Raw genomic sequence first — 116,611 nt, forward strand, 5'->3', positions numbered from 1 at the left:
TAATTTTGGTGTAAAATGTTCTGAACTAAATAATTTGAATAAATGCAATAGTGACATCGTCAATTAGGTGCCATACATACCTCTTAAAACCACAATTAATAGAGGGGGAACACTATCTGACAAGGGAACACATACAGACACGACACCGGCTCAACCTATTATGGCTCAACCTACTATTATATCTATCCTCCAACCCTATATCCTGCCTATATGCTACCCTCTGACCATCTTTTATGTATTGCTCCATAGTGTCAGATTTTTTTTTGCAAGTCCAATAATTAGAAGAAGTATGAGCTATGAGATATTCAGGTAGATCTGTTTGTTTTTTTGTTTATTTTGATCCAGAAACCCTTTCCTATTAATTAAACAGCAAGAGATCAAACATGTATACAATACAAACAAATAAAAATATTGATTTCAGTTGAGACTATTGAATTTAGTACTTTATTTGAAAAATGAATGCACCACCCTCCTCACACATCATACATCTCACACCTTTAAAATGTATTTAATGGGAGGGGAAATGGGATGAGAAAAACAGCAGAGCTTCTAAATATCAGGCAATAGGTCTCAAACAACTGAAATATGTCAATGTAGTTCATTTGAGGCATTTCTGCTAAAAGTTAGCCTTGTGATACTCTATGAAAGTCCATAAATCATGAACTGCAGGATGTAAACATAACTGGACACACCCATTTTTGGAGTGTTTGCTGGTCAAAGCGGTTGTTAATTAATGGTAAATAAATTACTTTAAATATATAGCTTGCAAACTAGTTAACCTTGGGGTGAAACAGTCCACATATTGAGCGTTAAGTGAAGGGATATTCCACTTCTTGAAAATGTTTTCCTCGTTTGGCCGACCCAGGCTGTATTTTTGGCCCCATACAGCCCTATTCATTCTGGAAATATCCAAAACACCTTGCAGACACTCCAATCCAACTCATACAGTACAATATATGACAGAATCCCTATCTGAAGACATTGTCTGCATTATTCTTTTGAAAAGTCATTTTGTTATGCTGTAATACACTTTTGCATTCTGTTCAGGGTCACAACATGCTAAAGTGGATTACAGCAGTAAAGTCACTTTTCAAAAATAATGCATACAAAGTCTTCAGAGGAGGATTCTTGGGGCCCAAAATGACAACTCAGTATATCAGGAAGCAAAAACTAAAAAATGTCTGAGCTGATCAACTACAGCCAGGGACATATCAGGAAATGTTTTTTAAAAGTGGAACATCTCTTTAACTACCAATCCGGCCTGTCTCCAAAAATGACATCTGCAGTTATGTTTACATTCTGCAGTTTATGGTGTATGGACTTTCATAGCGTACACACTTGTAAATGTAGGTTACCAACCACCGCTGGTGCTGAGAATAGAACGGGCTTCAGTACAGTAGTGTTTCACAAATAGATATACAAAATGTTATAAGTTCATAAATATACAATATATAGTTTGAATAAATTAGCTTTAGAGCTAAATGTATATATTAATTTATGTTTTTAGTACTTACAGACATAAGAACATCACCTGAAAAATACTTTTACGACCCCCAATGCACAGCAGTTTGGTCATCGATTTCAGGTTTTACTAGCTGGAAGAACTTCACACACTAACTATTGAATGTGAAAACACCAACATTTCAAACATCCACAATGAGGATGTATATGAGCAAAAAAAAGTCATTCAAAACGTCTACAACTTGTAGATAGTAAAAAAAACATGACATTCATGAGTCTAAAACATCTGTTTTCTTCAGTGGAGAGACACTGTACAGTATGACCATGGTTAGCATCAAGTGAGACATAAAGGGTTAACAAAAACTACCTTATTTTATTCATTTTGTCAGATGCACCACAATGATCAATAAAGTAATACACCATGTTAATGCTCTCAGTTATTCTTGAAGAAATAACACAATTTCCAACCCTTTTTTTTTGTTAATTATGTCCCTCTATTTGCACTCTAGATACACAAGAACAGACACGCACATCATGGGAAGCTTTTCAAAAGTAAGTACATATAGATCAGAAACATTCAAAAACATATACCATATGAAAACAATTAATGGCTAAATCAATACAAAAAAGTGTTTTTGAAACAAAACAATATGAAATCTCATACTTGCACACACTGTATGTGTTCTGACATCAGACCGGCTCATGCCATTATCACATTAACACTCTTATCATATACTGTAGCCCCCTTCTATTTAGACCCCTTTTTCCTTCTTTACACATTCAACTGTTAACACTTCAGTAGGGAACTTTTTTTAAATTGGATTATCTGCTGTTTTTGTAATGATCCAAATTGGTTTATTCATCTAGAATCTATATCATGTTGTTACAACCCTGTGTTAACCCTTTCATAGTTTCTGTGTGTTCTTTCCTCGTGAAGAGTTCTCACTGAGTTCTGTGTGTTCTTTGCCTTGCTACAGCTTAAGCTTGCTTTTAAGGGGTTAAGGCTTAAGACATTCATAAAGTGCTCTGTATGACACTGGCAATGTCTTGCAACTGAATGTAGAAAAATATTGAATATTGACAATGAATTGAGAATGAAAGTCGATAACAAAGGGTTGAGTTTTCTTTAAAACATGGAGCCACTCCTGTTTCTCAGTCTTCACTATTTCAATGTATGTCCCCATTAATTTAACAAACATGAAAAATAGAAAGTACAGTTGAGATATGAATAAATGTTTTGATGGGAAGATGGGCAGATGAGATATGTTATTGTCATCTATATATTCATGTTAACAGGTACATTTACACATTCACTGGTGTCTCTAAATACGTTTTGATGATATGAGTTCATATAACATATTTTTGTAGATCACAAGACTAATGAGCAATAAATTTCCTCTTTCATATAAGTGTTCTTTATATCTCAGAAGATACAAAATGGTAATTTAGTATATATACTATATTCTGTAAAAAATTATACCGTGGGAGATTTGTCAGGGCAAACAGGGAGGATTTTGTTACTTGAGTTTGTCGAATTATAGAATACAGTATACAGTACTGCAGTATAACAATATCATTTTCAGATGCTCCAATGATAGTTAGTCAGCACTAGTGCAAATCTAAACTTCTCAGTGCTGGATCTAAGGTCAAAACGTTGTCATACGCTGGGTTCAATTATAATAGAGGACATTCAGCAAGGCTTTACGCACTTTACAGCTACATGTTAGTTCAATTAGTTCAGTCTTTTTCTGCTGAGGTTGTAATGTTTTTCTTAGCTTCTGAGGTCACGTTATATCAGCTCCTTGGTATACATTGTTCGGACCTGTGTGTGTGTGTGTGTGTGTGTGTGTGTGTGTGTGTGTGTGTGTGTGTGTGTGTGTGTGTGTGTATTATTCTGCTACTTTAGACCAAAGTGCCTGGGTCAGCACTGGGCTCCTTTGGAGTCACTTCTTGCATCTGAGGATGAAGGGGCTCCTGATAGAGTGAGAACTCCATTGACCTGTCATGGAGAGGAAGAAAACCAATGTAGAGTTCAACAAACAAGTGCAATCAAAGGAATGGGACACACTATTGAAGCATGATGTGCGCCTGTGTGAATGGGGGCCTCTAACAAACGTCCCAAAGTAGATCAATACTTACCTCCCATGCAGTGGGTGGCCATGGAAGCTGGCTGACTGGGGGATCTGAGACCTGTGAAAGTTGAGTGGATCTCCTTGGATAGATTGGGCCTGGTGCACCAAAGGGTGGGGGTGTGAGAGGCGAGAGACTCCTGCATCATGCCCCTTTGAGGTGGCGGGAGTGTAGCCGAGGGCATTCCTCAGGTACCAGTCTCTGAGCCCCTCCAGTGCCAGGGCTTTGTGCAAGCTCCGTGTCGAGTCCTCCGGGGTGGGGAGGGAGAACTGGGGGGGCCTGCGGTTGAACGAGGAGCTGGACAGCTCAGTCTGATAGGGGTGCAGGTTGGGGATGGAGGATGTGGTGGAGCTTGAGGCCGGGTGGGGGGACTCGTAGGCAGAGAGCAGGATGGTGTCCTGCTGTTGCTGCTGCAGGGGGATGAAGGGCCCACAGGACTTGGTCCTGGTGACTTTGACCCTGCGTGGCTCAGCCTCTGAGCCCCGGATCACCATGGGGCTGTAGGGAGGAGCAGCGCTGGGCAGGTGCACCTGCGAGTGGGAGAAGCCATTGGCGTGAGGGGGCACTGCAGCGGTGGAGGCTCGCGGAGAGGAAATGTCCTGCCAGATCCTCCCTGTTGACTGATACAGCTGGTGCTGTACATGCATCATTTGCTGCTTACCCCAGATGTAATCCATCAGAAGCTCATTGTAACCCCCCCCAGCCCCTCTGCCGCCCATGGAAAGACGCATCTGACCCTGCTCTGTGGAGCTGTCCAGGTGTCTCTCTGGGCTGTCAAAGTGAATGTGTCGAAGTTTGCCGTCAGTGAGGGTCTCAGAGCTCTTGTAGGGCCCTCCCCTGGGGGGCATCCCGTTTCTGAGGGTGGGGTCCTCAGGGAGACTGGAGCGGTCCAGCAGGGCCTCAGAGCTGTTGCTGCGTCGGGCACGGGCACTGTAAGGGCAGCCTCTGCGGTCCGAGGAGGACCCCTCCTGGGCCAGTGGCACCATATGTGGAACATCCAGGCTGCCAGACCACTGCTTCAGTGCAATCCCCCCAGAGACATCTGATCTGAAGGAGAGACAGAGAACAAACAGCAGAGAGTCTAAATTGGAGATGAAACATTATTATCACACTTTGTGATATTTCATGCCAAAGAATTTCAATGTTTGAATAATAAACGTAAATCCGGTGCATTATGACATTTTATGAATATCAGACACCTAAAAATAGCATGCAGTTAGCCAATACAGCACTAATCCTACCACAACATCAAGTCTCTGACTGCTCACAAAATAAATCATTGTGGCATTTTGTCAGTGTAGTGGGTGGGGACATGTGGATGTGCTGCATTAGGCAGAGGCATTGGACCAGAGAAACGGTACCTGACATGAACACTGATGGGAGCCGTTCGAGCCAGGAGGGGTGTAGCCGGAACACTTCTGCCTTCAACATTAGATGAACTTCTGGGTAGAGAATGACTTGGGCTATAAATACATAAATGCATAGTATTAGACATAAGAGGACATATACACACACGCAAATGTGCGCGCACACACACACACACACACACACACACACACACACACACACACACACACACACACACACACACACACAGGAGCAGGAGTCTGTCTGTTTCAAACTCACTGACAGTACCTAATGGAGCTGGTGACAGAGTTGCGGCGCGTCCTCATCTCATAGTAGATTTCCACAGGGGATAGTTTCCTACAGACCCTGTGGTCAGGGCTGCCCAGGGTCAGCCGGGGCTGAGACAGGGAGCGGTGGTCTGCAGCAACACTGGGAGAGGACTCCTCTGTGGGAAGTAGACCATGGGGGGTTTTCTACAGTATGTAACTCACTCACACAGTTGACAACAGAATAAAAAGCTCATTCTCTTTCATGACAGTAAGCAGGCAGCCATGTGACAGGACAAATCTGATTCTGCATCATTTTGTGAACCAAATTGTGATCTGCCATCCAGTCACTGTGAATTATAAACGATGAATGTGCGCAGAAGAAGAAAATCACATCTCAGTGGCCTCTAACAGAATAATGGCATTTGCAGTATTTGGCAAGCCTGTGATGTACAAAAGGAACAGACAGAGTAACTTCACAGTGAAGTTGAAACAGCAGCAGAGAGAGTGTATTTGCAGATCTAGCTGACTCACCATTGTCATGGGATGTTGAATCTGACATGGAGCTAGTACTCTCTGACATCACAGTGTCCTCTGGAAAAGAATAAACACAGGCTCTCTTTCTCACAGCAGATAAACATCATATTCTTTGTTAGACCCCACAGATCTCTCAATGGATGAAACATTGAGTATAAAGTCTTTACCTATGTTAGATTTACTTGTGCTTGTTCTAAATAATGTGTTGTACAAAATAGGTTGTGGTGCACTACTGACTTACCCGTGTGGCATCCCCGGTGGACAGTCCTCTTGCTGTTTGGGACATTTCTGTCTGATTCTGAGTGTCTGTACAGAGCACCAGTGAACAGTGCTTTCATCTGCCTTCTCTGGCATATCTCATCCTACACGAACCATAACACAGTCAGCCATGAGTTGACAACACACGTACCACAGCGTCAGCTGCTCTGATATAATCTTATTGGACTATTACCTCTCCTTTCGTGTTGGTGGCCAGTCCAGCCCTGCGCTGTACCAGGGGGGGTCTCTCTCCTGTCTCCAGGGGAAAAGAGCGAGGGAGCTTCCCTGTCAGCTCCTGCAGAGGACATTCATGCAACAAAATTATCACTGCCATGAAGGAAAACGTTAGATCATGCAGTAATAATAACAAACCTAATAAACAGTTAACTGCTAGTCTCAAGCCTGTCGTTTTTTACTTTAGATAGTTAATTGTGCTAAAATAGATGTGCTTAAACTAATATAACCATCATAATAAAACCCACAATTTTTGTTATCAGAGTAATGTTATTGAAATGGATCTGCATCGAAACTAAAAATCAACTGATTTATATACAGTACATAGAGTGCATCTAAATGCATAAATAACCCTATTGTATAGAGTAAGTGAAAGCAGGAGGGGTGTGTGACTAACCCTAGCCCTAACAGCTGTCAGTGAAAAGCTGGAGCTGCTGCCTGGTATTTCTGTCTCTGTCTCTGGTGAAATCAAGCAAACATTGATATGCTGCACATTTTCCTTGATTATCGCAGCTATGTAAAAAAAGAAGTAGCCAAACATTCTTCTTTTCATCTCTGTGAGCCTGTGATTTACTGTTTCAGATAGTTCTGGTTTACAGGGACTTTAAAATGTAAACTGGTCTGTAATTTAAAAGATTAAAACTACATACTCACGCAGACATGTTTGTGCTTTTCAATAATCAGTACCTCTCGCAAAGCTGTGGACCAATACCCGTCTACTCTAAGCCATACTGAGATCAAGAGATAAGGGAAAGCAACTGACCGCCTCAAGCAGACAGACTTGTCTCAGCTCTCCCACTCGACTGTTCAGGAGAGCCTCCAGGAGCTGCTTCCTCTCCTGCAGCGCTGAGACGCGCTCTGCTTGCAGCTTGCTGTCCTGACAGCCTTGAACATCTGCACACACAAAAATACAGAAAAACATTAATCTAAGACACAAAACAACAAATACATCAAACATTTATGATAAAACCGAGACTCAAGGCACTCATTTCAGTGAATGTATGAATATATAAAGTCCTAAAAAATGCACTAAACAATCATTTTTAGATCTCATTCAAGGAAAGAATATGTTAACTCTCTTGATATAATATTTTCTTTATTCAACTGTATGATGTCAGCAGACACTCATTGGTGGGATAATATTATAATTCAGCTGTATGTGTGCCAACCATTAGTCTTTCGCACATACAGTATCCCACCAGTTGGCAGTTCCCCAGAGGGTAACACAAATAGAACTGTCAGGATAATCAAGCCAGAGTTAATTTACAAACAATCTGATGCTTGTACAGACATATACTGTAACCAGTGTGAATTTTAGTACTTTGGTACAAAATAGACCAAGTGTATGAAGGAACTGGCTCCCAAAATCAAATTGATTGGGGTTTCCAGACTCACCTGGAGCCCCCAAACCCATGGATGTGATAAGGCGACCTTTGACCTCCATGTGGTGTGATTCCTGAGGCCTTGTAACTCAAACCTCCAGCCAGTCAAAACATTACCTGCTGGGAGAAATGTTATGGTTGAAGAACACAAATGGGCCACATCTTGAGCACAATATGGACTTGACATTGCATTCTAACCTTGAAGTTCCAGTCATGTATTCTGAGGAGGTTCAGATTCAAGGGTTTCATTTTCAGCTAGCCAGGAAGAAATCTGCAGCAGTGTCTCTCGAACTTTGGTCCCTAACACTGAAGTAATCCCTGCCACCACTAGGGGGTGGCACTGCGCCTCTCTTCACCCGTCTACTGCTGAATCCTGAAACAGAGACAGATACCTTTTATTTCCATTTTCTAAACAACAGAACCTGAGTAGGACTATCATTGATGTAAAATATCATCTGGAAGTGTATTGTGTTTGTGTGAAGACAAGCCTATCCTTATCACTCATGTTAGGCATGTACTAACAGCGTAATAATAACATAGGACAGTAAATGTAGCCGACTGTAATCGAGGTTTACACCTATAACTTTACATGATACAGTAGTCCAACTGTGATACTAGCAAGTGACTCACCAGGCTACAGTAGGATCAATTCATTTCAGCCCAATTTATTTCAGCCCAACATAGGTGAACAGGTCTTAAAGGTTTAAATCTTTCTCAAATTAACATTTTACGCCTCCAATTAAATTGCAACGATGAGTGAGAGAGGAACAGTATCAATAATGTATGGAGAAGAACAGATGGAGGGAAACCTAAACCCCACTGTGTTTCATGTCTCAATTGCACAAAGGTACATAATCAACACAAAGTAACAGATTGGCCTTGCAATGAAAGTGAGAAACAAGATATTTTGATGATCTTTTCTCTCCAACACAATATCCGCATCCGTAAAATCAGCATTCTACATTCTTGTAGTGCTTCCCTAACACGTCTTCAGAATGTTCTTGTACTTGATAAAACCACTGTCCAAAGCCACAACCCAGGAACAAGGCATGGCCCACAAGAAGCCCCTATCATTTTCAGAAAATTGCTCTTTAGGCTCATCTCCTAACAATTCTGTCAAGTATACAAGTGGTATTATTTCACATTCCATGATAGTTTGGTCCAAATCAAGCCTTTTTCCCTCATATTGCAAGGGGCATGCAACTCTAAAACTCCCTCTCTCAGACTCAAAAATCTCTGCCATGAACAAATAACTTCTTGCTGTCTGCTACATAATAGAACACTTCTACTCAGAACAATACACACACACATCCACACAGAATTCCTCATGGGCAAATACAATGTTAAAGTGCGTTGCAAACAACACTTCATCATAAAAAAATAAATAATTATTCACGACTTGTCTTTTAACATAACATTCTGCTGGGAAAAAAATAAAAGTGTCCAGGGCAACCAAAGCATCCCTTCAATCAAATAAATTGCAATGTGATGCTCAGTTCACACGGGAGCATACTCAGTTCACATGGTAGTCTTGGAAATTAACCGGTCATGTTTGCTCTAGTGAGTCACTGTGTGATCTCCCATTGACAGACAAAGGGGAGCCTTTAAAGCAAACAACTGTCACAGTAATGATTCACTGCAGCCAACTGATGGTCAGACAAAGCCCTTCATCACAGAACCCACTCCAGTCCAAGCCAATCAATGATCACATTCTTTAACTACTGACTTTGCCTTCATTAAAGAGGACACGTTTTTGAAAGGGGTGTTACAAAATACTGTCTTAATTCTAAACAATGTGCCATTCAAATAGGTTTTTAAGGAGCTTGTTATTGAAGGAGGGAGGAGGGACGGGGAGACAGGCAGGAACAGTTGTGTGTCTTCTTGAAGGGTGAGGGGATGACTGGAGCTAAAAGGCAGCCAAGACATCCATGAATGTTTTCCTCTGCATAAACTAAACAAATACTTTCCACAACAAGGCTGTGTAGAGTTTACCTTTCCAAAATCAGTTGTGTATGTTTTTTTATAAATAATGAAGGAAAACATGGCAAGAGGATGAGAAAAGTGAGGGAACTGACGTCTATAATAAAACTTGTCTATTACCGCATCACCCTCTGAATCTAATTGCAAATACCACACACCTGAGAGGGCTGCTGGTCTGATGGAGTGAGTAAGTGTTACTGCAACATCTGGTGAGCAAAGGCATAGGGACAACTCATTCTATTTCTATGGGTACAACAATACAGCACTACGTCACATTCCAAAGTCAAACTTATGTGAGAGCATGAGGATGATCAAGAAAAAACAAATGAGTATGTCAACATGACGAGGCAACTCTGCAAGATAGCAACATAATACAAAATATATGGAGACTTCACACATGCAAGGGGGGTGAGTGTGGTGATGAGACAGAGATAGTGGTGGAGGGAAACATGTTGATTAAAACATGAGCTGTACAGTGAGTGTCGGCAGCCCCTGTGCAGCTTCCATCATGCATGCAAATCAGTAAGACAATTTAATATTCAAGTCCAGCGGGCTACACAGTCAAGGCTGCAAGGCAGGCTAGCAGACTCTCGGCTAACCATGTCCACTCAAGGAACTGCAATAATATATAGTTAATAAAACATATAGTTTTGTCAAATGAAATCGTATAATCTAGCAGTTCAAGGTGTCCTCCATAGACCATTAACAATTATTCCAACCAAATGTAAAATGTCAATTTCAATAAAAGGCTGCCTTTAATGTTGCACAAGCCATTTATTTGAACAGTTAGTCAAATCATGTTACTAAAACTTTTAACATTTGTTTTGCTTAACATTTGAAATGTCATCGCGGCAGAGGTCCTTGCCTTACACTCAGTTTGATAGCCATGATGTTTATGAATGTTCTTTTAAAACAAACTAGTACCAAGACAACATTGGACACCCAGTAAAGAGCAGCTCAAATGTTTCCTCAACTCATGTGGGGACAGGTGAGGCTCAGTGACACACCCGACTACAACCAGTGTTTAAACAGCTGCTCCTGTCATGAACTCACAAATTCTAAACAAACCTCAACAGACAGATAGGCTCTCCCAGACAATCATAAGGACTAAATAACCAATTAATTTATGACTGTTTCAAACCTGCGTCAAAAGAGTCTCTTACTTTTGAGCATTGCTGATGAATGATTGAATATTCATCTCTTTCACTCCCACCATCATGCAATGTTGCACTTTACTAAAACACTTCTAAGTCCATTGTACGAAAACAATGAAGTAAGGTCTTCCTTACTTGCACATTGCTTAATTTACCTGCTCAGTTTTAATTACTGTAGCTGCCTTAGTGTTTGTGGTACATTGTTCTCCACTCTGAACACTTTTCTTAATAACAATAGTAACAGTTGGGTATGGACTATTCTTGGAGAACAGCATGAAAGGGTGAGGCCACCTCTAAACTGACAGCTTAAGGTGTCTGAACTTTGAGACACCTCTGTCTGGCTCTCTCTTGCATGATCAGCCTGGCATTAGGCAGCACATTGCGGCCAGGAGCTGTGCCCACTGATGATGATAATGATGAGCATGAGGGTGATGATAATTTGTTTTTAAAAAATCTAAAAGAGTAATATTGGTGCTCCAGTGTTTATGATTTTGGGGTGTGAGAGGCAGACCATTTACCTGTCTTTAATAGGACATGGTATTGATGTTGGGGGTTAGGAGGAAAATAAACCTAATATAGTCCTCAGGATTTACTACGGTCTGTCTCTCATTCAACCAGCTCCACCTGAACTAGCTGGGCTCTGTGGAGGGCTTTTGGAGGCTCAGGTGACTTTCAAACATGATTTCTTCTCACTCTCTGTGCGTCCCTCCAATAGTGATTATAGCATGCTTATCAGCATAGCCAAGGGCAGCTTAGCACACGATGGCCAATCCTGTAGCCACTGTTGGTATTCCCATTCTGGACATGTGCAATCTTCCTTCTGCCCGTGACATCTCACATTTGCAGATTTGCAGATTTGACCATCTCCATAGGTGAAAGCAATCTGCTGATTGCTCCACTTCTTTTTCTGTTAGGTAGGCTGGGAGAGGAGAGAGCAATAAAGAATGAAATGTGGCCCCAATGTCCATGAAGATTATGACTATTGTGTTTCCCCATGCTCTGTAACACCTGAAGGGATTTTTGTATTTATTCCAAACCCTCTCCATGCCCCAGTCATTTCAACACCCTAGCACAGTGGTAGTTGTGTTTGCTGTAAGTTAAAATTCAATGTAAAGCCATAGACATACATCTTACAGTATCGCTATGGCTCTGTGTACAGTAGGCTGTACAGAGTACCATTCTATTATTAACTTTCACCTCTTCTGAGTCTGAGTGAATCTGTGCATGGGTGTGACCCCTGCCCTGGTGATGCTTGCATGTGTGTCCAGCAGCTAACTATTTTCATGGTGTATCAAGCCAACTGCTCAAATCCTGTCTGTCTGCTTTTGAGGGATATGAAAGCTATGGTGACTCTTTGGTACAACAAACAATTATTAGTTGTGTGTCCTCTGTGTTTGCAAGCTCCAATTCTGTGGCTTCTAATGTGACATTTAACAATTACAATGTAGCTTGGGAATCACATTATTACAGATAAAAAGTGCAGTCATCCAATCTATTTCACTCAAAGATGATATTCACCTAAGAGAGTAAAGCTTTACTGCTACTTCTTTCACAACCACATTTGACTTGGATGTATATCTGACACAATGTGGAAAATCCCCTTAGTAGTGTTTCCCACACAGACCAAAGCGACACCAGCAGTGAATTAGCCTGAGGCACTGTCCGGGAGTACACATTTAGACAAGTCTCTCAGATCCTGGCAGCTCTGGATATGCTTGTTCAAGAATTTGTTCACAATGCTCTTAATACCAGTGCTATAACTGTTGGAACATGCAAAATCATAAAAACATTGATGGTTGTGTGCGTAATTAATAAGTCTTTAATTAATGGTCCTGTGTATAATGCCCCCATATCATGCAGCTATGCAATAGGAGACGAGACACCCATGTATGGCAACGTCAGTGAACCTTAACAGATTTTTGCTTGTGCAATTTAGAATAAAAACCTTTTCATATGTAAGTCATTTAGAGTCTAATGTGTTCCTTGAGTTCATATACAGGCTATGGCATTCAAATGTGCAAGGTGCGTAACACACATTGCCTCATGTGAGACAAATACGCAACACAAACAGAAAAGATCTGTGATGTTGCATGGATAAAATATTTGTTATGCCTCAATCACCTCAATCAGTAAAAATTCTAATTCTAATTCTTTACATTCTAATGCAAAGAGTAGGACAGACATGTGGCCGTCTCCCGTTGAATTAAACCCGGCTTAATTCAACATTCAACAGCCTATCCTACAGCTTGCATCTGCATAGATGCTGCAGACAGAAACATATGACTGATAAAAACAGTAGGCTTATTGGTGGAAAGCATCCATAATTGCATGTTTTCGACCGAGCAGACTTCCAAAGCATGTTTTTGTTTTATCTGTGAGAAAAATATCAGCAACAGAATGTTTTACTTGCCTGAAATGGATCCCGGTGACGGCGAGGACGTGGAATGCAAATAAATAAAGACGTGTCATTTAGGCTACTGCATTTTTGTGCAGAATATTTCCACTGATTTAAATTTCACGCTTATGTCATATAACGTACAAAAGGTGGATCTCTACTGTAGAATCCCCTTCCCTGAGAGAATATGACGGATGCGTACGGAGGTCTCCATAGACTATTTATATTCGATGTTGTAAAGCCACGAAATAATACAACTCTATGTGTGGTTGTTCTTAGACAAGAATATCATAATTAAGAAATAGATCATTAGTTATAATTTGCCGATCCCCTGATTGTCCTATCTGGATCCATATTCCGATTGAAATTCATCAGCTGCCCATTTCTCGCGCGTCAACAGACCTCATCCTCCCTTGCGTCGAAGCCTTGCGCATCTCAACAAACGTAAAATGTTTTTCCAAAGGTAGAAGGTTGTCATATGGACCGGATCAGATATTTCCCGTTGAGTCTATGTGTACGTTTATTGCAGTTTTTCTTACACATCAAATCATTTTCACTGTCATGTTTCAGAATATATATCGGTATCTGCGGTATAGCAAACACCTAGCTTTTCCAATCGGTAGCGTGCTGTATAGGCCTGCTCTCAATGTGATCAATTTACACCCCGTGGTCACACCTAATATGGTAAATAGGAAACGTGCTCAAGGCAATATAAAGAAAACCAAAAATGGAAGACCCTCATTGAATGCAGTTTTTAATCAAGTGTTCTTTGTTTATCCAGGTGATTGGACTGCTAATAAGATTGTATGCGTCTACTGTATTCTATTTATCAAAAATTCGAAATTAAATTAATAAATTATCTTACAATTTAGTAGGCTAGTCGTTTAAAGTTGAAAGGCAAAATGGTTACGATTCAATTTCCATCATAAAATTACTAATATCACGTCTGTGTTTGGAAGAATAGATATTTACAAATGCATGTTTCTTCACAGTATACACAATTCTTGAGAAAACATATTGAATTACAAAAGGAATATAAGGTGGGTGAATCAATTTTCTAAACACCGCAACATCAATGTAGTAATTTAGAGAGATACCAGATATGCCGTATTTGCTTACATACTGTATCTTGACATTTATAATCAATACCACAAGTTCAATCTGCATAGGCTTCATATCAGAGTTACAACAAAATATTGTCTCATGTTCACATACAACAGCAATGGCAGTGAGTTTTAAAAATATGATAAAGTTTGAAGAAACCAAGCTTCATGTAAGACCATGTCAATAAGTAGACAGACACATATACATATTTGATCTCTTAGCAATTAAGTGCTTTCATACTAAAAGTCTAAAAACAGCTGTACAGTGAAAAGGAAATACAGTGCTACTGCTTCATGTTCATCACATATAGTCTCAGATCATCATCATTCACATCAGGATCTTATCTCAATGGTCTGGATAGCTGATTTTGTGTAATTGCAATTTCAACTTGTGGCCACAGGTGAGACAGATTTCATGTGTAGCTCCTTTAATCAAGAAGACACACACCAAGACTGACAGCATGAGTCCTTTGTTTCCCATATTTACTAGGCTGGTTAATATAATTAGAATTCAATTATCAAGTGGTAAACTATTTATGTGCCTATGGTCAATAATTCAAACTGAAATAAAATAAAATGTTTCTAGGTCAGTTACTACATCATAGGAATCAGTAGCTTATCTACAAGAGGAACATTTGAGGCACTGTGACCCTGCACATGAGAGAGTACTGCACATTAGAAACCCTAGCAGGACACTGAAGCAGCTCAGGTGTTTGGTGTCAGTGAGCAGCTGAATTATATGTTCTAGCTGTACTAAAGTCAACCTGAAAAGTGAAAAGGCTATTGAAAAAAAAAAAAAAATAGCAGGCTTTAAACTGTCTGGATTTGCACATTTATTTTCAAGACAGAGACTTAGGAAATGGGTATTAAAACATCCCTTTTCTCCATTACTTAACAAAAGTGTTCACAACAATTTGTGTGCATTGAGAACAGTGTACATTGAAGTGTGAAAAAAACCTTTACCCAATGAAATAGCCAAAACATCTGAGTATAAATTGGATTAACACAAAATGTATCTGCTCACTCAGACTGATCACAACATGAGTGATCCTGGAAAACCTTTGGTGAGCCACCATGTAATAATATCACTGTAGTCCAGAGGTAAACGAGTAAAAGTTCAGGTTGATTATCCCCAAAAAAGGCCTGATGATCTTTACTGTGGTTGTAGCTTTCTCCTGTTAAGTCTTGGAGATGCTTAAAATGTTTGTGCTTCTACTCGCAGGTCAAGGAATTGCACTTGTCACAGCACTCTACATGTTTCCGTACCAGGAAGTCACAGGTGGACGCCCGCTCACAGATTAGTGGTGCCTGGATGATTGGTGGCTCCTTAATGTGGACCCCCTGGCATACCCTGTACCTCTCCAGATCCAGGAGCAGGGTCACCACATGGGTCACACAGTTCAGGCGGGGTGGGTGAAGTTCATATAGCGGGTGAGTGAGGAGCACTGGCTGTCCCTGCACAGTGATCTGATAGTAAAAGCCTGGGTCAATATGCAGGATTGTGTCCGTCATGGCGGACAGCTTGGAGCACTGCACCAGCTGTAGCCGCGGGCCCTCCACCATGATAGCAAACCAGAGGATGGGGAGAGCTGAAGTCCTCAGGTTCTCTAACAGCTGCATCAGTCCTTGGTCCTGGTCCATCCCAGTGGTGCTCGCCGTGCTGTCAGCCAGACTGAAGATCTGAGTGATCTAAACAGAATCGCATAAAGGGAAGAATTCTTGTTGAGCTCAAGTCCATTTGAACTAGGGTCATGTATTGAGACCCCGTTCCTTATCGGCACACAAGTGTGAACTTTCAAATACCCATTTTCGCTTCTACTACACGACAGCTGCAGAGCTCAAAATAGCGGAAAAGCTGGAGAAATGTTTTAGCAGTATGTGCGAGTAAGTGCGAGAAGTGTTATAAAAACGCACCCTATGGATAACAGCATATATACAGGAATTTTCATTGAGACAGGAGTCAGGATTTTACATCATAGCAGGATTGGGAACTGGATAGGAAAATAGGCTACTATCCAGGACAGGAGAAGATATAATTTCCCCATCCAAGCCATCATCTCTGAATGGCTGCATAGCTATGGTGTGACAGAGAAAGGTAGGCCTATGCAATGCATTGTGCAAAAGGTCTATCAAATGTGACTGTCTGAAGATTCACAATGACAGATTAAAGAGGCACAAATTATTTTATATAGGCCTAAGGGGTTTTCCCTGTATCTTCGGTGGTATTGGTAATGTATTGAAGTGAGCTATGTATTTCAGAGTCAAATGATGTGCAATATTGTGTTTAGGTCTAATTTGATAATACAGTGCACACCATAAGTATTGGAAAGAGGAAGCATTTGGTCTTCTTTTAGCTCTATACGGATTTGAAATCAAACAATTAATATGGGGTCAAAGGAGAGATTCTTAGCTTTAATTCAATGGGGTTTCTTTCAGATTGGGTCCACTATTTACAAAGTATAGTTTTTTTTTTTTTTTTTTAAACATACTCCCCCTATTTCAGGGCTCCAAAAGTATTGGAAAATTGAACACTGGTCATTTAGGCAATTGACTAGTTAATATTATGAATAATAATGGTTCAAAGGCCCAGCAATGCAACAGGGTATGAGTTACTCATTTACCATAGGTGTGACCTCCTCCTCCACCTCCGGCTTTCTAGAGTGCATGTCTACTTCCTGGTCCACGACTAGTCTTGCTCCATCCCCTCCACTCAGTCTGCAGTCTGTCAATCTCACAAGAGAGTCAGCCTTTCTGAACACAGTGTCTGACTGCTGAGCAATGAGAAAGAAAAATACACCATTACTCCAAATGTTCAAAGGTAAATACAGCAGAGTAGTACACAGGCAACATGTCAAACAATTACTAGTACCAACCTCCTACATTGTGCTTTTATTCTACAATGAAACATTACAAGGTTGAGGAATCTTGAGGCATAGAGAATGCTGTGAGAGAGAGGTGTGACTCACTGCTGGAGAAATTGAATGGTTGCTGGTATTGGGGATGCTCTCAGGAAGCCCGTTCCTCTGGAATGGTTCCACACTTTCTCTTGTCGCCTGGAAAATGGGCAGGGGGGAGAGGGGCGGGGCGGGGCAAGTGGTTTAGGAAAAGTGGATCTCTCTAAGACTGATAGATAAAAAAGGGAGAGAAAAAATAGCATATCTTGTTGAAATAATAGTTCGAATCTAACCTGGACTCTCGGTTGGTGGTTTCCAAAGTGCATCTCATGATAGGGTTTGCTACTGCTGGTCTGTTGAGAGCCCCAGAGTCCCTACAACAATAACAAACATCAGAAAGGGAGAGGAAATCCAAATCACCTAACATTGAGATGGGACCACAATGCTAGCTAGCTCAACTTGTGAGCATTTCACTTTCCCTGCTCTGCAATTCCCTGTCATATTGGGCAACTCACTGTTCCCATGGAACGCTCATCCTCTTCCTCCTCTTCCTCATCATCAGTGAACTCCATGTCAATCGGCACTGCTTTACTTTTCCTTGGGGTTGTTTTGCGACTGTATGTATACTGAGGTTTTTGCCTGCCATCCTGCACCCCCCCCTCTTGGGTCCCAAACTCAGTCTGACCCAACTGAAAGGGCAACAAGTGTCTCTGTCAAACACATACATACACATAAGAGCGCCGTTGGAAACTTTGTTAAGAGGCTGTTCATGTAATTATTACATATGTGGGTATTTATGAATTGAAAAACACCATGAACATATTATCAATATGAATGCATACAAGGACATTCTAAAATTACTCCTAAAAATCACATCAAATGCTTGTACAATCATATCAACAATGGTGCTTTTTCAACCCTCACCATGGCTTGTCTCCGACACTGACGTAGACGACACTTCTGTCTCTTCTTATTGCTGCCTCCAAACTTTGGCTTGTCTATGCAGAAATCACAAGTGCCACAGTCCTTCCTACAGAGACAGGCATCACACTTCCCACAGGAACGCCGTTTACGTTTCTTAGCCCAGGCCTGAAAGACACAATGAACAGAGACAATGTGAAATAATGAGGAAGGTGCAAAAGAATACAATCTTTTTCAAAAAACGATAACAACCTCTGTGTGTCCTGTGTATGCACTCACTACAATGTAAGTCACTTTGGATAAAAGTGTCATCTAAATGGCATATATTATTAACCGACAATAATTAGATGACACCTATTTCTGTATATCAAGGATACAGATCTGGAGAGGCTCATTGACCCAGGCTGTGACCGATTTAAGCAAGAAATCACCCTTTGAGGAGCAGATAGTGCAGAATTTGAAGGGCCAGCAGGGGGCACCTTGGCCTTGCTCCACATTGGATGCAAGACAAAATCAGTTTGATTTGGGGGAGGGTCTGGTTTTCTAGAAAATGCATGCCAAGACTCACCTCATATTCATCATCATCACCATCAAAATCTAAGTCAAAATCATCATCTTCATCTTCACCATCCACACACATTGAGAAGTCCTCAGTGTCACTGTTTTGATGACTGGAGTTCTGATGGAAGAATGAGAGTGATATAGTTTACCTGTCCTGGCCTCTCCTTGAGTATGTATTCATTTAGCTTCATTGTTTGCATGTATTTAATTAATATTTTAGAAGTTGTATAATGATCAAAGAATGGCTCCATCAGGGAAGATAGATACCATAATAACTTTATCATTTGACAAAAACAAAAGCTCCTAATAGTAGGTAAGAATTGGAGCTGAAGTTGAAGGTTGGGTAATATTACCTGTGATTCCACACGTTCATTCTGTAACAAAATAAGAAAAATACAAGTGATTGGTAATGCTGGCAATGTTCATGTCTGGACTTAGCCTACAGTATACATGGAAATATTCAGCAGTGAGAGACAAACCACAGTTACTGGAGTGTTAGTCTGTTTACCTGAAAATTCATCATGGGCTCAAACACTTGGGGAACATCGGGTTTGTGCTGAAATACATTAAAAAAAAAATGTTTAATACATACTGAACAATCTTTTTCTCTCTCTCCTGCTCTTTTCTACTAGTGTGTACCTTGCGGATGGGGCATAAACATTTGCGTTTCCGGCAGCGGACAGGTTTTCGAGAGTCAGGGTTCAGCATCCCATTTCTGCAGCTGGCACACATCCCACAATCCTCTGTGGTGAGGCAAGCCATACACTGACCACAGGGAAGCCACTACGGCAGTAAAAAAATAAATAAAAATAAATAAATAAAATAAAAAAAATAAAAAATCAGACCACAATTAACAGTATTCCCCTCCACTCAAGTCCACCATTATTAAATAATCATGAACTCGTCAATGGACACAGGGGACTTGAGGAGCATGAGCATTTCTAATACAGAACAATTATAGCAGGAGACGTCAGTCAGGTGATGTCCATTTACCTTTCTGAAGGTAATTTTTCGATTATCCACTGGACTCTTGGCTAAAGGTATGAAAGATAGGTAACACATTTTAAATGGTCATTTCATACACAGTAAAAAGAGGCACCTCAACATAATCATGTTTTTACTTTTAATTGAAAAGACACTAGCTATTATCATTTAGTTCCTTTTGATAGGTAATTGCACATAGATTTGTGACCTTCTAAGATTGACCAAAAGTTTACATACCCCTGCATTTAGGACAACAGGATTTCTTTCTTTGTCTTTCAGACTCCGAGCCTGTATATGAAATACCACACTCGGAACATATGCTGAAACAGAGTAAGTAAGATAAATTCAATAATGATACATCGACATGCATCATCCGCTCAACACAAACAACTCTAAAAAGGTAGAATCACATCATGTGCCCTTAAAGGTTATGTCTGAGAAACACACCAGAGGAAACAGTGATTGCATACAATGATAAAGGTGATTACATACTGTAGGAATATGGGAGTTGACTAACCAAATGCAGGTCTCTGAACTAGCCTTCCCATTGATGGAGGACGGTGGCCTTGATGTAGGGCTCCATGGCAGTTTAGTTGCATTGTGCCTCAAGCCATCTGCATCATGGTGGCTGTGAGCGACAGGGGTTGGACTAGCCGGTAAGAGGTGGGGGTCACTGCCTGGTTTGCCCATGGAGCTGGGACTCAGAGGGGACAAGCTCCTGTGGTTGGGTTTGAGAATCTGGCCTGGGGTAATTCTGTGGTGGGAGTCAGGACTGTCTGCCCGGTCCCCTTTGTCAATCCAGCTGGACTCAGAAGAAAAGCCACCATCCACCGAGGGAGAATGTTCCCTTATCACTTTCTAAGATTGATTGGGGAAGAAGTGGGAGGTTGTTAGAAAATAAAGTACATTTTCTAAGTGGCGAAAAGATATAATAGTCCTGTGAGCTTTTTTTATTACCTTCCTTCTCCCACGTAGGGGTTTGTGTTGGCCATCTACAAACACCCCTGATTTGTACTCAAACATTGACATGTCAAGAGTTCCTCCCAGGTTTTTGGAAAGTTCAACTCTACTTCTCACACGCTCCCCCGTCGGACTACAAAGGACAAAGGTTGGAGGAAAATTTGTGCCATTCAGATTGAGATGATATGATGATATCAGTTGTCAGAAATCTGCACTAACCATTGGTCTAAAAATATCAGATAACGTATGCCACCAGTTTTTACCTCATGTAATAAACGTCTTTCTGGCCGACACTGGAACCCGAACGACGAACGACTGCTTTGCGCATCCACCCCTCTCCAAGTACTGGCCATTCCTCCCATCCCTCTTCAGGCTTTGTTTTTTTCCTACGTGACAAACTAAAACTGACATGAGATAAATACTGAATCATTAGGAAAGCATAGCGGAACAACAGAATTACAAATAAGATATGACAGACATCAAAAGACTATCTACTAAGAGTAACCATTTGCTACAGAATGACCAGTATACAGTATGGTTAGAAGTCACATCATTGATATTTGGTACTATGAACATGGCCAACAATAAACAATACCAACATACTGGATATTAGCCCTCTTCTTGAAGTTCTTCTCACTGCCTGCCACGCTCCCACTCTTTTCACTCTCCCCTGCAAGACTCTCCTCTTCTGCCTCCCGTCGGCCATTAATGCGTCTCTCCCCAATAGAGAAGTCCCAGCTATGTGCGTCATTTTCATCATCATCATCATCATCATCTTCTAGAGGCTCAAACCAGTCCACAGGAGGCTCCTCAGTAGCTCCTCCTGGGTCCATCCTGGTCTCCCCACGACCATATTTCACAGGAGTGGCTTCATCCTGAGTATTTACAGGGCTGTCTGAGGGAGCCAGAGCCTCCAGTGGAGATACCACCTCAGAGATCCTCTCCACACCATTGCCCCTGATAGCAGTCCTCTCCACTGGAAGTGCATCAACTGAAGGTTTGTTCACGTCTCCATCTATCTCCATTTCATCCTCCTGTGGCCCTATGCCCGATGTTGGGATTTCCAGCAGTCCTTCATTCATATTTGGGCCTCTTCACATTCATGAAGCCATAAGGCTCAATGATATTTTGGATATTCACACTCTTCCAAGTTCAAAATTACATTGCCTTAGCATTGGCTATAACAATAAGGAGCACTCACAACATCCAGTAGGGCACAATGGTAATACAGGCAAAAGTCACATGTTGTCACATGTAGATTTCACAGTTATTTCAGCAGGACTTCGATACTTCTGGTTTTCCCATTCATATAGTAGAACCTAGTAATGAGAGAAAATGTATGTTAGGGACAACCTATAGAACATATCTCTCTATGAGAAATACTGTAGCTATTAGCTAGTGATTCACATGATTGTCTAACACAGCTAATGCAATTCATCCATATATCTTCATCATCAATCAATGTACTAAATCGAGTGATATTGATATGACTTGAATCATGACTGACAGCCTGGATAGTATAAGCCAGATAGCATCCTCCTCTATGCAAGTCCTATGGACAGCAAGAAAAGTCATAGTTTAATATCAAGACTCTGCCCTTACTTTTTCTATTATTTTCATGGGGAAATAATAGAAAGGCAAGAGCAAGATCATGGTCCTTCTGCTCGCTTGCTCTCTTGGACCAGGACGGACTCACTCAACCATAAAAACTCACTCTCTCCCCTGAGCCAATTAGAATCCCCCAAAAAACAAAAAGAGTCTCACACTATCATGATGTCTCAATGAATCACACCAGTATGAGCCCATATGGAGCGATAAAATCATGTCATATCTTCTCGCAAATAATCTTTCTTTATGTCTATTGTCTGTGTTCTCGCCATAATTGAACTGGTCCAAATTCTTGTTTTTCAATCAAACAATTAACATGAAGTTAAAGTACAGATTGTCAGATTTTATTGGAGGGTATTTGTATTGCTTTCACCATTTATAAGAAAGAACATTATTTATACATAGTACCCCTATTTCACGTTTAGTATTTGGTTGCATATACTTTGCATGCAATAACTGTCTGCGATCCATTAAGCATTATACATCATTTGGATCGTTTATTTAACGTGTTGACTTGAAATGTAGGTTTTGAGACGGGGAAGCATTCCATACATAACTGGTTATTGAGCGATTTTCATTGGTTGAAACATATGCTAGAATCACTGTAGCTAAAAGAAGCGGCGCTAGCTCTCAAAACAAGAAGCATAACCCTCGCTCTCGTCCGCAAATCATGCAGACTTAAGTCATAAATGAAAACAACGCACAGTTTAAGAAACTTCAAACTGATGTAATTGTGCTACTCTGTAAGTACAGAACTGTATCACCAACACATGTCTATAGCTAGCTAACTAGCTACACGAGAGGGATATGTCTACACTAATAACACCTGTCATCTAACGACTACACTACAGTAAGACATTTGCAGAAGTACGTTATTGGGCCACTTTCGCACGTCTTGACTTGACAAAGCTTGTTAGCTTACGTTAGCTAGTGGCTAACCACCTCTGTTTAGTTTGTTTCACGATCATGGTAAACATATCAGGCAAGCTAGCTAACTAGTTGTACATCTCGTATCAAATAGTCTAGCCTGCGTTGCTGTCAATGTATAGCGTACTGCTAATAGCAGACGCAGAATAGCCATTACTAAATAGCATTAACTTAATAGCTAGCTAGCATTAGAAGCGACCTAACCGACGCGTCAGCTACCATTCAACAAGACAACGTATTACCGCTTGCTTTGAGTTACATATAGCTGTGATGCACTTAAACAACAACAATGCTCTTAAAACAGCATAATACAGTCCATTTTAGCTAGCTATATTCACTGACCGTTGCTTAGTTTCGCCACTTAGGTTTTCGCATAGTAACCGGAAACTACGGTAGCCCGAAGAACACACACAAGCGACCATAACAACTGTTTTTTTTTTTCTTCACCATCACCTGCTGGTTCATGCCTTCTCAATTGTTAGAAACTCAATTCCTCGTGTCCTTTCCTCCGTCTTCAATTCTCTTCCTACTTAAAGCGCATTGGAGGAGACGATCGAGGTTCCTCCACTCAGATCTTCTCCAATGCTTTTTGAGAAGGCCACTGGAGGACGGGGGAGAGGACAGGAGGAATCAAGTTTCTAACAATTGAGACTGCTGTCCTTGAGTTGTGCCTTGACAGCTTCCTTCCTCATACTTTCTCCAGTAGCCTCAACATCATTATTATGTCATGCTTATGTGCATGCATGGGTCCATCCTATTTGGTTCAGACCACTGATCTAAATTTAAGTAATAGGTTCAGATGACACAAACACATAGCAGAAAGGGGCAGAAGGTGACATCAAAAGCACAGGGGTATACTTATAATTATCATTCAAATAAATACAAGGCACTCAAAGTCCTGTGTTGTGTACAAGTGTCATTTATTTTGGGCAATCATGATGAAGAACAGCAGAGAAACAGTACAGCAATAGTTGTTGTCATACTGGACACAAAGAAAAATATATATCCATTTAACATTCACACACACATTTCAGTTCACCACAACGGTCTTAAAAATCCTCAAAACCAATATCCAAAGTCTGTTCTATAGAAAATAATGAAAAGGAAATATATTCTATTCTATATCCTGTTATAAATCTCTTGACATAAATGCGGGAAAAAGTCCCTCAGTAGATGCAGGTGCAGCTGGCTATCTGTCCTTGTTGCTTCGGAGGTCAGTCGTGAGGGGATCATGTTGGATGGTTTGATGCAGCATGAGAGCGAGCAGACCAGCCCTGTTGGTCATAGCAGTCCTGACATTGCGCTCCTGTTCAAAGAGCTCATCCAGCTTGTACCACTGTCCAGAAAGACATTGCAGGAGAAAAGCAGGGAGTGAAAAAAATGGCACACTTGTCCTGTACCCAAGTCCTTGTTCACAGGAGCATAGTACAATACATACAAATTAATTAGATTGAACTCTCTGATCCATGATCAATTACATTTATTTAAGTCAAATAAGTAAAGAACAGGACTTTGGTGCTTCCTGAATAAACACAAATTCCAATGTAATTGATGTGAACCCTGGTTAAAGGGACACTTCACAGATTTTTACCTCAAAATCGTTGTCCAGATCATTACAAACGTGTGGGCATGTGAAAACAGCTTCCACGTGCGTTGTCAATCAAAAAATAGGTATCGCTAGTTTGATTTTACCCTGAGTGACATATTTGGTGGGAATCACATGGTTCTGAAAACTACAAAGAGCTTTAGGGAGGAGTGAGCTTACAGTTCCCGAAGTAGCTACTGCCTGGTTTGTTTACATCCATAAGCACCGCGGTAGCATCTATCACTTGTGTTTACTAATGTGCATCTTAGCTTAGACCCCCCATCTGTGGCTGGCTGGGAGCCGCAAAGCACTATGGGCGTTGTAGGATTTCATAATTCTGACATATTACACTTGGTCCGAGTAAGATTAAGGCTATTTTCTTGCTTGTTTGCACACATTGTTTTATATTTCCTGGCTATTAAGACAACAAAGACCACTTATAGCTGTTGAGTCGTCGTGACAATCTGTGAAATGTTCCTTTAAGTGGCCCAAATAAGAGACTGATCTGTTGCATTCTACTGACCACTCTGACACGCTCCAGGTCCACTTCAGCTCTTCTGAGCTTCTCCCAGTTGTAGTGCTTGTTACACTTGCGCTTAGAAACCCTGCAGTACTCTCCTGTCGGCTCAAACACATTACGGACCAGAGGACAGCCACACACCTCATCCCCTGTAACCTAGACACGAATCAGAAGAACAAGAAACACAAGTCAATATATCTTAAACTCCAAGGAGATAAAAAGATGCACATATTTTATTTTTGTGTGCATCATGACAGACTGCAACAAAGTACTATATTTTGACTTTTTAAATCATCCCTAACCTTTGGGTCCCTGGAATGCTCTGGGCACAAGACTTGAAGTCTCTTGCAGTAGGTCTTGCTCTGCGGATTGTACACATCACAAAAGAGTCTTGTCGCTCTGAGAACACAAAAAGGAAACAGAACACCTTGGTAAGACCATAATGAAACAACAATAAGAGGGCAAAAGTCATCCAGTTCAGTCAATACAGAGAAGAGATCTCTTACCCTTCGATCCTTGTGGGGTACATGGAACCGAAAGATGTCTGGCTCTCATACTGTAAAAGAAAATAAGAGAGAGAAGGACAAAGTTATCAGCTTATAATGAGTACATTAGGAGAATAATTTGGGGGGAGAACATGGAACTTGTCGCCGAGGGCGAGTCTAGTATGGCCTTTCCCCGGCCTTAACACCATTCCCAACGTTACCCAGTTAAGCACAGCAGGATTGGCCCGAGGTTTGAGACCAACCTTGGTGAATCACCACGACACGGCGAGAAAGAGAAAAAGCTTAGCAGCTGGCGGCCCAACCTGACGAGGGACACCGCGGCTGCGGATGTTCCTGAAACACATCTTTGATCTATCCTTCAAATAAGGTGCAACTGCATAACTGCTTATGAATGATAAGTTGATTAAAATAGGTGTAAACTGCATTACTGCTTATAAATGATAAGTTGGTTCGAATATGTGTAACTGAATAACTAAATAAGAGGAATTAGAATGCAAGTGTATGACCCTGGGTCAACATATCTGCTTGGGCCTCATTGTGATGACAGCTTACTAACACGGAAGGTACTAAGAATATAGAAATATAGAACTGTTTGATTGTGTAATCTTACTCAGGGATGATTACTGAAGTATGCTACCATATGTACTAATGTTAATTTTGATGATACATAGTTATCACGGCATAAGAAGGGTTAATAGTGTAAGACCTGCGGGATGAAGTGGGTCAGGTTGCGGAGGTCCACAACAAAAAGTGCCCTTGTATCTATGATCAAGCAGGAGCGTGAGAAGAAGGGTTTAGCAGACGTAACAAAAAGTATCCTTGAGTCCATGGTTAAGCATGAGTGTGATAAGTATGTCTAGTAGACATAACAACAGGTGCCCTTATGCCCATGATTAAGCATGGGTGCGAACTCAGGGTGATGTACTAGTTGCTAGATCGAATTCTATGCCTGACTAAGTGAGTATAAAGGTTATGTATGATTATATGTCTTGTGACCCTGAGAGTTGAGGGACAGAGACACTTCCTAAAAAGAACTTCCCTAAAAACATGAATAAAACACACACTATGTGTAACAAATATTTAGGGACAAACACACAAAGCACCTGCACTCTGGTGTTAGACGAATAAGAGAGGGTGGGGGTAACGAGAAGCGAGAATATAAAAAGAGCTCCCCGGAGCAGTACAACGGTCATTCCCCGCTGCGGAGCGTAACACCTGAAGGACCGGAGCAGGACTGAGTGTGTTGAGGACTACCCCGGAGTGGAAACTGGAGCTTCCATACTCTAGCACCCGAGCAGATTCTCCTTGTCCGGAGCTCACACTCTGATTGAATTCTGACTGACGGCCTCGCCACTCAAGCACAACGGAGGACCTTGGCGGACCTTTCTTTGTACAACAACGGCCATGGCGGATAGAGGAACCGGCTATGCTCGACGGAGTGAAACTGGGACTTCTCTAAATTTCACAGGCAGAGTAGGGACAGACTGATCGTTTTTTAATACTACCATTTTACAATATAATCACTCTGCCTGTAACGCTGCAATGCTTTAAGCCATCATTAAAGAATTTAACCTGCATTTAAAGGAACAGTTTTCTCAATTATAATTCTTAATCTTAATTTACAGCAAGCAAACATATCTAAAGAAAGAGAGGTCTGGGTATAAACCATACACAAACTGTCATAGCCAAAATCAGAGAAGCGAAACAGGAAGTCTCTTGCCTTGACTGCATTACAGAAACAGCTACAGGCTACAAACCTATATAGCTGAGGCTTAGGAGTTGCTATTCAAACTTCAGAAGCATTGCTGATGTTCCAGGGAAACTTCAATAAGCTGGGGAAGACAAAGTATCTTTCAGCATCTACAAATTTACCTTAGCATAACATCTCTCCATATGTCTCAGTGCCACCTTTGGGTTGATGGGGTGACTGCAGGACACACAAAAAATCTGCAGGTCTGTGTCCTCATTATCCCCTTCATTCACCTGTGACAGAAGAAAGGAAAAAGAGTCAAGACAAAGTCTTAGCATTAAAAATAAAAATTAAATTAAAAATGTAAAATAAAATAAAATAAAATAAAATAATAATCCCATAGTTTGTGCCTCACCTCCTCATCCTGCTGGACCATCTGCTGCTTGGCCTTGGCGATGATGCCCTCCAGCTCATGGAAGCGTCTCTCCATGTCTGTGAGGCGCAGACGGGCATTCTGCTGATCCCGCCGGATACGCTCCAGCTGCTTCTTGCCCTGCTCCTCAGCGATGCAGGGACTCTGCTGCCACTGCTGGATACGCTGAGGGAGGATCTCATAGATCCGGCTTGACAGACAGACAGATCAAGCAATCAAGATGATAATCAGTATTTCGTAGAGCCAAATTGTACAAATTGTTGTCTTATGTTATAGACATATCCTCAGATAGCCAAGTTAATGAAAGCAGCCAACGACGAAGAAATTCTAATAATTGAAATCAAGTAAATTGTACATTGCCACTAAAACAGCTAAAAACTGAAGTCATAGTTAAGATTAATGATGTTTTGTCTTTCTTGGACATTTAATACCATGTTCTCGCATCTTAATCTTACTTGGCAGCCAGCTTCATGCCACAGTCCTCAGAGCAGTATTTTGAGTTGGGTCGTGCTGCCTCCACACAGCTGGGCCCGAGGCACTGTTGCAGGCCTCCAGTATCCCGTGCATCACCTCGATCACTGTGTCTGACTTTGTCCTTGTGTTTCTGCTTCTGTTTGTGCCGCCGTGACTCTTTCTGACGGGCAGACACAAAACAAGAGATCCCATTTCAGACATGTTACCATTTGGAATCAATTTAATTGCAATTATATACGTATTGTTGGAATAATAGTATGCCCATAATGCCTCCCAAAAATAAGACCTGATGGTTTCCAAACATGATGTAGACTGAAAGTGTAATATGTGAGAATGAAAAGGTTGACTTACTTTCTTATCAAACTTCTTTTCCCGTCTCTTCACATGCTTCACCTTCACAGCTTTCTTCCGCATGACAGGACTGAAGGGGGGCCCATCGTCCTCATCACTGAGCCATGGCTGGGTGCAGAGAGACAGACAGAATGAGACAGGTGGATACATTTGAAATACTTGAACAGTCTCATGAATAAATGCAGTGGGTTGACAGTGCGTTTCAGAAATGGGTGTCAAATCGTTTTTTTCCCTACTCAAATACCATGTTGCTGTCATCATATCCTGCTGCCTTGTACTGCTGGTAGAGTTCTGCCTCGCTATCGTAGTCATCTGAATATCGCCTTCGCCTGTGGTGTGAATTCTCCCGCCTTTCACGCAAGGAATTCTCCTCATCCTTCACACGTAGCATTTTCTGAACAAAGGAAAAAGGGGACAAAATGTCATATTTTGCAAGTATACACTAGGTCTTTGTTGCAACACACTTGAGAACATGGAATAGTCCCAACACCTCTGAATTTCTTCAGTCAAGTGAGATATGAAAGGTGGTCATGAGCAAACTCACCCTGGCTCGGACCTCACACTGCCTAAATCTGCACTTCTGTCTTATTTTGTTGGGACCCCCAAATTTTTTCATATCCTTGCAAAAGTCACATTGAGTACAGTCCACAGTCCTCCTGCAAGGCTCACACTCCCCACACATGCGAATAGAGCGCTTGACCTGAATCAAAGGAAAAAGAGACAAAGATATCACTGCCAATGCAGTTGTAGTTCAAAGAGAGAAAACAATTGGAGAGAAAGACCACAGACATGCCCATAATGCCTCCCAAAAATAAGACCTCACAACTGTAAAGATTTTAGATGGAATGTTAAGATGGAAAACAAACCTTTGATCCACGGCGCCTTTCGGTCTTGTAATCTGGGGTGCTGCACTGTTTTTCTACTCTTTCAGGCTCAACTTCCTTTTCACGGCTCTTCTTAGGACGGTACTTTATCTCCAATGAGGAGTTCTTGTCTAAACAACGGCAATAACAAGTCTCAGGGATGTGACAAGTGTTCACCATGAAAGTAGAAAATCACACTGCATTCACAAAAAGATGCTATCATATTCTAATGGTGAGGATCACAGCTAGGGTTAGGAAAACAAAGCCATTCGACCCTCACCTCGGCATTTCAAGCAGTACCACTCCCTGATTGCCTTAGCCATCTTCTCCGTGACATTGATGCAGTGACCATGGAACCACTCGTTGCAGTTGTCACAGCCACTGAGCAAAATACAGATATGTTGTGAGCCTTATGACACCTTAATCAAAATGTTGATAATCACATGTTATGACTTGGCTAGCAAACTCACATCATGAAGCAGTTGATGTCCGGTTTTCGGCAAATGCAGTACAATGGTGCGTTTTCCCCCTCCATGCTGCTGTCAAGCCCCGGTACAGGGTCGAAGTCAGACACCTCACTGTCCTGTGGAAGATCAAAATAGATAGCTAAGTCAGATACATAGGTAGCAAGCTTGCAAAGCACTTTGATAACATACATACGCAACCATCCATATCATACTCAAACGTTGATGGACGAGGTTTCAAATGACAGTGACAACAAATTACAGAATCGTTGTTTATATACAAACAATTTCCGGCTCAACATTCCAACAACTACTAGCTAGCTATAGCAACTTTACAGCACTCGATTGGCTAAGTTAAGTTAGCCAGCAAGCTAAGTTAAGTTAGCCAGCAAGCTAACGTTTACGCACAATTAATGTAACAGATAGAAAACTAACGTTACATTGTGAGGGTATTAGCTAATTTAGGAATTTCACCTACTAAATGTATCTGTGGTTAGCAAGCAAAGAGCTGACGCTACTCGTTAGCTATCTGACTGACGAGGGAGAGCTAATGTTGTTAACTTACAAATATCCAATTGTTACTAGCAAGCTACAAGACACAAACAAAGCTGGATAAGTAACCGTCTGTAAATAAAGCATTACCATTTGTGATCTCGTTGTAATCCTCGATCAAACTTCAACAAATGTAAACAACTGCAACTAGCTGGGTTACTAGGCCTGAGTCGAAATAACATTGACATAAATCGGGGGCACTCGGTTCGACTCGATTGAACTCGGTAAATAGCTGACCAATCAACATCTATTGTCTGTCTGGGATGTATTCAAAATGCAATGTGGGTTCTTTACGAGTTGCATTTAATATAGAAACGTGATTTCTCGGTGTATTATTTAACAGATGATCCACAAAAAAAATGACTCTCTCGCTCGCTCTCTCTCACACACACACACACACACACACACACACACACACACACACACACACACACACACACACACACACACACACACACACACACACACACACACACACACACACACACACACACACACACACACACACACACACAGTCGGGATATTTGCAGGATATTTGAAGAATTCTCCTACATTACTGGCAAAGCATCTAAAGTAAGTACATTTCATTGACAAATTATCCTGTTTTTTATGGCATGCAAATGAGTCTCGATAAGATGGCCGAGCTGTATCAAAACAAATGAAAGAAATATGTGTTTACAGAGAACAAATTAATTCATTTCTGTAGAGATACAATGCCACACTAATGGATTGTTGCTGAATGAAATGTGCATTCTATTATTAAGCAATCTATGAAGCATTAAAGTGCTGCAAGTATTCCTAACTTTAAAAAAATAACAATCAGTGGCGGTCATAGAGTTATTATATATACTTATATATATTATATATACTTTTAATAGCTTTTACAAGCAGTTTCTCATGACAGGACCGAAAAAATCCCATTGATGTCCTTATAAGGCGCAGTCTCAAATTCATGGAGATGTCCGAATTCAAATTCTCATCCCGACTTGTGTCCAGATTTTAAATGTGTTTCCAAAATGGAGATTGATAATAGATTAACAGTCATGCTATTTGATGTAACATCTCTGCATTTTCTACCAGGTCTCACTGCTCATGTAAATGTATTTGAAACTGCTGCCTGCTACTACTGTATATTTGTATGCTAGATCTGCCCAGCAAGTGTGTATGAGCCAACGTATTTCATCTTCAAATATCTCTGACAATTAAATTTAACGTAAAATGAAAACATATCTTTCTCCCACACTCATTAACCTTGTAATGTATTTGAAAAATATCATATTATTGTTTTATTTTACTCTCCACAGGTCACATTTTTCAATTGATTAAGTGACTCAAGAGGATGATGACTCCAGTAAATTGATGTCATGGATTTGAAACTAAAATGTGTTGATATGGATCAAGACAGGTCTAACTCACTCAAAGATGACCTGAGCTCACAAAATGCACCAGATGGATCCGCGGTGGACCAAACACGTAGGCAAAATGTTGAACAACACTATGGCCTTTTATTCCTGGAGAATGTGGGCTTGAAAACAAAAATAATGTATTTATTCATGTAGTAGATCATCTTCTGCAAGACCTGTCTAATGCTGTGAATTTAATTACTGACCTATGTTTTATGTCTTGTTCCCTCCCCTCAGGGAGCCGAGATCATGTATTATAATTGGTGGTTTCTTCTCTCAATCAAAGCTTTAACAGGGGATACCACTTTGTTGGACAGGATGCCCAAAGAGGACAATGAATTATCTTTCACTGATGTCTCTGCAAACAAGAGCTCTTGCCTGATAATACATCATGCATTACCAAATGTGACATTAGGTAACACTTCTCAATTTCTATGAATATAGAGCCATCTTTATTAGAAAGCAAGAGGAATGAGCAATAGTTCAATGCACTAGCTAAAGGAGTTAGTAGTAAAGGAAAAGTAGCTCATGTATTATCAGTCCCAAAATGTGTTTGTTAAAAAAACCAAACTGTATGATGCACCACTTAGACATCAGTGTGAAATTAAAGAGCATATTTCTTAATCTCATGTACCATCAGGTTTGTCTAATTCAGGAACTCCTATTGACGAGAAGTTTGAATTTCATCATCAGAATAACCTTATGACCTTGCAAAGGAGTGAGATAAATGGGACATTATCTATCTGCAATCCATGGTCTGTGGAAAAAGAGCAGCCACAGTCCCTTCCCATAAAGTCCCCCACATCAAAAGGGCATCTCCCACGGTACCAAATTAGCCAGCCATCCACTTCAATCAGCAAGTGTCAACACGGCCACACAACTTCTAGCACCCAGATCGAGCAAGTAGATGGAGATGGTGAGAGCCAACTTTTAATGTGGTCATGTGTAATATGCCTGTCACATGTAATCTTGTTCCCAGAAACCTCCGCCTGGGGATGAGGTAAGTGCTACTTAACAGTCCCTCAGATGCTCACTGGACTGAAAACTAAAACTGCCTCTTGATTTAGATATTATAATTCTAGTGAACTGGTAAATCACACAAACCTTCTGTCTAAAACGACATTCTGTCTTGGTTGTCCTCTGTGGATCTGTTTGGCACTCCTCTCTTTTCTACCTAACAGACCTGTGTGCCTCCATCATCTTGGCGTGCCTATTCTGCCAGCCGTGGAACTGTTTACTGGCCACAGGGAATGGCTGCTCTGGCTGTGCCTCGTCCCTGTGCTCCTCCCTCTGCTCCACAGTGTGCTGCTGTGAGCCTGTCTCCCTGGAGTCACTACTGGATATGACCCACCACTGTTGGTGCTATAGGTGTCTGGATGGCCACTGCTGCCTGTGTGGGGGAACAGGATGTGACTGTCTCTTCTATGATGTCTGTCTACAGGCCACAGAATGTCTGGATCTGGGCATGGAGATCTCCCAAATGCTCTTCCATTAGTCCAGTGTCAGATATTATGCACATACTCTCAGCTAAATTTCAAGGCTAATATCTATTCCTCTCAATTACCTACAGAGATTTTGGGGGTAACTAACACTAAGTCTCATTGGTTCCTTTTATCTAGAAGTTGGAACAGGAGTGACAGATATGTACTTGCACCTAGCACAATATACTGTAACACTAGAAAGCTCATCACAACCACAGCTCCTCAAGAACTGAGGTGATAATTGAACTGTCAAAGCTCAAGAGTGATATGATACATTAGGGAGTGGATGAAATTGTGGAGAGGCAATGGTTCGAACCAGAGAAAAAGCTGACTACAGGCACTGAATCTTATGGGACCAGGGGAAGTACAATTAGGGGTGCCACTGCACTCTAACTACAGTTTATTGAATGGAGTGAATTACTCAACCATAAATCTACTGATGCATGAATGTCATCAGTTCAGAGCTAAGTGCCTCTAAGTGGGGGTGAATGAAGTACGGCCAGAGAGGATATTATTTAAAATTCTTAGCTGCAAGAAAATTATCAAGAATTTGCATGGTAATATTATTATGGACATTCAATGTAGCATGACTTTTAATAATATATTTCACTGTCAGGCTGGGGCTGACAAACAATTGCAGTGCTATATTACTTCTTTATAACAGAATAAAAGTCATTAAATGAATCATTTAACACAGAATCCTACACTTTTGTTCTGAATAGTTTAAGTTTTTTAAAACATTAGTATTTTTGAACTCTCTCTCTCTCTCTCTCTATATATATATATATATATATATATATATATATAAAATAAAGGTGAAATAAGGTGAAAGTATAAAAATACTGCCCTTAATGTGTCAAAATTAGCATGAATTTAATCTCAGTCGTTGGGGGAATATGAACATCAATATTAGGCAGCAGAAACATGCAATGTGGTAAAAACTCAACATGACCTTAGTGAAGCTATTGCCCTATTGCTTTTTCCAATTAAATGATTTCAATCTGAGGGCGAGTCAGCTGGGAAAAAGGCAGGAAGAGGGTTTATGAAATAGAGCCCACACATTTACACATCTTAGTGCTTAATCACTTAAAACTATTTCCTAAGGTCCCCAGTTGTGTATTTCAAGATGAAAATGAATCATCGTAGTGGAGAGCATATCATTAACGAGAATCTGTTTCTTTCTCAAATTTATTTAATTTAAAATATGCACCTCGGATAACTTATTTCAGAATTTATAAAAGAAAAAAAGTGTTAGTAAAATAAAATGGTGTGCAACAACATCTTCCCTTACAGCTGTCAAAGAGGTTTGTGTTGTGAAAAGAATTGAAAATCAGAACAGTAACATTTAAACAGTATTGGAAAATACAAGATCTAATATCAAAACACAGCTGTATTCAATTCACTTTTAGACCATAGTATACATAGAACATTGAGATCATTGCATTGCATTTTGAGTTTATATAGATCTCAGACATGTACTGTAGAGAGATCTCACATCATGTTCATTGCACTGGAGTAAGAACATCTTTTACTGTACATAAGGCAAGTTTAGGGGAGTATGTGTACCCATCTTCTGTGGCATGGAGGAAAGGCATGTTTCATATACAGTGTCCTGCATACGTAATGGGACAGTGAAGCATGTTTCTTCTTTTGGCTCTATAACTCAAAAAATGTGGATTAAATCAAACAATTACTATGAAGTAAGTATATATTCTCATCTTTTATTTGTGTACATATTGGGTTCACCATTTAGAAATGACAACACTTTTTATACATTGTCCCCCTGTTTCAGGGCATCAAAAGTAAGGGGACTGGTGTTTCTGGTTAGTCACATAATTTGTGCAGGCATAAGAGACCTGTCAATGTCTAGTATTGATTCTAGGCTTTGCGTTTGTTTGCCTTTGGAGTCTGCTACTGGTGTGAACAGCAGACTCCAAAGGCAGGTGTCAATGGAAGTCAAAGAAGCCTTTATTTGGTTGAATGATCTGAAAAAACCCCATCAGAAACATATCTAAAACCTTAGCCTTGCCCAAATCAACAGTTTTGAACATCATTAAAAAACATCATTGGCTGGTAAGCCAAGGAAGATAGGCGTGAATGTGTCCGAGACCGCCATCTGTAGAACGTCACCAGCCAAACTACAGTGGCTTCATTGCAAGGTGAAAACCACTAGTTATCCTCAAAGGATGGTAAGGTTACAGTTTGCTAAAAAGCTTACACAGGTCTGGAAAAAGGTCTTGTGGACAGATAAGATTAATATCATAATGTACATGAGGACAGTTTGGAGAAAAAAGCATCTGCCCAAGATGTACAGCATACCACCTCATACATGTGAAATGTATGTGAAACATGGTGGAGGGGGTGTTATGGTTTGGGCATGCATCGCTGCCATTAAAACTGGCTAACTTGTCTTAATTGGCGATGCAACTGCTGATGGGAGCAGCAAAATCTATTCTGAAGTGTACAGAAACATTTTGTCTGCTTGAGTACAAGCAAATGCCTCCAAATTCATTGGAATGGCGCTTCATCATATACTAAGACAATGACCTAAAACATACAGTACTACCATGGCAACTAGTGAGTTTTTCAGGACCAAAAAGTGGAAAGTTCTTCAATCTTCAGATCTAAATCCAATTGAAAAATGCATTTAATTTCCTGATAAGATTTTAGGCAAAAATAACTGAAAACAAACAACAACTGAAGATCGCTGCAGTACAGGCCTGGCAGAGCATCACCAGAGAAGATACCCAGCATATATATATATATATATGTGTGTGTGAACAGATGATTGTATGTAATTAGCATTACAGGCATGTATACATGAGGAACACCCAGAAAACGCACACGGTAAGGTAATAAGGCTTATCAATGTGAATTGGCTTCCGGTCAAGAAATTGGCCGACGTGAAATCAGACTGCACACTGAGGAAGGCTGGACACCAGGACACCAGCATTCATGACTGTATACCATGTAATTATAAAAAACTGCACACAGCCATGTACATTTTTATGACACTTTCATTCTTAGATGACCAACTGTACAATTATCCGGTTACACATTAGACAAATCCAAAACCACCTAAATTCAAACTCCCTTGTGGCATAAATGCATAGTTTAAGGTTTTGCAGTAGATACAGCGTATAACTACTTCAGTTGGGAAAAGAGGATACTGGTTGCCTTCAAAAGGTCAGTGAACTCTCTGAATTTGTAACAATATGAGGAGACAAATTCTTAGCAATATCATTGTAAGTTCACTCTTGTGCGAAATATACAATCTTGAAAAACGTGCTACCCAGAATGTTGCCCTGCAATCAACATAATAAAGAATAGCACTTGAAGTAAAATAACCAGCCATAGTGGTATAAAATGATAGTATTATTTATCAGAAACTGTTATAAGTTATCAGGCTGTATTTCCAACAAGTAGGCTAATATAAAAATACAATACACCCGTATAAATACAAACATCTACTGATTATTCTGTTAACCTGATTCGGCCAACTAGCTACAGCAGTTTTTGTTTTACTTCTCCTTTTCTATTGTTCACAAATATCGTCATCTGTACACAATGGACAAACGCTTTCATAAAATTAATTGACTATGCAAAAAAAGGTGCAGTAAAATTTTTTGAAGTAAAACTTTTTTAAACGATAAGATACAGTAAATATTGATTTCATAACACAACGTGCCAAATTACCTTGAAATATCCCTTTGGTAATTTCTAGTTAGACAACCCCTAGAAGAATAGACATGCAATGTGTGCACTTTCAGCTAACAAACCCTGATTCTAGTCAGTTCAAATAAAAACTGAAGAAGATACAACATGATGAAACAAACAAGAACCTCACAGCTTTCTTCCCTAAAGTTAGTGTGCAAAATATATATACTTTAAAATTATGCAATAAAACTACTATATTTGCTCTTTAATGTCTGTGCAGGGATATCTTGAAGTAATTGTCCATTATTCCCAAGCCCTTATTTTACAATGTTCCGTTTGAAAAATATTGCATAATAGAGTACAGAAAATGCTTTGCCATTCCAGAAGGGACCACTATTGATTTCAAATGGCAGGGAGAGGTCTTAAAAAGCCTTTTATTTTCTACTGATGCATGATTCATACCTTTCTTTTTGATGAAACTGTGTAGGCTAATTGTTTCATAGCAGAGTCCAATGCTATATGCAGGGTTCCAACCCTGGCGGCTTCTCTGTTTCAGGGTTAGACTGCCTTCTCCCTACCCTTCTCACTCCCCAAATCCTCCTGTGTGACCCCAGTCTGACCCTGTCACGAGTAGTCCTCCATGCTGAAGCTGCTCCTAGAACTGCTGGTCTTTGAGGCGCCTGGTGAAATGGGAGAAAACAAGTGGTCAGCCACCTTCTCTGTGGACAGGGTGCACCCTTCTTCCATAAGAATGTCCCCCAAGCTGACGTCTGGGTAGAGCATAGTGGTGGAGGGGTCATCCAGCTCAGTGAAGCTCAGACTCCCCAGGTCTAGGAGGCTGCTGCTGATCACACCCACAGGGGAATCAGAGGAGGGTGGGGAGAGAAAGGAGGCAGGGACAGGATGTCCCATGGCTGCAGCCCCCAGGCTGAGGAGAGTTTGGGAGCAGGCCTCTCCAGCACTGGCACTGGGCACCAGTGACTGGCCCCCATGTGGAGAGTGTTGTTGTTGCTGCTGCTGGAAGAGGGAGGGGTCTGAGTTCAGGCCAGAGGACATGGGGCTGGACAGCACATGGAGCTGAGCCTGCATCTCCAGTTCCTGCAGATGATGACAACAACAATAACAAACAGGGAGCATTAGTCACAGTCAAAGTTCTTTCATATTTGTACCTTGGTCCTACGATGACTTGTACTATTGACCTGTGCTCCAACACAAGTCAATTTCTGTAGTGTTCGGTACTTCCTCACTGATGCAATATACAGCATTTACTACTCATTATTCTCCAACATAAACTATCTTAGCAGTAGAAAAGTACAACAATTGTGTTGACAATGACAAAAAAATTATGACTGACCTGAACGCGTAGCATTAGACTGTGGTTGGCTTGCTCCATCTTCTTCTGACGCATCTCTATCTCCTTAGCCCTCAGCTGCTCCTTCTGTAACTTCCTGATGTAGTCCACTGAGGCCTTCAGAATGGTGCCCTTATTCCAGCGCATCTCCCTAAAGCCATGAGAGAAGAGAGAAATAACTCTCAATCAAATACATATGAAATATTGCTTTATCATAGCCAAGAAATCCTGATTTAGGAATTAATTACCTGAAATTGAAGTTTCCATTCTGAACTGATTCAGTCATTCAAAGTCTTAAAATAAAAGGAAATTAATAAAAAGAAACTCACGGGTCACTTGACTTGGGTAAAATTGCTCCCAGCTCCTTTATACGGTCATTGATGTTAAACCTCCGCCTCCTCTCAACTTTTCAGTGAGGAGACACCATGCAGACAAAGAAAAAGAGATATGAATCTCACTGCCACTTTTAAGAAGAACAAGTGTGGAGAACCATGATAGTAGGTTCAGAACTACAGTATATAGAATGCAGAAGCAGAAAAAACATGACTCACTGAGGTTATGGGTGTCTTTCTTCTGCCTCTCCTTCATTAGAGTTTTGGCATCTGCATCTAAGATACAACATCTAATTTCAGTTATTGTTGGAAAATCTGAAAACCAAGCAATGTGATGAACAGGCATGAATACCAGGGATAGGAACTTGCGGTGGACATACCAGTGTATTCCCTTTTAATGTTAGGTAGATCAGCAGGGCAGGAGTTGCTGACAGTGAGGGTAACTGCTGCCATTCCAGGACTATGGTATACATCCAGGAGGTTGCCGGGGAGCTTTAAGAAATGAGGAGAAACACTGTATTAACATTGCAGCCAACAAAAAAAAACAATTAAAAACCAGCATGCGCTTCCTCAGGGTAACAAATTCCCTTTTTAAACTCTTCCAAGGAAACAAGATCCTGAACTTTTTGCCTTGATTCGTTGTGAGTGAGATTGAAATCCGGTATTTATTTTCTGATTTTTATCAAAGAACAACAAAGGCATCAATGTTCCCAGAATGGAGTATATCAATGTCAAAGCCAATGAAGACCAACCAACAGCAATGTAGAGATCACAATGTGTGAGACGCTGACATGACACATAGAAGTAAATGGCAATCAAGTAAAACTTCCAACAAGCGCAGTCTTCAACAAATGCCAGTCTCCAATAATAGCCTTGTCACTAATGATATTGAAGCAAATAAACGGTCCCTATTGAACGCCAGGCCAAAATCCATTGTTTACCGGTATGTAATCTCTGTTGATATTAGCAGATTATTAAAGCGAAGCATTTGATTCTGAGCAAGCGTTGCAACATGACCGGTATTCTACAGTCTGACAGGATCAGCTTTGAATGGAAACTATCATATATTACCATATCTGTCAATGGTGGATATATGATCTCAGGATGGTATATTCAGCACTGTCATATCCCAGGTTTGAGCTGCAGTTGGTGGTGAACCAAAAAACGCCTGGGCTACTAAAATAAGTTTCATAGTATCTTTAGAACCATCTCTTAAATATTCCCACATACTGCAGAAAAGCTATGTTAGTACAGAGGTATAATAATAATGTCGCTTATCAACTCTAAACATTATCATGTTTTGGTTATCAAGACACATTTTTAATGACAAAGTGTTATCAACGTGATTGATTTTCAGAATATTTTTTATTTTCATGCTCCTGCAGCAAAACCAAAATCGTAATCTTCGGGACTCAATTTCTTCAATCCCTTTCCCACTAACAGGTTGAAATTAACAAAGTAGAAGTCTTGTGAGACCCCACTATCTCAACTATACACACTGTCACCTAGTTGCCTACCCCATCCGGACAACACTGGCGTGAGGAGTGTTCGCAAATGCCAGAAGTGTATGTTTACTCCTATGCCAGCACTGAATTCCTGTTTGAGAATTCCAACCAAGATATTGCAAGATCATTCAAAGAATGATCGTTGTTCAGTGTTCATAGCTTGGTATTGCATGATCTAATTGGATAAACCCCACAAACATTCATCCTCGTCCTCAATTTAAATTGCCGCAAAATTGTCAGGATCAATTCCTACTGATTTTGTTTTACAATTACTCTCTCTTGTTCCACACATTTACTATGCGCTGTTAACAAACAAAAACATTAGTGTTCTATGAAATACAACTTAAAAATTAGACTTATAACCTCCAGTATACAGACTTGCACTACATACCGTGTTCGGTAGCTGAAGACCAGAGTCAATTAAAGTCATGATGTCATCATTGAAGCTTGATTCAAGACTGATGATGTCGTCAATTACGTCATCAATCTGGAAAGACACATATCTAACCAATACATTGAATAACCCAACAACTTAAACATTTCATACAAGCCACAAATATACACTCACGGCCACTTTATTAGGTACACCTTGCTAGTACCGGGTTGGACCCCCTTTTGCCTTCAGAACTGCCTTAATTCTTTGTGGCATAGATTCAACAAGGTGCTGGAAACATTCCTCCGAGATTTTGGTCCATATTGACATGATAGCATCACACAGTTGCTGCAGATTTGTCGGCTGCACATCCATGATGCGAATCTCCAGTTCCACCACATCCCAAAGGTGCTTTATTGGATTGAGATCTGGTGACTGTGGAGGCCATTGGAGTACAGTGAACTCATTGTCATGTTCAAGAAACCAGTGTGAGATGATTTGAGCTTTGTGACATGGCGCGTTATCCTGCTGGAAGTAGCCATCAGAAGATGGGTACACTGTGGTCATAAAAGGATGGACATGGTCAGCAACAATACTCAGGTAGGCTGTGGCGTTTAAACAATGTTCAATTGGTACTAAGGGGCCCAAAGTGTGCCAAGAAAATATCCCCCACACCATTACACCACCACCACCAGCCTGAACCATTGATATAAGGCAGGATGGATCCATGCTTTCATGTTGTTTACATGAAATTCTGACCATACCATCTGAATGTCGCAGCAGAAATCGAGACTCATCAGACCAGGCAACGTTTTTCCAATCTTCCATTGTCCAATTTTGGTGAGCCCGTGCGAATTGTAGCCTCAGTTTCCTGTTCTTGGCTGACAGGAGTGGCACCCGGTGTGGTCTTCTGCTGCTGTAGCCCATCTGCTTCAAGGTTCGACGTGTTGTGCATTCAGAGATGGTCTTCTGCATACCTTGGTTGTAACTAGTGGTTATTTGAGTTACTGTTGCCTTTTTATCACCTCGAACCAGTCTGGCCATTCTCCTCTGACCTCTGGCATCAACAAGGCATTTTCACCCAGAGAACTGCCGCTCACTGGATATTTTCTCTTTTTCGGACCATTCTCTGTAAACCCTAGAGATGGTTGTGCGTGAAAATCCCAGTAGATCAGCAGTTTCTGAAATACTCAGACCAGCCCGTCTGGCACCAACAACCATGCCACGTTCAAAGTCACTTAAATCACCTTTCTTCACCATTCTGATGCTCAGTTTGAACGTCAGCAGGTTGTCTTGACCATGTCTACATGCCTAAATGCATTGAGTTGCTGCCATGTGATTGGTTGATTAGATATTTGCGTTAACGAGCAGTTGAACAGGTGTACCTAAGAAAGTGGCCGGTGAGTGTACATTCTTAAGTAGGCCTAAATTCAAATTACGCTTACATTTCCTTGTGTTATATTACTTACTTGAAAATTATAGGAAGATACTGTGACACTTAACAAGTAATGATCTTGTCCTAGTGGAGAATGACTTTAAAAGGCATGTGTGTAAATGAGTTGTTCATATCATTAAGCTGCTGGTGCAGTATTTAACACCATACCGTGATGCGAAGCCAACAAGGGCAAGATGACAAGAGAAGACATGTATTCTCATTGTGAGATGTCATTAAACCAAAAGTAAAAAGAAATATGCGAACAGTAGGTTAGACATTTAATCTTTCTTTAAGAAAATGTATTTTCTCCTGATTTAACCACTGACTGATGTACCACACTATGACAAGGTATTTTCGGACATTCTCCCTTACCTCCTCTTTGTTGGATCCAAGGTTGAGCAAAGCCATCGGGCTGTTGGGAACACTGTTGGCAGTTGGAGCCATCTTGGGAGCAGAACTGGACTGAGGTACAGGAGACACCCCTAGGGTCTGAGTTACCACCTGGTTGCCGAGAGTAGTGGAGAGGTATTGCTTCACCTGCTGTCTCTGAGCCTGTTGGATGTGGTACTTGGTAGGGTTCTCCAGGTGGGTCTGCACCTATCATCAGATTTAAAGACAGGACAATTAAATCAAACAGCCAACATAGAATATCACTTACAATTTAAATGCAACACAAAAACTCATGGTTTGGGGAAAGAATAATAGTGAATGAGTGTATGTGTAGCAGAGTAACATATAACTGTGCCAAATGTTGCATGCCAAACACGTTCGTGTTGGAGCTCCTCCGACAACAAGCCTTTAGATGTTGAGTCTCACCTTCAGCACCTCAACAGGCACCTGTGTGGGAGGTGGGCAAGCAAGTGTTGGGGGTAGAGAAACAGAGATGGCAGGGGTGGCATCAGATGCCCTAAGCTGAGCCATAGAGGCCTGCTGCTTGGCCTCACGTTTCTCCTGCTCCTGGGCTTGCTCCCGCATCAGCTGCTGCCGTAGTAACACACGCGATGACATGGTTCAAAGTTGGGGTGTATGCCTGGATGTAAAAAAGGAGCAGGGAGAGTAGTGAGATGTGTATAATATTCATATAGCCTAGGCCGAGTGGACCTCACAACTGTAAATATGTGGGGTCGAAGGCTCCCCTACTGTGGTTGCCGAGGGGACTGACTTGAAGATTTGTTTCCCGATTGCAATACCTCATTGTGAACCTGAAGTCCTTTACTTCCATACTACTTTGAAAGAATCTTCCGATCGCAATTTAGACCATTTCAATTTGCTGTTTTAGACGGAAACCTACCAAACCTTGTTTTCTGATGCACCGAGTTTCTCAATTATCGCTTGAAACAATTCACTGAACAACACCAGCACACCAGTCTAATTATTGATCTTGTGGCACAATTAATTGTTGTCAGCCACAATATGTGGACGGGCAGTGCATCAGCAAACATGGTGCAGCCACAATAGGGGAGCCTCGGACCCCACTTACATACAGTTGTAAGATCCGCTCTGGCTATTTTTTCGTATTTGTTTATCAGGATCCCCACATTCTTGGAATGATTACACAACAATGCATTCTCTTTGCTACCAATACTACCCCACTGAAGCCACTCTCAACCACTTAACCAACCAACTATACCACTCTCAACCACTCAACCCACTCCACTGAACTATCCCAGGATTATCCTATCTATCAATGACCTTGTAACATACTATCTATCTAACCTTCTATCTTTCTAACCTTCAACTACCTAGCATCATCCCTTCTTCCTTTCATCTGTCACTACTGCTTCACTCAGTATAACCCATGCGGATTAACCTCAATTGTTTTGATCTTTCTATACCTCTCCTCTTTCATCTATCCATTCATCCCTCCATCCAGTCAATTAACGTAACCAACCTCTCACTTTCTTTCACCTACCCAGAAAATATTCATCAACCCTGATAAAGAAAGCTTTCTCATGGAGTGAGAACGTCAAAACGTTAACCCTAGGTCCGTCTATCATGAATCTTAGAGTGGTCACATCTCTTCAGCCCTATCGTTCAACGTCAACTAGCTACATATGATATTAGCCTGCAAATATCACGATGTTTATTCAAAAAGACTACACATCGGCCCATCTGTGAATAGGAATATAATTCAATTTTCATATTGTCTGTATAGTCACAGATGGGACTAGACTACGTATCTAGTTACAGACGTTAGTTAGCTAGCTAGTTAAGTTTCCGTAGCTAACATTACATGTAGTTTATACTTGTCAACAAATGCTAACTGCTTGTACGCTATTGTTTCTATGAAGAAAACACCGACAGTTTTCTGCAGTAAGTGTAATGACAACATGAACTGACAGGTAAATGTACACTATTTCGCATTATTTGTGATAATTTCAACAGTTTTAAAAAGTCCCGAAACGGCTTTTTTTCTTGACAGCGGACTTGGAACTCTCAACTCGTCCCCCTTGGGACAGTATTGTGGCCAGAACGTTTGACCACGCTAGTGTTAAGCACCACGGTCCACTCGCAAGTCAGCTGTCACTCTGTTTAAATGCTGCCTGGCAAATGATAAAACTCGAGACCTATAGCTCGCTCATACACATACCTTTGGTTCAAATATTCGCGAGTAACGTCTGCCACGAAATCGTGATCAGGGTTTGCGAGCTTGCTTGCTTGCCATATCGAAACAGGAAGTTATGGCAGGCTGAGTTAGAGATTCTTCTTTCTAAGTAACTAAACTTAGCTATCTTACCAGCTACTGCTAACCATTGAACTGATTGAAAAACGGTGATAACATCTCTTAATGTAAGGTAAAAGTACTCATTTCACATTTAGCCAGCTCTGTTAACTGTACTACTCGCTAGTTTACTTGCTTGGGAGTCAACACGGACCTGTTTAACAGTAGCACACATTTTGTAACTTGTGATTTGAAGCGTAAACAGGAAACAGCCTATAGGCCCTATAGACGTTCTACAGTTGCCACGCCCCTCCACTGTAGTACGGAAGTGGGGTTTTCCAATGGAGTAGGCTACAATTGTCCTTTGACTACAATGCAGATGATTGATGGTGATGACAGCTAACTATGTTGATATGACACTCCAAATCCATGAAAAAGTTTATTGAAACATAAATATAACAGTGAATGTCGAAAGTGGCCAACAGTGAGCTATTTGTCGTGGGGTCAATGGGGAAACTCGACCTCCGTACCCCAGATTTCGGGATTTGAAAAATTCCGGCATGGCATAGGGCTACCGTCTTAATTCCGTCTATGTTTACTTCGACTTTTTGCACTAACCTTTGTAGCATTGAGCAGGGAAAATGTTAGTACTAGTCTACAATAATCATGGTGACAGCTAAATTCACAAGTGACATAACTGATTTTGAGCCACAAATTAAAGACATGAACATGACAGTAGATTCTGGGGAGGAGTTGACTGTCGTCTCCCGTTTCTTGATCATCTGTTTTAGAAAATGATTGTGTTTGAGAGGATACATTTTGAGCAGTTGTCAACCAGCGCGGATCACTGCCTTTCAATACCTGTTGCATGATTGGGATAGAATCGGTCCGACTTGCTCAAACATTTTTGGCTGCTTGAGATTTATGCGAGTCTCAAGATCGAGGCGCTGTGAAGCCCCGCAGGGTTCTGATGCGGTAAGATAGTTGAACTAAGCTCATGAGGCATTTATTATCTTCAAGAGTCAATGGCTATATCATTCTTTTTTTTTTAAATAGATAGACCAATTCCTGATTGGCCCTTTAACTTTATGTAATGTAAAACATGCAGTGAAAAACGAACACAAAACCAATCACGAACATATATATAATTACCAAAAACTTATGACAATAATGACAACTATAAAGATGAAAAAGCTGTAAAAAAATAAAAATAATAATAATAATGTTTTGATAGACACAAAAATAAACACAGGCTTAGTTGATATTTTATTTACATCCTTATCAGCTGTCTGAAAATGCAAAGTTCATTGCAGATGTCAGAGTGTCAGAAAGTTTTGTAGCGATTTTGTCTGAAAAGAAAATAGAGAAAAAGATAAATCAGAGAAACCTAGATTATCATTTACACTTTAATGACAAAGTCTTGTATGTGGATTAGTGTTGCATGATGTACCGGTTCTACAAAAGTGTCACGATACCCTGCTTTGAAAACGGTTCTATACTAAGACAATTTGGAACCGTTTTTTTTTTTTTTTTTTTTTTAAACCATGACTGCCTGACACAGTATTTACTTTCAGCTGTGCGGAATATTATCTTCTAAGTGTAATATGTCTATATGCTCGCGGGGGCATGCATAGTGGGCGTGTGTGACTGGGAAGGACAACACTAAACAATCGCACATGCGGCTTTGACAAGAAGGAAGGAAGGATGGAAGCTCCAAGTGTCGATGCTGGCTGTCCCAAACTTATTGATAAAAAGGATGCCAGAAGTGAAATCTGCCATTACTTTGCTTATAGAGCCAATGATGATGCCTAGCCGACCGAAATCACGAAGCCTATTTGTAAAATATGTTACAAGGCAGTTCACACGTTCAGGAATGGAAATTAAGTTCAGCATGTCCTCAAATATTAAGTCAAGCAAGCGAGTGAGTTTAAAAAAACAGTCTCCTCCTCTCCTGGTGAACTGTGATCACTGATGTTCCATCCCTGTACATGTTAATCTATTAATATTCTTGTGAATTTAGTTACATTTAAAAATGGAATCTCAAGATTAGGTTAAAATCTACATACCATAACTTAGTGAAATATTAATGTAATTGAGATTTCCATGTTCTGTTATTTATTAGGACATTCTTTTACTTTTGCCTGATGTTTTTTTGGTTGCCGTGGTATCGTTTAAGAATTGAAATCATGATACTTAAACTGGTATCGGTATCTAAGTCAACATTTTGGTATCATGACAACACTAATGTGGACACAAAGTGATCTGCAAATTTGAAAAAAAAGGTTTTGTGTTAGCACATGAAAAAGGTCATACCAGCTCTTTTCTGTTGCTTCTTCCTGTTCTTGCCGGCAGCCAAAAGTGCCTGGCCCTGGTGAAGAGGGTCTACATTCAAGATATCCTTTAAATCCAGTTTCCTAGAGGCAGCAGCTGCAGCTCGACCTGTCTTTGACTTCTGAGTTTTTATCTCCACAGTCATAGGTCCAAACTATTGTGAGCAGGGAAGGGAGGGACAGAGATGTAGAAAGACAATTTTGAACGATCCATAACACTTAACAAAAATAGCCATCTAGTTGAAAGTAAAAGCACTGTAGTACCTCATGGTCCTGATCATCATCCATGGATTCACTTTTATCCTTTAACTCAACATCCTCTAAGGTTCCACCTTCCATTTCCAAGTCACAAGGGGGTTCTCCCTGATCACCCTGAGTCATCCCAGAGGTAGCCATGCAGAAACCCATTTGGACATCAGCGCAAGAGGACTCTGCAAGAGATATACATTTTGTTATGTTCTTTGTTCCCTTATTGATCACTTATTGGTTGCCATTACTAAAATAAATGTATGTGCATCATACCAGCTAGCACTGCCTGGTTTCCTTTCTCCAGTTCCTCCCAGTCGAAAGCTTTTCCCATCTCAGCCACAATCTCAGCACTGACATGAGTGGGAAGAGTGTGCGTCTCTGGAGGGTGTGTAAAGTAGCTGATCCTACCACTACAAGACAAGACAAGACAAGACAAGACAGTTAATAATGGGAGGCATAATGAGATTTTATTAGGTAGTGGTTCCCGGTATACTTGGACCGGTAGCATGCAGCTTACACCGGTGTAATTCTCACCACACAGTCCATAGCGTTATTTTCCCATTACACCCGGCAAGTGCAGGAGCTGACGTTTATTAAATGAATACAATGGCATATGCGATGCGCGTGATCAGTGACACTGGAAGATATTTAGACTGCTACGTTAGCCAGAGAGAAAAACGTTCTGAAGCTAGCAGACAGTACCACTTTTTAACAATGGTATTACCAGTGTAGCATTTTGTATTTTGGCAGGCAGGTATACCGGTTTGAAAATTCTGATTCCAGCCCAAGCCTAGTTTCCAGAACCCTAAATGTTTTTGTACCCACCCTGTCCAGTCCATTAGGACACTCTTTGCCGCTTTGTCATTATCAGGTAGTCCGCCCTTCCTAAGCTTGCCTTGTCGCCGGGCCAGCATAGCCAGGAACTCCAGAGCTGTATGAAAGTCTGGAACACCATAGTGTTCCATGATCTATGAGGAACAAAATGGAGGAACATGATGACACTGAAATGAAATAAGACAATGCATAGAAGATAAATAAAAAACATGAGAAAAATACTTTCTATACCTGTGTCTTATTACAGCGTCTTAAGATGGCCTCAACAGGAGGAAGAGGATCTACAAGCTGTTCGATCTTTACACAATTCCGAAGGATCATGGCTGCATCCGTTGTTGAGGTAGCCATGACAATACCCGGACAATCTAAAAGCTTGATGTGTTTGTCCAAGTGTATTTCCTGAAGGCACCTAAAAGTCATCATACAGGTCAGTTAAGCAGGGAAACAACATTTAGGCCAGGACATAAATACATGCAAAACTCTCTACTTACTTTGTCACACCAGGTGTGGCTCCAACATTACATGCACGTGCCCTCTTCAAACTGTTTATCAGACTGCTCTTTCCAACATTAGGAAAGCCTAAAAAAAGAGAAAGCCATAACTTAATGTAGGCCTACAACATGCTAAAGATAAGGTGCCCAATGGTGGTGTACCTACCCACTACACCAACAGTGATGGCTGTCTTGATGTCTAGGTTGCGGCAGTAGTTTCCAAGCAGTTTCATCAGACAATCTGCACCCACACAGGCGCTGCTACCCAGGAGCTCAGAAGAGGCTTGGGTGACTGGTACATTACTGCGCTTCTGCAAATGAAAAACAGAAAATGCTTTAAAACTGTCACAAAGCTTACAGGGATGGTTTGAGACAGCAAGACCAAAGATATTGTATGGAAGTTGAATGGATAAATAATCATTATGCAACAATATTCTCACCAAATTCTTGTTCTGCTGCTGAGTTGAAGCTTTAAATGCCACAGTGGGAAATTCATTTCGAAGATACTTGATCCATTTCTCCACAATGTCCTTAGAAACCAGGTCTGGGAATAATATACAGTGGAATGGAACAAGAATTATCCTATTAATGAAAGACAATCTGGGGTAAATGTAGGAATTCTGATGCCGATTACAGATTTGTGCATATTCATATAATATGCCATTTAGCAGATGCTTTTATCCAAAGCAATTTACAGTACAGTGAGTGCATAATTGTTTGGTATATATGGTCCCAGTGGAAATCAAACCGATGACCTTAGTGTTACAAGCACCATGCTCTACCAACTGAGCCACACAGGACCATTTTATTTCACTAATTTCTCTGACTTACCAATTTTATTAAGCACAAGAACTATTTTCTTGTCAGTGCCACTCTGAATGACAGCCTGCTCCACCTGGGGACATCTGCAGCCGAGGGGGTCACGGGCATCCAGAACCTCCAATATCACATCAGAGGCCTCAACCACCTTCACTCAGAACAGGGTATATGGCAAAGTCTTTTAATCACTTCATACTGTAAGCCAGCATTCCCTAAAGGCTGGGACACACTCCATGTTTTTTGTCTACGGGCTTTAAACACCGGAGAGCCTGGTCACGCCAAATCGTACTGAACTGGTAATCGGTATGGCATACATGTTACGGGAAATGTGTGAAAACGGAAAATGTATACATATAATATAATCTAGACATTTCCTGTTGCAACAGTTAATGTGGACAGAGACGCATGTTTGAACTGCAGTAGACCAGTGCGCAAATCGTGACATTCAGGAAATCCTCATAACCTGGCAGTGAAACAATTACACCTCCAAGTGGGCTGACGGACTGGTTTGTGTAGTATACCAAGAACTGTTGTTTCCACTCTGGCATAGGGAGAAGTCCATAAAAGGCCATATGGGTATTACACTTTGTGGGCTGCAGCGTTATGTTTTACCCCAGAGTTTACTCCAATTTCCTACAGTTTGGAAAAATGAATGGGGAACTCACCGGGAGCCCATAGACCGGGCTAAAACGTGTAGTGTCCGCCCCCCTTTATCCACTAGCTCTATTCTACTGAACTTCAACAATCTTTGAGAAATGGGTAACATTGTCACTAACATTGTCACTCAAGCACAATACTGGATAGTCTGTCAGTTTATAATTCAAATCCACTCATCACACGTTATAAGGGTAACTTGCCTTTTTAAATTCCCTGTAGTATGCTTTTCGTGAGTTCTCGCTTTCAAAATTGACATGCTTCTCTAAACTCTGCATCTCAGTTTCCTGCAAACAAAGAAGAAAAAATCTCATCACAGAAAGTGGCATGACTGTGTGTGAGTCAAGCCCTGAGAAATATCTCTGGAGAGTCCAGGTATTAACTGTCAAACACACAGTGCTGAGCCACAATGACAGCAATTGGATTTTCAAACATGTCTGTAGCAAAACCAGTGTATATACAATAAAACAGTTTTTTGTTGTTGTGGTTTAAGAAAACTATCAATGGTGCAGGTAAAGGAGAGTTTCAGGTTTACATCAATGTAGCACAATCTAGGATGGATGGAACTGTGATGGACTTGCTGTGGGTGCAGAGTAGCAGCCTATAACAGTCAAAACACTGACTCTCCAGAGGTCATTTTGAGAATCTCAAGGTTGGGTATCCATCAGAAAAAAACAGGTTTCAATATATCTATTACCCTCTGTTCAAACTCTCGTTGTCGCTGCTGAATATCTTTTTGGAAGGTATCCAGACTTCTCCTCTTCATCAGTTCTCTTTCTCTTGACAACTTCTGTTTTTCTTGGAGCTCCTGAAGCTGAAAAGGTCAAGAGCACACATTCAATTCCATATCAAACAAAGTGCATTGAAACACACTCAGCAGTTGAGTAGATTTTTCCAAATATGTTGTATTGAGCTTAGCCCTGAACATGCCCTAGATAAAACTGTATATACTCTCGGTCATGCAACCATCTATATTATTTGGCCCACACAAAATCACAAATTCCTCTCGAGCTTCTGCCATGACTCACCAATCTAAAGGGCTTTTTGGACTTCAAGCATCCTTTTGTCAAACGCCTCGCCAATTGATATCGAAAAAATGGCAATGTTGTGTTTTTTCCTCTGCATGCATACGATACTTTAACACATCATGTGTTGAAGCAGCTTGTAAAAAACTAAAGACTATACAGTGGCATTTTTCAATATGGTTGACAAAATGTGCTTGTCAAGGTACGCCAACAATTAAATATCAACCCATAGGTAGAGTAGTAGTAGAGGATGCTAGCAGTCAAAGGTCTCTAGATGACTGAGTCATGGCAGAATATTAGCTTGAGAGAGAGAGAGGACTTTATTGATGTGATCTCCCATGGTCCAAATTCATAGATGGTTGCATGGCCTAGACTAGAGTATATGTAATTTTCTCTAGGGCATGTTCAGGGCTATATTGTATGGAACCCAATGCCAGCGTTGAGTTAATGTCATCATGGTTCACCCTTTTCCTTCTCATTTCTTCTGGTTTTCTATGCTCCTTGAGATGTCCCACAGATGACACGTCTGGATTCCTCATTCCTGTCGGAACGTCAGTTTGCTGCCCATCTTGGGTCTCAAAATGAAAAAAGGATACTCAGTATAGCAAACTAGCAAGTTGAAAACACTGATGCAAGAGTTCAGTGAAATCGCCAGAGTCGACTCTACAGGCTTCTGTATATCTGACTTGATTTCATTGGTATCCTTGTAGCTACCAATGTCAGATGTAGCCTATATAAGCCTGTAGATTTGACCTCAGCTAAGTGATACTGTTTTGTCAACTGCTTTGTGCTACATATAGGCTAAATGCCCAATATTTCAAGGTATTGTTGGCAAAGAAACCAACGTAAGTACAGGTTGCTTTTAACATAACTTCTACGAATCACCTGGCAGTAGAGTTGCGATTAGTGCTGGGCTGTTAACTGCAATGGGGGTTTTCTGTTTTTAAACAACTACTTGGCCGACATTGCTTCAATAATTTGAATTCCATTTAGTTCGGTTTCAGGGTTCTCCCCAGGATTGAGAGAGAAATCAAATCAAGCACAAGCTGTGTAAACATTCGGTAACATTGTAGGATTTGTAGGAACATTGTAGTAATATTAACAGTCGGAGGGATTGGCACAGAAAACATACTAATACTAATTACAAGGACCACAATCTATTGCGCCTATAAGGTTAATTGGAGTACAAACATTCTGTCGTAATGTCTTTATTTAGTGCGTTTGAAGTTTGACTTTACAATGGGCTGTTAACAGGGAGATGTCTTCATCAGCCTGATTTGTTGCCAAACTGCTCTTACACCCCTTGGCCGATAGGGATGAAAAAGCTTGCCATCTACTCCAATCCCTGGAGGCTTGGCTTGCAGTGGCTACACTGCTAGTTTACTCAGTCCACTCAGCCATCTTCTAATTGTTAAACATCTTTGCTTGTATTGCAAGCTTGGGGAGGAGGCGAGGAGCCACTTGCCATACTATTGAAACGCTACTAAATATGGTGACCACTTATCGGTTTCCGGGTCACAGAGGACATGACCACGGAGGAGTCGAGGAGAGGAGAGATTTTCTGACAATTGAGAAAGGGCTAGAGTCATGTATCGAAATAAAAATGACTATGCCATGACAGTTTGTAATAAAATCCTTCCTTCAACTCACACCGGTTTGTCGGGTGGTTGTCCCATTTTGTTGGGCATCCAGCTTGCCAAATGTGCCTTGCAAAAAAACTTTTTAACTACTCAAGGGGTATACTACCAGAGAATCAATATATCCTTAGAATGGTGCTGTGAAAATATGAACTAGGGGTGTTATGCCGGGTGTACGCTACACAAGTTAGGCCCCAATTTAGCTGTCTCAGGCATGTTTTTGAGAACTGAGACAATGTTGCCTACTCGGGTCACACGGTCGTCACCAACGTTCGTTTAATGTGAGTGGGTCAGAGACGCAATCAGAGGGCTACCTCAACCTACGCTACAGCATCTTGTAGAATTCCTGAGAAAGAACACGAGAACGTCTTTTTCTCTCCCTGTGCTGAAGCACCGTACACACATACAGCGATTTTATCTTGAAACTCCATCGAGGTTGGCATGGGTAAATCACTTGTGGGCGTTTCTTCTCCACTACTCGTAGCGTGTAGCGAAATCAACCATGTATTTAATATTCACACAACAACACAATTCAGATATTATTTATTTATTAGAAAAAATCTACAAATGCAGGGAGGGAGGGAGTGACCCTAGTGGACGAAACGGCCCTGATGCTAGCTGGATAAAGTTTACCACAGGTCGTGGCATGTAAATGAGCTAATATGTCAGGACAGAACGTAAATCCATCCCGTCGAATGGCTTGTTAAAACTCAGCCATTTTTTAACACGCTACGTTATGACCGATATGAAAAAATATACCATGATGACCTTTTGGGGCATATCGCCCAGCCCTAAAAGACTTTAGGATTTTGAAAGTCCTGTACTACTAGTGTACGCCGGCATAACAGAGCTAACTTTAGGTCCAACTCGGGATTTGGTCAGTCAGCTAACTCCTTTAGTTCGCTATTAAATTACTTTGTAAAGCACATTTTGCAATACAAAACGGACAACCACCCGACGACACATCATGTGAGTTAAAGTAGGATTTTATTGCGTGTCTTGACGGAGTACTTTTTATTTCGATACGTGACAAAGTCTCCGACCATGCAGTGAAGCAGGATGCTATCCGGCTAGCTAGTTTGTTAATCAACAACATACCTTTTTTTTCCCTCGGAAAGCGAGTCGTTTCGCCTTTTTTTGTTCTGCAAAAGAACCAAAACGGGACAAGTAGTTACACACGACAGACATAACATTTATTTATGTTAATCGAATACAGTAAAATAACATCAACATGTAAACGGTACATACTGGTTTTAGACATGATTTCACATGTGGACTAATACAGCGGATCTGACGTTTTCATATGTCATTAACAACATCCGGTTGATCTTCAAAATAAAAGCACGCATATACCCGGTATTCATATCATCCTACAGTACATGTCATACATGTTTAGGGAGTTTCATACTAAACACAAACACCTACCAAACGTACACATCTTTTTTTTTTTAAAGTCGGTATATTCATCATTTATTACTGCATTAGTACACACACACACACACACACACACACACACACACACACACACACACACACACACACACACACACACACACACACACACACACACACACACGACCGGCCCAAACACGCCCACAGGGAGACTTGTAAGCATCCTTGCATAAGGAGCCTCTTAACCGGCCAATCCAGGTGAAACGTCCTATCCTCTTTGTATTTTAGGATAAGATGTGTAGGATCTGATATTCTACCTGACATGACCTAAGGGTTCATTGATCAAATGTATCTGTAAAATCCTGCACTTACTAGATGACTATGGACTGACTGACTGATTTGTGCTTCCACTCTTAAGCTACTCTCAACTCACTTGCTTGTGGACCAACTCAGATAGAATATATTGTAGGTTGTTCGATTGAGTAATTTTTGGACAGAACCTCACTAAAAGTGTAGTTTAAGCTAGTCTGTGAGAGGTTATCAGAAGTGGGCAGAGTCCATGGAGTTACAGTATCTGTTTGGATCTGGAAGGTGAGGGTGACTGTTATTATTAACCACAGAAGACAACACTGTAGTTTACCAGTTTGCTGCATATTTTATTTTCATCAGAAAACAATGTTAGCAGCTACTGTATATATATTTTTCAATTTTGTGTATTTGCATGTTTGTCTAAAATAAAAGGCTTTATGACAGTTATTGATTTAATTTATGACAGTATCAATAAACAAACAACAACTTTATACATGCTTACGATATATCTGTATCGTTTCCGGGCAAAATGCCACAGGTTGTGAATTCTGGTGTAAAAATATTTTAGTTTACAAATCTTTCAACTGGAGCCATGTCATGTCAGTGAACTAACATGTTTCTGATTGCTTTGAACAATTTGTTTTGTTCTCAGTGTGCTATAAACAATCTACAAATAAGTATATACAACTCTCCCCTGATTTTTATGGGTGTGTTATACACTACACAAAACACTTTATTAGGAACACCTGTACACCTTCTCATGGTGGAGGTGGTGTAATGCTGTAGGGAATGTTTTCTTGGCACACCTTGGGCCCGTTAATACCAATCAATCATCGCTTGAATGAATAAATATCATCTTTCCCGCTAGGTGGTCCTGGGGAACCAGAAAGGGACTGAGTGATGTTGTTGGTTTCCAGGGGGATAGGGATGAAGAAGTCCTCATTTTATTCTCGTTAACCTGCCCAATATTCCAAAACCTTTCAAAATCCAGTTCTGATATTTATCACTTTCTTCTCCGGTAATTCTAAATGCCGCTTCAGTGTCTCAGTTGGAGCTCTAAAGTTCATCTCAATCCCTGATGGAGGACTGAATTCACTTTTATAAGGCCTTAAGAGTTCAACAATAGTATCATAGTGCCCCAGCCTTATCGCTTCAAAGGAAGGATTTCCAGTCATTTCCTCCTACCTAAACGCACACACACACACACACACACACACACACACATGCATACACACAAATAAACAACCACACATTCTTTGAACTTAATCTAGTTTCCCTGTGCAAAAAACAGGTTAATAAGGATGATCCCATTTCCCAACACAGATCAGTGTTACTGCAGCCAGCTAATCTGCCAGTCAATCCTGTTAAGGCGGCTAATCACACGCATTTTGGCCCTCTGTAATCCGCTCTCTGTTGATTTAACTCTGGCTTTGTGCTGGATGTCTTGGCATTTTGGGACTAACCTGTAAATCCCCCTGACAGCTGCTTTATTCTGCAGTGCTATGCTGTCTTGACGGAGATACAGAGGACTAAATTGCAAACAATTGAAATCAGGGTCACATGAAAAAATAGTCGGTGATAACTGCTGAGTTTGCTTTGTATTTGTTTATGATATGTATTGTAACATTACAGCACTATGTAGGCCTTATGATGGAGTAAAGAGTTACCTAAAGGGTTAGGGTAAGGATTAGGGTTAGGGTTAGGGTGAGCTGGACTATTTATATTCATGTTTTGATTTCTTATACTGTACTGAGGTTTTCATAAATTAGTTTTTTTCTCGAATAAAATAGATTGTCTACCTTACCTGCTTACCTGATGCATCTGGATTCTTCTCCTAATACACATCAGACCAACATACAGTACATGTTTTACATCTTCAACGAAAGAGTCCTGAGAAAATGTTTTGTAAGATCTCTTATGAATTACTTTAGGCCCTGCTTTGGTACTTTGGATTTCCTCTGCAGCATTAGTGAAGATATGATGGTTGCCGTGGATGGTTGCCGTTCGGCTCGCTGCTGCTCAACCTCGCTTGAGACAACAAATTTCGAGTCTAATGTTTTGGATTAATTCTCTTCATCATGATAATATCTATCCATTGTGCGATGCACCTATAATCTCTAAAGGGAGAACGTGATAACGTGTGTAGTATCACGACTTTTTTTTAAAGCATCTCTAAGCCCACTTTATTTTCTGTATTGGATGTATTGTTGTCATCTTGTGAGCAGGCTACATTTCCTCTATGGTACAGCAAAGATTGGCTTGACTTGACTTGACTTGACTTGACTTGACTTGACCACGTAGGCTATACTGTACACTGAAATAGACTCAAATTGTGTGTGCACATTTTTGTATTGTATTTATTGCTTTCTCTCTGCACACACACTATCCACTGTACAGTGCTGTTACTCAGCTAGGCATATCCAATCAACTTCTCTGTCCTCCACAACTAGCAGTTATCCAATTAATTAATCAAATTAAGTCATCCAATTAATACATCTGTTCTCCAGCCAGTGTGTGCTCCATACAAACAAATATACATAACATGTAATTTCCAGTAGAAAATGTAAATCAACAATATCAAACAGGTTCACAGAGTTGGTTCTGGGTATGGGTACAGTATATGTATGCACACTTTCATAGATAACTTATTCCCTGGTTAATGTAAAAAAAAGTATGTATAGGTATTATACATATTATTTGTGTTGAACAAGTTAGATGACACTAACACATCCATGTAAATTCAGGTAGGCCAGCATGACATTTTGAAGATGGTTTGATGTCTAACTTAAAAGACGAAAAAGTAGATACATTTAGATGAGTCCCCATTGAGAGCGAGTGGCACGTAGTGAATGGTATTTGAGTATTATGGAGTATTATATATATATAGCTTCAAATGTATAAATCAAGTGACACCAGTCTGGATTTTGTGAAAGTTGTGAAAGTGGTGTTTTTAGATTAAGTTGTTAAAGGCCTAGGGCTAGACAGAGCAGAAAATGTCTGCCCCATTGACACCCATTCAGCTGTAAATGGATTTGGAATATAGCTTTAAAGTATTAATCGTAAAATAATTAATTCATCCTCCATCCATCCATTCATGTATAAAATAACAGTCAACAAAACAAATTGGGTACCTATTCCACCACTGATGGACTAAAACATGAGACTAAAACAGTGGTGATGCAGAGTGTGGGCGTGACAATCCTCTAGGTTGTGTTGTTGAGTGGGACTGTCACTATACAAATGTCACAAATGTACACCACTGTCACTATAGATAATAACATACATGCATACATACATTTATGCATACACACATCGCTACATGCATACATAGCCTACATATGCCGACATACATATGAGCATAAATGCATGGCGTGCATACAGGCGCCACAACACCTGCATGAGGTGTGTAAACGTACTGATGTGACTGAAACAGTGTTGGAGAGTGGGGGCGTGGTAATGTGCATCCTCTAGGTTGTGTTGTTGAGCGGGACTCTAACTATGTGAAGTTTGAGAAAGTGTTCATAATAATAACACAATTGATTCTGCATATGTTGATACAAAGAAAGGAAAGTTAACAACAAGAACGCCTTACATGATCTGATTTGTTGTGTACGACAACTGTTTAAAATCTGCATTAGATGTTTTGTATGTCGCCATCTTTAGTAAGGGACAATGTAACCCAGTGTAAGTATGATAACTTCTTTCGAACTAAAGAAAAGGTTTAGGAGGTCGAAATTGTGCATTTGAAATAGTTCAGACGAAACAGTTGAGGTTGTTTAAAAGTTATAATTATTATTTGATTTAGAATAGTATCGATTAATCGGCTGCGGTGTTATGCCAGTCGCCATGTTTGTTTTGGGTGACGCCAAAATCGTTGTGTTTTCCTCCCCTTTTGGTTGTCAAGAAGATGGCAGCTTCCAGGCAGGCATGAGAGGGAATACTTCTTAACAAATCGAACGAACTTGGGCTAGTGTATCAATATTAGACCCCCAAATCATCTTATTGGAAATAGTGCATCGAAAGAAGTAAGTAGCATACTATATGGACCTCAGATTCTGTAAATATACATGTTTTGTTGTGGCAAACTGCTCGGCCATTTTTCTTGAGGGAGCTTAAAAGTAGGCCGATTTTCGAAAAGATGGCTGCTTCCACAGACGGCATGAAAAATAAAAACATTATCCAACTGGGATTGAATGCCATGCAGCTTCATTGAACAATACACTGTTTGTGTTTCATTTGCACTAGGCACATAATGCATTGTAAAATATGAATGTATATAACAGCGTTTGTATGCAGTCGGTACATGACGATGTGCTAGTAGTAGCTAGCTACTTATGGCTAAATCAGCTAGCGAAGAATAAGCGACAGGCTAGTGTGACTGTACACGTGCGGTTTCCTACGATTGTGTGACCGCCAAAGTTAAGACTTTCGAACGTCATTATGTAGCTGGTTGAAATTGCTTGAAATGTCAATATAATTCGAGTACTAGTTGAAGTGGGTGATGCATTCAATGCTTGACAATATGGCGACTCCCAGAGAAGCATGAAAATAGCAATTGACTGTAAACAGGGGTCTGATTACAAATGCGTTAAGCGTTCATTCGTTGTACATCCATTGCTTTGGCCATGTTGTTCAAGTCAAATATGACGTGTGTCTGTTGTTGTTATATTAGAAGATTCAATCCTTCAATTAAGATATCCAACCCCGTTGTTTGTCTTTTCATTTGTATTATCTTCCGCCATTTTTCAGACTGGCGGGGGTTTGTTTGGTTGTTACAAGATGGCGGCTTCCATGGATTGTCACTCTATGGTTGCTATATAAATCTTTCATGTTTAAATTCAATATCACAAAATAAAATGTAAATGTAATAGAGCGTTGTTATCTACGGTGTCGCTGTGTCGAATGCACATGCATTTTTGGAGTGAATGTTCATCCCAGTGACCGGCTTTTCTTATATTGCAAAGAAACCGTCATAAGAATGGTGGCCTCCCTAAAGTTTATGTTCTTGATTTTTCAAATTCGATTAAACTAGCTATCTATTTCGGTTTCATCAATCCATTGCACGTTCAATCCCGACTGTGCAAGATTTGTGATTTACGGGTTACATATGAAGCATATTAAACCCGAATACTTGGCATCAATCTTAATTTTATGTATTTATTTTCTTCTGAAGAGGACATGTCTTCTGCTGGTTCCACGGTCCTTGGGACCACTGGTTCCGTTCTGCAGCCGCGATGGAAGCGGGTTCTTGGGTGGTCTGGCCCTGTCCCTCGGCCCAGACATGGTCACAGAGCCGTTGCCATAAAGGAATTGATGGTTGTGTTTGGAGGAGGAAATGAAGGAATAGTTGATGAATTGCATGTCTACAACACAGGTAAGACCACCTTGTTTTATCATGTATGCAACTGTCCTCCGTTCCAGTACACTGTCAATATATCTGTGCAGTAGACTATGTATGTCTGATGTTGCAAATCTTTACCTCTTCTATTTTTTCTGTGATGGCTATTTTTTGTAACTAATCCGATGGCCGCAGCACATGCTCTACAATTTCAGTAGAGTGGTCCCCTCTTCTGAGAGTGTTGAGTAAAGAGACCTTTGGTATTGTGCTGGAAAATGCATGACTACAATGTGGAATTGTCGCCGTCTGGTGGAACAAAGTACATGAGTGAAGAAAAATGGCGCGCTAAAAAAAAAATGGACGGCAGTGTGTGCACAGTGTCTCACACGTCTATGCTCTAACATAGGTCTACTTGAGTGCTATTTCTTTTATTGATGCACGATGTTGTTCAATTATCAAAACATCTTTGGAGTCGGAGTCGACTCAAAATTCATTTTGGGACAGTTTGGAATTTTGGAATCGGGGTCCACTCAAAGTCGTCGAGTCGTACACCACTAGGGGAAATGCTTTGCAGAAAGTAGCAGAAATGTGTGACGCCTCGTTAACGCAATTAAATACCTTGCTTTGGCGGAGCTCCAAACAAAATAAAATAATAATAATTCAGAGGCGTGAGAACAACGTGATTTTGGAGGTATAGATAGGCAAGACCGCTCTCGACGTCGTCACGTGCAGATTGTGTATGGAGCCGCCAACCGTTGAATTCATACCGTTGACATGAATATAAAAACAATATGACGAATCAAGCTTTAGCTCATCTGTAAAATTAGCAATTTCATAGACTCTACAATACATACAATACCCGCGAAAATGTAAATTCTCCTATTATACGCTCTATAACAATAATTATTATTATTATTATAATAAATATAATCCCTATGGATTACAGAATAAAGTGAAGAATTTTCAGAGACACGAATCAGGTTGTAGTGGTATTGTGACAGGATGGGAAAATTGGCTACTGTCCAGGACAGGAGAAGATCGTTTTCCTTCCCATACTACCCTCTGGTCAACAACGTGCGAGCGTTGCAAAATTCTTTAACGTTCCCATTCTATTCCATCTCGTCATCCACACCGCTCGCGTGCGTTTGCTAGCGCTTGTTTTCTCCAGTGTTTCAAATAGAAACTGGTTCTATTTGAGACGCTATGCTCCAAGCGATATTTTTGCACTTTCCGCATGCTTTTCACGGTGTATTCACAATCATACTTCCTGTAAACAGTAATACACCAACGTGGGTAGGTGGTAAAAACACGATGGATGAGGACACGCTAATTATATATGAATATTATATTATTTAGGCCATATCGCCCACCCTTAACTTAATTTGAGCATTTTGACTTCAATCATGTCAGAAAGAACGAATTAAAACAGCTTTTCAAATAAACAGCACAGTTTTACTTTTGATACTGAAGTTAATTTGAAACCAGATACTTTTTTAGTTGTTCTCAAATAGCATTTGTATGGATGACTTTTACTTGAGTATTTTTCCCCCCGCAAGTTTGCTTAAGTATGACTTTTGGGTTCTTTTTAAACCACTGGAAGACACAGATTCACCCCTCATACACAACTGGACCACCAAACAGTATTGGTTAACTGCTTCCTCTTAATGTTTTTATTCTAGCAACAAACCAATGGTTTATTCCTGCGGTTCGTGGAGATATTCCCCCTGGCTGTGCTGCATACGGTTTTGTTTGTGATGGTACCAGGCTGCTGGTGTTTGGTGGAATGGTGGAATATGGAAAATACAGCAATGATCTCTATGAGCTACAGGTAGGCCCTAATTGCATGCCTTTACACACTGATATTCAAACAGTCCTTATACCAAGCACAAAATAGTATTTTTATTTGGTTGCAAATCTGTTCTTCACATTTTGCTCAATGGTCAAGATGCAGTTTGAAGGACATCCATCTAGCCTCTCATCTAAAATCCTTGCAATATGTCTTATGATGTTTTGTTATTCAGGCCAGCAGATGGGAATGGAAAAAGTTGAAACCCAAGGCTCCCAAGAATGGCCCCCCTCCTTGTCCTCGACTTGGCCACAGTTTCTCTCTGGTGGGCAACAAGTGCTACCTGTTTGGTGGACTGGCCAACGACAGTGAGGACCCCAAAAACAACATTCCCAGGTACATTTACCATATTAGAAGGAGACATGAAATGTGTAGCTGGTTAAACTGATGATGTAGTGAAATGACAGCAAATAGGCCTTGAAGAATTTTAGTCTGACTGACTTATTTTGGTTTTTAGATACCTGAATGATCTTTACACCCTGGAGCTTCGTGCTGGCTCCAGTGTTGTCGGCTGGGATATGCCAATCACATATGGAGTTTTGCCTCCTCCTCGCGAGAGCCATACTGCAGTGGTGTACACAGAAAAGACGAGCAAGAAATCTCGCCTGATCATCTATGGAGGGATGAGTGGCTGTCGCCTGGGAGATCTATGGTCCCTTGATATTGGTAAGCCGGTACCTGAGAATAGTGAACTGGAATAATTGTGAAATGTCACCATTTATGTATACATTATTATGAAGTGAATCGGGCTTTTCAAATTAGTATTTTCCACCATCGCTGTGTTTTGTAGACACCCTAACATGGAGTAAACCTTCAGTGAATGGTACAGCGCCTCTGCCCAGGAGTCTCCACTCTGCCATCACGATCACAAACAAGTGAGATCTCCTTGAATTTCCAATACATTCTAAAACAATAGTTTAGCGATCATTTAGATCTCAGTAGTAATGATAAGATGAAGCTTTTGTACCCGCTATATGACTGCTTGATTCTGATATCTTAATCTCCCCTGATAATAGGATGTTTGTGTTTGGGGGATGGGTTCCCCTGGTTATGGACGACGTGAAGGTGGCCACACATGAGAAGGAATGGAAGTGTACAAACACACTGGCCTGCCTAAATCTCGGTTTGTCTGCTTCACTTTCAGCTATTGGTGTTAATCGTTGAATTAAACCTTACACATTGTTTAATATTCTTAGTCTATGTTTGTCTGTTGAGTAGCTTTCAAGCTTAGTCTGAGCTCAACTGTTTACCATGATGCTTTGCTCAAAGTAATTGTACCGTGCCATCTGGTGGACAAAATGTGTAATTGTAACCCTCATGGAGATGGGCAACCCTTTTTTAATCATAATTTTTCCACTCTTGTTATTTCTTTTAATCCAGACTCCATGTCTTGGGATTCTGTTTTGATGGACACTCTAGAGGACAATATCCCACGTGCCAGAGCAGGTCATTGTTCTGTGGCCATCAACGCCAGATTGTATGTCTGGAGCGGGCGTGACGGTTACCGCAAAGCATGGAACAACCAAGTGTGCTGCAAAGACCTCTGGTACCTTGAGACAGGTGAGTCTGGTTTATGTTATTAATTTACGTCATATTATTGATTTACTATTGTGAAACAAGCCGACTGCATTTCATAGTATTTACTGAGCAAGCCTTACTCGGCTAATGCTGGTTGCTTACAATAAATGCAACCATTATTATGTTTATCTGTTGCTCACAGAGAGGCCTCATGCTCCGTCAAGAGTGCAGCTAGTTCGTGCCAACACCAACTCTCTGGAGGTGAGCTGGGGCGCAGTGTCCACCGCAGACACCTACCTGCTGCAGCTACAGAAGTATGACATCCCATCTGCCACGGCTGCAACCTCTCCGGCCCTCAGTCTCACCCCGTCTCTGCCAGGGAACTCACCCAAGAGCCCAGCACCAGCCGCAGCCGCTCCCTCTGCTCAGAGCCTACCACACACAGGTATCACTCTGCTGCCCCAGGCTGCCTCTCCTACAGCCTCTGGCCTGCCTTTCCTACCCAACATGCCAGGAAGCCCTCTGGCTGCCTCCACAACTTGTGGGCCAGGTAAACCCTGCACAATATTGCTGACCCACTCTAATGCTTTGTCAGTGGAGGTTGTCTGAGCCTTGTACTGTATGTGGAGTGTTGTAAAATGTACAGTTTGCATGGCAGGCTACAGCTTAATAGATCATTGTATTTTGACACGCAGTGTTTGCCCAATATTATTTGTAGCCAGTGAAGACCTCAACAACTGTATTGAGCAGGTGTTCTGTTGTTTTTACAGCTGTCTTGAAGGTTGCAGTTCCTCAGTCTGGCACTGGGACCTCCATTGTCACTGTGCGCCCCAACCAAATTGGGAAATCTCCTGTCACTGTGACATCACTTCCGGCCGGAGTTCGCATGGTCGTGCCTGCCCAGACGGTAAAAAAAAAATGCCATTGGTATTATCAATCATTACACGACATGCCACTCATCTGAGAGCAATGCATAATAAAATGTTTATTTTCCTCTTAAGTCAATTGGCAGCAGCCCTCAGATGAGTGGCATGGCGGCTTTGGCTGCAGCTGCAGCAGCCACACAGAAGATCCCGCCCTCTTCAGGCACTGTGCTCAACGTTCCAGCGGGTGCTACACTAGTCAAAACTGTTGCTGGCTCCACCACTGTCAAAATGGCATCTCCAGTCATGGTATGATTCTCATAAATTCATTTCCTTTACACATATATTTGACACACACACACATATATATATATATTTGTCAGGCAAAAACCTTTAATTTTCTTCTATTTCCAGGTCAGTAACCCAGCCACCCGAATGCTCAAGACTGCTGCGGCACAGGTGGGCACAGCGACTGTGTCCTCTCCCAACACACCCACCAGGCCCATCATCACTGTGCACAAATCTGGCACGGTCACTGTAGCCCAGCAACACCAGGTTGTCACCACCATGGTGGGAGGAGTCACCAAGACCATCACCCTGGTCAAGAGCCCCCTCACCATGGGAGGAAGTGGCACACTGGTAAGATAGGCCTGAACCCATGATAATATATAATGATAAATGTAGAACCACAGTGGCTAATAAAATATGTATTAGTTAATATATCTGCATTGATGTTGGGGTCAGTTAAGTTTAAATAATATACCTAGTTGTCCACATGATACTGATCTCCTGACACCAAATCTCCAAATACTGTGATGTTCTCTGGTGACTCATTAATGTGAGTCTCTCTCCTATGTCAGCAGTTCTCCAACCTTGGCAAGATGATGTCTGTGGTACAAACCAAGCCAGGGCAGACATCAGCTCTTACAGGCCAGGCTTCCACTAACCCTCTCACACAGCTCATACAGGTCAGCTATCTGCATGAGTGCAGGACAGGGAGGTAATTTAACTCCATGAACAGGTTCAGATGTTTCTCACTTTTTTCATTTTCATAATCTACTTTTGTCCTCCGTAGACCAAGGGTCCTCTTCCTGCCGGCACCATACTGAAAATGGTGACTTCTGCGGACGGCAAGCCCACCACCTACATCACCACGTCCCAGGCAGGGGGCACTGGAAACAAACCCACCATCTTGAACATCAGCGGCATGTCGCCCACCACAACCAAACAGGGCACCACCATCATCAAGACCATCCCCATGTCTGCTATTATGAGCCAGCCTGGAGCCACAGGTCAGAACTGAGGGTGTTGATTGTGATCTTGATTACTCAAGTGTTACACTTGTATTGGGCACTGACACAGCCTATGACCATACATGTTCACTATCTTCACCATCTACAGGTGTGACGAGCAGCACAGGGATGAAGACACCCATCACCTACCTCACCACAAAGATGATGACCGCTGGCACCCCTGGCAAAATCCTCACTGCCATGCCTAAGCTAGGCACAGCAGTTGGTCAGCAGGGACTGACACAGGTAGCTCACATAACTAACTATCAAACTTTTATAACACATTTTATCGTGGTTCTTATTATTAAGATTTTATGTGGCCTTTTGTGGACAGTTAATCTCATACAGTAACTTAAAGAGCAGCTTATTTTTACCAGTTTAAATGCTTGCATACTTTTTGGGAGTATATTTGGTGCTATAGTGCTACAAATACATTTGCCAGTATCAAATGTCTTGTTCCAGTGGATAAGTGCAGTGCAATTGTCAGAACTGCACTCATCATACCATCATCTGGTCTTTTTTAGGTGGTTTTGAAGGGTGCACCAGGCCAACCTGGCACCATTCTGCGAACTGTACCCATGGGTGGAGTCCGACTCGTCACCCCAGGGACCGTGTCTGGCGTGAAGCCAACTGTCACTACACTGGTCGTCAAGGGAACAACTGGTAAGGATGAGATGCTACACACAGAATGTGCTACCTCTTGTGTGAAAGTTGAGATAATTACCTGTCTGCTCAAGTTTCAGCTGTCTGCCCGTCTCTTTTCTCCTAGGTGTCACCAACCTTGGGGCAGTCACAGGCACTGTCTCCACCAGCCTGGCAGGTGGCAGTGTAGCCAGTGCCAACACCTCTCTAGCAACTCCTATCACCACCCTGGGCACCATTGCCACCCTGTCCAGCCAAGTTATCAACCCCACTGCCATCACTGTGTCAGCTGTTCAGACAAGTTTGACTACAGCATCAACTCTATCCTCTTCCACCATCCCCATGCAGGTAAGACCTATCAGCTCTGCTCGTCCCTGGATTGTGTAGAATTGAAACATGAAATGTAATTATTACTGTGAATTTTGCTTTTCTCATTGATGATCATTATCTATTTTCTCCCCCTGTACTTCTCACAGTCGGTGAACCAGCCCACCCAGGTGACTCTCATCACCACCCCCAGTGGTGTTGAGGCCCAGCCGGTGCAGGATCTTCCCATGTCCATCCTGGCTTCTCCCACCTCTGACCAGCCCACCTCCACTGAGGCTGCGGCCGGGGATGGCCCTGGTACTGTCACCTTGGTCTGCTCCAACCCTCCTTGTGAGACACATGAGACCGGAACCACCAACACTGCGACCACAGCCTCTTCCACCATAGGTGGGGTACAGAGAGTTTGCTCTAACCCCCCTTGTGAGACCCATGAGACGGGCACAACCAACACAGCAACCACTGCGTCTGCAAACATGTCTGTGCCGCGTGTGTGCTCCAACCCTCCATGTGAAACCCATGTGACTGGAACCACCAACACAGCAACTACTGCCTCCGCCAACATGAGGGGTGAACAGAGGGTGTGTACAAACCCTCCGTCAGAGACACACAAGACGGGCACTTCTAACATGTCTGCTACCGTCTGCTCTAACATGGGCTCTAACCAAGTAAGCACTGTCCTGAGTAGCTCAGCATCTCACTCCACATCTCTGTCCTCCTCTCCCTCTCAGACAACCACCTCAACTTCCCCCGGAGTCTTCCCTCCCAACACTGCTCTCTCTAACATGGGTTCAGCCCAGACTGGCACAGTGCAGAGCCCCAATCCTGTCTCGGGCGCAACAGTCTGCTCCAACCCGCCCTGTGAGACCCATGAAACAAACACCACCAACACTGCCACTCAGTCCTCATCCAGTGTGGGAGTAGGGAAGACGGGCACTGTGCAGAGGGTGTGCTCAAACCCTCCCTGTGAAACCCACGAAACGGGGACCACCAACACCCCGTCCACAGCCACCTCAAGCATTGCTGGGAACCAGACAGGCACAGGGACAGTGCAGAGAGTGTGCACCAACCCCCCATGTGAAACCCACGAGACTGGGACCACCAACACGGCAACCACCGCCACAGGTATCCTGCCTCAGCATCCCAACTCAACTAGGCTCTCATTCAGACAGCACTAGGGTTGGGCGATATTACCATAGAAAATATACACATTTTGTGACCCAGAATACTTGCACTTAGCGGGAGGCGCAGTTTGTGTATCGAGCAGCTTTTTAGTCGGCTTGATTCAGCAAGTCAAACTATTGTTCTTCTTCATACTTTACTTATTATTCCAATTCTTCTGCCTGCTGCTACTCCTACAATTTGTAAGCTATTCACACCAATCCAATTGTAAAATGTCTAAAAAAATCTATTCAGCTTTTGTAACTCCAAATACTCTCACCCGTTAAAAAAGTGGAATGTTGATTTAGGCCAACATTCTGTGAGCTCCTTTGTTACTGCAACTGCCAAGGAGTTACATAAAACACTCTTACATAATAACAGCATGAGACCTGCAGAAAACATTCTTAGAATGAATACACAACAATGTACTTTCTAGGCTACCAGTTCTCCCCTCTCTAATCTATCAATATATCTATCTATCTAACCTTCTCTTCTATCTATCCATCTATCTGTCCTCCAACCTTCTCATCTATCTAACCTAATCTATCACTCTCATCTATCCATCCTTTTATCTATCTATCCGTTCTCCTCATCTATCTAACCATCTATGTTTCCATCATCTATCTAACTTTTTATCTATATCCTCCAACCTTCTCTTAAACTCCTATCTATATCTATCTAACCTTCTCTCATCTATCTATCTATCTATCCTTTTATGTATCTATCCATCCTCTAACCCCATCTATCCATTTATCTATAAATCCATCTAGCTATCAATTTATCCATCCAACCCACCAAGCAAACCATCTTTAACTTTATCAGTAATAGGACTCAAACTTATCTATCAATTGTCCAAACAATCATTACGCTTTTTCTACTGCCAAAATAAGACTTTGCAAGTCCTAGAAGTTTCTTCAGGAACCTATTTTTCTAGTTAGAATTCTACAGTATTTTCACTACATTTCAAAATGTATGCTTACTGACATTTCTGTTAATCTGTTGCCTACAGCCCAGCAGAGTGAGGGTGGAGAAGACAGTACCACCAACACAGAGGTCCCCTCCACCACTGCATCAGGAACAATCCCAGCCACTACCCAGAGCAAGGCCATCACTACTGTCACTCAGTCCACACCAGTCCCCGGTCCCTCAGTGCCTGTAAGAGCAACACTGATTCTCACAGTAGATAAATAGTCTATAATCCACTCCTGCACAAGCAATATTTGTGCAGGAGCAATATAAGTAATGTATACAGTAATATATACAAGCAATATAAAACCACTCACTGGTTACTTAATTCTTGCTGAAGGCATTTCTGTCCAGATCAGCAATACAGCAATTTAAATGAAATTGTAATTAAATAAATGCATTATCAATATTATCTTTACCATTTGACCTCTCTTTCTCCAGTCCATCTCGTCTATCACAGAGGGCAGCTCAGAGGCAGCAGCCGCCACAGTGGAGCCCATGCAGATGGAAGAGCCGTCAGCGGGAGCCATGCCCATGGAGGAGGGAGCCACAGCTATGGAGACACAAGCAGCAGTGGCCACCACCTCCCATGACGCTGAGGCCCTTGGGCTGCCCCCAGAGCTGATGTCAGAGGGCCAGGCCAACACCCTCATGGTGACGGGGCTATCTGCAGAGGAGCTGGCTGTGACTGCAGCAGCGGAGGCAGCGGCGCAGGCTGCAGCCACAGAGAAGGCCCAGGCCCTGGCCATCCAGGCAGTCCTCCAGGCAGCACAGCAGGCTGTCATGAGTAAGTACCCCACATATGGTCCCATTTGAATTGCAATTTATGAGTGTATCATCATGCTGTCTGTGATGGTAAATGACATGAGCTAGTCTCAGGATTTGTGACAACAACAACAACAACAACGTCTTACCCCAATGTCAGAATCTCACAGTCAAGTTGTGTATTCCCAGATGAGGGTGACTCTGGCTCAGATGCTCAGCAGACCACCACCATACCCATCGTCCTGACCCAGCAGGAGCTGGCAGCCCTGGTACAACAGCAACAGCAGCTCCAGGAGGCCCAGGCTCAGGCTCAGGCCCAGGCCGCAGCAGCAGCAGCCCAGCAGCAAGGCAACGCCCAAGCCTCCCTTCCCACGGAGGGCTTGGCACCAGCCGACAGCCTTAATGACCCCGCATCAGAGAGCAACGGACACAATGAGATGGCTGCAGCTGTCACCAGAGCTGTGGCCTCACTGCTGCCACGCACCTCTGCTGAGAGTAAGTCCTTGTTGTTTTTTCGCCACGTACATCCAATGTATACGTTGTGACTGTTGAATGGTGTTTTTATAGATCTTATTGTGACCTCTCTCCTTTTTTTTTTTTTTTTTTTTTTTTTTTACAGCTCTGGCCCCCTCAAGCACATTTTCTGTCGCCAGTCCAGCCAAGCTGCAAGCTGCAGCTGCCCTAGCAGAGGTGGCCAACGGCATCGCGGGAGGGGTAGGTGTTATCGTCTTACTTTTTCTCCTTAGCTTATAGCATAGTTTCATAATTAGAATGGGAAAGGACAGTTCAATGGCACAACAGTTTTAACCCCATTTTGTATTGGTCTCTTACAGAAACAAACCCCTCAACCAGCCCCACTAAAGACCCTTGTAAGAAAAGATAACCAATGGTTTGATGTTGGAATCATCAAGGTGACAAACATGGTGGTCACCCACTTCTACATGCCAGGAGATGACTCTCAAGTAGAGGTAAGTTTTACTGATGGTTTACACCAAGAGGACCAGAAGTTAAGAAACTTTGGCTCTAATGGTATCTTTCTGTTGCAGGATGACTCGGGCACCATCCCAGACTATAACCAGATGAAGAAAATGGAATTACAGTCTGGCACAGCCTATAAGTTCCGTGTCGCTGGCATCAATGCTTGTGGGCGTGGGGCCTTCTCTGAGATCTCTGCTTTCAAGACCTGCCTACCAGGCTTCCCTGGAGCACCGTGTGCCATCAAAATCAGCAAGGTACAACTTTTGCACATGTATTGGAGAAGTATTTGGTTTGTATCACTTGAAGTCAAGATTCTTTCTTAGAAGTGTGGATTGTAGATATGTTACCTTCTGTTTAAATAATGGTTCCAAATCTCTTATTTGCTGTCCTATAAGTGTCTGGTTGCTCCTTTTGCGACTCTTGTTAATCATTCACACTGTCTTCCCCCTCAGAGTCCAGATGGTGCCCATCTCACCTGGGAGCCTCCCTCTGTGACATCAGGAAAGATCATTGAGTACTCTGTGTACCTGGCCATCCAGAGCACCCAGACAGCCGAGCCCAAGGCCTCCACCCCAGCCCAGCTGGCCTTCATGCGTGTGTACTGTGGACCCAACCCCTCCTGTCTGGTGCAGTCCTCCAGCCTCTCCAATGCCCACATCGACTACACTACCAAGCCCGCCATCATCTTTCGCATCGCCGCACGCAATGAGAAGGGCTACGGCCCTGCCACACAAGTCCGATGGCTTCAAGGTGGGCAAACTTGTTCAAACTCACGCTGATCAAAACACTGCTCTTGTTTTAACCCATTTGTGCCGGATGCTGCGCGACGCAACATTGCATCTACCGCCGGTTGCTGCGTTGCGCATTAGGTGGGTCTTGTTGATTTTTTAAAACCACGTGAGCACCCAAATGTCGTGTGGTTTGCCGAAAATCAATCAGACATACACGTGCGTTTAAAAAATCTACAATAAACGCACGTGTATGTCTGATTGATTTACGTGATTTTCGGCGAACCACACGACATTTGGGTGCTCACGTGGTTTTAAAAAATCAACAAGACCCACCTCATGTGTATTTGAACCAATGACAGTGCATTATATGCTGCACTCATGAAAATTACGACAAATCAAAAATGCTGCGCCACGCAGCAACCGGCGGTAGATGCAATGTTGCGTCGCGCGGCATTAGGCACAAATGGGTTAAATGATGTCAATGCAAGTAATTGTTCTTTCTGAACTTATTTCACTCTCTCTCCTTCCAGAATCCAGCAAAGATGGTGCCTCCACAAAGCCTGCCCCAAAAAGACCAGTCTCCACACCAGATATGTAAGTACTTTGATCCTTCATCTATATTCCACAGATGTTTTAATCACAGACAGGTTGGGGATGTTCATGTCCTCAACCCTGACAAACATTTTTTTGTATTAAAAATATAATTTTGTTTCTCTCTGCCCCTGTAGTAAGACTACTGGTCCAAAGAAAGCAAGAACGGACCAGTGAGATGCACAGATGCCCCCACCCCATTTCCCCCCCTCCCACTTGCTGTCCTTTTTGACCAGGAAGACTGATCCCTCCATCTCTTCATCCTCATCCTGACTTCACCCCATCCTCAAGTTTGACCCAGATCTAGCCAGCAACAGATGCAAATGGCAAAATAAAACCAAGAGGAAAGTAAATCTCAGAGAGATGGTTCTGTAGACGAGACCCCTTTTTCTGTAGGTCATGCTATTTGTAAAGCAACACACAAATGAAAAGCACATTATAGCTTCTTCTTCAGTTAAGTGTTTTTTTCTTGCTCTTTTTGCTTTTCTCCTTCCTCTAATATACATATTTTTTGCTAGTTTCAGTAGTTGAACAGCGTAGAGAAACATTTACAGCTTTATCAGCTGTGAGCTGGTCTGAGCTTAATTTGACTTTTTTTTTTACTCTTTGGGGGATGTAGACAGAGACTACATGGAGAGGATGTACAGTTGGAGGGTGTGGTGAACAGGAAGCAGTTAGTTAAGAGAGGAGGAATCATCTGGAAAACAAACAGCACTTGTCCTCATTTAAGGGAATATATTTTCCTCAAAGAAGAAATTCACTTCATCAAGAAACCAATCTATACAGACATCATACTGGACTCCAGTCTCCTGGTAATGTCATCAATGTGTTCTTTTACCATGAGATGAGAACTGATTGCTGATGCTGTGAAGTGGACAAAGGAATGACGAAGGAAGAGATTTGTAGAAAATGACAGACTTTGCTTGGACTGATGAGACTTGCAGCACACAAAAATCTTGCAAAATCTTCCCAAAAAATTAGCAAGCAATGATGCAGAAGATCTTTGTGTAGTTTATTTTTGTATTTTTTAAGCTTTTTCCTGTATGTGTGCGTGTGTGCGCGTATGTCAGTGTGCATTTTTTAAAACGTCACTTTTTGTCTTTTTTGTCTTTTTTTTAAACTATTGTTCAACCCCATAGTTTTCATGTTTGTGGGAAGAGGGGTGGCAGTGTTGAGGTAGCCACTATATTTTAAAATCTTGGTTCAATCAGTTGTACATTCTTGTTGTATCAGAGTGTATGAAAAATAAATACTTTTTGTATTTGTTCTGACTTGGACCACAGATGAAATAGGACTGAAGGGAACTTTAATCAGACCCAGAGGGGAGGGCTTTTACTTTGTTTACGACATCTTACAATGCTTGTGTCGCTTTTTGTATGCCAAACCTGGAAATCAAAGGAATATAATGAAGAAAATCAAAAATAGTTCTCTCATACAGTTCTTCTCCCCCAATATAACCCCTTTTCCAGTCAGTAGTCTGCAATTTTAGGCTCATGAATTTGTGGCTTGGCCTTCCCCTACATGTGTTTTAGAACATGACAAATTATATTAGTAGTCTTACTTTCACTAAACTGTTGAGGAGTTATGTGAAATTGTCAAATACAATTTTAATTATTTTTTTGCGGCTCTGTATTTCACATTACAGAAGAGGTGTGCACGTTTGAAGTGAAAGTGAAATGTAAACCTGTATGTCTTTAAATAGGCACGGAGGGGGCATTGTCAGTGTTTGGAGTGGACTCACTTGTAAATTAGTTCCTTCATATAGCAAGAAAAAAAATAACATCTTGGCCTTTTATATAAATTACCTGTAACAAAAATGTTTTTACATGTTGGTCATCTCTTGATTGCCTTTTGTGTCTTGACATATAAAAGAAAAAGAAATATATACCGTGTCCCTGATCAATCGTTTTGATTTCCATTTGTCAAACCTATTCGGTGTAGCAGTCTGAATCACTGCAAAGTTCATTTTTACAATACCTAAAGATTTGTATTGACAAATTACATGAGTATAACAGACAGGGTCTTAGAGTGGACTGTATCAGTGGTTTGCAAAATAGATAACTTTTTCTGAATTGAACTGGCTAGAGAAGGGAGCCAATGAGAACTCAGCCTTCCTCAAAATTGTAGGTTTCAGTCTCCAGTTTTTCCTGATTTACTTTATGAAAAACCTATTTCGTATACATCCATTATTTTGTACTTGTCAGTGTGTCTGTTAACAAAACTAGACATGCATGCGAAGCAGTGTATTTTTAGTAGTGATGCCTTAAGTTAGACCATAAGCTGAATGATCTTAAAAAAGCATTTAATGAGTTTGTTCCTATCCATGTGGTATACAAATGTGTCCTTTTCTTCCACAGTACCTTTACTGGGTCACTATTTTTGCACCCTTATTAGGTCAGTCATCAGCAGTGCCGAGGTCTCTCAGAACTTCTCCTCTCACACTGGACAGGTGCTGGTCTTAGCACTGACACTTGTCGTTGCGATTTTCTTCCGGCTGTTTGCAGGTTATCTGGAAATGTCCTGTATTTTCCAATGTGTGTTTTTTGTACTGTAGGGAGTAATGTATCTTTTATCATCAAAATAAACATGTTAAATATCTGCATTCCCAATCATTGTTGGATACTGTGTATGAGTACTATTCTGTACACATTCAAAGCTAGATACATTTTCAACTATATTGGATAGCAAACATCTAATCTGGATACCGATAGATTACCACTTGTTCTGCAGTGCATATACAAAACCTCACCCCACTATCAGGCAAACATTGAGTCACTCACCTGTTGTAGAGCCGCCCTGGCAGCATTCAGAAATGTTTTTTCCACGTCAATATCCGCCTTGGCACTTCCCTCACAGTACTGTGCACCTATCTCTTCACACCACTGCAACACTTGCTTCTGTGACACCTGCAAAGAGATCCCATTAGCTAGCATGTTTACAGGCAGCACATGGATCAAAACATTGGACACAGTCAGGTTAAGGACAAGGAAAAGCCAATAAACTAAGGGAGCGTCTCAATAGTCTTGTGGCTTCTCCCTGTCATGAACTGTGAAGATGCCTGCCTGTAATTCCAACCCTGTTGATAGGTGAAAGTTATTATTATTAATTTTAGGTCAATGTACATAAAGGAGAGATGGCATGGCTGACCTCACGGTTGTTAAGGTCGGTCTTGTTACCCATCACAATGAATGGGAAGTTAGCAGAGTCAGGGGGTTCTCCCTGGACCAAGAACTCTTTCCTCCACACCTCAAGAGCAGAGAAGGAGGTCATTGACGTGACATCAAACACCAGCAGGCAACAGTGAGAGCCCCTATATAAAGGCGTACCCAGAAACTGGAATCTTTCTGTCCCTGCAGTGTCCCAGATCTGATGGGAGAGAATAGGCCACATCAGTGCAAACAGTCCCACACAGACAACAGCAGCCACTGTTGGCTAGTGCTTCATATTGGCAAATGTAGACAGATTGGACTCAACCAAGGGTTTCACAAACAAGGATTTACCTGCAGAATGACTGTAGTGCCATCTATGTTAACTTCTTTGGTAAGAAAGTCAGTTCCAATAGTTGCCCGGTACATGTTAGTGAAGCTATGGTTAACATATCTGTTCATGAAGGAGGATTTCCCCACCCTGTGCACACACAGACAGTTAATCTTTCACCTCATTTTGCGACTGAGTCACAGACAAACCCCACATCAAAATTTCCCCATCCTATTGATATGGATGCAATATAGCAATATACTGTAAATATTGATTGACTGAATTCATATTCCTTGTTATGTTAGAGAGAGAGAGAGAGAGAGAGAGAGAGAGAGAGAGAGAGAGAGAGAGAGAGAGAGATGCATATTTCGCAAAATAGGAGAAAAGCAGCAGAATGTCAATCACAACAGACTATAAAACGATGATATGCCACGTACAAGTAGTAGGCCTACAATTATTCAAAATCATGGGAACTATAATAAATAAATAGTTGTCTGACTTACCCGGAGTTCCCGATTAGTATTATTTTCAAATGAATTTTGCACCATTCCGTCATGATCATCCGAGGTTTCGGTAGCCTACAAACTAGGGAAAACAAGTTGCCTGCGTGCTTCAAGTGCGCAATCTCATTGTCTCCAATCAACCTACGTGCTATAAAACTGGGTAAATATATTATGTAATTGAATGATTACAAGCAAATTATAATAGATACATCGGTAAACTAGAGGATTAATCTCTCCAGTTGATTACAACAAACCAATTACTTGAGGACAGTGCATCCAGAAGATTTCTCCTGACGTCTGCCAACAGAAGAATAAATCACGCAAATTGATTTTCGTCATTGATAGTTCAGGTTGCTATTAATAGACCTATTATCAACAGCAATTTGGGCATCAAAAGACACATTTCTCTGTGATTTCACGCTCACCCATATCCAGCGGGCGAGCTTTCTATCTTGGCAAGTGCCCAACTGTGCCAATTTCAGTTTTATCTCCATTCAAACATACTTTTACCAGATAACTTGTGCTTTTCCCCACCATCAGAGGGTGAGCTGCTATGCTAGATCCCCAAATTTACCTGATTGTATTGGTGTGTTTTGGAATTCTTATTGGTATCTTAAGAACAATGACATTAAGATGACAATATGATATTTAGTGAGAACAAGTTGGAAAATTAAAGGTGCCATGGATCATGAGAAAAGTATGTTGACATGATTTGTCTATTGATGACTAAAATGCATGTTTTTGTCATTTATTTTTTTAATATTCTATGGTACAAGATTGAGCAGGCATACAAATTGCTCGTAAAAAGGAAAAAGGAATGAAAAATAGAAACACATGAATAAGAAAAGTAAATAAATATGTACATCCCATCGTTATATCTCTGTAAAAGATCCAAACTCAGCTCAGCTTGCTGAAGCAAGCCCACAAATAAGTATGAGCAATAACAATAGTTGGACTTGATGAAGCAAGTCCACTAATTAAGAAAACAAATTAAAATAGAAGACGCAAAGAAAACAAACAATGCTAATATGAATTACATGGGCGAGAAAAAAAAGAGCACTCCCCACCCTTACCCTCACATGATGATATACCATTATTTATGACAAAGTTATTTGGATTTACTTCTTGGTGTGTTTATTTATTTGTGTGTCTCTCAGTACACAGATATAGTGGATAGTGTAGATACATTACAGCTTTGGCATTTTTTTCTCCAACAACACCTGTAAGGTTCAATCATTGCTTTGAAGGCTCAAACACCCTGTGTTGTTACTCATTATACCTTGCTATACACTGTTTGCACATTTCACATTTCTACTGTACACAAACACAAACTTTAGGAGTTGACTAGATACTGAATGTTGATGAAAGTACTAAGTAACTGTGGTTTAGAGAAAGAGAGACAGAGAGAGAGAATGAGAGAGAGAGAGAATGAGAGAGAGAGAGAGAGAGAGAGAGAATGAGAGAGAGAGAGAGACAGACAGACAGACAGACAGACAGACAGAGAGAGAGAGAGAGAGAGAGACAGACAGACAGACAGAAACAGACAGACAGAGAGAGAGACAGAGGGAGAGAGGCAGTGGTCCCGGGAGAATACTGGTGTCTGAGAATGGCTCAACAGGCTGGTGGTAGAGATAAGACTTGCTTAAACAGAAACCTGATTCTTGGGAATTGGAGGTCTGACCCCAATGCCCACTGGCCCCCTCTCCCTCTGCTGCCTCAAGTCATCAAGTTCAGTCCATGCCATACAACTGCTCAATGATATTGTAGCTTGACCTCCCCCTTCATCAGTTTAAGGTAGAGACTCTAAATGCATCAAACACATGAATACTGTGTGTGTGTGTGTGTGTGTGTGTGTGTGTGTGTGTGTGTGTGTGTGTGTGTGTGTGTGTGTGTGTGTGTTGAATGGCATGGCATTGCACCATGCCATGGTCCTCTATGTTTCTTTGGCGACAGTGCATCAAGCACATAAATACTATGTGTGTGTGTTTGTGTGTGTGAGTGTGTATGTGCGCATGCGTGCTTGCGTGCGTGTGTCTGTGTGTGTTTGTGCGTGCGTGCATGCATGTGTGTGTGTGTGTGTGTGTGTGTGTGTGTGTGTGTGTGGTGAGTGGCATGGCATGCCGTGGTCCTCTATGTTCCCTCTGTGACAGTGCTGGGCCTGTCATTCCTCGCCTCCTCTTTTCATCTTGATAACCTCTTATCAGAGCTGAGCAGCTCACTGACAGTGCCACCAGCCACATCCCTCTCCTTACAGAAAACCAGAACATGCCCTCATCATCCCTCCCCTCATTTCTTTCTCTTTCTCTCTCTGTCTCTCTCTTTTTTCTCTCTCTCTCTGTCTCTGTCTATTTATCTCTCGTTATTCTCTTGAGTGAGCCATGAAGCTCACATGGTCTGTCTGACATGTATGCTTTCACCAACAGATAGGCTTGCTCTTCACTGTTCAAATTAGGGATATAGGTCATGATGCTCAGGTATACACAAAATGTGTGTACTATTGTGGCATTTAGTACACACTAGAATACAATAGGGGCAAAATGTTTTTGTTTCTGTGTTGTTTCTTTGCTGTTTTGTTTCCTATTGCTGTTTTGTTTCCTACTCAATTAGTCCAGTTAGTGAGCTACATTAAACTGGCTTCTCTTGCAATGAAAGGGTTCACTTCTCCCTAACTCTCTCCTAATTTCCCTGAAAACTGTAAATGAACAAAGAAGGAGGAAAGTGGGGGGACACTTTGACTACCAAATGACTGTGACAGAGTGAGCCCTGTCTGAAGCATGCCCATGTCCAGACCATATCTCTCTCCATGATTGCAGCACCTCTCCTGATTTGCATGATTGTCCTCCACTCTAAGCTGCACTGGACCACAGAGAAATGTAGTCTTTGCATGTCTTATTTGCTTTGTTTAAATGCCTATCGGACGTTTTTCCATGTGGGTTTGGTATTATCAGTATTGTATGTATATTCATCAACAGACAGAAAGAGTCCCCGCTGTAAAGTAGCTGAATTAAGATGTACTGTATTTCAGGAGCAAGATACAGCAACAAGATTTTATATTGCATGTAAAGTAAAAGTCCAGGATTAGCTGTAGAATCCTGAAATGTTAGTCCAAGACATTAATTGATTTTACTGATTTAATTTTGGGAAACACAGATTCACATAGAGCCATGTCCCAGAGCATAACTGGACTTACATCATTTAATTTGGCCCAATGTACCACAGTGGAAATAACTGTTTCACACTGTGGTACATTGGGCCAAATTAAATGATGTAAGTCCAGTCACATACATACAGTATTTGTCATTTAGTAGGCCTGCTTCCCTCTCACTTCAGAGGAAGGCCCTGAGGTCCTCTGATTTCACTTTTGTTTCTCTCTATATGTGTTAGAGAGACATGAGATTGGCAGTGTGTGTTATCATCATATATGTATGCAACCACAGCAAGAAGAGTACAGAGGACAATGGAATAAAGTGGAACAATTTTCTCTTTTGAGGTTGCCCTTGCATCCGATCACAACTTCACCCTTCATCCCTGGTTTAGGAATACAGCCTCATGATTTTTTTTTGGTCATTGATCCCCGTCAATGATAAAGTATAAGGAGTCTTTGTGTAAAATGTATTGTTACCCCAATACACAAATTGTGTGTGTGTGTATATATATATATATATATATATATATATATATATATATATATATATATATATATATATATATATATATATCTTAGTATGGCAGGACCAGGAGGTGTGTCTTTCAAAAAAGTTCTCCCTAACCCCTCCCACAGCTGCCTTCCTAACCCTAACCTCAGTCAGTTGGTTGAGGGCTACTAGACGTAATTTATTAATCTTGAGATTGGCCCACACGCATACAGACACGAGAACCTTAAGTGGTCTCTTCCGCTCTTTTACCTGGCTGGGTACCATAGTGGCCTTATCCTACTCACCTTTGAAATACTGTACACTCCTCACTATAACTTCAGGTAGGTGCAGCGCATCTGTCTCATTACAGTACTACTGTACATTCTTGTCTATCTGCTGGAGTGTCAAGTGACGTTTTTGTACCACAGCTTCTGTTGTTGGATTTGCTGTGACATATAGACATGATAGTTTCTAGACATTGATATATCACTGAATTTATTGGAAAAACTACAGGCAAGTCTTATCTGTTGTTTCTGAGCAAGCAGTGCTGCCACAGAGTATGAAATGAATGGAACATAAAACGATGAAATATTTGTATGTGTATACTAATACTTTATTTTAAGTCAAAGTGAAAATCATGCTGGTTCCAATTTAATATGCCACTTGATTTGTCTTCCATTGTCGGCTGGCATGAAGTCAGCTGTCATTTTGTGACAATAGATTTCTATTAATCAGATGAGATTAGGGGTTGGGTTCCGTCCTATCACTGGTGCCGGTATATTTAGGATCATAATAATGTGGTCTATCTGATTTTTTCAGACTTTATCAGCCTCCTCTCTTTTCTCTTATCACAAGTGAATAAAGATATGGTGCAAGATCGACATTGTCTCTGCTAACTAGGGCTACTGTTCATACAGAGCACAGAGTAGTAGAGGCTACTTCTCTTATTTACAGAGCATGATCATTGTATTGGTTATAAGTTTAATCTACATCAAAACATGCCATCAATTCCCAAGTGAACTGGATGTAATCAACTTATTTTTACTACGCCTTAATTGTACACCTTTATGTAATGCTAAATGATTACCTATCTAGAGTATATCAAATTGTCTAATACGTAACGCAAGTGTTGAAAAATCATATTTCATGATCAAACAGATTATTTAAATCTTTGGATGTTGTCGTTATGCTCAGTACACAGTTGGTTTACTAGTTCCTTAAAAGAACAAACTTTCAACTGACAAGAGATTTTACCCCAGAGTTTCACCCCAGGGACACTTCTTGCAAATTCTCTTTTTACATACCTTTTTTATAGGAGTTCCTTAAGGCCACTGGTTTGTAGTGTGCAAAGGTTTTGGTCACTGTTTGTTGGACAGATATAGGCCGTCTATGTATTTTTAGGGTTTACTTTCAGCCACAGTCAAATGAGGATTGTTGAAAAGGAAGTTTGAAGAGATCTTCTGTTGAGTGACCCTGATATCTGGAAGTTACATGGGTCTCTCTAAAATGGCAGCCACACAAATACAGAACTACAATAATTATTTTTGCTGTAAATCACATTGTTTTACTGAGATGCTGGTCCTGCTGTTGTTTCCCTAGGTTATACAAAAAAGAAAAAAACAGATTTGAAAGCGTGTATTTTTTAGTGTAGTAATTTGGGATTTTATGAAAGAAGGCACCCACTACACCTCATGTGACTCCCCACGAATGACCAATTTCTCCAAATCCTGTTTTGTTGTCTCAGAATGGAGGATTCTTCAGAGCAGTCTCACTGGGTGTCTCCGTCTCTGATTAGCTCTGATCCCCTGGCCAACTTCTCCTCAGAACCTGATCTATTACCTCCAGGAGAGGAGGGAGAACCCTTCTTCTCCAACCCCGACACTGACTTCACCAGCCTGCCCTCCTACTTCTCTAACCCCAGCCACAGCAGAGCCCCATCTGCCTACAGACACAGTTCGGGTCAGTAACACGTCCCTCTATCCGTCCATATCCTTCTACCATCCATCCATCCATCCATCCATCCATCCATCCATCCATCCATCCATCCATCCATCCATCCATCCATCTTTCTAAAAACCTTTTGCAGAGCCTTTTCTATTGCTGTTGACCCTTCATAATTGTCTTTTACCACTTTAATTGTGACTCACCTTACAGTTCGTCAGGTGTACACTTCCCCCTCTCTGCTGGGCAATCTCCAATGGCTGGACGGACCTGGCAGTCACTCTCTGAGCGCTCCTTACAACCCATCATCCTCAACCTGGACAAACAACCCTTTCACTAAGACTCCTCTGCACCCACACACCCCAGCCTCTCTGTATGCCTCCAATGCCACATCCTCGTTTACCTCCCGAGATGTTTACTCCTCTCCAGGCAGGGATGGAAAGGAAAGTCCCAGGCTTCAGGAGGCCTTAAAGGCAGAGCGATTGAGTCCTATGGGGGGAGGAGGTGGAGGCAGTTTCCTGAATCTCACCTCAGCTGCTGGGGGTGTGTACACACATTCTCCCCACTCCCATCCACACATGCTGGGCCCCTACAGCTCGTACATGACCTCTCCACAGGACTACAACACAGCGGCCCTCTACTCCTCCCCTGGGGCGTGGATGAACCCCTCCTCGTACTCCCCTAAACTCCGTAACAAGATGAGGATGTCACCACCAGGTGAGCATAAAGTCCTCCACACCCTCTCACCTCTCACTTAAGGTCAGTTAATGCACTGTAACTCATATTTTCTAATTCAAGTCTTTATTTGTTGCTATGTGTGTGGACATGTTTCAGGTATCAATTAGTATAACAGATGTAAGAAAAAAGGTCTGATATAGTGTGTGTTTGTGATTATTGCAGAGGCCAGAGAGTGTGTAAACTGCGGAGCCACAGCCACCCCTCTATGGCGTCGGGATGGGACTGGCCACTACCTGTGTAATGCCTGTGGACTATACCACAAGATGAACGGCCAAAACCGGCCTCTGATCCGGCCAAAGAAAAGACTGGTATGATTATTTCAGGACAGGATAAGATATTGTGGTATGGGCAGATGGGTAAAGGATTTGTGAAAGATTAATTAATTTGTCAAGGACACACTATGTATCTCAAGTTAGGGTTCAACCCACCACGATAAAACTGATGGTAAGAAAATATACTTTAATGAAATAAAGAAGAAAAAATACACACTTTGTATAATAATTAATCATTAATTATGGTGTAGACATGCCAAAATATTGACAGATTTTTTTTTTTATCCTAGTCGACATGAATTTCATTCTCCACAGAATCATCTTCTCTCTGTTTCAGATTGTCAGCAAGCGGGCAGGCACACAATGTGCCAACTGTCACACCAGCACGACTACACTGTGGAGACGCAATGCCAGCGGGGAGCCAGTGTGCAATGCCTGTGGACTCTACTACAAGCTGCACAATGTGAGTCAATTAATCAACAGGATACTGACTTCACATGATACTGACTTGTTCTGGAGTAGATTTCAGCAATACCAATACCAGTTTACCACCTCAGTTGCTGAAATGCTATTGAATCCTATAGCCATAAGATCCTTAACACTCCACCCGTAACTCTATCTCAACCTGTGTTTTTGGGAGAGACAAGGGTATGTACTGTACCAACTTATCTGAAGTGAAGCCACTCTCTTTTCACAGGTCAACCGACCTCTTACTATGAAGAAGGACGGTATCCAAACTCGGAACCGCAAAGTGTCCAACAAGAACAAGAAGGGCAAGAAGAGCGCCATGTTAGAACCATACCTTGACTTGTCCCAGGGTCCGCCCATCGATGAGCATGGTGGCCCTTACTCTTTGGGCCCAGGGTCCCTCCTCTCTTATAGCCACACCCCTCACCTGATCACCCCACACTCTGCTCTGCACCCCTCTGCCACCATGCCTTACATCCACCACCCAAACACTGGCATGGTGCCTGCACTTGTATGAAACAGAGATGGGACACACCCATGCTTTACCATGCTTATATATGTATAACCAGGTTGATATGGTTAACTCCATAAGTTTTAATACCCCCCATCCACATCATCAAATTTCTAGCTTTTCAGTGGCGTAGCTGGTTACAACATAACATTGGGTATTTTGGTGACGGTCACGTGTGTTGGCAATACAGAGGACATAGATTCGAGACATATGAGCTCGGAGTACAAAAAAGCAATACTGTTTGCAGCAACATCACGCCTGTTACATATGCAGTCATGCACGCTCCTACAGAGGCAGTAGCACATAGGGACACAGTTTATCAATTTATACACCTTTTTTTTTTTTAAATTTTTTTAAGTTGATCTTGTCTAAGAGCTGGACATTAACAAGATCAAAAAATACACTTTTAGGGATTTTTTTTCTTCTTTTGACTGTATTTTGTGAAAATCCATATTTTGTAGATATATGAAGGACTTGAAAGAAAGTTGGAACATCCGGCTGTAATAATTTGTATGGGTAACATAAGGCATGCTTGTATCTGTATTTTGTAAATACATATTGAATTGTCTAGTCTACAGTTGTCATAACCTTTTATCAAATGTTTGTAATTTTGGTAGAGCAAGGTGAAAGGGTGTTCAAATGTGAAAATCTATTTTATTTTTATTTGGATAAGTACTATGTTTTGTATTTGCTACATTCCTATATTTTCTAACAAGCTCCACATAAACAATAAAACATGTATTTCTTTCAAAAGCAAAGAAAGTTTATACAATTGTCAATCTATAGTTTCCTTTACCAATATCTGGGTTTGAGTCATTAATGTTGTTGTGTAAATGGTATTTAAATTCTCAGCACTCTTTCTGGTACTGCAGTGAGTGCTCCACTATAGTGGCATTGTACTCACTCACTGAGGTATAATAGTGCCTTTGTAAAGGCTCTGTAGAGGTAGATACTCTGACAGTACAATTGTATTGGGACAACCCGGCATGCAAATCCATTTTCCATTAAGCTGAGGGAAAAGTGACAACACATTCAACTCAATTGCAGGCACTTGTGCCAAGTTCTAAATTTAGATTGATCTAGGTCGACAACAATCTATGTTTATGTCTATCTGTCAATGTTCATCATAAATGCCTGTATGCTCAGTTTTTCATGCATAACACAATTTCCTCTCTGTATGATATGGTATGTGAATGCAAAGGTCATGTGCTAACATGTCTAAGCTTTGTTAGTCATGAATGGCACATGACTTTGCATAAGACCAGTGCAATGACAGCACTTGACATTTTTGCCATTTGCCATTGTCACTCCAATAATCAATGCAGAGACAAGTGTAGATACTGAGCAGATTCTGAGCTCAAATTCTTTAGCCATAGGAACAGTGCCAATCCCTCCCAAAAAGTGGTGATTAATGAAAAACAAAAATGTTTCTAGCAATTCAATAATATCAACTCTCTAAATATCATTCCCTTTAAATCTGACTGCTAATATACTGAATGGCAATATAGAAAACTAGCTCTATTAAGGTGAGACATGTTTTGACCTAAAAAATGTCTCACTTTTTCTCTCTCTCTCAATGGTGGGGAGTGGGGCTGGGCCTGGTCAGTACAGTGGCTGTCAGACTACTGATAACCTATCACTGGAGCAACAGACTCAAACCACCCACCTGCTGCCAAAGAGACACTCACATACACTCCCTTACAGTTACTGATTCAGGACCACTGCACAGGTACTCTGCCAAATGCACATGCCTGAACAGACCAATTAATCAAATACAGATAATGATGCAATGATAATATAAATGTGATAGCATGATATGATAATATTCACTATTTATCAAATCAACACAATCTGTGTTTTGTCAAATGTTCTTGAAGCATGACCATGTTTGTGAGCTGCTCTCTGTATACTGTAGAAGTATGTTTATTGCTTTAGGCCTATACCACATGTGCCAGCCAGGTATCTAATGATTAACAAGCTAACTTTCAAAGCAATACCTCCTAATTATACCTTTATTCACACATTATATCAACCCACAGAAATTGTGAGCAATAATCCTCACGAAGAGATTCAATGAAGTGGATCTAGATGTAAACAGTCATTTGCATAATTGTGTTACTACAGACCTTGCATACACGCTTGACTGATGGTCACAGGGAGAAGCAGGACCTTTATTTATGCAACAAGATTCTATATTAGCCACATGAACACACCACCACCCTGTTGCAACCAGACCCAGTGAACATCTAGACATGCCACCTACACTCATAACAAGGCCTGGCATACATTCATTATTAACTTCATTGTTTTTGATGAGGAAAACTAAAATAATTCTAAAATAAACTTAAAATAAACTTACAAACAACAAATCCCTGATTCCTGAAGGCACTGATTGATAATAGCTAAACTCTAAATTGACCAAATATTCACTCATATCATTCTCATAAATACCTGTATGTCCAATAACAAAGAATTTAAAAGTAACTCAGTGAGCTTGGTAAAAGTTCAGGGGGAATTCAATTCTGAGCACCGAAATTTCCCCTATCAGAAGGTCGGTCGGTCAATTACTATATTTAAGGCCGATTAGGAATTCAGAATATGTATCAAGAGATATACTATGAAGTATGAACAATATGACTACCAGTGCTCTCTGGCCATACAGTCATCTGCAGGGTCCCTGTGAAATCACTGAACCAGATAAAAAAGGTGTTTTCTGTCATCTAAATTTCCCATATCTCAATTCCTCCCCGCATTCTGTCTCTCAAAAGCACTTTTGCACAAGCACTAAGTTCAATTATTTAACTATTTTCTGATCTTTCAAAAGAGCCAGAAGCAGAGGGATGTCAAATTATATGAAAATAAGGAAGACAAACTGGTGAGAGAGGTTAGATTCTCTAAAACTGAGTGTCTTTTATTTTATTCGTCTGCCTTTCCTTAACTGGTTTTATATGATGATGCTGCCAGCTAAGCTTTGGGGAAATGGCAACAAATGACAGGGAGAGATTAGCAACCACAGGCTCTATCAGCCTGCTCAATAGGCCATCCGTTGGTGCCACTGCTTATACCCTTCTCTCCTATCTTTCTTATGCCTTTCCCATTCACACTTTCGGTTTTATTCTTTGAGTAGTAATCTCATGCCTATATTTCTCTCTCTCTCTCTATATATATATATATATATATATATATCTTCCAACAATATTATGAATGACTTATGCAGAACTTCAGTATTGAGTCTATGCAGTCTATGCTTTATATAGAGAAATGCAGAGTGAAATGCAAAGTGAGGGACAAAAAAATGTCTTATACAGTGTGTGTTGAGTTGGACTCTCTGGAACTGGAACACATATACTATTTGTCTGAAGATTAAAATGTGATTTAAAAATGGATTGATCAACGTGTTCTATTAGTTCAAGGATGACATGATCCTCATTCTAAATCAAATAGGTAATTTTACTACACGCTATACCACCATGGAGCTTTCAAACAGAAAATATGACACTGGCAGTAGATCAGATACTTTTTCTTGGAAATAGGACAGGTATTCCAGGTATATTGCATTGAGAGTTGAGGTTGAAAATCATGACTGCACTATATTGAGAACATGCACCCCCTGATGGCAATATATGAGAATGCACCATGAGTAAAGCTGAATTCATGACTTTCCCTTTCTCTCTGATGTAATGTACTACTGTATTGGCAGAGAGGTAGTCATTTATCAAATTACACAATTAAAAAATACAGTTAAAACATAAATATGATGTTTAATTATTTTGTGCATGCCTGAAACTCCAGAACAGAACATTACAGAATTTGCAAGGGAAAACAGACGTTTGGGTTAACATCATGGACACAATACAAATGTAATCTTTTAGAATTTTTGAATGCAATTGGTCAAATGTCCATTTGGAAATAATGACTGTACTTTGTCCTGGGTATGTTTAACTAACAAACCTAAAACACACAAACAGTCTCATCACACCAGCTGTATTTTTCCCATTCCCTCTTTGCTTATCAGGTCCATGTAAAGCAACTCCAGTCTTGACTACAACACGCTCTTTGCAAAATAATTTAAATAAAAACGAATACTGAAACAAATAATATTAACAATAATAATCGTAAGAAAATAATGTCATAAAATAACAAGTCACTATTAAAATGTCAAAAATATAAAAAAAAATGTTAGCGCACAGGACGGGGAGGTGAGTAGTGAAACAGCTCACCAAGCTACATACGGTTGCCTTAGCCAGGGCTATCAATTGGGATTCTGTCAGTGCACAAGCAGACCAGGCTTATGTAAACAAACTATTAAGTTCTATTTTTGTTGATTTAGTGTTTATATGTGCTGTGGATAAACTACTAGCGCAGCTGCAGATTTCTTCACTTGTGTTTCCTTGCAATGAGAGAGCCGATCAGCACTCCTGTAAGCAGCATCACCCCAACTAGCAGCCATCTTCTTAGGTTCTCCTGGGACCGTCGAACCTCTGCAGCTACATCCCTACCAAAAATCTCAGCAAAACGGTCCTTTCATGGAAATGACAGATACAAAGAGAGAGAGAGAGAGAGAGAGAGAGAGAGAGAGAGATTAATACAGTGTACATTTGTTTGTATCCCATCCATGTGTCCTAATACTCCATTATGGTATTCCATTCAAATATATAGCCTATATCTTAAAGTGAGTGTAGCAATGGATACACACTCACACACAGTGACCGAGTGTCAGCAGAGGACAGAATCCCTAAATCCGAATATCATTAATTATCATAACAGAGGTGCCTAATATAGAGAGAAACTACCCCGTCCCCTACTCACCCATCCTCCTTGGCTCTGGATCCAGGGCTGGATGTGGTTGTCTAAGTAAGTGGTCATCCAGTCAGCAATGCGCGCCACCAGGAGGCTCATATCCTTTTCAACACACTCGACACACAGGGCGCCTCCAAAGGCGAACAGGCCCACCACACGACCCCAGTTGACTCCGTCCCTAAACACCTCATCCATCACACTCTCAAAGCTGTGGTAGGCTGTGGCAGGAGTGATGTGGAGCTGGGAGGAGAGGCCACTGAAGGCACGGGTGTAGCGCAGCTCAAACTCATCAGCAGAGTCCCGTAATGCTGCTTTCACTGCCTCCATACCTCCCTGGGCAGATGAAGACAGATGACCCAAACTGCCTCTGCCGTTCCTGTTGTTCACCACAGACCCATTTACAATGGATGCATTAGCCTCATCTCCCTCAGTCTCATCACTGGCACCTTCCAGCCTCAATTGAAAACGTGGGTTCCTCTGGGACAGTTTATAGCTTATAAAGAATACCACGAGTTCTCTGTTACTGTAAGACATTTTTTCCACCCTATGCACCCTCTTGTTCCATCGACTCTCCACCCTAAAGGGATTCCCAGGACTCTCCCACCATGCCTCAGTCACTGGAATGTCAGAAATGAAGGCTTATCGGCCGAGTAGCTTACCTCAGCTGCATCAAGTAAAAGCACCCTGGAGAAAGAAAAACATTTTACAAACGTACATCACATGAAAACACGTAAGGTCTAATGAGGACTGTCTTGTTCCCCATGCCAGCATCATAGAAATCACCAACAAGAATAGTGGGCCAACGAACCTCGGTCTGTGCAGTCTACAACAGTGCATCTTCAGCGGCTAGCCAGCTAGCGTAGTTACTGTGCTACCTCTCTCATGCATGTTTGGGTAAGGTAAGGCATTACACAATTGCTTTTCACGCTGCGTTATAGCCATTTAATGAGATTTAGTGAGTACCACCGTGGTAAAATTGATAATCAACCTGCATTTTCTATCGCCTTATGGCAATTTAGCGTCGCTAGCTAGCTACTTGACAGCGTTCCTATCTTTCTGACAGTCAGACTATGTAGGCTAGAGCTAACAGTTAGCTTTAGCTTCCCATTTCCATAGCAATAAATATTTTCTAACCATTGAAAACAATATACTCTGGCAATCATACTCACAATTGTAAATAAGAATGATGTAAGTTAGCTACCTTTCAAGGCAGAGTTATCGAATTTCTTGAAAGTGGGCTCCTTTTTGTGCATAAAAGCGTACACAATTTTGACATATTTGCAGCAAGGAAGCCAATAATGCATGTTGGTCATTGGCCAGTTCTGTTAAAGTACGTCGGATATTCCCCCTCCTTGCAATAATCACCACCAATGAAAGGTTAGATACAACGGAAGTTGGGACGCTTTCATTACTGTGTCACAGCACGATATTCCGAAGTGTAGCCCTACTTCAGAGGTGTGTTCCCGGTTCCCTTGCACAAATAATGATGGGTTGTAATAGAAATGGAAGAAAAGACCGTTAATAACTGACAATATATATATCAGAGAGGGATGTGTAAGTCAAATGCAGAAGAAAAATTGCTTGATGTTTGTGTTATTTCAACAATAGGTTATGTTCTCTATGTTTTATGTATTAACACATTTTAACACACACACATACACAGCCGCGCGTGCGTGGGCACACACACAAAGGTTATGTTCTCTTACAAATGTATCAAAGGAATATCTTTATTTAAACAAAGTGAACATAGGCAATTGGTATATCCTGCTATCTCTAAACGTGAAATGTCAATATAGTCGTACACCATCCCTCTTCTCAGCTGAGGGCACTATGTGAAGAGCACTATTCACATACATCTTTGTGACAGAGAGATAGATAATCAATGAGTAACACAGTCTGAATGTACTGTATGCATAATCTAGTGTGGGCCTACAAAGTAAGTATGTACAATGTTACAACCAATATGTGTTATATAAGTCTTGCAGCACAATTAAGCTGGACATTTCAGCATACTTTAAGTCGTAAAGGTTTCTCAGTACTGGTACTGTTTAAGATCCTAATTGATGAATTTCATCCTTTTCAGTACTTATAAGAACATCCAACTTCTTTGATTCTCATTTCTTCTGTCAGTCTCACCCAAGCTTTCCTATACCCAAAGGACTAAGGAGTCTAATACAGTCCAACACATTCTCCTACTTCTCCCACCCCTCATAGAGATCTGAAGGTAACTCGTTTTGATGCACCCCGTTCCTCGACCAAGGCACCATGCTGGGGCTGGGCACTAGCAGAAAGTCATACAGGTCTTTGATTGCCCATCTTGCAAAGTGCTCCTCTCATCCCTTGAAGGCCCATCAATGTTTGAAGAGATCTCATCTGGCAGATTTGAGTTCTCTTGGGATCTGACATCCGCATGCTGCTTTTGGTCAATTTCCCCATTCTCAGAAGAGGCCTTTTCTTGTTCTGGTTCACTATCAGAGTCAATAGATATGGGCTGTGTGTAAGTACTCAGCTTGAGAGTACAGTTTATTGTCTCACATTGCTTGCTTTGGTCTGTGTTAAGTGCACTAGACTTACGGCCTATGGCCAACCTCCCCTCTGAGGTACCAGAGAGTTTTGAATTGTCCTCAAAGTTCATGTCATGCTTAAGTTTCTTGAGTGCCTGCATGTCGAAGCCAAGTAGCACATTCACTCTCCTGGTCTCACAGTCTCTCTCACATGACCTCCGTCTATTAGCAAAGTGGCTGGCAATGTCTGACTTCCACAGCCACAAGCTTGCAGACAGCTTATCTTCCTCCTGTGGAGATAGATAGGGACGCTGGTTGAAGTAGGTAGTGAGGAAGGCTTTTCTTGCCTCATAAGTCTTGTGCTCATAGCTCCTGGGATCCAACACAAGATCAACAGACTCCCCCAGCTTGTCCACAACACTGGGGGAATATGCAACTTCATTGTTCATCTTCATCCTCTTGGGGTCAGACATGGTTGGAGTGGGTAGCTGACGCTTTAGGAATCCTGCACCAGAGGAGTTGAGTGTCAGGGCAGACTTGATGCCCTGGTCCTTCTGGGCCCTACCCACAGCTCTGCACTGCACAAGGTGCAGTGTGATTGTGGAGGCCACCATGTTGCTTGTATAGACCCCCAAACAATGGATGCACTTGTATGTCATCTTCTTCTCAACAGGGTGCATCGTCTGGAGCACTTGGTGTCGTTCCCGCAGATGCTGGGCCAGTGCATCTGAGATGGGGCCCTTGAGGATGGTGAAACACAGTGGGCACAGGGTCTTACCAACCTCACTGTTGCTATACACAGTGGCTTGAGGCATACTTCTGGCAAGTGCATCATTCCTTCTGTCAGGCATCTTTGAAGGCAACCTCTTCAGTGTGGCTGAAGAGCTGTTCTGAGCATGGTTGGCCAAAGATGACTCCTGAGCAGACACAGGTTCCTTCATGTTATAGGTGATAACAATAAGTTGTATGTTCTTGGGCTTACCTTGCTGAATTGTGAGGTCAAAGGTGAGGGGTGACGAAGCAGGAGGACCCACAAAGTCATCTGGGTGAGCCTGCCCCACATGCTCTAGCATCTTCTCCACATTGTTGAAGGTGGAGTGACACTGCGGGCAGGAGAGCCCATGGATCAGCATATGGTTAAGCAATGTGTCACTGGGCAGATATCGATTGCAAAGCAAACACTTGCTGGTGAAGTTGTGGATCTTCATGATGTACTTGGCCATTGCCCATACCTTCTTTGCCTTGTGGGCCTTCTCAAAATGAGCACTGTATAGGTTTTCAGGAAAGAGCTCATTGCAGACAGTGCATATCTTCCACTTCTGTGTTTGGGCTGTGCTTAGGCCAGTTGTAGTTCCAGGAACCTGTGATGGCGAAGTCAGGCTGTTTGACAATGAGGAGCCTCTGCCCTCTCCCAAACCACCATTGCCAGGAAGTGTGACACGCACTTGATGGCCAACAACAGTGGACTGAGCGGTCATATTCTTCAACCCAGACGGGCCCTGCTTTAGATTGGCTCCCATCATATGGCTAAGCTGCTCAGAGGTCAGAGAGCGGCCCCCAGGCGACATCATGGAAGCCTTCTGGGCTGTCCCTTGGTAGTTTTGGGACCTGGACACAACAACGTTAGCATGTCCGATCATAGTTGTCACCTGAGAGCCAATGCGCTCATGATATTCAACGACATGCTGCACTAGTGCCTCATAGCTACGAGTTGAGAACTGGCAGCGCTTACAGAGGATGTTGTTGCCATTGACAGCATTAGCCCCATTTTTGAGTGATGATTCTGATACCATGGCAACATAGGGTGAGACTACATGCTGGAAATGCTCCCTGTAGATGTGCCTTCGCACCACATTATACAGAGGGTCCCGATAGGTACACTTCTTGCAATAGTACATGGCCCTCTCTACATTGTCTCCCTGTCTGGCCTTATCCAGCCCCTTCTGCCCGACAGCAGCCCCTTGGTAGGCCCCCAGACCCTGGCGCGCCCCACTGGGTATGTGGAAAATCTTGACATGCGTCTCCATAGTCCTCTTGCTTGCAGTGAAGGTGCAGTAAGGGCAGTTAAGCAGAATACGGTTCTCAAAGTTGTGTCTGTGGACATTGCGGAAGTGGTTCTTGTAGCCTGAGTAGTACTTGGAAGAAAAGGAACACTCAGTGCAGCAGAAAGGCTTTGAACGGTACTCCTGTTGGACACACAAACAAACAGGGGAGAGTTTGAGTATGTGGAATTACATAACAAAACAAAGCAAACCAGGACTTGTTGGTTTTTACTTCATAATCAGTAATTTCATTGAAACTGAGATCAATGTTCATTCATCCAATCCTGATCATTTGTTTTTATGATGGTAATAACAAAAAAAAACTTATCATATAGCCCAAATATAAGTAAAGGTATAAGTACTTTAAATAGATATTGATGTTGTCTAGGTGACTTACCTGTGTCTTTGAGTATGACGGATCCCATAAACAAATGTCCAGGCAGACCGTGTTCTTCACGAACAGGTCATTGGGGCAATAGTCTTTGAGATCCTATGTTTGTAAGAATAACAAAAGGAGGAAAATCATCAGAATGCATTTACCACAAACTGAACACTACTGATCAAACTAGATAAACTGCATGTTTTTCTGAATCACTACAATGTTACTTTCTTGTAGGGGAGATCATAATACAGTACATCCAGCAGCTGTGCAAACTTAACAGTATATACATGCTTCTAAAAGTGACTTCAAACAACAACGGTTCCTTGTTTTTGTAACATAAATAGCAGTCCCATAGAAAGTAATGGGAGGGCACATGAATATCACAAATTAGGATCTAATTTGTGGCGGATTCTTTCTAATCTGAAGATTGGTTCCACCTCCTACAAGACAGGTCGGTCAAGGCTCTGAGCGTTGTGTAGGAATGACGCCACCCGTCTTAAGACAATGCAGTGACAATTCATCTATACTGAGCAAACACTACGTCACAATCAAATAACCTGGGTCTCTGTCGGCCCCCATTCACACCAAAACTCGACCTCAAAATTATTCTAGGTCTGGAAGGGGGTAATACTGATTTGAATAATTGGTGGGTGGACTTATTCACACTGAATTTGACCTGAGTATTACCCAGTTGGTGCTCCAGTGTGAATGGGGTTTACGGTGTGTATGCTGATGCTCACCTCTACCTGCTCCTTGCAGTACTCAAGTCCAATGTCACCAAGTGCCTTTTTCACCTGCTTCCTGGCTCTCCGTAACCTAGTGAGGTTGTTCACTGGTAGTTGATACATCTTGACTGAAAAGGCAAGAAAAATAAATAAATACGGGGAGACTATCAATAGCAATCCTACCTGGTGTGTTGTATTTCTACCTAAAATCTGTATTGTCTCTATCTATAATATTGATAATATATAATTATATAATATATTACTAAGGATGCCATTTATTTTAGATAGCAGCTTGGCAGGGGATGGGATCTCTAGTACAACATGTTCTCAGGACAGTTTTTCAACTTGTACCTAATTAGCTAGCTGGCTACAACTCAGCAATCCTCTAACTCTGATGAACTATTGCAAATGTGCTTGCCATGGTAGCTAATCCATAAATATAATTATTTGGTCGCCTCCCTATGAGAAACAGCCTCACCATAACCCGCTATTTCACTATCTAGCTACATAACATCGTTTGACACTTTTCTAGTAGCTTGCTTTGCTATCTACGCCGGCAAAATAAACAGCTAGCAATTGTAGCTAGCTAAGCGCTAGTACTATTGCAGCTAGTAGCTAGCAAGCTGCTAGCTACGATAACTAGCTCGATAGCTTTCATGAGATGAAAAAGTAACTAGCTAGCAGAGAGAAACTGTCTGGTAAAAATTAATTGGTCTGTTTATAACTTAGTGGTGGCCACTACGTTTCTCCAACCTGCATGGCAAACTCACCTTACAATACGACCGCACAATGTGTAGCTAAAAGACGTTCGTTTGCTTGCGATGATAGCTAGCTTGCAAGCAACTGAACTCAATGATGCGGTGGTCCTCGTCAAGCCGGTGCTGTCGTTGAGCCGAATCTCTCATCCATCTGCAAGCTGGCTAAATCAATCGCTAATATGCCAAATATGTGGGACAAAGACTAGATTACATCCGACACATGCATGGCAAGTTAAATGATTACTATTTCTGCCGGACCCTGAAGTCCACACCTCTCTTGATTGTTCCTTGGCTAGCTCACTGGCCCAAGTGAAGTCAACCAGGCTTTGAGTCAACACACAATCCAAAATGGCGAGGAGAAAAAGACGGAAGTGAAAAAACTGTTTTGGGCGGAAAGAAGTTTGAAGAGATTTGTTCTGATGTGTATGGTATGTAGCCCTATCCAAAAATAATGTCTGTAGGTAGGCCTATTTGATTTGGACCCACCCACGTGGTACCATGGAGCATCTTCACATCCCACACAGGGTTCTAGGTAGGTCTCTTTTGGGTTCCATGTAGAACCCAATTTCCACTTTGGCTGTCCTTCTGGGAGAACCTCTGCCTGTAGAAGACAAAGCCAAATATATGGAATCTTGGTCCTATGGTTGAAGAATCCCTTTAGAACCTTTTTTTCTAAGAGTAGCATTAGACCTTTTCTAGAACCTATTCCACAAGCCCTCTTTGAAGACTTTCACAGCAAATATGTAGAAAAAGCGATTTAAGAGGAGAGATTGTGATTAATCAGTTTTATTTTAAGAAAATAAGAATCAGAAATTGCACAGTAGCCCATGTAGTTTAGAAGGTATTACAGTAGGCCTATAGTAGCTACTATACAAATACATGGCTAAGACATCAAAGGTAGCCATGCACATCTCAGCCTAGTGGCTCCATAACCTCCAATAACACAGTGCATGGTCCTGTCATCACCAGCCTTGTGACCGTACGGTAGTCCAGGTAGAGGACACTTTGTCCATTCACCTGGCACACAAACTGACGTACCTAGGTGTAGAGAATCAGAATGTCATCAAATGTTTCTGAATGCAAGTTAGTTTGCAGTTTTTGTTATTTGTAATGTTTGGTTATTGTTCTTCTGTACCATGTATGCAATCAAAAGTGAAAAGTCAGTGTGTAGTGTTTTGTGTCAGAGCAATGTGTGTGTTTGTGCGTGCATGCGTGTTACCTTAACTCCTGCTGCAGCAGCAGGGCTTCCAGGATCAACTGCCTGTACATAACAAGGAGCCATGCCTCTGACTACAAAGCCCCAGCCCACTGCATCTCCCATCACCTGATGTAAAACATGAGGAGAAACAGAGGCAATTTGTTAAATCCTGTGTCCCAATGGAGACTATAACCAAGGCAAAATAAGTGATGCGGTTATCAGAAGGAGCTCACCGTCAGCACTCTCTTGATGAAGGGTGCACCAGGAGACAGCAACTCCTCACATGTCACATTCCTCCTAAGCACTGCCATTGTGTATTTCAGGGTTTAGAATAGAATTGTAAATCAGTCAAAACCTGTAGAAAGACTCAGACTGGCAAAGGCAATTCAAAACTAACAAGTTTTGATCAGATGATCTGGCACATAGTAATTTTTTTAAACATTATGTAATGTGTCAAATTAGTGTTGAGGGATAATCTGACCTGATTTGGGGTTGCATCTCACCAGTGGGGTAGAGGAAAGAGGGACAGGGGGTACATATCCAGCAGAAATAAGCTGAAGGGAATTCAAGCTGCCCCGGCGCACATTGGCCATCAACCTCAGTTCCTTACTGCACTGCACTGCCAAGAGAAGGCAGACAAACATTCACACATGCAGCCATTTTGTCACAACTGTTTGCAGAAAGAAGAGTTATTATTATACAGAATAGAGTTATTTTTCAAACTGGTGGTTTGGTTTTTGTTTTTATGTCACAATTTACCAGATTGGAATCCACTGCAGCCCTCTTGAGAGGGGATCTTGCGCAGGACAAAAGGGCTGTCACCATGGTTGTCCTCTAATGTCTGCACTGCTACTCCTTCTTCTTTCTCTTGCTCGCTCTCATTCAAGAGCTCAGACAGACGGCGCCGCCGCCGGAAATTGATACAGAATTGATATAGTAACCCACTGTCAAAGAAGTTGTGCTTCTTCGATACTGATGATAGAATATGAGAAGACAAAAACAGCATAAAAGAGATAAAGTAATAAGGTAACTAAAAGAGGGAGAACTCAGAAGGAGAAAAGCATGGTGCTGATTGTGTGGTTGAGGTAATAGTAATCCCAGTTGGCTACCTACTGTGAAATGTTAGGGAGCCATTATTACCTCCAATGTTATGGGTCAAAGGTTAAAAGGAAATACCATGCTGAATGATGCCATGCTCCAGCAAGGCACGGCAGAGTTCCAAACCCTGTCGCCGGCTCTCTGTCTCTCCATTCTGTAGTAACCAGTCGATCAACTGGCAGCCAGGAAAGGAGCGCTGGTATGCCACACCCCGCTCCTCCCTCAGTTGCAGAATGGAGTCCCTGCCAGTTATTAGACTGCAGTCAACACACACACACACACACACACACACACACACGCACCACCTTTAATGCCTGTCAGATACACCTGGAAAGTACAACATTAATGATGGCTATGCAACTACCCTTTCCAAGGAAAGATAGAGTACTTCAAGGGCAACTAGTCCTGCCTTACAGAGATAGAAAACCCAATAGGGTAAACAAAGGAGCTCTTACTGCTCATACAATCGTTGTCCTCGCATGAAGACCTTCACCTCTGTGTTAAAGGGAAATGTGCCATCATCCTTCCGAAAACGATACAGCAATTTTGCATCCTTGAACATGGCACGCTTGTCACAAACTAAAGAGGACAGATAGGTAGAGTGACAAAGGAAGAATGTCCTGAGATTATCCTGACCTTGTGGTTCAGCAATTTGTATCACCTACAGTATAAAGTTCAATGTAACAGTAGGACCTTGGCAGATCTCTGTATTATGGTCTTAACACCATGCTGAGACTTTCAACAATGGTTCCCTACCATGATGCACAATGTCATGGTCCATCAGGTGTTGCATGAGGCAGACTGCCGTGACTCGTTCTGGTGTTTCCTTATGACTGACCAGCCAGTCAGTTAGCTCTTGGGCCACAAAACAGTTTGGATATGTGCGCAGGTGGTATCTTCTGTCCTTGATTAGCTTTCCATCATGCAGCCTCAACCTTGGAGTGAACAATCCAGCTGTCAGCATGAGTATTGCAGCAGGAAATGTACTTAAGTCAGTTTTCAACGATTGTGTGTTGTGTTGTACCACTTAAAATGGGATTTTATTCTAAAAAGCTAAACATCTGAAACTAACTTGTAAATTGAATCTAAAGTAAAATAAGTATCACTAACAATTGTATGTTGACACACTCTCACTCTCTGTTTCTTCTGTACCTGAGTTGTTCTCCAGCAATCATAACTTCAGCCTTGTGCAGTCTGGCCACCGCTTTTCTCTTAATGCTACATTCCATTTTCTCCATGTTCCTTCACTGACATTGTTAGTCCAAACTGACTCCTCTTCATCGAAACCTTTATGTTTACCAAATATCCAGTGCGGTGTTGTGTATACACACACACACACACACACACACACACACACAGACACAGTGTTAGAGGGATCATAATTCTTATGACTTTCAAGCTGTACAAAATTACAACAAAAGATACATCCTGTCAAGGCCCACAAGAAAGATTTTAAAACAAAGTTACAGGTTACAGGTGATGGAAAGAGAAAGTTTTTAAAACAAAGAATAACTTCTCAAGTTTCCCTATCAATAGATCTATCTACTGTATTTATAAGTATATTGTTAAAAACATATGGAATAGCTCTCCAGCGTTGCTTTTACTGTTTGAACTTCCATGGCTGTAATTATTGTATCATCCTCCTTTGTTCATACAATGTTTTGACAGATTTTCGGTGTTAAATAGGTATAGGGGCAACAATAGTAGGACCACGTGAGCAAACAGATTTTTAAAGCTCGTCACATTATCACTGCTTGGTAGAATCCTTACCTCATTATGACCACAAGGAGTCAGCAATGAACCATACATATAAAGATTGTTTCTCTCAGGAGTAACCCCATTGCATGAGATGAAATGAATAGTAGTTCTATGATCAACCATTTCGTCTTGCCAATGTTAGCATATCAATCGAATATATAACATAACAATGTATTACGGCTACAGATGTCTTCTTCTGTGGGCAACCCATAGATATCGTTGGAGAAAGAGATTGGTGATAAAGCCTTGGCCTAGTGTTGATTGTAACCCTATTTAGATTTTGTTGTTGTTGATTGGAGCACTTACCATTGACATAACCCTCAGCCCAAGCTCCACTCCACAAGTAAGCTCCACTCACATGTCTAAAATATCTGTGACACTGAAAAGTGTGATATAACCTTGGTATGGAGACAGCCAAGGTGACTACGGTAATTGTAAACTAAATATGTATTTAATAGGGACAGACACAACAGCATTACACATTACATTTCAGTACCACTTTGTCCTTAAATAATAATAATAACATGGATAAATACAGTGTGAAAAAACCCCACATGAATTAAACAAAGGATTAATGTGTAGCCTACAGTCTGACGATACACTGACCAGAAAATGCACAAAACGTAGGCACCATTCTATGTTCAACCTCTGTAGAATTGTCAAAACACACACATCAGCTTTTATGCAAATTACCCTTCTCGGCGTCTTTTTATTGGAGAGGAGCAGCCTATACCGTGTGACATCATGCAACTGTGCTTTATGAAGAAAGTGCACTTCCCGGCTGAGGCTAGTCCAGCTTCACGCATGCAGGGAGCTCCCCGCGCATAGGCCTTTACTGTTCTTCTGTCCGATCAGAAGACTGTCGTATGTGGTTCAACGAACTGCTAAAGTTTCGAGTCTCTTGATAGAAAAATACGTTATTTTCTCTTTTGTTTTTATGCACGTCAGGTTTTAGCTCCGTTTTTACGCACGCTTGTTTAAGTTTCATTTAACGGGTTTATTGGTTTTATGAAATATTATATCAGAATTGACATTATTGCAAAAGACTGCATGAAAGAATATTTGTGTTTTGCGACCCTTGGAAGAGGCCAAGACAAATAAATCCTGGAAAATATGACCGACCAATCGCACTCAAATTTGGGAGTTCCAAAAAATCCTCTGGATTTTGTCAATGAGTTCGACTTGATGAAGTTCGACGTGAAGAAAGAGACAATGCAGGGAATCGACCGCTCATTCATTGGGCAGTGCAGCCAGCTTCAGAGACCGGACTCTGTCTCGTCCACCCCGGTCAGCACCCCATGCAGTTCGGTGCCATCGTCACCGAGTTTCAATCCGGGTGAGCAAAGGAATAATCCTGATGATCATTTCTGGATACCGAGTAGTGGGGGTTACTCTCAGCAAATGTATCCTCATGCGTTTGGTCTGACACCCGAGGACGCAGTGGAGGCCCTCATTGGTAGCACAGTCCACGGGCACCCACCCACTCCCCACGGCCACCAACAACCTCTCCAAGCGGAATTCGACGGGTATGGGGCAGCACATCACCTCAACGGCCATGGTCAGCAATATCCTGGACTTATCCGTCAACCCGACGCCCTCTCGGGTCACCCTGAGATGCAAGATATTCCAAATATTACGCACTGTCAAAGTCAATATCACCACGAGGAAGACCTCGACAGCTTGTCTCCGGACTCACCCGTGTCCCAGCAACCTCCTCTTGGTGCGCACCATCGTCACGACAGACGACTCAACATGGAGAGCAACTTCTCGGACGACCAGCTGGTGACCATGTCCGTTAGAGAGCTCAACCGGCACTTGCGGGGTTTGGGCAAGGACGACGTGAATCGTCTGAAGCAGAAGCGCCGTACCCTAAAAAACAGGGGTTACGCACAGTCGTGCCGCTACAAACGTGTTCAGCAGAAGCACGTTCTAGAGCACGAGAAGACCAGCCTCGTAACACAGGTGGAGCAATTAAAGCACGAGCTTAATCGACTGGCACGCGAGAGGGACGCATACAAACTGAAATGCGAAAAATTGACTGGTGCGAATGGTTACCATGAAACTGGGTCTACCAGTGACAACCCCTCTTCACCTGAATATTTCATGTAAGTGCATTTTTTCTACAAGGAACCAAGGTAATTTTACTGATTGAATTGACTATATTTTTTGGCCTATTTTTTTCCACTCATACCAGGCCTGATGCAAACCTATCACCTGTAACTCAGCTTTTAAGATGATTGAGATATGGCTACAGGTCAGATTTTCAAAATTCACATATAACCAATCATGCATGCTGGACATGTATGGAATTGTCTATTTAGTATAGGCTTATGAGCTGTTGAACATTTTCTTACTAAGTCTCAATGAAAATACCTTAAATAGTTATCTAATAATTAGTCTATTACTTTCAGATTGGTGATGTATTATTTTGGACTTTATGTAGCCTACTGTGCTCTGTTTTGTCTTAAATATAGCTTTATCCATTACACTTTGACCATTATTTTCCTTTTACTCTATTTTGTGTTCAAATCTTCACTCAAGTGCTTTCATATAGGCCCACTGTGTGAACTCTGTCAAAGAAAAGAGATATCTATAAGATGTATCTTCTCCTTGTGCTAGGGATCATAATATTATTTTTGATGAGCTGGTTCTGCTGGCCAGATTGTTATTGTTTTGTTGTTTTTATTTCACATACTTTTTAGCTAATTGTAAGTCAAAGCAATAGTTTGTTTGTTTTTAAAATATAAATGATAGCCCGTAATTGAACGTCATTGTTTTGTTACCTGTCCAGCTGTGTTGAAATTGTTTGTCTTCTGCTTTAGACTTGTAAAGATCAATAAAGCCATTAATACTTCTACTCTGCAAATTTGTGTTTCATCTTATCAGTAATGATGACTATTTATAGACCTTTTCCTGTCTCAATCATGTGTTGTGTAATGTGATGTATTGATTATGTGAGTAATTAACATAATGCTTTTTTATATTAAGTATCATGGTTTGCTTTATGCAATTGTGTGAATTGTAATATCTTTAGGGTTTTACACTTATGGCTGTATGAAGTGCAGCGGGGAGGTAAAAGCAAATGGAGTATTTGCAAGTCATCTCGCTCACTATCATTTTACTGGTGTGAAAATATTTTTAGCAAAAAAAGCAAGGTAGGTCATTACAAATGGAAAGAACACCATAAGAGCTGCGGAGGGCTTTTTAAAGCCTGTTCATTGCTGACAATACATTATACAAACACCCTGCAACTCATAATCCATAATGGCCTATGATCAGGTAGACATAATCCTCCACCATTTTATTTACTACCCTTAAATAAACTTGCGTGTGCGACAATAGAACAGTGCACAATGTAGATTTTTATGCATTATGTAGATGCGTGTATAGATGCAAGTAATTAGCACTGTGAGAGGGACAGAAGCAAGTATATTTCCAAGTTTCAAGTTTATTTCTATTGTTGATGCATCTTATACACAGTCAAAGCACAAGAGAAACAAAAAGTTCAGATAAACACTCACGGAGACAAACAAAATAACATACAAATACAGAACTATTGGACGGATGGCATATGAAGGCGTTTTTTTCTTTCCTGACCTTTGACCTTCATGGACGGCTGCTTCCTGAGGGACCCATGGATGTGAAAGCACTGAAGACTCACTGGCTGGGGCTGTGTGGCATAGATAATATGAGTGGAAACCAGGCTTCCCCTCTGCTCTTCCTCAGACAAACAGGTCATCTCTGCATTCATTAACAGAGGAAAAGAGAAACACCAACCACAGCACATTGTTGTGCACTCTTTCGTGAAGTCTAGAGAGTATTTTTCTTTAGAAATGTTCTACTTTATCGCCAAAGAGTGCTGAAATGCGCAAAAACAGCCCCAGAGCTTGCTGTGGGAATCATCTTTAAACCTAATTTTACAATGTCCATGAGATAGGTGCGAAAAGGTATTCAGATATAAAATCAACATTACACATGGTGTGGATTGAGTGCCATCCCATCTATTTGAAATGAAACATTAGATTTTTGGTGAGATTGTCTTCAATTGTGCTCGCTGCAAGGGCAGTTTAATGGTCAGAAAATGTAATCAAAATCATATCAAATGGATTGAAGATGGAGGGTGTCGCCTCAGTGTCATTTTCATTTTGCTTAAAGCATTTCTAGAGTTCAGCAGAGCAGATATGCCACTAATGGCTCCAACCTTTAACTTGCCTGACAGTTTCCCCTCCACTTGTAAATGACCCCACAGTGTTAACCTTACCCACTGTGCATTGAAAACAGCCCTAGAAACTGACCACAGGTGCCAAAGCACTTTCCCACTGCAAACAAGCAGAATCCCATAAGGTCACCCCACTGCTTGGTGAGGATAAAGGGGTCTGTTTGTAGTGTCCACTACTTACTGTCACGTAGAGGAGCAGGATGTCAGGGATGTAGTTAGGAAGCCACTCCTCACGATGTTAATAGATCTATATAATTACTTTAGTAACAACATTGTATTACAAAGTTATTAGTAATTGGGTGTAATTACACAGTAATGGAGTTTTTGTTATACATAACAATAGTGGAATAGGTAGCATAGGAATGCTTAAAGCAATTTCGTAATTGTGTGTGTGTGTGTGTGTGTGTGTGTGTGTTGCATGCGACAGTCACTGTGTTAAGTCCGCAAAGTAGATCAGAAGAGACAGCGGTTTGTGGTTCTCTTACACAGCTTGCAGGGTGCCATTGTAAAAGCCATTAGCCAGCTCTTTTCCTTTGCATGTGATAGGCTAGTGTTCCTGATGTGGGAGCCCAGCACTTCCCCCTCCTCTCTGCCACCAACACCCCCATACCGCCTCAGGCCGAGAACTGAGTCAGCAGGAGGAAAAGGTGTCTGCTTCGCTGTGGCGTCAGAGAGAGAGAGAGCGGAGTGGAGAAAACAACATAGAAAAAAATAAATGAGAGACAGAGGGAAAGTGATTAATGGTACTCAAACAGAGTGAAACACAGATGGATGGGAAGAGCAAAAGGAAAAATGAGATATCAAGAGAGATGAGAGCAGAAAATGTGGAGAGGAAAGATAGTAGAGAGGGGAAGGGGGAAAAGAACATCAGTCCCCTTTACTCCTTTCAATGTCACAATCGGTTGACCTTCATTGATACCAATAGATCCTCAAAGAGGACTGTTTTAAAATGTCATCAGTTATTACTGTTGAGTAGTATTGGTATGTAGGGCCTTATACATATCAAAGGACTGTTTAACGTTGAACCCCGCAAAGTATAAATGTGGCTGACAGAACATGAATTCAAAGGTGTAAGTTTTGGGTCTTGGTAGAAATTATGGTGATTGAGAATGGGGGATGGGGCAGGACACTCTAGCCCTCCACTCGGAGCTGGGAGCTGGTTTGCAGAGGCCTGGCTGCTCTACAGACAGTGGGCACAGACAGAGGAATGTCAGAGATGTGCGCCATTGTGTGGGGAGAGGCACAGGAATGCAGGCCCGCCAGGCTGTAGTGTCACCAATGAACACAGCCAGGGGCATCAGTGAGGGAGGGGTGAGAGGCAAAGGGGGCCCTTTCTACTAAAGCATCAAACCAATTCACCATCATCCTCCACAATCATAATCTTGCAATGGAGGGCTTTAGTATGATATTTTAGCTATAGCTGTCTTCATGACAAGTGCCCCTGCTGAAAGTGCCAGTAAAACAAAATCTTTTTTTAATTCATCGAAATGCATTGTCATGATGGAAATTGTTGCAAAATGGCTGAATGGACTCAACATTCATTAATGATATGACTTATGAATCCAAACCACTTGATTAGTCAAGTGCTACTTGTCCCTGTTACAAACACACTTTTCAACCAACAAACAAGATCAATCAATAAATACTAAGTTGACTATGATGATGATTTGGCAGTAATCTTCAGTGTCTTTCCACTCACCAGACATTTGACGTCTACAGCAGGACATTACCAGTAAGAGCCAGTTAATTCCCCTTTACTATTGTTATTGTGCAATGGTTGAGGCTGGTGCAGATGACCTGTCTATCTGTGGATTCACGTGAACAGCAGAGCAGAGAGAGGGATTGAGGATGGGATGGGGGGGCTTCCTCTTTCACTTCCTATATGAAGGTCCAGTCAAGTGACTCTTTGTGAGAGTATGGGGTTGTGTGTTGCAGGAAAATGCAGCTCGGGCGGCTGTGGTTTCCGCTCAGGATGTCCAGTCGTATCTGTGCAGAGAGTTGTGACAGTCAGAATCACGCACGCATGCACACACACACACAAACACACACACACAAACACACACACACACACACACACACACACACACACACACACACACACACACTAAAACTAAAACTAATGTTGAAAGTCCTACATTAAACCAAATGTTTAAACCTGGATCCTTGGACCTACAATCAAATTCACTTCTTCTGGCACATCCTGAAAGGCTATATTGTAATTAAGATGGCAGTTTACTACTGTAAATTACTTAAGTTATCACATGATGGCCTTTGAAGGCCTTAACAGAGTAGACCCATGATCCAGATTAATGTGTAGCCCCAGTGCTACAATAAAGCCTGCTTGCTATCTCATTTGATGTAATAGAGTACCTGGAGACTGTTCTGGGTTGTGAGAAGTGTTTAGCGTGATTGTGTATGAGTTACAGAGGATCTGATAAGGAGCCCTCTGATTGAGCACCTGTCACGTTTCACTGAGCACTATTGAGAGGGAAGTGACAAAGTCCTGTCAGATTACTGACCCTGGACTTTGGAGACAGAGCAAAGGTGACACTCTGCATGTACTAATTCACAGTTAAATCTCCCTCCAATTGTAACAAAAAGAACAGAATAGGATTTGATCTGCATCAGTTAAGAATTAGACTTATAAAGCTTCAGGCACAAACTATAAAACTTCAGGCACAAATGAAAATTCACAGAGCATTAACTGCCCTTCCAATTCTTGTTCCCACCCTTTTGCTCTGAGGTTCCTGACATGTAAACTGAAATCTAAAAGTCAAAATCTTTTTGCCTATTCATAGTGGTGACATAGCAGTTTATTGGCAAACAGAGAAGGAACAGGAAAGTTAATCCATATAGTGCTTAATAAACAGAGTGCAGCAGTAAGCTGGAGGTCAAAGTGTGGAACTGGTCATGTGAGAGAGATAGAGAGAGAGTGGAGAAGTGAAATGGAGTTCCTTTCCCTTACTCTCATTCCCTGGTAGGATTTCCTGCTCTGTTTTATGGGGGTCACGCAGCTGGCAGGCGCCCTCCTGTTTCAGGCCGTAATGATGACAGGCGTCCATTAGTGTGCTGTAGAAACATGAGCCACGGAGGTTAACTCAGGCTCTTCCCCCCTGACTGCCTCTTCCCTTTTCACAGCCTCTGGCCCCTGGCACTGGTTCAGTATCTGCGCTGCAAGGGCAGAGTTGTTGCTCTCAGTGCTGTTAGCAAAGCACTGCTGATTAAGGGTCAGCCCCCATTCAGACGCCACTGTATGCACCCTGTGGAGTTCAACACAAACTCAAAAGCAGGTCCAGAGCCGAGTGGCCGTATGTAATCTCTTTAAAGTAATGAAAGACTCACATCCTGAAGTCTTAACTGAGGAGTTTGGGTATTGACAAGTAGGCTGATGCTGAAAGGCTGAGGGCTTATTTTCTCCTGTTTAAAATATAAAAAGCAGGTCTCTGATCATGTGAAAATGAGAACGTCTCAATAAATGTAGTGTGTGTGTGTGTGTGTGTGTGTGTGTGTGTGTGTGTGTGTGTGTGTGTGTGTGTGTGTGTGTGTGTGTGTGCATGTGCGTGTGTGTGTGTGGGCACACACGTTTGGAATAGTATACATCCTCTGCTTCTAGGGTCAGCCATGCTTGACGGTAGCTTTAATGTCGTCTGTGTGAATTGTTTAAGGGAGTTGTTTGTAAGTTGTTGTGTGGTACAAGATTGCTATTAGCAGGAGTCATTTGATTTGTATGAGCCACCCCAGATTTAGGGACGACTTCCTCAAAAAGGCAGATTACGCAATTCAGAAGTAAAGAGGAACCATCTGTCATCTAACCCATTCCAGAGAAACGAAAATAAAATATAAAAATATATAAAATTCACTCAAAAAAGAGTGAATTAGAGAAGATAACACGGAAACAATGACCATGAACTCTTTAACAGAAAACACCACTGAATAAACAAAATACAAGCCCTGTGCCCCATAAGGTCATGTATGAATGTGGGTGTCATTGCCATGAGAGTGCGGCCTTGCTATGTGTTTGGTAAACCATACCATGACTACTGGGAATCGGGTGTGTCCTTCTAAGACCAAAGTGTCATGTCAACGTCTCATATGTGTCATACTATACATCTCCTTCCATGTTTCTAAGAAGAGCCAAAGACCTCAAAGCTAGCCATTTCACAACTCCTCCCTTGGGTTCCTCTACAGTTTACAGTGTATTCCTTCTCCTTTTGGTTGCTTTTCCCTTCACACACCCATTCTTTGATTCCAAACCCAGTTTTCTCACCATCGTTAAAGCTTGGCTAAAACAACTGAAGCAACCAAGGATGCAAACCAACGTTGTGCTGTGGTTTAGCTTCATGGAGGAGAGCTTTTCATTGACACAGCAAAGAGGCTGTAAGATATCTATTTAAAGGAATGGCATACTTTATACAGTACACTCATGTACTTGTTTTCTCTTTTTGTGGTTGAGATACAGGAAGTACATTGTTCTGGGATTTTAACAACTGAAAAAAACAAAAAACAGGCAGTTTCCCAGAGAAGGAAAACAAATGAGAAGACCATGAATGACCATGTTCTCTTCAAACATCAAACAGACTGAAGTTTAGTCAAATGTATCTATCAAGTATGCATGAAAGCAATCTAAACCCTGTGAATACACCCTCAACTTTTCCCTCCCCTCATTTTTATTTCTCTAACTTCCACTTATCTCTTTTTGACTTGAAATGTTAGTTTGCACATACAGTAGCCTACTGGGTACACACAGGTTCATATGAGGCTGGTTATGGTAGAGGACATGAAACAAAGGGGAGAGTGAGGCGAGGGGATACAACGCCCACATGTGGCTGAGCAGTGGGTCTGCATCACTGACAGACAACATGTTGTGCATCAGGGCTTTTCAGACCTCTGACCTCTGACCCCAGGACCTATGTGTTGAACCTAACTGTCAGGTGTTCCGGGACATTCATGTGCCCCATTGTTGTGAGAAACTCCCATCTGGCTGTCTCCCGTACACACGGACACACCAATGAGCTCTCACAAAAATGATGTTCAAGAGGTCAGAGAGAAAGAGAGAGAGAGAAAGAGAGAGAGAGAAAGAGAGAGAGAGAGAGAGAGAGAGAGAGAGAGAGAGAGAGAGATGAGATTATGATTACAAGTAAATATATTGTGATGACAAGCCAAAAGACTAACAAAATTATTGTAAAATGCTTATTCAATAGGTTACATCAGTAACTGAATGTCTCACTACAGTAGTTACTCTAGATGTTCACATTTTTGTTCTGCTGTATTGGCGATAACATCCAAAGTAGTTGGGTCTGATCAAAGTATCCTTTGTGCAGTTGAGTAAAGGTCAAAAGGTTATGATAACTCTCTCTGACAGGGGGAATGGTGAGGAGGGCTATATATAAATAACCCAAGAGAGGGGAATCATGTGGACTGCATCTCCTTTCCTTTCCAGTCACGAATGGATCTTCTGCTTGAGATGCCTAATATAAACTTCACGTAACTACTTAGCCCGAGCAACCGTTAGTGGTCACTGTTTCATACCTGTCTTTTGACATGTCCACTAACGTCTGAACGGAGCTAGTACTTCATCTGACACATCCATTCTGCCCTTGAGTTAGCAGGTACCTTTAACATGCTCCATTCAGGCTGCAAATGTGTTGGCTTCCTCCTTACCAACTTTTGCCGTAATAAAAACAATTTTCAACCACCATGCTAAGTGGGTAATGCTACTTCTGTAAGTAGTGTACAGCGTTCAGCCAATCAGGTTGCCCCAGAAGTCTGTGGTTTGTTCCTGGACATTTTTGTTATTATTTCAAAAATAGTGACGCTTACTGAACTTGGAGCCAACCATTCCTACACATGTCAAAACACTAAACAGCTCCTTGTTCAGTAACATTACCCACTTAGCATGGTGGAGGAAAATTACGTTTTATTAAAACAGTCAGCATATTTAAAAAAAAAAAAATCAGCCAATCACCTTTAAAGTTGGTAAGAAGGAAACCTACGCATTCGCAGCCTGAATGGAGCATGTTTAAGGTACTGTACCTGCTTACTCAAGAGCAGAATGGATGTATCAACCAAAGTCATCGCTCTGTTCAGACATTAGTGGATACGTCAAAAGACAGGTTTGGCTAGTAACTAATGCAGGCCTACAATAAAATGTACCATGCTATGTAGTTGTTGACTGTGTGACTGAGATCATGAGTTGCTTAATTTGTTTCAAGGCAGCAAAGTATAGTGCTCAACAATAAATCTTTTTGAGATTAACATTAATATTTTCGCTAGCAGATGGATTCAGGAGCAAGCAAACAGCAATATGAGATTAATCTGCAAAGTTCCCTTTCATTTTGTCAGTCCATATTTGAGGCACAAATCTTGCATATACATGGCAGAAAGGTGGTGGTGTCTGGCTTCAATATCATGCACTGTATTAGGTTCTTATAACTGCTTATTAATTGAATGATATACAGGTATATATTTGGGCTGCTTTTAGTGGCACATATCAGGTGTCACCTGATAGGTGAGTTCCAAATAAGGCTACTTCTTATTGATGACATGCTTGCTTCACAACCTGGTGTACATAGATTTCATTGATCTCTGGATAAAAATAACTCAACCCCTCTCCTCTCAAATACGCCTTTCTCAATATCCTGTCCAAATTAGCTGCCAAAGTAGTTGGAACATAGCACTTTCCCACAAGACCAGGGGAATAATTTGAAATAGGAGCAGCCTCTGAATTTTTATCAGACACTGATCACTTGATAAACCTGTCAGAATCAGCCCTGACACGCCCCTCACAGGTAGTTGTGACTGTCGTGTCAACTTAATAAACTAGTCACACAGAACAGGAGATTATTTGAGATTATACTAATCCTTAAAGACAACCCTAATCCCAATTTCAATGATTCAACAGTGGGGAAAACCCACCCCTTTCAACACTGTGTTTGTTTGTGGGAATGTTTCAAGTTCTCCAACCATGCTAATAAAGGAACATCCGAGTTTAACACACACACACACACACACACACACACACACACACACACACACACACACACACACACACACACACACATATACACACACACACACACACACACACACACACATATACACACACACACTCTTCATGTTTCTAAACTCACCGGCCCCTCGGCTATTTTGACACGCACATACATACCTATCTCTGTCCCTATCTCTTTACAGCATATCTGTGTCAGCAGTGGGCTGGGTCAGGAGCCTGAGAAACAGGGGAGTGCTCAGTCCTCAGTTCCACAGATAGAGGCTGTGAACTCTGCTGTGACTCTCCTGGTTGTGTGTGTGTGTGTGTGTGTGTGTGTGTGTGTGTTCTGTGTGTTCTGTGTGTTTGTTTGTTTTTGTCACCACTGGAAAGGTGGCAGGACGAGCCTTCCCACAGGAGAGTAGACACACATTCCCACACATTCCCTGACAGGTGACTTATCACTGCCTCCATCTACAGGGGCTGATCTGCGGCTGTTTAGTCATCCCACAGAGATGTTTGAGGATTAAAGGAGCAAGATGCAAATCTGTTGGCCTCAGAGGTGAAATTCAGTCATGTAGAACCATTAGAAATCTTGAATGTTACATATTGCACCTTTAAATAACAGAAACTCCTATTGTGAGTAGTGTTTTCTAAATCATCACTGCTACAAACCCCACGCCAATACACACCTCACCACACACACACACACACACACACACACACACACACACACACACACACACACACACACACACACACACACACACACACTCTCTCTCTCTCTCTCTCTCTCTCTCTCAAATTGTGCAGGGACAACATAAATGCATTATTCAGAGTATAACAAGAAATCTCTTACGGAATATATTTGGCATATTATGCTGTGTGCATGTGACAAGGATGTGCAGGGAGCAAACATGATAGAGACACATTTAGCTTTAGATCATCCCAGTGGCTACTTTAATTAACTAGTTTGGACTTCCAAATAATATGCAAATATTTCAATTTTACAGGCACAGCATTAAATCACCATTGTCCTTGGCCTTGAGTTGTAGGGGAGAGCTGTAGTTTGTTTATACAGCAAGCACACAAAATCTCAAAGACTCAAACAAAATGCATCAGCACACTTTATCATGGCAAATACAAGGCAACAATAGCTGATCGAGAATGGAGAAAAGACTAACTTCGTTGTGTACTGCTTTCAGTTCAGAAGATTCCAATACAGAAACCATCAGCATCATCAAAGCAGTGAGTCCTCCTTTCGTAGTCAGCCGCCATTATAAAGAAACGTTGACCTTGCCTTTGGCCTCTTGGCTGTTTGACAAAGCACTCCCCATGCTGTAGTGCAGTGCGGCTGTCCTCTAAATGAAAGTAGCTGAGAGGGGAAGGGCAGAGAGGCCTTTGGAATATCAATGTGTGATGCTCTCAATTAAGATTAAAGCCTCCAATGGAAGCCTATGGAGCCGCATCCCTGAGAAATGGTTGACACCTTACCCTTGCTGACTCTGAATAAAAACATAGTGTCCTGTAGTACTACTAACTAGTACTGCCGCCTCCCCCTCCTCAGCTACTTCTCCATTTAGCTGAATTCATTGCATAGATATTGACTCCGAGTCACACTTATTAGATATAAGTAAAACGGATCATCTGACTGCAAGTAGAGGATAAGAATATTGAAATATGAAAAATGTATGGATCAGCAAAATGAGACACTGGGAGGAAAACACGAGGCAATCGGAATAAACCCTGAGGCACAACCTCCCTGCAGCTAGGTGGGGAGAGAGAGAGAGAGAGAGAGAGAGAGAGAGGAAAGAGGAAAGTACTAATATCAGACCCTCCCAGAAAATCCACCACAAAGGGTATGAAAATTCTGTTATATTCATGTAAGAAACCACCCCTGTAACCACCCACAGTCTGTATGCTAAACGTCGATGACAGAGAGAAACACTTAGATTAGATTTAATCAATTAAGTAATGAATTAGCACCCACAAAGAAATAAAGACGTTGAGAAAATATGTTACAGGCATTTTATAGCTATATCACAATGTATTTCATCACTGCAAGCGATATAGTGCAAGATGATTATGGATACTATTTAAGACATGGGAACAAAATGGAGACCATTGTGTAAACTCCACCCTGAAAACAGAATTCCACACATCAAGCTCCAACTCTGCAGTTAACTGAATCAATGCAATTCCAGTTGTGCTGATCTTGCAGTCTGTGCCCCTTCCCCCATCCCTACGCCCCCCTCTCCCTGTGCAGGTCTACCCATCGTAACACATTAGCAGCGGTAGCCATCACACAATCAAGACAAGCTACTGTATGAGACGTCAGCCCAATTTGTTTCCTTCTCAGAGCAACATCATATTAGCTTGGTGGGTAATCTGGATATACCCTTGAGCTAAATCCAAGTTCACACAGAGGCAGTGTGGTGTTGGGGAGAAAGGTTGCATTGTCAGCATCATTGAGACAGCTGCAGACATGTAACCGCAGACTGACATGTGCAAAAAATGCCTAATGGTTGTTTCGTTATTGTTTTTCTGAGCTTCCGCAACATTTGAACGCTGAGGCACAATCATAACCTGGGGATGTTGCAGGGTTTGTAGAAAGGTGAAGAAAAAGATGTATATAATGTTCTGATTCACTTACAACATCAAAAAACAGGAATCTGTATAAAATGGCTGTACCTACAAATCACTCAGAAATCAACCAATCATTAAAACCGACCACATCATTTCATGCTTCCTCTCTCGCTTCATCTGCACCCACCCCTGATTCAAAGACAAATCTTACTCACCAGGCCAGTCAAATTATCTGATGTCTGTCTTAGTTAATTAAACATATAATTGACCATCTAAGGACTAATGATAGTAATCCCATTACCCATGAAGCCATTAAATGTGGCATAGCCACCACTTGACCCCACTGTGGATTGACTGGCTTCAGTGGTGGGGTCAGAGTTTATCCACTATTAACTGTACTCTGTTCTTTCACTGACACCCTAACCCTGTCAACTACACCAGTGAAACTAGCCTCTATGAGAAAAGGAGAGATAAAGCAAGATGTGCAAAGCAGATAATCAGTCTGTGTTCCTCTGTTTTTGTTGTTTTACATACTTACTTGGTGAGATTATGAATATCTAGGATCTTGATATGAAATCCTCTCCCCCATTCCTTCTTTTCTATCACTCCTTTTTCCACCGTTTATGTTGATACTCCTTCCTGCTCCCCTCTTTTTTTTTTCTTTTTTTTTATCTCTGCAGAGCTCACTACCCCTCTCTCTATGTATGGATGTATCACCAACCTTTGGACTTCACAACCACTCACCTTAATAGCTCAATCTGACTGATCATTTAAAAGCCTGCAGAAACAGACAGATGGGTAATGGATTGCATGCAAATCAATGGCTGGATCAATGGAAGACATGCATCAATAAATGGATAGAGAGCAACTGAAATAGACACCAGAGTAAGTGTCACGCGGAACACAGGAGCAGGCGGTCTTGCCTTGTCTGAGAGGAGGCTTGTTTTCTAGCATCTTGAATGATTACAAAATAATAAGAGTAAGTGGGTATGTTGCATTTTTACAGTCAGACACACAGTGTGTGTGTGTGTGTGTGTGTGTGTGTGTGAGAGAGAGAGAGAGAGAGAGAGAGAGAGCGCACGAGCGAGAGAGAGAGAGAGCGAGCGAACGAGTGAGAGAGAATAGAAATGGAGACTAAATTGTCAGGCAAAGCTGGTATCCTTCCTTCCCTTTCCAATGTGTCCATTGTGATCAATACGTGACGGGGGAATTTTGTTATGAAGCCAGGGATATGACTGCAGATATAGTATCTGGGGACGGGGGTTCAGAAGGAATGTAATCTACTATTGCATTACGCAAAAGGCTATAGGACAAGCACAGGGAAACCTTATCTCCCCTGCCACTCCAAAAACAACACAAGTGGTTTGTTGAATTCTTTAATCAGAACAGTGAGGACTTGCTCAGATGATACTTTGGTGTGTTCTTTGTAAGAAGAAAAGCTGACGCATTGTGTACTATACCAGGTGACTCAAGTGTCTTTGTACAAGGCCTTGTCTGTGGGTGGGAGGCCATGGGGTGACCACAAGTGTGTGGCTGGGGTTGAAGCACAGGTGTTGTTAAGAGCAAGGTTGACTCATCATTGCTGTGTTGGAGGTCTTCAGTAAAATGTGCCCTTCACCTGACCCCACCTCATGTGGATCTACAGGACCAGAGTCCAGAACCCCATTCTGAATGTAAACAGTTGCCTGATTCCTCCGTCTCCTAGGTCATACCAATGTACAAGCCACAGTTTAGGTAATAAAAATGTGTAAAGTATATATGCTTACTACAGTAGATGGGTTTATTTTGATAAACACTTATAAAAGAGGCCCAAACAACCTAGGCTGGCACTGCCCTGACACACCTAACATGTGGCGTGCCACTACAGCTGTTTCACGTGGGCTCCTACCATAAATCATTGGTGAATTGCTGGTTAAATGGTGAGAGCATAGGAGCAGCTGGACAAGTCTAAAAATAGCAGCCGTGCCATTGAGCAGTGTGTAAGTGCAGACCATGCAGTTAGCACAGGGAGACTATCAACAATACTCTCCACCTGCGTTACGGCGGCATGTCATCAGCATTTGAAGGCCAGGCAGTGACAGAATTCCGTGCAGCTGAACCATCTTACATAGAACCATATCTGACTCACCCACCCAAACAACCACTCAACAACAGCACAAACCTGACTACATGTTTTAGGCTCACTTTATTTTCCAGTGACTTTAACATTTATTATCATTGTTTTCTGCCCCGAGGCAGAACACTCCCTCTCGAGGACAGTGACTACCCTTGCCTTCCCGCATGGAAAACAAACCAGAGATGGCATTGCAAACAGGATTAATTATGACAGGGGGACAGTTAAACAAAACAAGATTCAGCCAACTGAGCAGGTTTTATCAGTGTTTTTAAGTCAGGGAGTATGGTTAAACAAGAGACTGAAATACTTAGACCAAGTTATTCAGGCTGATAATGGATGACAAGTAGTGTGTGTATGTGTGTGTGTGTGTGTGTGTGTGTGTGTGTGTGTGTGTGTGTGTGTGTGTGTGTCGAGAGAAATGGCTAAACACACAGTAAAAAGATTAATTTCAGTGACAAATGCAAAAGACACAGAATGGTGCCTGTGGGAATGACCATAGCTCACAGTCTGACCAATGAAGGTCAAGTAATCAAGACTCAATCTCATCAACAGTGTTTGGAGTAATTAAGAGGTTTACTTTAAGCATCAGGAGGGCCATTTCAGTTGGTCAAATTAATTAAAGAGTACGCATGGAGGGAAACCAGATGTGTCTGGTGTGTACCACCAGATTACCCAGAAGCTGTTTTAACATTGGGATTACCTCAAATTCAAAACAATCAACTGACTTTTTACATAAAATCGATGGAGTAAAGTGCATACATTCAGTACCTTGCCCTCTTTGCTTATTTAATCACCCTCTAATGAATGTCATTGCAAAAGTGTGACTTATGCTACAGAGAGAGGACTAGTCAATACCTTAGCACCCAGGCACCAAGGGAGCCCATATAAGTCTTCAGGGTGATGGATACAAATCCAATAATCAATGGAGGTGGCTGTTACTGTCTCTCACTCCCGTCTCTGCTGTTTAATATGGGATCATTGGGGGATGGACTGGGTGGAGTTGGTACTCAAATACTTGAGTGCCCCTTTCATTTTACTTTGCTCATTCAATATTTTAGGGTGGACTTACATTCTTGTTGTAATAGGTGAGAGGAATTCCTCTGCACATGCAAATACAGACACAAATTCATAAAATGATGATCACTTCATCTGACCGTGGAAACATAAAAAAAGGAAAAACTGTGTCCAACAGGACCCCATTAGGATTATGGGAAAAATTATTATTCTGGTGAGATTGGAATGTTGGTCTAAAACAGACAAGCACAAGGTTGATATTAACATAATTGTGATCTAAGGTAATAAATACACAATGGCATGCTCATAGTTTACTAATGTGATTAGGATTTAATTCAATATGTGGCGTGACACAATGTTACACCTTCTGTCAGCCACTATGACAGCCAAGATGACTTCACTCAGTATGCACCGGGACAGATTCTGCCGATGAAATCCCCCTGGGATTATAGAAATGATCTAAAAAAGGACATAGAACAGGACTAGTCTGTGTCTTAAGAAAGGTTGCTTTGATTGTTTATGGAGTCAAGTAATAGTGCAGTGTGTATAGGTCTTGTTGCTCAACCTAATCCATGAAGTATGTTCTTGATTTAATGGAATGGACTATTTTGATTTGTATCAAATATAGAATATAGAATTTGCACACCTCTTTAGAAAAATAGAATTGGAGCTCCATACAATTGGCTAGGCCATAGTAGGTTGATATTCAAGGCTATGGCTCTCTCTGGTGGCAGAAAGAAGGTACTGTTGTTGCTGAGCTGACTCATTAGTTCTCAGGCAAGGTTACTCATCGTAAGCGTGGTTCACTGTAACCACCTCCATTACCCTACATAGCAACATGTATAGAATGTGATATACTGTACTTCCAATTCAGGAAAAGCATGTCAATGATACACTAAATGGTATACATTAATTGGGTGTTTTGTGTAGTATGATATCTTTACAGTCACACTCTATTTACAAATTAGCTAAACCTAATAGGCAAAGACAGCTCTGTTCAGAGAGAAGCCCCTGCTGCTCCCTTTATTAGAAACATACTGGTTTTCTTACAGCAGCCAATTTATTTTGTTCATAATACAACCAGTACAATTTACTTGTAGACCTATTCCCTTAAGCTGTCCATTTACATACATGAATATAGCGGGTTTTGATATTTTGCGTTGTTGGAGTCTACAAGTCTGAAAATTAGTTGTTGAAATGTTATTTTAGGAAAATAAATTGAACCTGCCGGCTTCTGATAATGCCATTTGAGAGTTAAAATGTGTCAAAAAATGTCATATAATATATATAATTTCATTTGTCATATTGTTCAAGTATTTTTTCATCAGTAGTTGCAATAATCTTGTGGACATTATAATTATGAGTACAGGTTTAATTTTGACTGGG

The 116,611-nt window shown here is 41.5% G+C and overlaps 11 protein-coding genes across 23 annotated transcripts; 3 read left to right on the top strand and 8 right to left on the bottom strand.

Annotated features, from left to right (window-relative positions):
* Positions 1–3,363: 3,363 nt before the first annotated feature.
* On the bottom strand, positions 3,364–7,677 carry ccdc120b (coiled-coil domain containing 120b; the record flags this gene model as incomplete). The annotated part of the gene is made up of 9 exons (XM_083667741.1): positions 3,364–3,460; positions 3,601–4,638; positions 4,953–5,054; positions 5,227–5,383; positions 5,739–5,798; positions 5,983–6,103; positions 6,193–6,294; positions 6,997–7,127; positions 7,629–7,677. The coding sequence occupies 9 exons, from the start codon at positions 7,675–7,677 to the stop codon at positions 3,364–3,366; spliced, it is 1,857 nt and encodes a 618-aa protein (XP_083523867.1).
* Positions 7,678–15,067: 7,390 nt separating this feature from the next.
* mbd1b (methyl-CpG binding domain protein 1b) lies at positions 15,068–23,643 on the bottom strand. 6 transcript variants are annotated; one of them, XM_083668052.1, is made up of 17 exons: positions 23,445–23,643; positions 21,171–21,886; positions 20,831–20,971; positions 20,565–20,700; positions 20,125–20,465; positions 19,845–19,927; positions 19,617–19,657; positions 19,263–19,406; positions 19,132–19,179; positions 18,977–18,997; positions 18,631–18,741; positions 18,066–18,230; positions 17,657–17,851; positions 17,435–17,515; positions 17,214–17,300; positions 16,869–17,015; positions 15,068–15,936 (listed from the first exon to the last, which is right to left on the bottom strand). In XM_083668052.1, the coding sequence occupies exons 2-17, from the start codon at positions 21,647–21,649 to the stop codon at positions 15,460–15,462; spliced, it is 2,697 nt and encodes an 898-aa protein (XP_083524178.1). In that variant the 5' UTR covers positions 21,650–21,886; positions 23,445–23,643; the 3' UTR covers positions 15,068–15,459. The 6 variants fall into 6 exon arrangements, with proteins under 6 accessions (XP_083524178.1, XP_083524180.1, XP_083524179.1 ...); XM_083668054.1 differs by having other exon boundaries at positions 16,869–17,018; positions 20,831–20,953; positions 23,445–23,642; XM_083668053.1 differs by having other exon boundaries at positions 16,869–17,018; positions 20,831–20,965; positions 23,445–23,642.
* A 360-nt stretch (positions 23,644–24,003) lies between these two features.
* On the bottom strand, positions 24,004–30,758 carry cxxc1b (CXXC finger protein 1b). Its single transcript, XM_083667891.1, has 14 exons — positions 30,631–30,758; positions 29,995–30,107; positions 29,805–29,905; positions 29,528–29,655; positions 29,206–29,361; positions 28,906–29,055; positions 28,662–28,769; positions 28,292–28,470; positions 27,819–28,026; positions 27,586–27,696; positions 25,714–25,763; positions 25,510–25,606; positions 25,211–25,363; positions 24,004–24,438 (listed from the first exon to the last, which is right to left on the bottom strand). The coding sequence occupies exons 1-14, from the start codon at positions 30,631–30,633 to the stop codon at positions 24,292–24,294; spliced, it is 1,704 nt and encodes a 567-aa protein (XP_083524017.1). The 5' UTR covers positions 30,634–30,758; the 3' UTR covers positions 24,004–24,291.
* A 3,877-nt stretch (positions 30,759–34,635) lies between these two features.
* gnl3l (G protein nucleolar 3 like) lies at positions 34,636–54,065 on the bottom strand. Its single transcript, XM_083668837.1, is given in 24 exon segments — positions 34,636–38,180; positions 38,437–38,584; positions 38,763–38,838; positions 38,985–39,041; positions 39,146–39,257; positions 40,662–40,757; positions 42,451–42,675; positions 42,895–43,089; positions 43,093–43,108; positions 47,038–47,225; positions 47,335–47,501; positions 47,593–47,729; positions 48,145–48,289; positions 48,292–48,379; positions 48,382–48,562; positions 48,645–48,732; positions 48,811–48,955; positions 49,085–49,188; positions 49,476–49,611; positions 50,321–50,404; positions 50,815–50,931; positions 51,607–51,717; positions 53,878–53,921; positions 54,028–54,065. Coding segments are annotated over 24 exon segments (3,147 nt in total). The 5' UTR covers positions 54,041–54,065; the 3' UTR covers positions 34,636–37,706.
* A 4,067-nt stretch (positions 54,066–58,132) lies between these two features.
* hcfc1a (host cell factor C1a) lies at positions 58,133–71,774 on the top strand. 4 transcript variants are annotated; one of them, XM_083667793.1, is made up of 28 exons: positions 58,133–58,164; positions 58,388–58,505; positions 59,654–59,854; positions 61,498–61,646; positions 61,840–62,000; positions 62,122–62,330; positions 62,455–62,539; positions 62,681–62,787; positions 63,045–63,224; positions 63,385–63,732; positions 63,953–64,089; positions 64,184–64,354; positions 64,460–64,684; positions 64,906–65,013; positions 65,121–65,337; positions 65,447–65,583; positions 65,862–66,000; positions 66,107–66,327; positions 66,456–67,428; positions 68,474–68,619; positions 68,872–69,217; positions 69,385–69,690; positions 69,815–69,909; positions 70,029–70,163; positions 70,242–70,427; positions 70,626–70,923; positions 71,435–71,498; positions 71,633–71,774. In XM_083667793.1, exons 3-28 carry the CDS (start codon positions 59,659–59,661, stop codon positions 71,670–71,672), a joined length of 5,379 nt encoding a protein of 1,792 aa, XP_083523919.1. In that variant the 5' UTR covers positions 58,133–58,164; positions 58,388–58,505; positions 59,654–59,658; the 3' UTR covers positions 71,673–71,774. The 4 variants fall into 4 exon arrangements, with proteins under 4 accessions (XP_083523919.1, XP_083523920.1, XP_083523922.1 ...); XM_083667794.1 differs by having other exon boundaries at positions 64,909–65,013; XM_083667796.1 differs by having other exon boundaries at positions 63,385–63,627.
* A 2,179-nt stretch (positions 71,775–73,953) lies between these two features.
* LOC310803131 (ras-related protein rab7) lies at positions 73,954–75,582 on the bottom strand (the record flags this gene model as incomplete). Its single annotated transcript, XM_083667797.1, has 5 exons — positions 75,476–75,582; positions 74,996–75,122; positions 74,643–74,861; positions 74,276–74,401; positions 73,954–74,043 (listed from the first exon to the last, which is right to left on the bottom strand). The coding sequence occupies exons 1-5, from the start codon at positions 75,532–75,534 to the stop codon at positions 73,954–73,956; spliced, it is 621 nt and encodes a 206-aa protein (XP_083523923.1). The 5' UTR covers positions 75,535–75,582.
* Positions 75,583–79,332: 3,750 nt separating this feature from the next.
* Positions 79,333–83,202, top strand: gata1a (GATA binding protein 1a). The gene is made up of 6 exons (XM_083669280.1): positions 79,333–79,451; positions 80,855–81,069; positions 81,265–81,768; positions 81,952–82,097; positions 82,399–82,524; positions 82,759–83,202. Exons 2-6 carry the CDS (start codon positions 80,856–80,858, stop codon positions 83,044–83,046), a joined length of 1,278 nt encoding a protein of 425 aa, XP_083525406.1. The 5' UTR covers positions 79,333–79,451; position 80,855; the 3' UTR covers positions 83,047–83,202.
* Positions 83,203–86,794: 3,592 nt separating this feature from the next.
* LOC310804105 (bcl-2-like protein 1) lies at positions 86,795–89,145 on the bottom strand. 3 transcript variants are annotated; one of them, XM_083669201.1, is made up of 3 exons: positions 89,042–89,145; positions 87,850–88,524; positions 86,795–87,561 (listed from the first exon to the last, which is right to left on the bottom strand). In XM_083669201.1, the coding sequence occupies exons 2-3, from the start codon at positions 88,372–88,374 to the stop codon at positions 87,418–87,420; spliced, it is 669 nt and encodes a 222-aa protein (XP_083525327.1). In that variant the 5' UTR covers positions 88,375–88,524; positions 89,042–89,145; the 3' UTR covers positions 86,795–87,417. The 3 variants fall into 3 exon arrangements, with proteins under 3 accessions (XP_083525327.1, XP_083525328.1, XP_083525329.1); XM_083669202.1 differs by having other exon boundaries at positions 89,010–89,145; XM_083669203.1 differs by lacking the exon at positions 89,042–89,145 and adding an exon at positions 88,649–88,999.
* Positions 89,146–89,559: 414 nt separating this feature from the next.
* Positions 89,560–94,571, bottom strand: adnpa (activity-dependent neuroprotector homeobox a). 3 transcript variants are annotated; one of them, XM_083669199.1, is made up of 5 exons: positions 94,264–94,571; positions 93,509–93,621; positions 92,784–92,876; positions 91,577–92,530; positions 89,560–91,447 (listed from the first exon to the last, which is right to left on the bottom strand). In XM_083669199.1, the coding sequence occupies exons 2-5, from the start codon at positions 93,614–93,616 to the stop codon at positions 90,122–90,124; spliced, it is 2,481 nt and encodes an 826-aa protein (XP_083525325.1). In that variant the 5' UTR covers positions 93,617–93,621; positions 94,264–94,571; the 3' UTR covers positions 89,560–90,121. The 3 variants fall into 3 exon arrangements, with proteins under 3 accessions (XP_083525325.1, XP_083525324.1, XP_083525323.1); XM_083669198.1 differs by having other exon boundaries at positions 89,560–92,530; positions 93,515–93,621; positions 94,264–94,568; XM_083669197.1 differs by having other exon boundaries at positions 89,560–92,530; positions 94,264–94,566.
* A 437-nt stretch (positions 94,572–95,008) lies between these two features.
* LOC310804104 (DEP domain-containing mTOR-interacting protein) lies at positions 95,009–97,814 on the bottom strand. The gene is made up of 9 exons (XM_083669200.1): positions 97,700–97,814; positions 97,304–97,482; positions 97,003–97,126; positions 96,626–96,804; positions 96,209–96,421; positions 95,931–96,068; positions 95,683–95,753; positions 95,471–95,575; positions 95,009–95,289 (listed from the first exon to the last, which is right to left on the bottom strand). The coding sequence occupies exons 1-9, from the start codon at positions 97,783–97,785 to the stop codon at positions 95,164–95,166; spliced, it is 1,221 nt and encodes a 406-aa protein (XP_083525326.1). The 5' UTR covers positions 97,786–97,814; the 3' UTR covers positions 95,009–95,163.
* A 1,259-nt stretch (positions 97,815–99,073) lies between these two features.
* On the top strand, positions 99,074–101,162 carry mafbb (v-maf avian musculoaponeurotic fibrosarcoma oncogene homolog Bb). The gene has a single exon (XM_083669156.1). It carries the CDS (start codon positions 99,419–99,421, stop codon positions 100,412–100,414), a length of 996 nt encoding a protein of 331 aa, XP_083525282.1. The 5' UTR covers positions 99,074–99,418; the 3' UTR covers positions 100,415–101,162.
* Positions 101,163–116,611: the final 15,449 nt, after the last annotated feature.

This window comes from Argentina silus, assembly GCF_951799395.1.
Source record: "Argentina silus genome assembly, chromosome: 4".
NCBI lineage: Eukaryota > Metazoa > Chordata > Actinopteri > Argentiniformes > Argentinidae > Argentina > Argentina silus.

Bases quoted from the DNA above. Each gene is read 5' to 3' on its own strand.
- cxxc1b (XM_083667891.1), bottom strand. The intron at 29,056-29,205 runs GTGAGTTTGCTC...TCCTTTGTTCAG, and splicing joins AGTGTGAGGTCCGAGCCAGG to AAAATGCTACGTGTGAAGGA. The intron at 25,764-27,585 runs GTAAATTTGTAG...TTTCTTTTACAG, and splicing joins TGGAGAGATGTTATGCTAAG to TATGAGAGCCAGACATCTTT.
- LOC310804104 (XM_083669200.1), bottom strand. From the start codon at position 97,785: ATGGAGAAAATGGAATGTAGCATTAAGAGAAAAGCGGTGGCCAGACTG. The intron at 96,422-96,625 runs GTATTTCCTTTT...TTCTATCATCAG, and splicing joins GCATGGCATCATTCAGCATG to TATCGAAGAAGCACAACTTC. The intron at 95,576-95,682 runs GTGAGCTCCTTC...GTTTTACATCAG, and splicing joins TCATCAAGAGAGTGCTGACG to GTGATGGGAGATGCAGTGGG.
- LOC310804105 (XM_083669201.1), bottom strand. From the start codon at position 88,374: ATGTCTTACAGTAACAGAGAACTCGTGGTATTCTTTATAAGCTATAAA. The intron at 87,562-87,849 runs GTGAGTAGGGGA...TTTCCATGAAAG, and splicing joins TCCAGAGCCAAGGAGGATGG to GACCGTTTTGCTGAGATTTT.
- mafbb (XM_083669156.1), top strand. From the start codon at position 99,419: ATGACCGACCAATCGCACTCAAATTTGGGAGTTCCAAAAAATCCTCTG.
- hcfc1a (XM_083667793.1), top strand. From the start codon at position 59,659: ATGTCTTCTGCTGGTTCCACGGTCCTTGGGACCACTGGTTCCGTTCTG. The intron at 69,691-69,814 runs GTAAGTCCTTGT...TTTTTTTTACAG, and splicing joins GCCACGCACCTCTGCTGAGA to CTCTGGCCCCCTCAAGCACA. The intron at 70,428-70,625 runs GTACAACTTTTG...CTTCCCCCTCAG, and splicing joins GTGCCATCAAAATCAGCAAG to AGTCCAGATGGTGCCCATCT.
- adnpa (XM_083669197.1), bottom strand. From the start codon at position 93,616: ATGTATCAACTACCAGTGAACAACCTCACTAGGTTACGGAGAGCCAGG. The intron at 92,877-93,508 runs GTGAGCATCAGC...TTACAAACATAG, and splicing joins ACTGCAAGGAGCAGGTAGAG to GATCTCAAAGACTATTGCCC. The intron at 92,531-92,783 runs GTAAGTCACCTA...TGTGTCCAACAG, and splicing joins CGTCATACTCAAAGACACAG to GAGTACCGTTCAAAGCCTTT.
- gata1a (XM_083669280.1), top strand. From the start codon at position 80,856: ATGGAGGATTCTTCAGAGCAGTCTCACTGGGTGTCTCCGTCTCTGATT. The intron at 81,769-81,951 runs GTGAGCATAAAG...TGATTATTGCAG, and splicing joins GATGAGGATGTCACCACCAG to AGGCCAGAGAGTGTGTAAAC. The intron at 82,098-82,398 runs GTATGATTATTT...TCTCTGTTTCAG, and splicing joins TCCGGCCAAAGAAAAGACTG to ATTGTCAGCAAGCGGGCAGG.
- mbd1b (XM_083668051.1), bottom strand. From the start codon at position 21,649: ATGAATGAAGGACTGCTGGAAATCCCAACATCGGGCATAGGGCCACAG. The intron at 17,301-17,434 runs GTTAGATTCGAA...CCCATTTTCCAG, and splicing joins ACCACCAACCGAGAGTCCAG to GCGACAAGAGAAAGTGTGGA. The intron at 15,937-16,868 runs GTAAATGAGTAA...GATTCTGTTTAG, and splicing joins AGGAGGAGGTCACACCTATG to ATCACTCAGATCTTCAGTCT.